This window comes from Mytilus galloprovincialis, chromosome 1 (genome assembly GCF_965363235.1).
Source record: "Mytilus galloprovincialis chromosome 1, xbMytGall1.hap1.1, whole genome shotgun sequence".
NCBI lineage: Eukaryota > Metazoa > Mollusca > Bivalvia > Mytilida > Mytilidae > Mytilus > Mytilus galloprovincialis.
The window spans coordinates 12,811,829-12,922,362 of record NC_134838.1 but is presented as its reverse complement, the minus strand read 5'-3'; the positions used below and the strand labels follow the sequence as shown (position 1 = coordinate 12,922,362).

At 31.9% G+C, this 110,534-nt stretch overlaps 5 protein-coding genes across 9 annotated transcripts; 2 read left to right on the top strand and 3 right to left on the bottom strand.

Moving 5' to 3' along the window:
• Positions 1 to 32,586: 32,586 nt before the first annotated feature.
• On the bottom strand, positions 32,587 to 36,884 carry LOC143065698 (uncharacterized). Its single transcript, XM_076239170.1, has 5 exons — positions 36,822 to 36,884; positions 35,539 to 35,674; positions 34,323 to 34,449; positions 33,530 to 33,695; positions 32,587 to 32,865 (listed from the first exon to the last, which is right to left on the bottom strand). Exons 2-5 carry the CDS (start codon positions 35,656 to 35,658, stop codon positions 32,688 to 32,690), a joined length of 591 nt encoding a protein of 196 aa, XP_076095285.1. The 5' UTR covers positions 35,659 to 35,674; positions 36,822 to 36,884; the 3' UTR covers positions 32,587 to 32,687.
• A 16,056-nt stretch (positions 36,885 to 52,940) lies between these two features.
• LOC143065682 (heme-binding protein 2-like) lies at positions 52,941 to 59,605 on the bottom strand. The gene is made up of 6 exons (XM_076239169.1): positions 59,589 to 59,605; positions 59,317 to 59,418; positions 57,009 to 57,186; positions 56,138 to 56,267; positions 55,427 to 55,604; positions 52,941 to 55,047 (listed from the first exon to the last, which is right to left on the bottom strand). The coding sequence occupies exons 3-6, from the start codon at positions 57,183 to 57,185 to the stop codon at positions 54,873 to 54,875; spliced, it is 660 nt and encodes a 219-aa protein (XP_076095284.1). The 5' UTR covers position 57,186; positions 59,317 to 59,418; positions 59,589 to 59,605; the 3' UTR covers positions 52,941 to 54,872.
• Positions 59,377 to 66,233, top strand: LOC143065636 (heme-binding protein 2-like). 4 transcript variants are annotated; one of them, XM_076239168.1, is made up of 4 exons: positions 59,377 to 59,454; positions 61,740 to 61,847; positions 63,374 to 63,503; positions 64,788 to 66,233. In XM_076239168.1, the coding sequence occupies exons 2-4, from the start codon at positions 61,752 to 61,754 to the stop codon at positions 65,150 to 65,152; spliced, it is 591 nt and encodes a 196-aa protein (XP_076095283.1). In that variant the 5' UTR covers positions 59,377 to 59,454; positions 61,740 to 61,751; the 3' UTR covers positions 65,153 to 66,233. The 4 variants fall into 4 exon arrangements, with proteins under 4 accessions (XP_076095283.1, XP_076095282.1, XP_076095280.1 ...); XM_076239167.1 differs by having other exon boundaries at positions 59,382 to 59,495; XM_076239165.1 differs by lacking the exon at positions 59,377 to 59,454 and adding an exon at positions 59,786 to 59,828.
• Positions 66,234 to 68,856: 2,623 nt separating this feature from the next.
• Positions 68,857 to 88,001, bottom strand: LOC143065620 (cyclin-Q-like). The gene is made up of 5 exons (XM_076239163.1): positions 87,634 to 88,001; positions 77,525 to 77,622; positions 76,932 to 77,017; positions 70,110 to 70,242; positions 68,857 to 69,193 (listed from the first exon to the last, which is right to left on the bottom strand). Exons 1-5 carry the CDS (start codon positions 87,689 to 87,691, stop codon positions 68,876 to 68,878), a joined length of 693 nt encoding a protein of 230 aa, XP_076095278.1. The 5' UTR covers positions 87,692 to 88,001; the 3' UTR covers positions 68,857 to 68,875.
• On the top strand, positions 87,992 to 107,662 carry LOC143065593 (uncharacterized). Of its 2 annotated transcripts, XM_076239161.1 has the most exons (14): positions 87,992 to 88,141; positions 88,934 to 89,018; positions 89,584 to 89,663; positions 91,400 to 91,491; positions 91,924 to 92,032; positions 93,479 to 93,549; positions 94,381 to 94,488; positions 95,237 to 95,352; positions 96,196 to 96,329; positions 98,459 to 98,527; positions 100,297 to 100,440; positions 101,453 to 101,539; positions 105,047 to 105,253; positions 106,158 to 107,662. In XM_076239161.1, exons 1-14 carry the CDS (start codon positions 88,127 to 88,129, stop codon positions 106,260 to 106,262), a joined length of 1,422 nt encoding a protein of 473 aa, XP_076095276.1. In that variant the 5' UTR covers positions 87,992 to 88,126; the 3' UTR covers positions 106,263 to 107,662. The 2 variants fall into 2 exon arrangements, with proteins under 2 accessions (XP_076095276.1, XP_076095277.1); XM_076239162.1 differs by lacking the exon at positions 101,453 to 101,539.
• Positions 107,663 to 110,534: the final 2,872 nt, after the last annotated feature.

The window sequence follows — 110,534 nt, the reverse complement described above, 5'->3', positions numbered from 1 at the left end:
TAAAAATGAATCAGAAGTGGCAATTGTTAGAAGCAGTATTTAATTAACAAAATCAATTGTAATATTTATATCCTGTTATATCATCATGATTTAATCGATCTAAAAAGTGTTGATAAACTTTTTATACTTTGTGTTTAATACTGTATTATGTAATTTTACATGTTTCATCTTGAAAAATAAAACAATTACAACAAAACAAACAAGTTTTAAAATAGCACAATAACTGGTTGTAAAAGCATACAGAGCTACGGCACATTCGGACGGGAATATCAACAACAAAAATGACAGGACGAACAAATACGACTAGCATCTTAATAACAACAAAAACAAACACATGTTTAACAAAGAAGCACGAAAAGGCATTTATAACAACCTCACCCATCGCTTTCCAATTTTTGAATTTTATATATGTATGCCAAAAGTCTTTAAGTTCTGAGAAAAAAAGCTAGATCAAAATTGACTTTAACGTAAAATTGTGTGTTTGACGTCCGAATGTAAATGTCACACAGGTAGAGATACAAAATAATTTTGTTGGTTAAAGTATGAAAATATTATAGTTTTAATTTGGCAAACCTTTGTTTCATAGATTTGTAGGGTTTTTGTAAATGTATTTTTTTGTATTACCGTTCCTGCTGTATCAAATAACGTAACTCTAACATTAAGTCCATGGAAAATCAAGTTAAATTTGTAGACATCATAGTTCATTGTTGGACTGTGCGTCCAGTTTTGACATTTATAGTCAGTCTTTTGCATGGCATCATATAACTTTGACTTCCCACAATGACCGTCTCCAACAATCGCAATTCTGACATCTTGCATTTCTTCCATCTCGCAGTATGTTTTTTTATATCCTCTTCTTATAGTTTGTGGCAACTCCTATTTAAAAACAAATTAATTATAATTTTGAAAAAGAGTTGAATATTATGCTAATGATATCATATGCTATCAATTATCCTCTATCAAATAGTTTTTTAGATGTTAATTTTAGAGAGAGAAATTTGTGTATTGCTGAAAAAATATTACATTAGGGTTTCCAATATCACAAACTAGAAGAAACATTCACCAAATGTAATCATCGGTACAAGGACATCATTCGTAAATACAATTCAACATGCAGTCATCGTATACCTTTAGGTATTTCACATCCATTTTTTAGGGTAATATTCTTTACAAAGAACAAAAATGTCGACAATCACCTGTAAAGCTAAATAATCATTTAAACAGACTAATTAAGAAGGGTTATAGTTACGATATTGTTGTCAGGTCATTAAAGAATACATATTTTGGCTTTAATGTTGATTCACGTATAGGGTCGTCACGTATCGGAAGTACACACATTTATTCTGAAACCAGTTGTTGGCACGATACGGATTATGTTCGTCTCATATATTGTATGATGGAATTATACTGAACCCCCATGGGGAGGGATTGTGCGATGTATTTGTATGGTGAAGACATAATCTTTCAATCTAGTTTAATTGAGAGTGCGGGATTTTCTCGCTATACTAAAGTCCCATTGCTGGACTTAAGCTGTGTCTGTTCATCAGTCGGGTTGTGGTCTCTTTGACACTTTTACAATTTCAATTCTCAATTTTAGTTACCATGCTTATGCTTTCACTGTAGAGTATAGCATTGTTTGTTTGAGAAAACTATCTGGCAACTTTAAACTCATATTTTTATTACCTATGAATAATATTCCCAACAAAAATGAAAAGTACAGGATGGAATATGCTATAATACTGTTCAATGGAATTGAGTAGAGGCATTATGACTATTAATTAACCAGAGAGTTAATTGTATTGAGAATACTTAGATTTTTTAGTTAAAAAGTAAATATCGAACTTTAATGAACATTATAATCTCAAACACATCAGACAAATGGCAAATCAATTGTAGTATTACTGATTACTACATGAATTTTCCAATGTATTTATTTTTTCTTTTTTTTTTAGCTGGCTGTACCTCTTATGAGAGCTGCATAATATCCATAGCATCAACAACAATATGTAACAAAACAAAACAAAAACAGATTAGGTAAAGATTGAAAAGTAGGGATACAGAGGTCAATATTGTGTTAATAAAGGCAACAGTAGTATACCGCTGTTCAAAACTCATAAATCGATAGAAAAAACCAAATCTGGGTTACAAACTAAAACTGAGGGAAACGCATTAAATATAAGAGGAGAACAACGACACAACATTAAAATGTAACACACACAAAAACAAACTAAGCATTAGAAGAAATTCGGGTAGAATAACAAATATAACAAATATAACATCTGCATCACTATACACACAAACAAGAATGCACCAACAAGATTAAATGTTGAATAATCCAAACGAGTAAACCAATGTACGAAATTAAATATGGCAGGCACATATAAAGAGAAACACTAATCTGATGGAATTACAGACTTCATAATTGGTACGTGACAGGGTAAACATGTGTATATAAGCTCCTCATAGATACCAGGACTAAATTTAGTATAGACGCCAAACGCGCATTTCGTCTGCAAAAGACTCATCAACGCTCGAATCCAAAAAAGTTATAAAGGCCAAATAAATTACGAAGTTATAAGCGCTCAAGTCAATTTTAATTTAGAACAGTTTTGACAAAGCACAAATTAAGAACAAAGTGTAACGTCAGTTGAAAATAGCTTAGCTCAATAGATCGGCAAGAAGCACAAATACAACTAACATAGAAACAAAAGTAGAATGAAATTCAAAACAGTGTGGCTGTGGCCATTGATTGACACATTAAATTCATCCATTGACTGGGACATTTTAGGTGAACGTTTGTATGTAACGACCACTGCTCACTATGTACTTTTTAAAGACACTTAAACTATGGGGTCACCAAAGGTTCTCAACACCTTAATAAAGTAATTCGAAAAATTAATGAGAAATAACACGATGATTTGATTTATATCAATTATATAAATCAAAACATAAAGGTAATTCCTGATTAATTTTTCGAATTATTTTATAATTAAAGGCGTTAAGAAACCTTTGGTGACCCCACAGTTTAAATGTCTATCGTAGGGACGTCGTGAACAGTGGTCGTTACAGACAAACGTTCACGTAAAATGTCCCAGTCAATGGATGAATTTAATGTGTCAATCAATGGCCACAGCCACACTGTTTTGAATTTCATTCTATAAATAACACCGATATTTTATAAATCACGAGTACTTAAAATTAGTTCAAAGCCAATTACACTTAACAAAAAAGTAATCATGTTCTCCCAATTTAATATGGCAAAGAATCAATCAGTTACCTACCCAAAGAATTTTATTAACAATATGAACAGTCTGACAAACGCAAGACCTGTGCAAAGCTAAAATTTAGGACACCGAAAAAACATGATGTAGGATACTAGTATACTATGAGTGCCTATATTGTTACATGTATAACAGTATAAGGATATAAAAACAGATGTGGTATAAGTGTCACAATGAAACAACTCTCCGTTCAAGTTAAGTTTTATTTTATATGTTTTTTTAAGACAAAATCAACATAATTACTGATTAAAACAAAATTAAACTTTTTACTACGGTGTTGAATTGATATCCTTTTTAAAAAAGTTTGTTCTTAAGATTAAATACGGATTGTATTTTATTCTACGGCCTGGTACCTTTCAAATAAGGATGTGGAATCCACTTTTTAAAAGAGTTTCAAAACCAAACCTTTCATCTGTGAAATCATTCACATGAACAACACGAGAGTCCAAGATGGACTATTTTTCAACGAAAATATCCGAGATAGAACATGATCAAAAGCAATTGCATCTTTTGACAAATGACTTAATGGGCAATAGACGAGAAATCATACTTCCATCGCATAATGATGAAAAAGTTCTGGTTGACAAAGTTTGTGAATTTTTTGTTGGAAAAATAAGTGCCATTCGTGACAATCTCACGGCTAAAAATGATGTATCAAATTACAACCGTGATACAATGAGAGCTGATATAAAATTCGAAGATGAACCATTCAGATCTTTATCGCCAGTTTCAAATGACGAGCTTTGTAAAATTATCTTGGCTGCTCCAAAAACGTCTTGCTAACTTGATCCGTTACCAACAAAACTTTTTAAGCCTTTTGTGGATCATTTGTTGCCGTCAATCACAGATATAGTCAACAGGTCGCTATCAGAACAATGTGTACCACTGTCGTTCAAACAAGCTGTTGTGAGACCATTACTTAAGAAACCAAGTCTAGATAAAGAGGTGCTAAAAAACTACCGACCAGTCTCCAACTTACCTTTCATTTCAAAGACACTGGAAAAGGTTGTCGACATTCGACTGGACAATCACATGAGTTCACATTCTCTACATGATAGTAAAATTGAGAATGGAAATGGGGAATGTGCCAAAAAGACAACAACCCGACCATAGAAAAAAACAACAGCAGAAGGTCACCAACAGGTCTTCAATGTAGCGAGAAACTCCCGCATCCGGAGGCGTCCTTCAACCGGCCCCCAAACAAATATATACTAGTTCAGTGACAATGAACGCCATACTAATTTCCAAATTGTACACAAGAAACTAAAATTAAATTAATACAAGACTAACAAAGGCCAGAGGTTCCTGACTTGGGACAGGCGCAAAAATGCGGCGGGGTTAAACATGTTTGTGAGATCTCAACCCTCCCCCTATACCTCTAGCAAATGTAGAAAAGTAAACGCATAACAATACGCACATTAAAATTCAGTTCAAGAGAAGTCCGAGTCTGATGTCAGAAGATGTAACCAAAGAAAATAAACAAAATGACAATAATACATAAATAACAACAGACTACTAGCAGTTAACTGACATGCCAGCTCCAGACTTCAATTAAACTGACTGAAAGATTATGATTTCATCATATGAACATCAGGCACAATCCTTCCCGTTAGGGGTTTAGTATCATACCATCATAGCATATATGGGAAGAACATAACCCGTGTCATGCCAACAACTGGTTTTTGAATAAATGTGTTCAGTTCCGATGCAAAGACCCTATAAGTGAATCAATATTAACGCCAAAATATGCAATCTTTAATGACCTGACAACAGTATCGTAACTATATCCCTTCTTAATAAGTCTTTTCAAAGGTTTTGTTAGTTTATGAGGTGAATACTGACACCTTTGTGCTTTATAAAGAATATTTCCATAAAAAATTGAATGTGAAATACCTGAACGTATAAGAAGTCTGCAAGTTGAGCTATATTTACGAATAATGTCCTTATACCGATGATAAAATTTAGTAAATGTTTTGACTAGTTTGTGATATCGAAAACCCTGGTGTAATAATTTTTCAGTAATACATAAATTTCTCTCGTTAAAATCTAAAATATTGTTACATACACGAGCGAATCGTACAAGTTGAGAAATATAAACACCGTAAGATGGTGACAAGAGAACGTCACCATCTAAAAATGGATAATTAACGATAGGAAATGAAAAATCATCTCTTTTATCATAAATTTTAGTATTCAGCTTTCCGTTAGTGATATAGATATTAAGATCGAGGAAAGGGCAGTGGTCATTGTTAGTATTAGCTTTATTTAAAGTAAGTTCAACAGGATACATTTCTTTAATATACATACTGAAGTCGTCATTATTGAGAGCCAAAATATCATCCAAATATCTAAAAGTATTATTAAATTTGTTTATCAGATGTTGTTTCGATGGGTCTTTGCTTATTTTTGTCATAAATTGTAACTCATAGCAATACAAAAACAGGTCCGCAATAAGTGGTGCACAGTTAGTCCCCATTGGAATTCTGATAATCTGACGATATACGGAATCCCCAAAGCGAACAAAAATGTTATCTAGTAAAAATTCAAGGGCATATATAGTATCAAAGCATGTCCAATTGACATAGTTTTTTTGTTTATTGCTACTAAAAAATGACCTAAAAGAGTTTGAACATATATATTCATATTCTGACTTTTTAAATGCCCATTTAATTAGGTGTGTGAATTTTTTCTTAATGAGAATGTGAGGCAATGTGGTATACAGGGTAGAAAAATCAAAACTTTGAACAGATTTAAAATCACCAATATAAGCATGCAATTTATCAAGTACTTCCAACGAGTTCTTGACACTCCAAAAGTAATTATTTCCACTATTTTCGAAGGCCTTATTTGAACAATTTATTATCAGGTTTTTAATTGTACCAAGTGTGATGGTAAGAAGAATAGACAATTTAGTAGTGGAACAATGGCTTGAAGACGAAATAAATCTATATTTGTAAGGTGTTTTGTGTAGCTTCGGAAGCCAGTACATAGTTGGGACTTTCATTGTATTTGGCTCTGCTTGTAAAGCGGTAGCTAAAAGTTTATGTTTGTTACAGATGTCGTTTTCTGAAAATGGAGTCAGTTGGAATATTGGTGAATTGGTGATTTCTTTTTTCAGAACCTCAATGTAAAATTTACGTCAAACAATAATAATATTATTAGCAGCTTTATCGGCCGGGACAAAAACAAATTTCTTGGTTGGTCATTTAGTTTATGTTTGATACGAGAAATAGGTTTTTTGTGGTTATTGTTAATAGTAAAATGTTCTTTAAAATGTTGAATACGTATATCAACTATCTTCATTACTGAATTAAAAAAAGAGTCCAAAGATTTTTTGTCAGCTTTTTCCCGTTTTATCCATTTCATACAGTAAGTATGGAGTGAGTCGTGGATGATATTACGACACTCATTCCAATTAATAATTGACGGGGGACGATATTTAGGTCCTTTACTGAGGAATGATTTTAACTCTCGGTCTTGAACGATGTTAAGATCTCCTGTTATAACATGGGAAATGGGAGAATAAATATATTCGGAGGTACTACAATTACATGAAGTAGGTGTATTTTCACTGATATTAACATCTTTACACAGTTGACTATAATTAAACACAAATTTCCAGGTAGATTTCTTGTAAATATAACAAATAAGAGGTAGCTCAGTATTGTCAAAATATCCAGGAATTTGTTCTTTAACAGAATGGTCGTTAAATATACCGGCAATATTTACAAAATCAAAACCTTTATTGACATACTTTATTTTAATAAAATGTTTTTTATGATCTTCAGGGCGATCAATTTTGGAAAATAGTTTAGAATAACAATATGCCATAATAATTTGAACAATTTCATACTTAGGACTGCTATATAAAATTGTGTTGCAATCCTCCAAAATTTTATTTAACTTATTAACTGGTAATGAACAGAGTTTTGTTAACAGATAATGTCTGCCGTTGTTTTTTGAAATAGAAATTAGGTCCGAAATATTGGTATGATTGGTTCGAAATTTTCTTTGATTGCGATTTGTCCTACGACCGTGAGAACGGTTTTTACGAACAGTTTTAGAAACTATATCCAAAATGTTAACGGAATCGGTTCTAGATATATTACCAATTCCCATGATATTATCATTAAGACCGAGAGGGTAGACTGTCTGTAATTTTTTAATCCAATTTAATTCAATTATTTTCCGTGATCGTACAAACTTTGAATGAGATTCACCAGGCTGCTTATTTACTACTTCTAAAGGTTGAACTGCTAAATATTTAAAAGGATGGTTGTGCTTCTTAAGGTGTTGGTAAATGATACTTTTGAATTTATTGGGTCTTTTAAAACGATACAGATGTTCTTGAGTGCGTTTAGATAAATATCGTCCAGTTTCTCCTACGTACTGAATACCACATCCCGGTTTGTTTCATCAAGCCATTGCGATCACTAAGGTTTGTTTTTATCAAATTTGGAATATTGTTAGAATTCGATCTTTACTTTCAGTTGAAGCTTGTAAAACGCTAGTGTGTTCCCCAGTTACATCAAGGTTGGACTATGGCAAAGCATTGTTGTACGATACTAACACCAACATTATCAGTAAATTGCATCGGGTCCAAAACACAGCAGCACGTTTGATAACACGAAAAAGGAAATTGGACTCTATTACGCCTGTTTTAATATCGTTACACTGGCTACCTATACATTACCGTTGCCAATATAAACTTATTTTATATGTGTACAAAGCACAGCACGGCAAGGCTCCTAGTCAGATTTGCTCCTAGTTACCTTTAACATTTAATTACGCCATACAAGCCAAGTAGATCTCTCAGGTCGGAAAATAGTATGCTCCTACTTCCTCCAAATGACGTTCGAACGAAATGCTACGGTGAGAGGCGTTTTGACAAGACTGTACCTACACTCTGGAACAATTTTCCATCGTTTTTACGGAGTGTCAATTCTTTAGATGTTTAGAATGCAACTCAAAAGGCATTTATTTCGGACTGCTTTTAATGATTTCTTGTAGATTTTATATACTTTTAATAAACATTAGTTTTAGACAGTTTGGTATATTTTAGGGTACATGTATTTTTCATTTCTTTTAATTCTTTTTTCTTTTTTTTAAGTTTCTTATAAATTTTTATATGCTTGTTTGATTCTTTTAAGATAGTGCTTTGTAATCTATGTTTTATGTATTTTTCATTTTAAATATTTTTAAATGTGAAGCGCTTAGAGTAATTTTTGTTATTATATAATGCGCTCTATAAATATTGTATTTATTTATTATATGTGGTGAAGAATCTGCTTACCCATCTGGAGAACCTGCGATCTCCCCTTTAGCAAACTCAGAATTTTCTTGTAATGCATTAAACCTTTTTTCAAGCTGCATCGTCATTTCATGTCGCAGGTCAGGTGTTGAATTTTCCAAATCGCATAAAAACCAGAGGCTCTAAAGAGCCTGTGTCGCTCACCTTGGTCTATGTGAATATTAAGCAAAGGAAGCAGATGGATTCATGACAAAATTGTATTTTGGTGATGGTGATGTGTTTGTACATCTTACTTTACTGAACATTCTTGCTGCTGACAATTATCTCTATCTATAATGAACTTGGTCCATTAGTTTCAGTGGAAAATGTTAGTAAAAATTTACAAATTTTATGAAAATTGTTAAAAATTGAATATAAAGGACAATAACTCCTTAGGGGGTCAATTGATAATTTCGGTTATGTTGACTTATTTGTAAATCTTACTTTGCTGAACATTATTGCTGTTTACAGTTTATCTTTATCTATAATAATATTCAAGATAATAACCAAAAACAGTAAAATTTCCTTAAAATTACCAATTTAGGGGCAGCAACCCAACAACGGGTTGTCCGATTCATCTAAAAATTTCAGGGCAGATAGATCTTGACCTGATAAACAATTTTATCCCTGTCAGATTTGCTCTGAATGCTTTGGTTTTTGAGTTTAAAGCCAAAAACTGCATTTTACCCCTATGTTCAATTTTTAGCCGTGGCGGCCATCTTGGTTGGATGGCCGGGTCACCGGACACATTTTCTTAACTAGATACCCCAAAGATGATTGTGGCCAAGTTTGGATGAATTTGGCCCAGTAGTTTCAAAGGAGAAATTTTTTGTAAAAGATTACTAAGATTTACGAAAAATGTTTAAAAATTTACTATATAGGGCAATAACTGCTAAAGGGGTCAACTGACCATTTTGGTCATGTTTACTTATTTGTACATCTTACTTTACTGAACATTATTGCTGTTTGCAGTTTATTTCTAGCTATAAAAATATTCAAGATAATAACCAAAAACAGTAAAATTTCCTTAAAATTATCAATTTAGGGGCAGCAACCCAACAACGGGTTGTCCGATACATCTGAAAATTTCAGTGCAGATAGATCTTGACCTGATAAACAATTTTAATCCTGTCAGATTTGCTCTAAATGCTTTAGTTTTTGAGTTATAAGCCAAAAACTGCATTTTACATTTTACATCTGAAAATTTCAGTGCAGATAGATCTTGACCTGATAAACAATTTTAATCCTGTCAGATTTGCTCTAAATGCTTTAGTTTTTGAGTTATAAGCCAAAAACTGCATTTTACCCCTATGTTCTATTTTTAGCCATGGCGGCCATCTTGGTTGGATTGCCGAGTCACTCGACACATTTTTTTAACTAGATACCCCAGAGATGATTGTGGCCAAGTTTGGATGAATTTGGCCCAGTAGTTTCAGAGGATAAGATTTTTGTAAAAGATAACCAAAATTTACGAAAAAATGGTTAAAAATTGACTATATAGGGCAACAACTGCTAAAGGGATTAACTGACCATTTTGGTCATGTTGCCTTATTTGTACATCTTACTTTGCTGACCATTATTGCTTTTCGCAGTTTATCTCTATCTATAATAATATTCAAGATAATAACCAAAAACAGTAAATTTTCCTTAAACTTACCAATTTAGGGGCAGCAACCCAACAACAGGGTTGTCCGATTCATCTAAAAATTTCGACACAGATATAAATTGACCTGATAAACAATTTAACCTCGTCTCAGATTTGCTCTAAATGCTTTGGTTTTTGAGTTATAAGCCAAAATCTGCATTTTACCCCTATGTTCAATTTTTAGCCGTGGCGGCCATCTTGGTTGGATGGCCGGGTCACCGGACACACTTTTTAAACTAGATACCATAAAGATGATTGTGGCCATGTTTGGATGAATTTGGCCCAGTAGTTTCAGAGGATAAGATTTTTGTAAAAGATAACCAAAATTTACGAAAAAATGGTTAAAAATTGACTATATAGGACAACAACTGCTAAAGGGATTAACTGACCATTTTGGTCATGTTGACTTATTTGTACATCTTACTTTTGCTGACCATTATTGCTTTTCGCAGTTTATCTCTATCTATAATAATATTCAAGATAATAACCAAAAACAGTAAATTTTCCTTAAAATTACCAATTTAGGGGCAGCAACCCAACAACAGGGTTGTCCGATTCATCTAAAAATTTCGGCACAGATATATCTTGACTTGATAAACAATTTAACCTCGTCTCAGATTTGCTCTAAATGCTTTGGTTTTTGAGTTATAAGCCAAAATCTGCATTTTACCCCTATGTTCAATTTTTAGCCGTGGCGGCCATCTTGGTTGGATGGCCGGGTCACCGGACACACTTTTTAAACTAGATACCCTAAAGATTATTGTGGTCATGTTTGGATGCATTTGGCCAAGTAGTTTCAGAGGAGAAGATTTTTGTAAAAGATAACCAAAATTTACGAAAAATGGTTAAAAATTGACTCTAAAGGGCAATAACTGCTAAAGGGGTTAACTGACCATTTTGGTCATGTTTACTTATTTGTACATCTTACTTTACTGAACATTATTGCTGTTTGCAATTTATCTCTAGCTATAATAATCTTCAAGATAATTACTAAAACAGTAAAATTTCCTTAAAATTACCAATTTAGGGGCAGCAACCCAACAACGGGTTGTCCGATTCATCTAAAAATTTCAGGGCAGATAGATCTTGACCTGATAAACAATTGTATCCCTGTCAGATTTGCTCTGAATGCTTTGGTTTTTGAGTTATAAGCCAAAAACTGCATTTTACCCCTATGTTCAATTTTTAGCCGTGGCGGCCATCTTGGTTGGATGGCCGGGTCACCGGACACATTTTTTAAACTAGATACCCCAAAGATGATTGTGGCCAAGTTTGGTTGAATTTGGTCAATTGTTTCAAAGGAGAAATTTTTGTAAAAGATTACTAAGATTTACGAAAAATGTTTAAAAATTGACTATATAGGGCAACAACTGCTAAAGGGATTAACTGACCATTTTGGTCATGTTGACTTATTTGTACATCTTACTTTGCTGACCATGATTGCTTTTCGCAGTTTATCTCTATCTATAATAATATTCAGGATAATAACCAAAAACAGTAAATTTTCCTTAAAATTACCAATTTAGGGGCAGCAACCCAACAACAGGGTTGTCCGATTCATCTACAAATTTCGGGACAGATAGATCTTGACCTGATAAACAATTTTACTTCGTCTCAGATTTGCTCTAAATGCTTTGGTTTTTGAGTTATAAGCCAAAATCTGCATTTTACCCCTATGTTCAATTTTTAGCCGTGGCGGCCATCTTGGTTAGATGGCCGGGTCACCGGACACATTTTTTAAACTAGATACCCCAAAGATGATTGTGGCCATGTTTGGATATTTGGCCAAGTAGTTTCAGAGGAGAAGATTTTTGTAAAAGATAACTAAAATTTACGAAAAATGGTTAAAAATTGACTCTAAAGGGCAATAACTGCTAAAGGGGTTAAGTGACCATTTTGGTCATGTTTTACTTATTTGTACATCTTACTTTACTGAACATTATTGCTGTTTGCAGTTTATCTCTAGCTATAATAATCTTCGAGATAATTACTAAAACAGTAAAATTTCCTTAAAATTACCAATTTAGGGGCAGCAACCCAACAACCGGTTGTCCGATTCATCTAACAATTTCAGGGCAGATAGATCTTGACCTGATAAACAATTTTATCCCTGTCAGATTTGCTCTGAATGCTTTGGTTTTTGAGTTATAAGCCAAAAACTGCATTTTACCCCTATGTTCAATTTTTAGCCGTGGCGGCCATCTTGGTTGGATGGCCGGATCACCGGACACATTTTTTAAACTAGATACCCCAAAGAAGATTGTGGCCAAATTTGGTTGAATTTGGCCCAGTAGTTTCAAAGGAGAAATTTTTGTAAAAGATTACTAAGATTTACGAAAAATGGTTAAAAATTTACTATATAGGGCAATAACTGCTAAAGGGGTTAAGTGACCATTTTGGTCATGTTGACTTATTTGTACATCTTACTTAGCTGACCATTATTGCTTTTTCGCAGTTTATCTCTATCTATAATAATATTCAAGATAATAACCAAAAACAGTAAATTTTCCTTAAAATTACCAATTTAGGGGCAGCAACCCAACAACAGGTTGTCCGATTCATCTACAAATTTCAGGACAGATAGATCTTGACCTGATAAACAATTTTACCTCGTGTCAGATTTGCTCTAAATGCTATGTTTTTTGAGTTATAAGCCAAAATCTGCATTTTACCCCTATGTTCAATTATTAGCCGTGGCGGCCATCTTGGTTGGATGGCCGGGTCACCGGACACATTTTTTAAACTAGATACCCCAAGAAGATGATTGTGGCCATGTTTGGATAAATTTGGCCACGTAGTTTCAGAGGAGAAGATTTTTGTTAAAGATAAACTAAATTTACGAAAAATGGTTAAAAATTGACTCTAAAGGGCAATTACTTATTTGTACATCTTACTTTACTGAACATAATTGCTGTTTGCAGTTTATCTCTAGCTATAATAATATTCGAGATAATAACCAAAAACAGTAAAATTTCCTTAAAATTACCAATTAAGGGGCAGCAACCCAACAACGGGTTGTCCGATACATCTGAAAATTTCAGGGCAGATAGATCTTGACCTGATAAACAATTTTATTCCATGTCAGATTTGTTCTAAATGCTTTGGTTTTTGAGTTATAAGCCAAAAACTGCATTTTACCCCTATGTTCTATTTTTAGCCATGGCGGCCATCTTGGGTGGTTGGCCGAGTCATCGGACACATTTCTTAAACTAGATACCCCAATGATGATTGTGGCCAAGTTTGGTTTAATTTGGCCCAGTTGTTTCAGAGGAGAAGATTTTTGTAAAAGTAAACGACGACGGACGACGGACGACGGACGACGGACGACGGACGCAAAGTGATGGGAAAAGCTCACTTGGCCCTTCGGGTCAGGTGAGCTAAAAACACACGACATCATGTTCATTTTTATAATCTTGCTCTGTCTATCGTCTGGAGTGATCTTACTAGCGGACCTCTTCCTTGCAATGTCAAGCTTGGTTTTTTTTTAATCTACTTTCAGCTCTAGTGAAGTTTTTTCAATATTCCGTTTCAGTCTTCAAAACCATCCCCTTCATCTAAACTGAAGTCGGTTGGTTGTTTGAACGATTGGAATGATTGTTGCGATCACCCGTCACCTCTCGCCAATGTAGAAGAAACATACACATAATGTCAGAATGGGTAACAGAAAAAACTAATCAAAATGACAATGATACATAAAGTAACAAAGGACTGCTAGCAGTTACTAACATACTAGATCCAGACCTCAAATGCATTTATTAAAGCAAAAATAGCATCAAGATAACGATAACTGTTATAAGATTAATTCATTGACATTCAGGTAATGCACACTTTGTCATATAAATATTTCAAAATAAAATTCACCATCTCTTAGTAAGCAGTCCCGAAGTGATAACGATTATAACGTGTCAAAATGATTCTGAAATATTATTTAAACAACCATACCTAAAAGAAAATAAGTTTTGTTAATCCTGTGAAATAAATCAGTTCTTGCAAATGTATCTCTTTTTATCAAATCAAAAATTCGTAATACGTATTATTATACTCACATGCTTGTAGATTTCAATAAAGAGCAGGTTGATGTCGCTACAAGGCAACACTCGCACCCGCAAAGTGGAAATGATTAATATATTTATGATTATAAAACTTGTTTCCAGATCCACTATATAAAATAAATATGATTAAAACTATACTCGCATGCTTATCATTTTTTATATTTACCACTCATTAAATTGAGAATGGAAATGGGGAATGTGTCAAAGAGACAACAACCCGACCATAGAAAAAACATCAGCAGAAGGTCACCAACAGGTCTTCAATGTAGCGAGAAATTCCCGCACCCGGAGGCGTCCCTCAGCTGGCCCCTAAACAAATATATACTAGTTCAGTGATAATGAACGCCATACTAATTTCCAAATTGTACACAAGAAATTAAAATTAAAATAATACAAGACTAACAAAGGCCAGAGGCTCCTGACTTGGGACAGGCGCAAAAATGTGGCGGGGTTAAACATGTTTATGAGATCATGTTTAAATTCATATATCTAGGTAAAATATGTGACTCTTAAGTGTTCATTATTATATAACTTTAATTAAATAATCGTTGAACATGTTGAAGCACAGTTAAATTGTCTTTTGTTAAAACTACGTCATATTATACGTAGGTAAATGAAAATAATTTAGTTGTTAATTCTAATATGTCGACCTGTGATCGACAATCAGTATAATCATAACATATCTATATTTAGCGCAAACGCAGTAATACACAAAACCGGCTGTTCTGCGTTACGACAAACTTATTATTACTACAAAATATTTTCAATTTTTGACATCAAACCCCCAGTTTACGTAAGCCAAGGTTCGGATTCAATATATTTATCTCTATTATACAGCGAAATAAACACATAGCAGTCAATTTTAATTTATTTGTCATGAGTAAATTTCATAAAACAAAAATTCCGCGAAATGATGTTATTGTCCTAGCATGTCAACGAATTAAGGTGACGTCACAAGTTTGTTTCCGTATTAAATCAAAAAATTAAATATAAATTCCTGGCGTTTTAAAGCATCTTGTACGACTCAGAACAATAAAAATACATGGGAAGAAATTATATAAATGAAAAATATGTTTAAAAAAGACAATCATTGAATTATATTATATTACTAATATTATCAAATTAGGGTAAAACGGAACAGCCAAAACAGTATCGTTTGTATAGGGCATTCACGGTTAACAAATGACCGAATTTGTCCTATTAGAATCGAAATAATTCATGGCAGCCGTAGATTGGTTTTCATTTAACCATGGGTTGGACATTTGTATTCGTATTTTACCCCCTCCCTAACGCTCACGGTAAAATAATCATGCGTTTAGAAATACCAAGATATTTCTTTTATATCAATAAAACAAATCTAACACTTGGTAAATATGGGGTGAATATCAACAATAAAACTATACAAATGGTTATAGCGGTTCCATAATTTTCTAAGATTTGAGAGAAAAAGGAAAAAAACCAATTGCCTTTAAAACTTTAGAAATAAAACTAAAGCTTGTGCACCAATTATGTAAATAAATACATGTCGTCAACACAAATCCATGTAGTCGCATAATGAGATATTATCAGCAGACAAAGGAGAAATTGGAATATTGTTACCATAAATAAAACAATTACGGGAATTGATGACACAAACATATTCATTGGCATTACTCTACCACCTCATGCTGTTCGCTGAAACGATTTTCAATCTTAATCCTATCGAATGTCTGGCTTGAATCTATCATGTTAGTTGTACATATCTATCTAAAGCCTAAGGTAGTTGTGATATGAATAGTCAGTCCTGGATTCAAGTAATTTTATGGCTTAACTTAAGATTCATTAATTCACACCTTACCTGCACATGTACAGTTTCATTCATACATAAACAAATTAAAAGTACAATCATTTCTACAAAATGTCGCCATCTGCATTAAAAATCCAAATAAAATATAATTCACTTCCTCGTAAAGTCTCATACAAAACAGAAATATTTAAAGAAAAAGTAAAAACAAAAGTAGCTGTGAACCTGTATTTTGCAATGTCTAATTTTTATTTTTAAGTCTACATTTCGACTTTAATCAAAAGAGGCTCTAAAGAAATTGTGGTTCTGTTAGGAATATTACAGTTATTATCCATTTGTTTAATCTGTTTGAGTCATTTGATTAGAAAATTTTCTGAATTTTCCTCGGAACTCGGTATTTTTTATTATTTTCCTTGTTATGCCATGTTTATGCGAATCTTCAACAATGGACATTCTCAACCATTAATTACAAAACCTGATTTTGGTCTTGTATTATTTGTTTACAGTTACTATCTTTCTTCTTTAGCTTTTTTAGCTTTTGTTGATAAGAATATGGAAAAAGTTATTTCAGGCAAACAAATATTTTTTTTATATTTTCTCTTCGGGATGATATTGGTATTAATATTTAAATTCTATATCCATATACTTATAGTTTTTAAGATAATAAGCAAAAAAGCAGAAAAAAATTGTTTCATTCATCCTTTAGGAGCAAAATTATCAGACAAGTAATCGACAGCCATTTCTGCCATGCTGACTGATTTGTAGATCTTGTTTGCTTATCCTATTTCCTATTCAAAGCATGTATCTATCTATCATAATCTTCAAGATAATAAACAAAACTATTACAAAATGGTAAAACAATAATATCTATTGGACATATTTATAAATCTTGTCTTTGTGATCACTTTTGATTCTAAAAGTTTGTAAGCCGTATTTCGTAAAACTTTTAGAAATATATGGTCCTCAATGCTTTCAACTTCGTCAGCCCCACTGAAGAGGTTTTTGGAGACAATTTGCGAGTCTGGCGCAAAAACAAAATTTCAATCCTGGTATCTATGACTAGTTTATTTACAACCACTTTAAAAGAGGGACGAAAGAGACCAGAGGGACAGTCAAACTAATAAATCGAAAATAAACTGACAACGCCATAAAAATGAAAAGACAAACAGACAAACAATAGTACACATCACACAACATAGAAAACTATAGAATAAAACACACGAACCCAACCAAAAACTAAGGATGATCTCAGATGTTCCAGAAGGGTGAGCAGATCCTGCTCCAAATGTGGCACCCGTCCGTTGCTCATGTTATAACAAATCTGGTAAATAGTCTAATTCGGTAGTCACATTCATGAAAGGGGGGATTGTAGTTACAACGTAAGGAACATATCCGATATAATTTATGAAACAGTTATTCCATAACGGTCAACCAACTCGTGATGGCGTCCGTAAAATTTACGAAGGGATGAATTCACCTTTTGGGACTCTTGGTTTTATAGCTTCCTTATGAGCAGCAACCTTCTATCAAAAAAACGATGAAAGGAAATGCAAGCACGGGAATATCGTATCTATTTGGAGAGATATTTACCCCTTATGCAGGTACTGCTAGAATTTTGCTACTTATAGAAATGGAAAGTTCACAATTGGAAAGCTGAAATCATCTCTTTTGTCGTAAAGTTTGTTTTCAACCGACCCTCATTCAATTGTCAATTTCTAGATGTAAATCAAGATATGAGACCGACTTAACTGTATCTGTTGTTTCCTTTATCTCTAGTTCGATGGGATAGATGCGTTCAACATAGTCACCAAATTATAAATTATTTAGTGAAAGAACATCATCTATATTTCGGAAAGTAGAGTTAAAGGATATTGCTTTCTTCCTATCCTTCTTCCTAAAAAGTTCCTGTATGAAGTCGGACTCATAATGATAAAGTAACAAGTCGACAAGAAGAGGGACACAATTAGTTCCCATTTGAATGCCGACAGTCTGGTGAAAAACACTTCCTCTGATAGTACCAAATATGGTGTCAATCAGGAAATCAAGCATCTTAATAACAGATATAGGAAGATGTGGTGTGAGTGCCAATGAGACACTCTCCATCCAAATAACAATTTAAAAAAGTATAATGTCAGAGAATTTTGTGCTTGAATCAGAGTGGTCCTTTACAAAGTAGGATTTATCCCTTGCTATATTGATACTTGTATCTACGTTGGCCATTCTTTTATACGAAACAAAGCAAAACCAACTCTTTCAAATTGTCTTTTAGTTTTGAATGTGGAATACTTGTGTAAAGTGTAGAAAAGTCAAATGTTTTAATTCTATTGCAAGATAAAAGAGAGTTATATTGTATGTACTCTATAATCAGAAAGATCTTGGAATTTTTAAGTATCCACATCTGATTCAGGCCACCTCTAGAATAGGCAGTTTCACAATAACTATAATAGTCGATACCGCTGCTGATGGAGTTTTTATTCCAGAGTATATCACCAGCCCATGAGCTCTTCTGTGTTTACAGGAATTATCATTGATATTGTCATAATTAAAGATAAACTGTATACAAAACTTTGAATTTTTGAAATCCTTAAGCTTTTCTAGCTCAGAGTTTGATTCCCTTAGATATGAATAAAACGTTTAGAAAAATATCAAAATTTACTCTCATAAGTTTAACCATCACTTTTCCTTGCTTCCTTGCAAATTAAGTTTTCTGTTTGTGTCATATAAAATTGAGAATGGAACTGGGGAATGTGTCAAACAGAAAACAACACGGCCATAGAACAGACAACAGCTGAAGGTCACCAATAGGTCTTCAATGCATATATATTTGCATATGTATGTAATCAGTATCTTCCCGAGATTTAATATCAAGTAGTTAAAATGATAAAATAGAAATTCTTTAATGTGTATCCATGGCAACTGTCTGCATTTATTTGCTATTAAAGATTACAAAAAGGGTGGAAAAGATGCTACATATTCCTAAAAAATTGACTGAATGTAAAATTCCAACCCAATAGAGTGTTGCCGTTTTTTAACTGTTTACAAATATCTATCACGAAACCAAATAAAATGTTTTTCGCCTAATTTTTGGGGTAAAATTGCGTCAAAAACTTCGTGTAGAAAAAAGTGTGGTAAACATATCATTAATTTCTGGACCTATGGCCAGTCTGTGTTAAATTTCTGTGAATATCGACAATGCAATTTCAATTGATGGTTAAAACTGTACCACTTTTACTATTGAGTATTAAAATGAAAATACATCCTTGGATGGAAAGTTTATATGCACTACTATTTTTTTCAGAGGTCAAAATATAGGGCTGTGCTGCATATCGTCACAGTTTATATGCCCCGCATTTCTGCGAGTTTTAAGTAACAATAAAAGAGGGACGAAAGATACATAAGGGACAGTCAAACTCATAAATCTAAAACAAACTGACAACGCCATGGCTAAAAATGAAAAAGACAAACAGACAAACAATAGTACAAATGACACAATATAGAAAACTAACGAATAAACAACACGAACCCCAATAAATGTATTAACTACCCCTATTTTGACTGTAGGATTACCACAGTTTTCAATATAAACAATATGCATATGTATATTTACTGGTACGATTCCCAAGTCATGTCTCCATGAAATGAAACATAAAGTTCATAACTGGGAACCAGAATGTATCAACATTTATTATCCAAGAATATTCTATATCTCTCCAAAAGAGGCGTGGTTTGAAAAACAGTTGTATTTACGAAGTGCAACTTTTAGCTATGAAAATACAGAAAGTTATACAGAAAATATCCCATAAAGCATGTTAAAATAATCTTGATGTTCTTACATATCAACTCTGAAGGCCGAATAAGTGACCAGCTGTCTGAAATAGTTTTATTGCACAATACATTTCATATTAGAAAAATCAACAAGGGCCAAAATGCGAAACCAAACTCCTAACTGTGTATTGCCACCTTAACAGTAAAAATGTATTTCAAATTCTCCCGATTAATTAATTCTATGTGTTCTGCTAGCTCAAACGAGAAAAAAAGACCTTTTAGTTTTGAAAATTGGTTAAGAAATGAATATTTTATGAAGGTTAGCAGTTAAGACCGAAACGCGACAAAAACTGTTTTAGAGAGAAGTGCAAAGTTTAGGTGTAAAATCTCATTTCCTCCTCAATTTTGGTAAACTTTTGATAAACTACACCGCTTGTGTCAGTTTTTCTATTTTTAAAATCTAATTAAGATCTCTGATGATGCAACTTTCTAAAATTAAGCAATTTAAAGCATGGAAATGTTAATCTTGATGTGCATTGCATACCAAATAGTTATCAAAAGTACCAGGATTATAATTTTATACGCCTGGGGTAAGAAAATCCTTAGTTTTTCGAAAAATTCAAAGTTTTGTAAACAGAAACTTTATAAAATGACCATATAATTGATATTCATGTCAACACCGAAGTGCTGACTACTGGGCTGGTGATACCCTCGGTGACGAAACGTCCACCAGCAGTGGCATCGACCCAGTGGTGTAAATAGTTATCAAAAGTACCAGGATTATAATTTTATACGCCAGACGCGCGTTTCGTCTACATAAGACTCATCAGTGACGCTCATATCAAAATAGTTAAAAAGCCAAATAAATACAAAGTTGAAGAGCATTGAGGATCAAAAATTCCTAAAAGTTGTGCCAAATAAGGCTAAGGTAATCTACTCCTGGGGTAAGAAAATCCTTAGTTTTTCGAAAAATTCAAAGTTTTGTAAACAGAAAATTTATAAAATGACCATATAACTGATATTTATGTCAACACCGAAGTGCTGACTACTGGGCTGGTGATACTCTCGGGGACGAAACGTCCACCAGCAGTGGCATCGACCCAGTGGTGTAAATAGTTATCAAAAGTACCAGGATTATAATTTTATACGCCAGACGCGCGTTTCGTCTACATAAGACTCATCAGTGACGCTCAGATCAAAATAGTTAAATAGCCAAATAAATACAAAGTTGAAGAGCATTGAGGATCAAAAATTCCTAAAAGTTGTGCCAAATATGGCTAAGGTAATCTACTCCTGGGGTAAGAAAATCCTTAGTTTTTCGAAAAATTCAAAGTTTTGTAAACAGAAAATTTATAAAATGACCATATAATTGATATTCATGTCAACACCGAAGTGCTGACTACTGGGCTGGTGATACCCTCGGTGACGAAACGTCCACCAGCAGTGGCATCGACTTAGTTTAAAGACTTGGTAATAGGGAATACATTTTTTACAGCTGAAATAACCATACATTTAATATATGCCAAAATGTAACATGAAAGCTTGATATCAGAGGGACAATCAAACTCATAGATCGAAAATAAACTGACAACGCCATGACTAATAAAGAAAAATACAAACACACAAATAACACATACATTTTACCATCACCTTTTCTTTGCTTTTTGGCAAATTAAGCATACTGTTTGTGTAATATATGTAATAATTTTCTTCCATAGATTTAATATCAAGAAGTTAAAATGGTAAAATATATTTTTTTATTTAGATGTATCAAATGTCAACTAATTTTTTTTTTTTTGCTAGTAAATATTGCAAAAAAGGGGGTAAAAAACGCGACATATTTTCCAAAAAATTGGCAAGATATATAATACCGTTTCTAAAACCCGTTTACATACATCTATCACGAAATCTCATAAAAGTATTATGCTTTTTTTCTATTTTTATGTATAATTGCGTCCAAAACTTCTTGTAGAAAGAGTGTTTGTAAATATTATATTAATTTCTGGACCTATGGCCAGTCTAGCTATGAAAATACGGACAATCAAACAGAAAAAATAGCCCATCAAACATGTCAAAAATAATCTTGATGTTCTTAAACACCAATTCTGAAGGCCACGTTAGTGCTATGCGGTCTAAAATAATTTGATTGCAAAAATCCACAGGGGCCAAATTGCGAAACCAAACGCCTAACTTTGAAACTCTTTTTATTCAAGATTTACTGATGAGTCTTTTTTAGACGAAATGCGTGTCTGGCGCAAATACAAAATTTCTAATTGTCTTTTATTGTTTTGAGATTTTATGAAAAACTCAATAATAGGAAAACGTTTTCTTCTAGACATTTGCAATCAAATCTCTCTTGTCTGATTTTCTCTATTGATAGCAGTTTTCAAGATATACATAATATAGAAAGTGTGCATTTGATCCCTATGTTCTAGTTTTTTCTGCCATGTTTGGTGGCAAGCACAGTCATCGGAGACAATTTCTCTTAGATATCAAAATGTTAATTATAGTTTTGTTAACTTTGACATTATAGTTTTAGATTTTTGTAAAAGCAACAAACGACGATATCTGACAGAGATGACGACGAACAAAGACGATAGATGACGACGGAGGATGAACAACAACTACGACGGACGGCGACGATGGTCAAAGGAAGAAAGTTATATGATTGCACTTCACCTTTGAGATAAGTTGAGCTAACAAATAGTTCACTGTAAACTTATTTTTTACTTTGTTCGAATAAATACACTAGTTTGCTTCCGGAGACACACATACACACACATGTGGCCGAGTGGTCTCGAGAACCGGACACAGTGCAAGAGGTGTTGTCTTGATTTATTAATATCTTGAGTTCGAATCCCAACGAGCGAAGAACAAATATGTGATGTCGTTAATTTGCATATTTTTAATTGTTGTGATGATATTAAGAATGACTATAAATAAAATAAGTGTTTTCAGCCGTGTATCAACTTCACCTTCTGATTGGTCAACCGGTCGTAAATTTAATTACTTGAAATAACAGCACAATAATGGTAAATATGCTAATTTTGGGAAGCAAGCTTTTGTTTTTCCCTACATATAAATTTATGAAAAAACAATATAAAGTGAGTGTGAACCTTGTCTGTTTTTAAGTCTAATACGTTGGTGTTGGTAACATTAGTCGTTAACGTTTTTGATGAAGTTTTGTGACGTTTTCCTTCTCCACATCGATCCAAATGTTCACTTAAGGAAATGTTCCGATATTGTGAATGATTGATTTGTTCTTTGTGGACGCGTATCCTTTCACAAATATGTTACCGTTGTGCCCTAGATATATTTTTGGCCAGTTCACACAAGTTATGCAATAAGTAAAATAAAATTGAAAACACCACGTTAAATAGTTTCATGCGTCCGAAGCGCATTTCTGGATTTACCTTCATCAGAAACGCCCAAAGCCAAACCAATTGAAATTCGAGGGATGTATAAGTACCGAAACAATTCACCTAATGTAAACATTGCCTGACGTCGTTGACTTCAATGACTTGCATGTCATGTTTGCATTTATATAAAAGGTTTTTGCATTTTGTAAACGTTTCACACTGCATCTAAATCAGTGCATCTTATAGAGCAGATACCACATCTAGTATTCCAACACTTTTTTACTGAATACTTATCCTCAATTGTGTCGAATTTGGTTTGTGTCAAGTGTTGTTTTTTTTTAGGTTGTTTATGTTTTTTAAGGTTGCCAACGACTTTACATTAGGTTGTTTCATTCTTTCGCGTAAGGGTATAAACGGGAGATGTGAAACTAAATACGTTGGGTATTTTGGGTGGTATGTGCATACTAAGGTACATATTTATTTTCCGTTTGATTTTCTACGGTGTTATATGTCTCTGTATAGAAAAACGTTTTGCCTTTTTTTATACCATCATCAATTAGTAGTTTTGTGTAACAATGTTGAATCAGGTATATTTTAACTTCATCCAGTCTCAGATTTTGAAGTTTATCATCAGATACAATTGCATATATCCTTCTGGCTTAACATTGATTATTGTTTTACCAGTTCTTACAATGATGTCGTTTTAATAACGTTTATCATAACTTTATATGTGCTTTCTTTGAATTTAAGAAAACTGTGAGTCCTTCATATTCTGTTGATATTGCGTACTTATATTTTGGGATTGCACAAGGTCATGATGTTTACAAACTGTTTATGGCGTTTTTACACTTCATCTGTGTTTAGTTTGAAGTCTGCAGGGACATAACTCATTAAAAGAAAAAGAAAAATATTGTCTAAATGAAATTAATTTACCATTTGGATAAAAAAAAAATCAGCAGCCAGATTAAGTTTTTCAAGGTTTTGAATCGCTGTTTTGAAATCGTTAAGAATAGTAGTGTCGTCGTCTTCATGTCTCGTTGAACCTAAATTATCATTTGATGTTAAAGATGCCGGGAATTGTTTAATTGGAGGGATTAATCGAATTCGTTTTGAAGTGGGTGCTTTTATCAGCGTGCACGAGTGCTTTTGAGAGGAACCTGGTGAAGAACTTTGATGCCAATGATGGAGTTTGACTGTTGGTGGCTTCGGCCATATCTTATATGAAGGTTAGCTTATTGATTTTCCTCCATGTTTCGGTGCATTGAGCCACAGCCGTTACTTTTTTTCTGACAATGATAGTGACTGAAAAGGAAAAGAAATCATTTTTTAGCTTTAAAACAAAATATTCTGTGTCATGTTTTACTATTTATGAAATCAAAAGCACGTGTCTTTAAGACTAAAACACATTTTTAATCCATAATATGAAATTAAACAGATCTAGAAAAATCCAATTGAACGTGTTTTTATATCTATATTTATGTTAATATCGCTTATATGGCCGTCGGATGTCAACTCGATAGTTAATAAGATGGTGTCTAGATTAAAAAAAACACACGAAGCAAAGCTTCAAGTTATTAAGATCAGGCCCTGTAAATTGTAAGGGGTTTCCTGCCCTGTAACTGAAATGTGTTTCCTGGAAAAACGATAATTTCTAGTGTATAATTCGGAGTTTAGTATGACGTCCATTATCACTGTACTAGTATACATATTTTTTAGGGGCCAGTAGAAGGACACCTACGGGTGCAGGAATTCTCGCTACATTGAAGACCCATTGGTGGCCTTCGGCTGTTGTCTGCTCTATGATCGGGTTGTTGTCGCTTTGACACATTCCCCATTTCCTTTCTCAATTTTAAGAATAATGTGTATACCTAGTTAATTTTTGGGAACCTTTATAGCTATCTATTAACCAATGTGAGCCAAGGCTTCGTGTTGAAGACCGTACTTTGACCTATATTTGTTTACCTTTACATATTGTGACTTGGATAGAAGGAGTGAAATCGCATGTTTCTGGTGACTATGTTTAACGCACCTATCCAATTTAATTTGAAATCAAGGATTCACCAGATACATACCTAAATAAACATTGATAATGAGAGTCGGTCGAGAACGGAACTTGTTCGACATTTTGTTTTAAAAGATGACATCCAACAGTCTACAAAACACTACATATAAAAGTTATGACTGAAAACTCGAACCCTGTCAAAAAACGGGGATAATCTCAACTGCTCTGAAAAGGTCAGCAGATTGTTCTCGTTAGGTGGAGCCCCTTTTGTGTAACATGCACTCACGCATTCACTACTATTTTTACTATTTTTATCTTTTTGTAATTAGGTAAGAACGTAAGTACGAATATTTGTACACATAGAGAATAGGTGAAATCTCGACGCAGATATTTTTACGTAAATAATTCATATTTCAAAGACAAACCAAACTCTATCCAAGACCAGTAGGAGGACCAAGAACGGCATTTTACGCAAACATGGCAAAAGATGAACAGAGTTCTGTGAATTAAAACTCAATCCACTTGGTCTATGCCACTGCTGGTTGAGTTTTAAGTCCCCGAGGGTGTCACCATGCCAGTAGTCATGAATTATCATTGATATGGTCATTTTCATAAATTAACTCTCTTTTGTATACGAATTGCGCGTCTGGCGTAAATACAAAATTCTAATATGACGACCTATTATCGTCAAGCCGTATAATCACAATATATCTACCTTTAGCGCAAAACACAGTAATACACAAAAAAGGCTGTTCTGCGTTTTGACCAACCTATTTATACTGCCAGATATTCTCAATGTTCGACATCAAAATCCTCAGATTGCGAAGGCCAAGATTCAGATACAATATATTTATCTCTATTCTACAGCAAAATAAACAAATCAGTCCATTGCAATTTATTTTTGATGGTTAGATTTCATAAAACAAAAATGCAGTGAAATGATGTTATTGTCTTGGCATGACAACGAAACAAGGTGATGTATGTTTCCTTGAAAAAAATCAAAAGTAAATACCTGGCGATTAAAGATTCTTGCACGCCTCAGAAGGAATAAAATTACATTGGAAGAAAATATATACAAGTTAAAAATGTGATTATATAATATTATTAATATTATCAAAATTGGGTGAAACGGAACAGCCAAAGCAGTATCGTTTGTATAGGGCTTCACGATTAACAAAATTACCGAGTTTGTCCTATTAGAATCGAAATAATTCATGGCAGCCGTAGATTTGTTTTCATTTAACCATAGGTTGGGCATCGATATTCGTATTTTACCCTTCACTAACACTCATGGTAAAAATATCGAATATAAATGGCCAACCCATGGTTAAATGAAAACATATCTACGGCTGCCATGAATTATTTCTTAATTTAATCATGGTATCTATAATGAGTTTATTTTCAACCACTGGGTCTATGCCACTGCTGGTGGAGTTTCAATTCCCCGAGGTGTAAATAAAACATTTAATCCTGGTATATATGATGAGTTTATTTACAACCACTGGGTCGATGCCACTGCTGATGGAGTTTTAATTCCGCGAGGTATCAACAGCCTAGTAGAGATTTACGGAAAGTCTCGGATCCGACTGTTGACACCGACTCTGACAGTTAAAATGAAGGGGGTCATCTCAAAATAGAAAAAAAGTACTAAATAATTATTTTTTCGAGAACAATTTAACACGATTTGACACAAAGATTTAATTAATCAAATAAGTTTTGTCTTCTGTTAACAAATCCGGCACAAGTCTCCACAATCAGTCTGAGTTTTTGTCTTGGGTGCCTCCACAAAGTACCCATCACTTTATAATTTTTAAGGTCACCAATGGCATGTTTAACAAGAATTTAATATTCTGCAATAACTCTGTTAAATTTTCTACTCTTTCGTTTCTGTCGATCTGGTTTTCTAGTAATCTTTTATCGCGGAAATGGCGTAATGACGGGATGCCGATTAGGATAGATTTTTATCTCCCAACAGCACACATTCTTCTGGAAAATTTGGCGGTGCATTGGCTTAAATTTGGTGGCCTAAAAATCCGTTTTCAACATAGCTAAAGCTTTCACTACAAAAACTGCTGAAATAATCCGGGAAACCATGGATGCATTACCTGTCAGATTCAGTGGAAGAGTTAGAAGAAGCCCAAGTTGAAGCAGAAATAGAAGCGCCAAATGCGGTCGTCACAGATGACAAAGAACCATCTCTTGAAAATGAAGCTGGATCTTCACAAACACCAAAGAAACACAAGCGAAAGGCCAAAAGCGACCGTTGATGCACATCATCTGCGATAACTAGATGGCATATAACCGATTTATTACAAAAAAAATCCAAAAAAAATGAAAGTTATCGGAGTTAGTTCTTCTGAAAACGATCCCGATATGATTGTAGATTAAGAAAAAAATAAAATTATTTCCTTCATTTTTTGAATTTATATATTATATAGTTTGAACATTCACAAATCTTATTCACTGTTTCTTAGCTCAAAGGTATTTGTGAGTTATAGTCTGATCACTTGGCGTCTGTAGTTTTTTCCGTCATCTTTGATGTTTCAAAAGGTGACTGTCCGCTGTGCAGTAAAACATGTCAACCATCCGTAACGCAATATTGTGACTCAGGGCGGACCATGCTACGTGCTCTTAAAAAAAGGGGGAGATCAAATTTTGCAAATCAATTAGTTTAATAATATGTATCCACATCTGTTATCTAGAACAAAACTTGGTAGACCCCCCCCCCAAAAAAAAAGCAACACACACACACCGATTTCTATCCTAAAGATTACTCCCTAACCTTGATGTTCCATTTATTTGTGTATCTATTAAACCGGAAAATGTTTACTCCAGAATGCAGGATATGTTTATCTTTTTTGTCAATCCTTTTTGAGACGATCCCTGTAATTTTTGCTGTCGGAGTCAACAGTCGGATCCGAGACTTTCCGTAAATCTCTAGTAGTCAGTACTTCTGTGCTGATATGAATTATCATTGATATGGTCATATTTATAAATTAACAGTTTACAAACGTTTTGAATTCTTTAAATACTAAGGCTTTTCTACCTCAAGAATTGATAACCTAAGCTATACTTGGCAAAACTTTTAAGAATTTTGGTCCTCAATTCTCTCCAACTTCGTACTTTATTTGGCCCTTTTAAATTTGTGGGATTCAAGCGTCACTGATAAGTCTTATGTAGACGAAACGAGCGTCCGGCGTAAATACAAAATTTACTCCTGGTATCTATGATGAGTTTATTAACAACCACTGGGTCGATGCCAATGCTGGTGGAGTTTTAAAATAGCCAAGTGTATCACCAGCACAGTACAATAGAAGTGCTGACATGAATTGTCATTGATATAGTTAAATTTATAAATTAACTGTTTAAATTTGTTTTTAATAACTAAGGCTTTTTTACCTCAGGAATAGATACCTTTAACAAAAACCTTTTTTTTTACCTCAGGAATAGATTACCTTGGCTGTATTTGCTTAAACTTTTAGGAATTTTTGGTCCTCAATGCTTCCCAACTTCGTACTTTATTTGGCCCTTTTAACTGTAACTGGGATTCGAGCGTCACTGATGATTCTTGTTTAGACGAAACGTGCGGCTGGTGTAAATACAAAATTTAATCCTGGTATCTGTGATGAGTTTATTTATCTTCCACAATGTTATGCCAAATATTGGAATTGGTTATAACAAACACACAGGCATTTTTACAGCTACGGCTACTGGGGTTTTTGTGTTTAACGTTGTCGTATTTTCCGATACTGGTTCATGCATACCAGTGATAATTGTAAAAAAATCCGATGTTATCGGCCCAACGACAACGAATACTAATATTAATGGCCACTATTCACTTGCTACATCTACGATAATAGTTCAATTGTCAGTAGGAGATGCCTGTTATATTAGGACCAATTCTTCTGTTAGCCCAAGTGGATGAATTTCGAACAGGCAAGAATCAAAGACGTCATTTACGGGTTGGGATCTTTTTTAAGAATGATCAATAAAATATTGGGTGCTTTCTTAATTCGTATGTATAAAACGTTGTTTCAACTCAGTCGTTTGACTTTTTAAAATTTTGTTTGTCTGTCATTTGCTTTGAAGTTATTCACTAACATTCTTATCAGTTTTACCTGATATCGGACAAGTAAATTATTCACATATGTAAGACTCGGAGCCGCGATGGTACTCCAAACCGCGATGGTACTCCAAACCGCGATGGTCACGCCGAACTGCGATGTTCTACGCTGAAATGCGTTGCTTAACACGCTGAATTGCAATGGTGACATTGTGACGCTAACTTGTTGTTATAAACACCGAAGTGCGTTGGTAGGTATGCTGAAGTGCGATGGTGGGTACGCTGAAGAACAATGGTCAAAATTTGACGTTGTTTTATATACTAGCTAAATGCGACGGTCTGATCCTTTTTAATGTGGAGGTGTAGTGGTTAGCGTGCTAGCCTCGTTTTTGAGAGATCGAGTTTTTTTATTTCTGTTCAGGTCAAACCAAGGACTTTAATTTTTAATATGCTAATCATCCGCTTATATTAGCATACAGCAGCATGTGGTTATAAAATAGACTGTATGATTGTATATTTAGTCTACCAATAATTTATCATTGAAATTTTGCAAGAAGATAGATCATACTTGTTTCGAAATATCAGGCGAAAAATAATTTGGAGTCACCGATGTTGTTTTCGAGATATGTCTTTATATTGAGTGTACACGTGCGAAAAAAAGAAATCAGATTCAGTTCGCCTGTCTACATTACTCACTAAACAGGATCCAACTTATTTTAACAAATATACTAGTAACTTGTTTTTATCATATAATAGCCAAGAAATTACTTACAACACCCAGCCATCCAATTATCTGATATCATAATTGTTTATGATTGACTTTTAGTGGGTAATTGGCTGATTCTCCACTAATGACCAAGTTTTGGAACAATCGGATTTAATTTAAGATTAATGCTGTAATTAAGCACAATAAAATAACTGACATTGTGTGTTTTCTTACAAAGCAGGATTCATCACAAGCCGCTGAATACAACAAAATTATCGCTACTTGATATAACGAAAAAAAATGCTTATAATTAATTTTATCTTTTATTAAGTTGTCAACACAAAATCATGTGAAGGATATTTTTAAAAAAAGTCAAAATTAATAATAAGATCAAGACATTTAACTGGTCGTACAAAACTTTTCCAGCATACATTTTGTACTTCCGAAAATACTGGTTATAGCTCATCTGAAAACCAAGATCATCTAATCGTTTAGCCGCCTTGTTCCCATTGATTTACATATTTTGGTAACCTCCACACCTTGATCTCATGTGGCACCCGTCGTGTTGCTTATGTTTTTACAAAGCTAGTAAATAGTCAAATTCGGTAGATCACGTTCGTGACAAGGGAACGGGATTGTATTTACGACATAAGGAACATATCAGATATAACAGGTATAATCTATCAATGTGGTTGGGGATATTTATTCCCGCATTTTACGCGAAAATAAACACAGCCCTTAAATGACATCATCAAAGATATAAGTATTACAATGTAGTACGCCAAGCACGCGTTTTATCTACAAAAGACTATCAGTGGTGTTCGAATGAAATCAAATATTAATAAATGCATCATAGATAGCAGGAGTGATGTTTTGTACGCGAGGTGCGCGTTGCGTCTACAAGAGACTCTCGAACAAAACAAATGTTAAAAAGACCTAATAAAGCACGAATTTGAGAGCCAAAAGTAAGCGTAAGTAATCTATTGTTCGTATTCATGCAATGGACGATATGTAGTGTTTTCTTTGATTGAGTTTAGTGGATGAGAACTGCAATTATATAGTGGTACTTTACAACATGTAAACCGTAGAATAACCTCATAGTGCGGGTGCAATAAAGTAAATATCAGTAATCAGTTATTTCTATTCATTACAAAACACTGGAAAGTACTTATTGTTTAATCAGTGTTGAATAAAAACACTTTTATCTTAAAACAAATGTGCTAATCATTTGGTTTGAATTAGTGTATCCTAAATAAGGGTACATGTTTAACAAGAGTGCACACACTGAAATGTCTCGCCTTCTTTACTAATCATTGATATTATGTTGATAGTCCTAAGTATAAAGCTTTATTACAACTGTCACATAAACGTTACATTAACCAAGATAACTAAACAAAGACCAATGAACCATGTAAATGAGGTCAAGGTCAGATGAACCATGCCAGGCTGACATGTACAGCTAACAATGCTTCCATAAAACAAATATAGTTGACCTAATACTTATAGTTTAAGAAAAATAGACTAAAACACAAAAACTTAACACTGAGCAATGAACCGTGAAAATGAGGTCAAGGTCAAATAAAACCTGCGTGACTAATATATAAATCATAAAATATTTCCATACACTAAATATAGTTGACCTATGGCGTATAGTATCAGATCAAAAGACCAAAACTGAAAAACTTAACTTTGACCACTGAACCATGAAAATGAGGTCAAGGGCAGATGACATCTGTCTGCTAGACATGTTCACCTTACAATCATTCCATACAACAAATATAGTAGACCTATTGCATAAAGTATGAGAAAAACAGACCAAAACACAAAAACTTAACTATAACCACTGAACCATGAAAATGAGGTCAAGGTCAGATGACACCTGCCAGTTGGTCATGTACACCTTACAGTCCTTCCATACACCGAATATACTAGCCCTATTGCTTATAGTATCTGAGATATGGATTTGACCACCAAAACTTAACCTTGTTCACTGAGCCATGAAATGAGGTCGAGGTCAAGTGAAAACTGTCTGACGGGCATGAGGACCTTGCAAGGTACGCACATACCAAATATAGTTATCCTATTACTTATAATAAGAGAGAATTCAACATTACAAAAAATCTGAACTTTTTTTCAAGTGGTCACTGAACCATGAAAATGAGGTCAAGAACATTGGACATATGACTGACGGAAACTTCGTAACATGAGGCATCTATATACAAAGTATGAAGCATCCAGGTCTTCCACCTTCTAAAATATAAAGCTTTTAAGAAGTGAGCTAACACCGCCGCCGCCGCCGCCGCCGCCGGATCACTATCCCTATGTCGAGCTTTCTGCAACAAAAGTTGCAGGCTCGACAAAAATTGTAGAATGACTCAGATTGCAGTAACAGACACTTTTCAATTACAAAACGCATGTGTTTCCATTCGTCTGATTTGTTTGGGCATTTGATTACGGATTTTCCGTTTTGATTTTTCCTCTATTTTTATCAACTTACTTTTCTACCAAATCTTCACTAAATTGTATTTAGTGGTGTACTGTATGTTTCCCTTCAATCAATAACAGCACAGAAACACACAAGCATCGACCAGGAGGTAAACGGTGATGAATTATCTAAACTTCAAACAAATAATATAAAGATTTAGTTTATCACATTTAATTTTTTACACTGGCTGAGATCAATGTCTTTCCTCACGAATTATAAGAAGCGTCATATGTAAACAAAACACGCATTGTTACCATTAATTCATTGCATAGAACCACACTTCATTGTACCGCTTGCCGCTTTCTGACGGAAGATTGTATTCAGCGGTAAAGAAAAATGTACCGTAGTATTTTGAAGTGTCGTTTATTGCACCTGCCAATAGGTTCGCCTGCTTGACCCAATCTGCTGTTGAGGTTACGTGACCCGGAACGGTCCTGAAGATAAAATAAAATAATAAAATATGCATAAATGATGAGGCATTTCTTTCAAACATATTTACCCTTATATTATAGGTTATAGTGGGAATGAGAGTAAGGTGTAAACCTTTTCGTCAATGTTAAGACCGTCCTTTCTTTTATTACTTATATTTCTGTCATTGCTATATGCGTTTCTAAATAATGCAATCTTTTTCTTTGTGTTTATGTCTTATTTAACCGTCCTGTAAATGTACTTTCTGAAATTTCTCGGACATTTCAAAAGAACTATTACTTTTAAGTGCACGTGAACTGTTTTCCTTATTTTTGATCATTCCTGCACACAATATAATTTCGGTACAAAAGTTTTTATTCGAATAATGGCTTCATATCCAATTATTATAAGTAGTATATATTAAAGTCCTACCATTATGAGTTACCCTTTTAAGTAAAGGTATCACCCTACACCTAACGTTAATTTTTAAGTTGTGTGAAGGCCTCGTGTGTGATTAACAATTGTATGTTAAATGAGTTCACCGTTAAATAAAGAATTTATCATTATTATTATTATTATTATTATTATTATTATTATTATTATTATTAGAATGTATTATTATTATTATTATTATTATTACTATTATTATTATTAATATTATTATTATCATTATTATTATTATTATCTTACCTAATGTATAAATGCTTCGGTGGAACTATTTTCAACTGTATACTGGCGTCGATTGGTTCTGGAGCTGGTCTAAGAGATGGCTTTATGAAGAAAAACTGAGTGAAATTCTGAACTACATTCAGTCCAACTGTTGGGAACATCATTGTCACGTACGGTACTGCCATCGCTGTAAATAACACAATTATTTTCAAATTAAAACTCAAGGAGATGTGGTATGATTGCCAATGAGACAATTATCCACCAAAGTTAAATTTAAGTGGATATAAACAATAATAGGCAACTGTGCGGTCTTCAACCAAGAGGAAACCCCATACCATATAAGCCCGCTACAAATAGTACTGGCATAAAAATATGACACAATTCAACTGAGAAAACTAACGGCCTAATGTATCTGCAGCATCTGAGATCTTTCCCAGTTTTTGGTGGGGTTCGTGTTGATCAGTCTTTAGTTTTTTTGTGTCGTGTTTTGTGTTATGTTGTATCTCTGTTTTTTTTTTTACATTTTGAACTATCTATATTCTATCACACAAATGAGCAACGAAATGTGTTGTTTCCGTCTTGTTAAATACAACTGCTAATGAACATGCCTTTGGCGAAGCACCAGTTTCACAATGTTAGCATTCCTTTCAAATAGTTTTAAACAATATGTTTTAATAGGAAATCTACTATAACCATGGCTTTTTTAAAAGTTTGTGCACCTTTTTTCAATGTCTTAGCTAAGTACTTTCCTGTAGAGGGAGTTGATATTAGAAAAAAATCTGAACGTGACTATATAATTATTGTTTTTAAATACCTTCTGCATTTAACTGCTTTAAATAACTTTGCAGTTTAGAAAATGTCGTCGTAGTTGCATTTTTGTAACTCCCTGCGGCTGACGTTGATACCCATGTTGCAGTGGCATAAAACCGTTTCTCGTATCCCTGCAATATCATAGTAAAGATGTTAAATGTTTTTGAAAGAGTAGATGTTATATGTTTTTCTAAATGAAGTTACAATATTGCCTCACCAATGTTTTTTCATACTTTAAGAATAAACAGTTTCGTTACAATTTACCTTGACTAGGGAAGTAGCAACTAAACGATCAGATGAACAGCGGATACAGATGTGACTCAAATGTTTTTTGGAACTTTGGATTTTAAAAGAAAAATATATGTTACAAGTTTCTATTGTTTCACATTCAGTCATATTGATAATGTCTGTCACTCAAAATCCCATTTTTCAATGAGTGCATTTTATATATCCAGTGACCTTAAGCTTAACGATACATCTGTTTATATCTTGAAATGTACAGCAATATTGTCACAGATCGAAGATTTCAAACCAGAATCTATTACAAAGATACTTGATGATTGCAACTTTCCCATTTTCAACTTCCCTTTTTTAGCAGCAACATATTTGTCCCAACGTATGGTGTAAACATATATATCTTCCTTATTAGTTTTGACTTGTGCATCTTCATACTTTAATGACTTCATTAACAGTGCTCATTACGTTACAAATGCTCTAAAAAGTTAAGGGGAAGAACGACTGAAATCGACACCACGTTCATCATCACAAATTGATTGATCGATACCATATTTCTGTTTCTTTACTCACTAATTGTACCATTTTGCAGTTTTCGAACTTAAGATAACATACTATTCGTCTGATCTGTAAATTGTGCCGTTTGAGTCCTACTCCCCATTGTGAAGTTTTAACTGAGAGGATTTGCATGTAATGTGATGCATCCATATAGTTTACCATGACGACACGATCGATCTCGATACTTTAAGAGTTAATGCGATTTGATCAGTTTTGTGTTGCACCTTGATTTGTATCTTTTTAATCAATTGATAAGGTTTTAACACCAGTTAACTACTTTGTTTTGATTCTCGATCAATTATTGATATACAATTTCACTTCATTTCGAAAATTGACTTATAGACAAAGACAAACTCATCGTAACTTTTAGACGAAACATTATTTGGTGGGTTGTTTTTCATAACTAGAACATACAAACAGAAACCTACCTTCCCTTGTTCGTCTAGAGTATACTCTGGGCATTCATATGTTCCACAAAATCCAGGATTCTGCCACACAGATTCCACAACAATGTGTATCGAAAACAAAAATACTATAAAAGTCTTCATGGCTTCAAATGTGAACCTGTATTATAAACAAGTAACAGTGTTATATAAATGTTATTTTCTATGATTTTTCTATTGATTGAAATTAAAATAGCTATGACATAATATACCTAGAACAGCAGGGTTTAAGTACATTTTGTAACGTTTTTATAGTTATGTATCTTAATTTAGTGCTGCAAAAGTTAATAGTTGACACATTTCTATTTCAAATATATATCTTATATTGACATTTATCAAAATCAAGTTACAAATACTTTCAGATTATTCTTATCATATGTTTGTAACGATCTCATATAATAAATAACTGAAACAATTATTCTGAAATTGTCCGTTTATAAATATATAATTTATCAAGAAACTAACGTTTGAACTCCTTCATGAAAAGAGGACGTTAGATGGATTTGGTAACTGTTTTATGTCTTATTTTGTCACATAGCTATTCATCTCTTTCTGTTCTTGGCTTTATTATAAATATTTGGCTTTGATCTTTTTTGATTCCGCTATTGTGAAGATTAATTTGGTTGTTCTACAATTTGCATTCCTTGTATCATCTTGCGTATTCATTCGGATCAATTGTCGTTTGGCGTACTTAATATCAGGTCTGGTATATTTGATAATTTTTACAACCGTTGCAAAGCTGTCCTTGCTTCTGGGTGACACGAGATTATCACCACTTCTACGCTTGTATGAAATAACATTGAAATAATGTCATTTTAAATTTGCCGTTCTTGAAACTTTAAAATAATTCGAAAGGATAAAGTATTTCTATCCTTAGGCATAAAATGATTTTGAATTTTAGGTTGTCAATGCTCTTCAGCCTGTTAATTTACTGATCCTTCCAACTGTTTTGATAGAGAATAGTATGTGTTGTATATATGAAACACACGTCTTGTGTAGTAAATTAAAAGCCTAAAATCCTTGATAAGTTTGCTCACCTGCTCGTTTTGATTTCTAGTGATAAAAGTAATCATAACAAACCAAGCTACGTTATTTATTTTTTATTTCTTATCCTTTGTAAAATTTGTTATTAATGTAAAATGTATTTAATATTCTAATAATTCGAACTAACGTTTTAATTGCTTTCATTTCAAAACAAAATAATCGAAATAATTATAATATATTAACAATGTTGTATGTAAGAAAATATAAATATAAAAGCTTATTACCTCTCCCGTCTCCAATTAACAAGTGAGGAACAATTCGACTGAATAAAGAAGTTAAGACTACATTATTAGTCAGACATGACAGGTGAAAACATTATAATTATGATATTTTTGACTCCCTCAAATGGCAAACTAGACATTTACAAATGGAAAAGAATAAATAATATCATAAAATGTACAAGGTTATCGTCATAATTACAACAAACATCAAAATACACATCTTATTAACGATGATACATGCATTATTTTAACATGCCTTGCGGGGAACTTTGAAGGGCTACTTTAAGTCATTAACATAACGAAAAAAGTGTTAAAATTATGGTTTCAACGATTAGAAAATTTAGAAAAAAATTAAAGCAGCAGGATAGTCTCATTTTATGTTCACACGCAATCATCAAATCAATGAAAGTAATAAATCATTGACTAGTGCATTTTTGTCAGTACATAAGTTCTTACTAAAGCTAAGAATTATGAAAATTACATAGCATTTATCAATTCTACGAAGTCACGTAGATGAATTGATAAATGGATTCAAAGGTTATTGACATTTTTTACGTATGTTTTTATTTGTGATGCCGTGGATAGAATCACGTTTGAAGAAGTGTCTGAAATAAAAGATTTTTTAAATTTTTTTAAATTTTTTAAATTTCAAACCCCAGTTGTAGAACAGTTATTGTGGGGTTCGTGTTGTTTATTCTTTAGTTTTCTATGTTGTGTCGTGTGTGCTGTTGTTTGTTTGTCTTTTTCATTTTTAGCCATGGCGTTGTCAGTTTGTTTTAGATTTATGAGTTTGACTGTCCCTTTGGTATCTTTCGTCCCTCTTTTATTGAAATGTGTATTTTCTGTTGAACTTCTACCTACTCTAATGATTAATATGACATATGTTTTCCAGCGCAAGTAAAAAGTAAACATAAACAAAAACACTAAACTTCGAGGAAAGTCCGTAAGCAAATGACAAAGGCTAAAACACAACAAACGAATGGATAACAACGGTCACAAACCTAACTTAGTACAGGCATTTTCTCAAAAAGGTGGTTTGCACCACGTTGTATGGCTAGTCTAACCTCTCTCTTGTATATTGTGTTTATTACATCAAAAGTATTGTGACAGAATAGACACCTTCATCTTAAAATTAGCTATTTTTGATAGTCCGTAACAGAAAAGTTTCTTTCAACTATTATTCAAATGCGTAGAGGAATAACAAAAGTAATTTTTCCAGCATAGCTAGGGAATTCTAAAGTCGGTCAACCATTGAAAAGACGGTCATGCGTGTGCTGGTTTGTTGTTTTTTTGTGTGTGATAAATATCGGGTACCACAATCAATTAATATCACTAACTGTTATATCAACTCAATGATTTTTTAATTAAACTTTAATGATACATTATTTGCCAAATTTTTTTATGAAGAAAAGAATAATACAATAAATAAAAATGCTAGAAATCAGCTACTAAAACTATACTTGTCAATTGTAATTGTTTCATAACATTACAACATCGAAAGACACACCATGAAATATCAAAAAAGGATAGATGGAGAAACATAAGAACCCCCCAAAGGTAGAAAAGGTCAAATCATGTTGTTTGTGTATATGGTTGGTCATTAAAGGATGCTTCGGATTGTCTTCTTTGTTTTTAGTACCTGCTGGTAGTTACTCCATTTACCCTTTTTTGATAATTAATTGTGTGTCTTTCGGAAGTTGAAAATATGAAAGTTTTAGCATGTCGCAATTTCTTATTGTAATGTTTATTTGTGTATTTCTCTTTCCTGAAAATTCTTGCAATTAATTGTACTGTAGTCCTGTCATGTAATGTAGATATTTTAGTGTTATATTAAACATTGCCATTAAAGCGCGAGCTTTGACTGGCCGCAAAAACCAGGTTCAACCCACCATTTTTTCTTAAAATGTGCTGTACAAATACAGGAAAGTGGCAGTTGTTATCTCATAGTTCGTTTCTGTGTGTGTTGCATTTTGGTATTTCTGTTGTGTCGTTATTCTCCTCTTATATTTTATGTGTTTCTTTCAGTTTTAGTTTGTAACCCGGATTTGTTTTTTTTTTTCTCAATCGATTTACGAATTTTGAGTAGCGGTATACTACTGTTGCCTTTATTTAGATTGAACTCAAAATCATGTAATTAGTTTTTAGACAAAAAGATATACGCATTACACCTCGTAAAATACATACCATTAATGATTTTATTGAAATTTTAAATATTTTGCACTTAGAGAAAATATATTTTGTACTAAAACTTATCTACTCAATGAATAGGTTAAATGAACTGCATTTTCAAAACCTATCGGAAATTTGGGTCCTTAATTTCCTTAAAATTCGTACTTTCTTATGTTTTTTTTTTATTTTTTTGCTATTCGATCGTCTCTGATGAATATTAAGTAATTATCACGATGCTATTTGAGTTGATATGGTCGACATCGAGCTTAAATATACTACGATTATGTCTTATCTGACCTGATCAGTGATGTACGATGGGATTCATTCAGAAATAAAAATAAGGTCCAGTTCAGTGAGTTTTGTCAAATATGCATGTTTTCAAGTGAGTTTTTTAGTGTTATAGTTTACCATTGACAAAAACTGAAATGACCGAAGCGTGAATGACTAAACAAATAATTAATATCAAACTTTTTTAGTGTAGGTGTAATAGTAATCAACAAAACAAATTGCTGCCCGGTATTATGAATGTCTAAACAAAATCTTATGAAAGATACCAAGCTTCAACATTGTACGCTAGACGAGATATGTCGTCATCTTAAGACTTATTTCCGACGCTAGATTAAAACAGTTTCAAAGGCAAAATAAAGTACGATGTTGATTTCGTTGAGGACTCAAAATACACATGTTTATAAACCCTGTGAGTTACCCCTCGCCACACATGTTATAGATTCTTTGAAGCCCGAGGCTGATCCTGTTATTAATATGTCTGAATTACGTAAGGTCCATGTAATATCCCTCGTTATCACAAATAAAAAATCATCCTCATGTGAATCACAACTTATCATTTAAAATTAAAAGATACATCTTGTTTAATGAATCATTACAGTACTAATAAACTGGTTCAGTGTCGAAAAGGAATAGTATAATCTGTTAATCATAAGACATCAAAAAGAACAGCATGAATTTGATAACTCATTTTTACCACATTATTATTCATTCAAAAGCATATGATTTTTACGTCACTGGCTTTCAAACGTTTAGTTTTGAACGTTCATGGTGACAGAAAAAAAAGAAAAGCACTTCGGACAAATGACATGTAAAAAGGGTTACTTTGATACATTTCTTTGTATTTTTATGACATTGTGCTTTGCTTGGCTGTATACTTTATATTTACAACTTTGAAAGCAAGGAGTATATTAGTCAAATACCCAACATTTTTCCGTCTTAAATTTAACAAAAACTCAGTGCTTGTGTTATTAATCGGGAAATCGCAGCGATTTGCAATTTTTTGTAAATATAACTTAACTATTTTAACTCTTTGTCTTTGATTATTGAAAGGATCAGGAGTTTGGTTGAATCATTTATTGAGAGTATTAAACCACCGAGCCCCCGATTATGATTCCATGTTATTAAAGGAAGGAGTTTCATCAAACTCACTTCTACACAATTATCAAACGTCTATGAATCAGACATGCTTTCAAAAGTATAAGACTATCCAATCATTATTACTGGGAAGGCTTAACATAGGTTTTGTCTTTTTTTTTCTAGTCACTTTTTTAGATTTACTCATGACGTTTAACAATAAAATACTCAAAATGCATTATTTCAACAGGAATATCTTAGAATATGATTTTTATGACAAATGCATCAATTGGTTCCATGTGTAACAGTGATTAAAAAATTCGTGCAAAAAGTGATAAAATCAAAGGAATATTAGACATTGGTTAACACTTTGTTGTTTGAAATTTATATTATTATTTGTTTACTCTATATGACCACTTTTATGAAGAAAATTTTGATTTTAAACAAACTTGTTATTTAGACTAAAAGTCAAACATTTCACAAGATATTCAAAGTGAAGGAACTCCGATAGTACTGTAACATCCCATTTAAGTTACACTTGGAAATAACAAAAAGTTTTATGATACACAATGTGATATTCCTTTCCGACAAGAACATTTGATCAGTTAACAACAAAAAGGATATTGAGCAGGAGGTTTAGATCCTTTTGATTCATATATTGAAAAGTTGCCACTATTTGTATAATACTGCACACTTCTAGTTCGGGATGTCCATCTTTTCATTTATCGGGTTACAATGTGTAATAACAAATTTGAAAGGGTGCTTTGTATAAAGTAGATATTTTGAAAAACTCTTACAGATTTTTTATCTGTTAAAGTTGATGTTTTCTAGCGATTCTCACATGTGGTAGGTAACTTCTTTTAAAATCCTAATTAACTCATTAAGTTTATTTGAGTATAACTTGAGTTTTCAATGGGTGTTCACGTCCTAGGACTACCTCCACCACACAAAGCGTTCAAAGGGAACTAAACTTAAACTTGATATGTAACTTCATACCAAATGAATACATTACTGTATAATCATATTGAATCAAGTATAACAGAAACAAGTGCTAAAACCTTTATGCGGAATTCCAGAGCTTGCATTTCCCATCGCAATTTCCTTGAAAGAGTGTTGCTGCTTGCAAATAAAAGCTAATAAACAAGAAGTTGACATCATTCTTCGAACAAGTTACGGTTGCCATCGTGAGCTTGTTGGCATTTATGCAATATCTGCTATACAGATGGCGACAAATATGTTCCAATTGTCATAACCACAATCCCGTACTTTTTTCATCGAATGTGACCTTCCGAATGAAACTTAATATATACTTACATTAGCAAAGATACGATTGATCTACAAACGGTAACTTGCATACGATTGATACAAACCACCTTCTTTATTGACAATCAAGAAAATGTTTTTTTATGTTTTAAGTTACTTTTATGGTTGCTTCTGTTTAAGAGACATGGTATGGTCTAAAATGCAAAACACATGTAAAAGTCTGATTTCAAACGATTGGTGTAATCTTGATCAAAGGAGTATAAATCTTTGATAACATAACTCAAAACATGTTTAATTCAGCATTATCGACATAAGGAAATGCATGTTCCAAGCGAGGAACATTAATATGACACTTGTTTTTCTATTTGTTTAATGAGTTTTAGCTTTTGAATTTGTCATTTTAAAAATGACTTTTCGATTTGAACTTCATTTGAGTTTTTTGTTTTTGTTTTAATTTACTTTTTACATATATATGAAGTAGTATTCTCTCTTGTTTAAGTTTTATACATATAACATTATCTTTCTGATGATAACTTAGTCTCTCTGCACCCAGAAAACGTAAGATTGTTCATAATGTAGTTTAAATATTCTATTAGATCTATGATAAAAATAAGCCCAGACACACGTTTTACAAAATTATGAATTTTTTGTCTATATATATACACTGAGCATGCACGTAAGGTTGTAATAAATTCTAACTTAAGTATAAATAACACTTTTTGTATATAAATTATGAGAATAAGTACAGTTTTGGAATAATAATGCAATGACAGTAAGAAAAATTAGTAAAACTCCCAGTTATTTTCTGTGTTGAAATTTTCTGTGTTGAAAACACGTTGTCTGCTTACTACAAGACATTATTTCATACAGGTATTATCCATTCGTTTGATGTGATTGAACTTTTGTTTTGACATTTGTTCAGAGAATTTCCGTTTTGAAATCTTTGAGTAGAATGGCATTTTTTGTTGTTTTACTTTTTACCCATTCCATATCGAAATCCAAAAACGTTGTTTCCACTAGAAACTGTATTTCAAGTTCATGTTTGCGAAGAATAGTGTATCGCCTCTTAATAATGCACTTTTCAAGTGTGTAGTATATTGCAGCTTCAATTTTTCAGTACAAATACTCTTTAAAAACGTTGTAATAACATTTTTCTTCTAAAATGGATGAGGGTATTTTGATGAAGTGTACATACTTTTCAACAGGATACCCGAGAGAAGTGTTCCACTTTAAATTGAGGAAATAAAAGTACATGATTCTGTGTCTTTTGGTCTCTTGTGGTGTCCTTTGGTCTCTTGTGGTGATTTGTCTCATTGTCAATCATAAAACATCTTTTTTTTTAAAGGCTAGCATCAGATCGAGTTAGACAACGAATCGAGAAACATAATTACAACTTGTTTTAATCATAAGGGATAGTATAGCTATAAGTATTCAATATCGCTATTTGGTATTGTATCATATACGCGTTGATAACAGATCGTAAGCCTCTTGAAATATATTTATGCGAAATTCAAAATCACTGGTTGTATGAGAAAGATAGTATCCTGATACAACTGCTTCGTCTCTAACTACATGAAAAATAAGATTATGGTTTCATCAAGTACAAGAAGACCACATCACTAGACCAATCACATGTATGTTTTTCACTAAGATACATTTTATTAATTAGTTTGTTTCAAATTTACTGGTTTTTTATTGTGGTTTTGTTTAAAATTCATTCACAAAGTTAATCTGTTTTACTTGATAAACTTTCATTCCAAGGTAAAGAGGAAATAAAGTACTTGAACAAAAGACTATTAGTGCATAATGACAATTTTCTAACATTTAGGTAACACATTTTTGCAAACTCTGTAACATAAAATATATTAAGTAATATGGTTAGGTTTTACACTTTGTGTGTATGCTATTGTCTTTTCGTTTGTACCTGATATTTTGTAGTTGGTGGTATGATGTTTTATTTAGGAAACGATTCAAACATGTCAAGTTTTTTTTAAATGTGCAAAGGAGGCATTACGGCCTGGAATAAAATATTGCGGCAGCTGTCAAGCAACTACGATGCACCGGTACTATACAAAGAGGGGAAGCTGCCAGCAAAGAAAAGTTAGACTTTCAGACAGACTACTGCAGGCCATCATGCGAGATACTACATTACCTTGTTTCCAATGTAAAGGAAAGGGAAGATATACCAAAACGAATGGAGGAAGGCCATAATAGTGAAATTAAAAAAGGATGGAGATCTGAAAATCAGTAACTAATGGCGCAGAATATCTTTTCTCTCCATAGCTAGCATAGTATTCCTCAGAGTCATCAGGAATAAGCTTCGTGAATAACAAGCAGGTTTTATAATAATATATGCTATATATGTCATCCATTTACCATCCATAACACCATAAAACAATAGTACACAGATTGGTACTTTACTGTCTTGACCTCAAAACAGCATTTGACAGTTTAAGATGGGAAATCTTAGAGCATCTGGATTTCCATCAACAATCGTAAAGCTGGTAAAGATATTTTACGGTAGATATGAATTTATGCAGTCTGTTACACAGTGGTCAGCTTTCTAGTTGAATCTTAGTGGAAAGGCTTCAGACAAGGACATATGAGCACCTTTCTCTGCTGATAGTCGTCGATCGGTTTATGAGAACACTGAAATTGAAACACTGAACTAGATTGACTCTTGACTCCTTTATGGAATAACCGTTTCACAAATGTTCCTTAATTACGTCGTAACTACAATTCCATTTCCTTTTCACGAATGTGACCTACCGAATTAGACTATTTACCAGATTGTTATAACATAAGCAACACGACGGATGCCACATGGGGAGCAGGATCTGCTTACCCTTCCGGAGCAACTGAGATCACCCCTAGTTTTTGGTGGGGTTCGTGTTGATTATTCTTTAGTTTTCTATGTTGTGTCAATTGTTCTATTGTTTGTCTCTTTGTCTTCTTTCATTTTTAGGCGTTGATAGTTTATTTTCGATTTATGAGTTTGACTGTCCATCTGGTATCTTTCGTCCCACTTTTATGGAAGACTTTGAAATTGCAAATGACAATATCATATAATTCATCAGTATGCACAGTATTACAAATACAAAACAAAACAACAATATTGAATAAAAAAAAAAAACGTTTCGAACACACCTGCCTATATGGTATGTTCCTCATTGTCAAAGGTCATGCAATGATCTTTACCTGTTTACATTTACGTCATGCGAACTCATTTGTAATCCTACCACATCTCCTTAGTTTTATATTGGGAAATACACATTCAGGAAAGAAAGTATATCAATCAATGAGGAATCCAACAAAGCACTAGTTGAAATTGAAAACTATAATATCAAGGAGATAGAAGGCTTCAAATATTTAGTATTATGATGAGTTATAACAGTAATAGCAGAGACATTACAGCAACACTGATGGAAGCAAAATAATTCTTTTATCAAGTCAGACAAATTTGGAGATCGTAATATCTTTTGAGAAACACCAAACAACAGATAATTACAACAACTACATAAAATCCTTACTGCTTTACGGATAAAGATAAACTTGACTTAAACAAACTGCTGCTTTCAACAATACCTGCTTAGGAAAAATCTATAAATTATAAATTATGTTGACAAAACACAATAACTAACCAGGAATTATAAAGACTGACATTAAACAAAGATATTAGAAAGCACAAAAATTGGATAGATATGGATTGGTCACTTCTTTAGGGAAGAAGATACATACATTCAAAAAGGTGTCACTGAGGTGGACTGGAAAGAGGGAAAATGAGAGACCAAAAGAAGCAGAGAAAATAATATAATATAAAGGGGAAAAAGAATATTGTTGTGTGTTGGCTATAAGCAGGGGAAAAAAAACACAAGACAGAAGATTATGAAGAGAGCTGAATCAAGTATATGACATTGTGCCTCAAACTAATAATGGACTTGGAAAATGATATTACTTTCAGATTATTTCTTCCAGTTAAGAGTTTAAACGCGTAGTTGAGTATCGCTCGGTAGTACCGACTATCGTATACACGATTCATCGGTTTCCTTTTAAGGCATTGTCTTTTCTTCCATGAAAAATTACAAAATAAAAAAATATTTCTTTTAATATTACCTCATCGAAGATTTCATACACAAATCGCTAAGCAACTTAGTTGAAAACTTTTTTAAAATACTTTGTGAAGATGGACAGATGTATTTCATGGTAGGAACAACAAGCATGTAGCACCATATAAGAGGAAATCGTCGTTCAGAATAACAAATAACCGTTAAAACGGACAATTAGGCATCTCATTCGTGACTTCGTATTACATAATACCGTAGTAAATTAGTTTTCTTTTCGATTATAAATTTAACTGTTGTTGGGTATGGTTTGACTTTGTAATCATTCATTTACAACAGGTGTTTTATTATTTGTTTAATTAAATTATTGTTTTCTAAATAAGAAGTGACTGAGCGATTAATTATGAAAGATTACTGAAGGGACTATAACTATCAAGATCAAGATAACGATGAAGATAACGATGTGTGTCAATTAGGTAACGACCATCAAAGAGCAGAGATCAAGGAGTAAAATGCGTATTAAAATTGTGTTTCTATTTTGTAGATATTTTTAAGCACTCGATTATCGATCGATAAAAACAAACTAATTCCTACATTAAATAATTCCATACACCTATAATAGTTGAACAACTGCTTATAGCATAGCATCTGGGAAACATAGTTTGTCACGCATACGTAACCATGGAATAAGAGTAGGGTTAGGCGAACCTTTAATATGGACCTTGCAATGATTCTACATAACAAAATATAGTTATCCCATCACTCAAAATAAGTAATGTGCAGCTTGATACGACCGCAGAGGTCGAACACCTAAAAGTTTGGACAAGTATAGACACAACATTCAAGCTTAATACAGATCTGAATTTGGATTGTGACTAAATATTTGAGAGCATGGGTTAATGACACGGTAAATAGAAATTGAATCATTTCCCTATTATGGTTTAATATCCAAAAATCTAATGACATGATTAGATTGAGCGAATAAAAGAACCACAAACATTCAATTTATAATAAAATCAAATGAAATTTAATTATGAACTATTCGAACCTCAATATTTATCAGTTTGATAACAAGACACAAAATATCAAATCAATTATTTTTAGCATATGAAAAACATTCAACTTTTGCTGGAATCAAACTCAATTAGATTTTGGAACAACTTGAAAACTGGTTCAAAAATCAAAAAAAAAAAAACAATTTTTAGATTCATCGAATTAAAAAAACTATTTCAATTTCTGTTAAACTCAAACTAAGTTTCATTTTGAATCCTTTGGACCTTAATATGCAACAATTTGAAAACTGGCATGTCAAAGAAAACTGTCCTAAATTTTAAATACATGGTAAGATTACGCATATTGAAGAACCCTAATAATTCAATTGTTGATAAAAGCAAACGAAATTTAATTGTGAACTCTGTGACCAATGGGGCCGAAAATCCAAAAACTTAAAACTTCATGGTTAGATTCAGCATATTGAAGAACCCCAAGAATTCAAGAATTTAAATTAAACCCAGATAAATTAATAAAAATTAAAAAATTATTATAGAAGTGTTGTTTTAGTCCCTTTTCTTCAACCGTTATTTTCGTAATCCTCATCTTCCTTTTTTTGGTATGGAACCTTGTGTTATAATTGCACAGAGATTCATACACTAATACACCAGTTATTGTCCTGAATCAAGAAAAATGCTTGTTTTGACCACTTATTTTTAAACAGTTATCTCGATAACCCTGAAAATCAATCCCAATCTTCCCTAAAATTGTGTTGTTGAACCTTGTGGGGATACAGAAACTATAGAACATGAGATGTCTTTGTGCAAATTATTAAGTGTCCTAATGTACTAACTTCCTTCTGAGGTATAAAGCTCTCAAATACAAATAACACTATGAAAGGTATAATTGGGTTCGCAATAATTCTGTTAAATACAGAACTCTGTGTCAAGTGTAACTGCAGGCTACCTGCTGCTCAGTGGTGATATCCCCGCCCAAACATTTCAGTAAATAATAAGTTGTTGAGTGATGAATCTGAAAAAACCCATCACACAGTATAGCTGACTCATATAAACCCCGAACCCAAATTTAAGATATCATTGTAACGTAGTTCCAGAGAAAACTTTGACGAAAATAGTCAACTTGGTTCATGTGTAAAATGATGTAAGCGTTTGGTAAACAGGAAGTTGTTGAGTGATGAATCTGAAAACACATCACATGGTATAGCTGACTAATATAAACCCTGAAACCAAATTTCAGAAATCCTTGTAATGCAATTCCTGAGAAAGATGCAACGAAAATTATTTATTGGACGAAGGATGAATGGACAGTACACTCCCACCTTTTTTAAAGCAGGGGTATAATTATATGAAAAACTTACATAAGTAGGGTGTCACTGTGTGATGCAACTCTTTCTTCTGCTACATGCTGCAAGGTCAATTCAAAATTCTAACTTTCATTTATACATAAATTTAAGTTAAAACCAGGTGCTCCGCAGGGCGCAGCTTTATACGACCGCAGAGGTCGAACCCTGAACAGTTGGGGCAAGTATGGACAAAACATTCAAGCTTGATTCAGCTCTGAATTTGGATTGTGATCAAATTTTTGACATTATATGGGTTTTTTACACAAAAAAAAATGTCAAGATCTTACAAATCAATTAAAGATTTCTTCTTCAAACTTATTTAAATTTAAAATTAAATAGTTGACACAGCATAGGTTTCTGACACAGAATGAATGTGGTCTAATGAACTTAAAAAAAATTTTTTGCGTTTGAGCAACTCACTATGCTGTTGAATATTAATCCTCTCAAAAAAATGTTTGAAGAAATTTTCTTTTTATTTATGAAATCTGAAATGAGAAAAATTGGACACCCCCAGCCCCCCAATTTTTTTTTTCACATGCCCCTTTCCCTTATTCCAAAACTGATCTCAATTCAAATTTCTAATGGAGTTTGCAACAATAACTACTCATTTAAATACATCATAAAATATTAAAATGTAAAAAAAGTGCTTGTTATCACTGAATGGTAAAGATTATTTTAATTTATCAGTTGGTAGTAAAAGTGAATATACATTGTATAATGTATAAAACAATGATTTAAGTTGATTCAACTACTATTCTGGACAAAGAAAGATAACTCCAATTGAAAATTTCTTGATATTGCACAATATTGTGCAATTAGATATTTCTTGATATTGCGCAATACTGTGTAATTAAAAATACTTACTATTGGATAAAACTGTGCAATTGAAGATTTCTTGCTACTGTGCAATACTGTGCAATTGAAAATTTCTTGCTATTGCACAATACTGTGCAATTGAAGATTTCTTGCTATTGCTGAATACTGTGCAATTGAAAATTCAATACTTAATATAATAATTTTGGATCCTGATTTGGACCAACTTGAAAACTGGGCCCATAATCAAAAATCTAAGTACATGTTTAGATTCAACATATCAAAGAAACCCAATAATTCAATTTTTGTTAAAATCAAATGTAGTTTAATTTTGGACCCTTTGGACTTAATGTAGACCAATTTGAAAACGGGACCAAAAATTAGGAATCTACATACACAGTTAAATTTGGCATATCAAAGAACCCCAGTTATACAATTTTTGATGAAATCAAACAAAGTTTAATTTTGGACCCCGATTTGGACCAACTTGAAAACTGGGCCAATAATCAAAAATTTAAGTACATTTTTAGATTCAGCATATCAAAGAACCCCAAGGATTCAATTTGTGTTAAAACCAAACTAAGTTTAATTTTGGACCCTTTGGACCTTAATGTAGACCAATTTGAAAACGGGACCAAAAATTAAGAATCTACATACACAGTTAGATTCGGCATATCAAAGAATCCCAATTATTCAATTTTTGATGAAATCAAACAAAGTTCAATTTTGGACCCTTTGGGCCCCTTATTCCTAAACTGTTGAGACCAAAACTCCCAAAATCAATCCCAACCTTCCTTTTATGGTCATAAATCTTGTTTAAATTTCATAGATTTCTGTTTACTTATACTAAAGTTATGGTGCGAAAACTAAGAAAAATGCTTATTTGGGCCCCTTTTTGGCCCCTAATTCTTAAACCATTCGGACATCTATCCCAACCTTCCTTTTGTGGTCATAAACCTTGTGTCAAAATTTCATTGATTTCTATTTACTTATATTCAAGTTATTGTGCGAAAACCAAGAATAATGCTTATTTGGGCCCTTTTTTGGTCCCTAATTCCTAAACTGTTGGAACCAAAACTCACAAAATCAATCCCAACCTTCCTTTTGTGGTCATAAACCTTGTGTCAAAATTTCATTGATTTCTATTTACTTATATTTAAGTTATTGTGCGAAAACCAAGAATAATGCTTATTTTGGCCCTTTTTTGGCCCCTTATTCCTAAACTGTTGGAACCAAAACTCACAAAATCAATCCCAACCTTCCTTTTGTGGTCATAAACCTTGTGTCAAAATTTCATAGATTTCTATTAACTTTAAACTAAAGTTATAGTGCGAAAACCAAGAAAATGCTTATTTGTGCCCTTTTTGGCCCCTAATTCCTAAAATGTTGGGACCAAAACTCCCAAAACCAATCCCAACCTTTCTTTTGTGGTCATAAACCTTGTGTTAAAATTTCAAAGATTTCTATTCACTTTTACTAAAGTTAGAGTGCGAAAACTAAAAGTATTCGGACGACGACGCCAACGCAGACGACGACGCCAACGTGATACCAATATACGACCAAAATATTTTCAATTTTAGCGGTCGTATAAAAACTTAGACATGAGAATACCTGATGTTTGGAAATAACAATTGTTTGAAAACGAGCAACACAATATTTACTTATTTATTTTGCTTGCAAAAGTTTCAGTCAATGAGGGGACAGGGCCATATAATTTCCATTGGAATGAGATGGCAAATGTGAATTCTGCAAATATCATTGACTTAACATTGAAGTTTCATCTTAAAAGAACCTCATCACAAACTTTCATAAGTAAATATGAATATCATTTAGTACACAATTGTTCATGGTGGTCTCACAATAATCAATGATAAATGTTAAGTTATAGTAAAAATGACTTCCATTATGTAAAAAGTTTGTATGAAATTGGATAATAAGTGCTTAACAATCCTTGACAAGACCTTCTATGTCAACTTGTTAGACTGCCATTGTCTGTGTTTCTATTTTTTTTTTTTATAACTTTTATTGCTTTTTCGTTTTGTGGTTGCACCTTTGACTTTTGCTGTATGATTGTATTATGTTCACAACATTTGTTTTATTTGTTATAAACATATAACCAGATGCTCCACAGGGTGCAGCTTTATACGACCGCAGAGGTTGAACCCTGAACAGTTGGGGCAAGTATGGACACAACATTCAAGCTGGATTCAGCTCTAAATTTGGATTGTGATTAAATAGTTGACACAATGTTTGAGGAAATTTTCTTTTTATTTATGAAATCTGAAATGAGAAAAATAATAAATGAACACCCCTCCCACCCAATTTTTTTTTTCACATGCCCCTTTCCCTTATTCCAAAACTGATCTCATTTCAAATTTCTAATGGAGTTTGCAACAATAACTACTCATTTAAATACATCATAAAATATTAAAATGTAAAAAAAGTGCTTTTTTGTTATCACTGGATGGTAAAGATTTTTTAATTTATCAGTGGTAGTAAAAGTGAATATACATTGTATATTGTATAAAACAATGATTTAAGTTGATTCAACTACTATTCTGGACAAAGAAAGATAACTCTAATTGAAAATTTCCTGGTATTGCGCAATATTGTGCAATTAGATATTTCTTGCTATTGTGCAATACTGTGCAATTGAAAATACTTGCTATTGCACAATACTGTGCAATTGAAGATTTCTTGCTATTGTGCAATACTGTGCAATTGAAAATTTCTTGCTATTGCACAATACTATGCAATTAAAGATTTCTTGCTATTGCTGAATACTGTGCAATTGAAAATTTCTTGCTATTGCACAATACTTAATATAATAATTTTGGATCCTGATTTGGACCAACTTGAAAACTGGGCCCATAATCAAAAATCTAAGTACATGTTTAGATTCAGTATATCAAAGAAGCCCTAGAATTCAATTTTTGTTAAAATCAAACTAAGTTTAATTTTGGACCCTTTGGACCTTAATGTAGACCAATTTGAAAACGGGACCAAAAAATAAGAATCTACATACACAGTTAGATTAGGCAAATCAAAGAACCCCAATTATTCAATTTTTGATGAAATCAAACAAAGTTTAATCTTGGAACCTTTGGGCCCCTTGTTCCTAAACTGTTGGGACCAAAACTCAAAAAATCAATCCCAACCTTCATTTTATGGTCAAAAACCTTGTGTTTTTGAATTTCATAGATTTCTATTCACTTATTATAAAGTTATGGTGCGAAAACCAAGAAAAATGCTTATTTGGGCCCCTTTTTGGTCCCTAATTCCTAAACTGTTGGGACCTCAATTCCCAAAATCAATCCCAACCTTCCTTTTGTGGTCATATACCTTGTGTTTAAATTTCATTGATTTCTATTTACTTATACTAAAGTTATTGTGCGAAAAACCAAGAATAATGCTTATTTGGGCCCTAATTCCTAAACTGTTGGAACCAAAACTCCCAAAATCTAACCCAACCTTCCTTTTGTGGTCATAAACCTTTTGTCAAAATTTCGTAGATTTCTTTTTACTTAAACTAAAGTTATAGTGCGAAAACCAAGAAAATGCTTATTTGGGTCGTTTTTGGCCCCTAATTCATAAACTGTTAGGACCAAAACTCCCAAAATCAATCCCAACCTTCCTTTTATGGTCATAAACCTTGTGTTTAAATTTCATAGATTTTTATTTACTTAAACTAAAGTTACAGTGCGAAAACCAAAAGTATTCAGACGACGACGACGACGACGAAGCCAACGTGATGCCAATATACGACCAAAAAAATTTCAATTTTTGTGGTCGTATAAAATAAGATGTGGTGTGATTGCTAATGAAAACAACATCAGACCAATTGAAGTAGAAGTTTACAACTAAAAAAAAAACAATTTGACCAAGAAAAGTAATGGCCTGTTTAAGATACAAAACAATGAATGAAAAGCAAATATGATATATGGCACCAATTGTAAGACAATCACATGTTTATATTTTTAAAGGAGTACCTCGTGTTTGTATTTTTAACAGACAACCACATGTTTGTATTCTTAAAAGAAAACCACATGTTTGTATTTTACATATATGAAAAAAATTCAACAATACAAATGTAAACAAATATAATGTTTTATGTTTTTATTTTAAAAGTGCAAACATATACATCAATGTTTTTATGAAAACAAAAAGATAAATAGACACATGACAAATAGTCCCGCTTCAATAAAGGTAGGAGACATTGAGGTTAACATTTTCTGTAAGGCTTAAGGTTGTTAGACTAAGGTTTGGATTTAGGAAATAGGCCTTCAAATACTATTAGTAATCACTTTACATTTCAAATTCAAATGCATGTAATTGTGCACTTTGTACAATAAAATACAAAATATGAAACATCACATAATAATCAATTAACAAATAATTAAATGCATATACCATAGAATATTAAGTTGCGCATGGATTATGTGTAGGAAATCCATTTCATATCAAACATGAATGTTTCAGTACATCGTAAACAAATTTTATAATAAAATATTACAATACACATTCAAATCAAATTCACAGTACAAAAAGTCTATCCATTCTTTGACAACAACAATATACTGTTAACCAACTAATTTTTTCGCCAGCAATTTATTTTTGTGACTTTTGCGAGAAGAAGGATAATGCCAATTTAAATCTTTGCAAAATATGTATATCTTGGATCTTTCCTTATCAAGTACATCAAGTAAATTAAAAAATTATGCAAATAAATCAACACGAATTGGACTGGAAGATATAAATGAGAAATTAGGTATCTGCAAAAATAAGCTGTTTTACAGTACATTGTGAGGACAGAGAGACCACCAATTGATAGAAATTCTTGAGAACTATAAGGCCTAACATGGGGTAAATTAATGTAATAACCAAATACATTTGTAAATAGAAGTAATTTTGAGCTACTAGTACAAAAAGATGAGATTCTCAATGAGATTTAGGAATGTTATGAAAAAATAGCATAATTTATTAGTTTTTATGCATTTCAAAAATTTATTCACAGCAAGTGTACATGCCTAGCATCAAAATGTTTTAAGTATCACAGTAATGTTTTGTTATATAATCACATCACACCTTTTGCTGGACTAATAAACTATGCCAAAATGATGGACTTAAAGAAAACAAGAGATTCATTAAATAGTTAAGGTTTGTTCCTATAAGATCAAATTATATATTTCTGCTCTGTAAAGCTACCCTTTGTAGTATTTATTTGTATTTTCCAATGTGGATGTTATGAAATATTTTTTAAATATAAATAGGAATAATTTTGGAAATAAAAAACAAGAGTATAAAGATGAGAATCAATTAGATAAATAAGTCATTTACAAAAACGTCAACATAGTAATTCTGAGTATTTAGAACTGACTATACATTATATACCTCTAAATTACTAAGAACCTACTTTATATGTATAAAACTAAACTTTTGAAATTAGCTTTAAGAATAAACTTGAATAAATTGCATTTAAATGGATTTCGAGATTTAAATACTGTGCAATAAAAATATAGTTATGGTAGCCAGGTATACAACATGTTAATGTCAACAAGAGTCAACTAGTTTCAGATACAACTCATGAAAAAATATTTGCTGTAAAGCAAGATCCTCATGAATATGCGCAAAAAGAAAAAAAACAAAAAAAACTGAACTCTCTGAAAAATTCAAAACGGAAAGTCCCCTAAACTTTGTAAAGTATTAATTCAGTTATATCAGTCTAATTCCATTTGGACTAATTCACTTCTTTTTAAAGTCATTTTTTTTGTTTGTTGACATCCAAAATTAAATAAACTAAGAGTCAAGTCAATTTGTAATTCATGTAATGAAGTTATTCATTTATATCTGTTATTAAATTGTATATTTGACAAAGAAGTATTTGTTACATTACAATTTGCAATCCATAAATTGTATGAGTTCAATAAAACACGTAATCTTTTAAGAATATTTTGTCCTGAAATCTAGAGTAGTTAACATAGAGATAAGTATATTTTGTTATAATGCTGGCTGCTATTTTTGAATGGTATGTTCTTATTTGGAAATGAACCATATTTCATTATGTCTGTTGAAGATCCTGAATGGACTATCATAGCCTGCTGTGAAGTAAAACTCAGTATGGTACTTGCTGGGGTCATTTATAGACTTGATCAGTTCCTGGGCTTCTTTGATCCAATCTTCAATCTTCCTATAATACCCTCCAAATTGTCTACAATTAAAATACAATCATTTTTGAAGGCCTTGAGTAAAAACATCTTTGCGGAATCAGTTTTTGTGTTGAATTAATGCGAAGAAACATTGAACTCTTATCAAAAATTATGAGCTAACCTGAAAACTTGTTACAGGCATGATTTTACATCTCAAAACTTGAGAATTTTTGTGGTATAGTAAACAAAATTTACTTATACAAGTACATTTTAAATGAAAATGAAGGGGAGATTATTCCAAAATTTTAATTAACTTATAGAAGTTTATATTATTTATTTCTTCAACTAAATAAAGAATACTTGTACAAGTAGTACACCTGACTTACATATGCACTAAATGTTTCAGCATTGATTGATACCACTGGAAGTCCTGTTACTTACCTAACATATGCCCTAAATGTTGGAGCACTCTTTAATGTCACTGTAGAGTCTGTTGGTGCTGGTGGGTCTGCGACTTTGTTAGACATGAAGAAGGACATTGTAAAGTTGCTCTCACATGCCGGTCCTTGACCTGGGATAAGTCGAACCAAAACTGGAGCTGTCATGGCAATTTTTTCCTCTATAAGAAATTATACTTGTTAAATCTTTATGCAGTTTAAGGTAAATCAATTTACTGATTCAGAGTAATGTTGTCAGGCACTGTAGCCTTTTTTGCAACATGCTGCATTGAAATTTTCAGTCATACTTAAATGTGTGACCAGCATAACCAATGATTAGTACCATTTTATATAGAATAAAATTCTAATGAACTTTAATATCAACAAATCAAAACATTCTGTGAATAAACAATATCTGGACACATTGAAGATCAAGAACTCTAGTTACCGGTAATCAAAATATTTACTATATTATGGGAATTTACAATTAATTCATTGAAACTTCATGTTTATTCCATCTGGTTACAAAGTTGAAACTGTGGCTGTTATTTACAAATTACCAAGGCCTGACAACATGAACAAATACAATGTAGTGATAGATAATAAATTGACATGATTTACATTATATAGTCATGATAGTGGAAAATTCTAAATCCATGTTTGTACTGTTAGTGAAAATTCAGCAATTTTGGATCATTTGTATACATTGCCTTACTTTTAGCATTTTTGCCTTGTATGTATGCAAATAATTTCATAAACATCTCGCTGCTTGCTTTGCTGTAGTCTATACCAGCTAGGGCAGTGGACACCCAGTGTGTGGCTGTATATTCTCTCAACTCATAGCCCTGAAATTGTTGAATTATTTTAGTTGACAAAAATCATACAAGATGAGGAAAAAGAATTGTTTGAATATCTTACTAATCATGATATCTATTATCATGATTATAGACACTGAGATAATGTTCTTTTGTATGTATTATGCTTTAAATTACAGATAGTATAATGTTGCCTTAACTTTTGCCTGAAGTTATGAACTGACCACATCTTTCTGAGAGCATTGATCAAGTGTAATAGTAATTAAGCTTACTTTGAAGAAGTTTACTGAAGTGTACATACATGTTAATCATGTTAATTATCAATGAATTAAATCTACCATCAAGTTACCATGAAAACTGTTATCACAGTATGGGAAATAGTCAGCTCAAGTCTTACATGAACTAAGTTTAAGTTTAAAATGTTCTATGCAAACAGCAACATGTATAACAGATAAAATATATATGTATATCAGTGTTGAATGCTTCACTGTGATTTTCAGATGAAGAACAGCAATAAAGCGCTGTTCCTTGGCTTTTTGTGTGTTTTTGCTGTGCTTGAACTGATTTTGTGTTACAAATAAATACCCCAAATACCTTTGATTTGCTATTATAAAAATCAGGACTTGGGGTATCCATTAGTCCAAAGTTGCAGTTATTGTTCAAATAACATGAATAAGGATCAGCGTTAACACTTTTAAAATGTTACATAAAAGAACATCTGAATCAAATAAAACTTATATATATATATATCTTATGTATAACAGACCATACCGAACTAGATTCTATGACTTTGTATTCAGGGCAGTCAAGTTTGTTGCAAAAATCTGGTTTCTTTTGAGGTTCAAACTTATTGCTTGGGAGAACTTTTATCATCCTGGGCTTGTAGAACAGTTTCTCTCCTTGGCAAATAACTGCCATCAGAAGCACAACTGCTAGTTTTATCAACATGCTGCAAAAAAGAAAAATCATCACATTAATGTCTTTCAAAAAAATATACAGAATACCCAATAAGCCTAGTCCTTATAAAACCTTTGCCTAACAATCATTAAACATGTTAAAGAATCCCAAACTAAACTTCTTACTTTAATTTTATTTGACAAGAACTCTGACAATTCAGAAACCTGAGAAGAAGACTTATTATATTATATATACATGTACAGTAGATCTTTCAAATTAACATAATTTCAGTTGTTTTTTTGTCCAAATATTATTCATGAACTGTTTGTTCAATTTTCTAAATGTTTGAACATTTGAAAATAATAATAAAGTGGTACTTATAGAAATGGCAACCCTGAATAAATGGCTTAGTAAGTTTTGTAGATTATGTTGTGTACACATGGTACAGGGTGTAAGGGAAGTAAGAACAACATCATTATGACAGTCCACACATGTCATCACTCTTTTTTTAATATATTTGTCTAAAAAAATCAATTTGGGATATCTTTTAGTTTTACCGGTTTTAAAAATATTCTAAGTTAAAGACATACATCATCATGATCATGTGTACATTGTAACTGTAAAAAATATTTTGCAAAGTCAGTTTGTAGGAAATCTTGAATCATATTTTTCTCTCTTTTTTTTTGTGGTATATATACTTGATATATGCTGCTGCATGTTTACCACACAGTTTGTTAAATTCTGAAGGCTCTGTAACTTATAGACTAAAGAAACCTGATCACAGTCAATGACAGTCAATAACAGTACTACATTTTTACTTACTCAAATATTATTTACAGGTATCATCTTTGAAAACTTTTCATTGCTTTTTCAAATAAAATGCCATGTGATTTGCATATAATGACAGTAATCAGGTCGCTATTCTGTTTGATGTTTGACCTATCTAAATGGTCTGACACAAATTAAGCAAAGTGATTTGCAGGGGAGAGGGGTGGCAAAATCAGAAAAAAACTTCAGAAACTTCAAAAAGGTTGCAGACAACCCATCAAATGGGGAACTACATTTGTATTCCCCAAAGGAGAACTTTACAATCATAACAATACCTCATTTGAATAATCATTTGATAAAGCTAAAATATTTTTTTTCTTAAAATGGGTGTTATTATTTAACATAGCACAAATTCCTTGAAAATGGAGCATCTTCTTCTCCAGGTCTTCTACAATGTTCGAAAGAATAATATATTTAAATTATCATGATTATGGCTTTTAAAAAGTTAGACATGTTAGAGGCCTTGAAATTTATCATTTTTTTCCGAAGTTTTTATAAGCTTAGAACACCTCTAGTCTTCTAGTGAGCATGATGAGTAAATCAAAATAGATCTATTCATCTTTTTGGAAAATTTGTTGCATTTTTCATGAATTTTAAGAAAAAAGACTGATAAACAAATGTTTACTCAAATTAGGGTTACTCAATTTGCAGGTTGTCCCCAATCTGATAATTGGTACTTCTACTCTGGATCTTTACACCCTTTATATGGTAACCATACTTAAGTGTGTCTGACAGTTCCATCACGGTCCCCCCTCCCCCCCCCCCCCTCAAAAAAAAAAAATAAACAAAAATTCGTTAACAATCAGATCACAACATTATATACACCAACTTTTTCATTGGAAAAGTCTTTTAAGACTTTATACAAGAGAAGTTTACAGTTTTTAAGATATTATACATGACTTTGCATGTAAACCATTTTGTAAACAAAGTTCAATGATTCTAAGGCAGCAACCATTTGATTTTCTGGGGGGGGGCTATGGGTTTTTTTTCTGTACAAACTTTTTTTTTCGCCTGTGGCGAAAAATAATCTATTTTTTTCGCGACAAGTCGAAAACAATTTTTTTCTTTCAATTTTAGCATTACATATAGTGGCAGCTGAGGGTGAAACAAACAATTTTTTTTTCTCAGAATCAAAGACAAATTATTTTTTTCTCCAAAAACTGGAAACAAAGTTTTTTTTCCAAAAAAAACCATAGCCCCCCCCCCCCCCCCCCCCAGAAAATCAAATGGTTGCTGCCTAAATAATTCAGCTGGAATAATCAGATGATAAACATGATTTTACCTGATACTGAAACAAATCTGGCAGTTATTCAAACGCTTTTATTTCTTTATCAGAGCTTAAGATAAAATTTACCTGCAATATATATCTCTATGTCTGTTCAACTAGTGTCTGAGACTGTGTATCATTCGAATAACTGGAACGTGAAGTTGTATAACCAAAGAGGTTCACATGTACCTGTGGTAAAAGAAGAGTCCAATATAATTTTAAAGGGTAAAATCCTATCGCAACAGTAGAGACTGTCGGTCGTTTAGGTAGTATTCATCAGTGTAAAATACTACATTTGTTTTAAGTTATTATCTATCAAAAATCTATACTAAATGAAGATAAAAATTAACGAATACTACCTTTGCTTTGCGCTTTGTCTTCTCTCCTTTACCTTCAACATTTGGTATAGTCCATGTTAACTTTAGATCAACCCGGAAGCATTACCCCACATGTTTCTTCACGTGGTGAATGCAATCGTAACTACTCGGCCATTCTCGCTACGCAGTACAATTAATTATTTCTTCGTGCAACCAGAAAGGCCGAGTTGTTCCGATTGGTGGTGAATGTAAACAACCGGCTTACACAACTAAACTACAGTGGTAATTAGTGTGTCACAAGACATAAGATTTCTTGCATGATTTAATCCAGAAACTTCAATTTTATATAACTTTTGATGAATATTTTAAACAAGAGTATAAAATCATCCGTTTTATTTAAATTTGAAACAATCAACCATTTGCAAGCATATGAGAAGTATTTAGAGGTAACTATTTTGTTATAGTACACACTATTTTGTTATAGTATATATACATATATATACCACCACATAATTTTTTAGCTCTGTATTTACATCAAAGTAATGATTGTAAATTTAACCTTATTTTTCCAATAGAAAAAATGAAATACCTCATATGTAGTAAGTAAGAAGTAAATTTTTATTTTTGGGCTTAAAAGGATAGGATCCTTCCATATGAGCCCCACAACGATCTTACAGGTATAGTGACATGTGTAATAACAGTTCAGTTAAGTACAAATATTATATTACATACACAATAAAATACACCCGACCCATTGGGTCTATAAGTCACTTTCAAATCATAAAACATAATTCATATGTATATCGTGATTAGATGAAACCAATTACAGATGGTAATTAAAGAAATAAAATTTGTTTAACACACTGCATTGTTTACTTGTATAAAGACAAAACAAAGTGGAACATGATGCCAACACCAAAACAAATATATTTCAAAGAAACAGATCTCATTAAGTATAGATAACACTTAAACTAATGTATATGAATTGAAAGCCCCCTAAATTAATAATGAGATAATTGATGGTATTTTATTGCAAAAAAAAGGTTGATGAATAGGTTCATAAATTATGTCTTCCGAAAGGCAATTTGCAATGGCAACACCCCTCCATAGAATGCTTCATTTCAAAGGTGGTATATACACCTAAACATTGAGAGGATTCTGTCTGGCTAATTTAACTTTTGTTTTAATCCATTGTACATAATATGCATAATGATAATATTATTAACATTAAGCTACAACATGTACATGACGTACAACTAACAACAACATGAATGACTTATATGTTAATAAGTTATCTTAATAAAAAAATTTAAAAGATCTGAATCTAAAAATTCTTATTAGACAATTCTTAGCTATAGACAAGGGTTTACCATCATTTTCAAAATATCAGTATATTAATGGGGGGTTAGGGGTTGGAACACTCCCTTTTTTGGGACTATCAATGCATTTGAATGGAGACATATGTTATGACCCCCCATCCCCCTTCTTATCTAAGGTTGGGAAAACCCTGCCATTGAAAATGGCTGGATCTGGCCTGTGTTAATTGTTTAAGTTCTGGAGAATTTACCTTTTGTTCATATTATTATAGACTGATATGAAATTCAAGTTGTAGAATTCTTAAGATGTTGAAGTAGATAAGTTTGTCCAAAAGTGGTCTTAAAATACCCCTCAACTCTAATTAAGTTTTAATTTGACATTCTAACATATTTCATATTGGGATAATTCCGGAATCATATACATGTAGACTCCCTTGTAATCCTGGTTCATTATGTATATGACTTAAGTGGAAAGTAATAAAAATAATCCCCAATTAACCCAAGAGTTCTTCCATTAAATAATTTTAAACTGTAACTAAAGAGGCAACATTTGGAATGAGACATGTGAAAGTCTATGCATTAATTACCATATACAGTGAAATCTATATGCAATTCTATAACTTGGGCTAAGACATCCTGCCCCTCCCCCACTTCTGTCTCCGAAATGAATGTATTTTAAAATACCAATGATTGCACATACATTTGGAAGTACAGGTCAATTTGTCAAGAAACCAAAAACATCAGGCTTATAGCCATGATAGCTGTAATTCTGACTGAAAAATTTTAGATATATAAAACAGAAAATGTGGCATGAGAAAAATATGGGAAACTTTAACTTTTAAAGCGGTACAGGCCATATTTTGATCTTATTTTTTAGATAAACAACAAGATGACCAGTATATTGAAAACAGTGGGATCTGCTGTGACTGGGAAGTTTCTGGAGAAACCCAAGTATGAAAAGACATCTACTGGTAGTTCTGATGATGTAGGTACATGTATGGAGGTCAAATATTTACAATTTAATGCGTATCACTGAAATATTCACTGTACATTGATCAAATAAATTCAAAATGATATAGTATTTAACATAATGACTTACATGTAACATGTGTAAGTTTGAAGAGAACAAAAATGAACTGGTATTAAGCATATTTAGACATTTTTAAGACAATTTGCACTGCTGCCTTTAGTTTTAGTATAAATATTAGTGTGGTTTATGTCAGATTCATTGGGGATGTTCTTTCCATATTACAGAGTATACTACATTTGTAGTGGATAATGAAGTGGTCACTACTACATTAAATTATATGGTACAGTGCCCAAGTTAATTTTAAATGACCTACACGTATCATCATATATCTCAATGTTATAATACATCTATGGCAGTTAAAGAGATTGCCTACAAATAAAACAGGCAACTCTCACCTGCATTTATTGCTTCTGTAACTTCTAACTAGAAAAAGTTTGACATCCAATTTAAATACAAGTCTAATACATGTAGATTCTATGCAACTTACAAGCATTATAAACTTTATGACGGATGCAAATAGAACAATAAAGACCTATTCAAAACATGCCACATTTTTGTATATTTTAAATGAGTAAACACTATGTTAAATAAGGTTAAGTTTATATCTAATTTTAAAACTTCATACTAAATTACCAACAAGAAAATTGAGAAACGGAAATAGGGAATGTGTCATAGAGACAACAACCCGACCACAGAGCATAAAACAGCTGAAGGGCACCAATAAGTCTTCAAAACAGCGAGAAAATCCAGCACCCAGAGGAGTGCTTCAGCTGGCTCCTAAACAAAAATGTGTACTAGTTCAGTGATAATGGATGTCATACTAAACTCAGAAATATATATATAATAACTCAAACTAAAAATCATGCTACAAGACTAACAAAGGCCAGAGGCTCCAAACTTGGGACAGGCACAAAAATGTGGAGGGGTTAAACATGTTTTGTGAGATCTCAACCCTCCCCTATACCTCTAGCCTATGTAGAAAAAAAACAACAGTATTAACAATGTTATTTCAACTGATCGGGCAGAGCTTATGTTTTAATTTGCATAAGGACAGTCTATTTGAAGATGTGTGTGAGAAGGATGATTGCCGTATTGTTGAGTTCTAATCACCTATCAGTGTCACCAAACGCTTATATAAAAGAATTGAGTGTATGATATTGGACGAATAAATGGACACTTCATTGATGAGTTTATCCCGAAACTCCTGTCTATAGATGGACTGTTCTTAAATAAGCGAACTTCTTAACCCCACTCAGTCAAGTGAAACAAATCTAGTAATACACACAGTAAAACTCATTTAAAAGAAGTCTGAGTCTGATATCAGAAAAGGTAACGCTAAAAGAAACTAAACAAAATAACAATGATACATAAAGTAACAAAGAACTACTAACAGTTACTGACCTATACCAGTAGCTTTTTTTTTCAGAATTCTGAAATTGATCTTTATTTAAATATATTGTAATTTAGTTTCTAATTTTTAGGGTGTAGAGGAAAGACATTATGAAGCAGCAAAGTGGGTTAGTACCAAAACAATGGGCATGAACCGTGAAGAAGCAGTGAGCGCTGGATTTCAAAGACTGTTTAAATACATCACAGGAACTAATGAAAACAGTAAGTCCTACAAGATTATATATGTAGGACTCTAAAGTGCGATGGTACTCTAAAGTGCAATGGTCACGCTAAAGTGCGATGGTCTACGTTAAAGTACGATGGTGTATCACGCTAAAGTGCGACGGCTGTTTGTTCGCTAAAGTACAATTGTTTATCACGCTAAAGTGTGATTGACCAAACGGGTAATGTTTAAAGGGCTAAAAGCTTTAAAGAACACGGATGTAATGATAAATAGCCTTTAAGGAAAAGCTAGTATGATAAGGTTTTATAACATACATGCTAGGCTTTATAATTACCGGTAGGCATAACTAATTGTTTCTAAATTAAGAAGAACGACCACATAATAATTGCTAAAATGGTAGTTTAGGTGTGACAAAAATCAATATATCCTGTATATGATAAACAAAAATTTAATTCGGGCGTATCAAATATTTGGATAATTGGCATAACTTGCCGTTCACACAGTATATTTATATCACTAATGTCAAATCTCCCCTTGAAGTTGTCATTGTAAATTACAAATACAAATCCTTCATTGTGAAACATTTATTTGTTTAAAACATTCCTAATTTAAATGAGAGAGAAATGCAATGTTCTCTGAGCTTTCATCTTTTTTCGCAATTGGTAGTAGTTAATCAAATATTCTACATTTTTCTTTCGGCATGTTTTTTGTTTGTATAAAAAACTGTTCACGTCATAATCCATAGTACGTTTATTACGTCTATACTTTTGCGGACCATCACACTTTAGCGTATGGAGGCATTGTACTTTAGCGTAGACCATCGCACTTTAGCGTAACCATCGTACTTTAGCGTCCCCATCGCACTTTAGAGTTCTACATATATATATATATGGAAGTTTTTAACAACCATGACTGGCTATACAGCCCTTGCAGGGTCGGTATAATGAAGGCTGTTGAGCATATAACTCTCATATGTCTGATAAATATTTTTTTTATAATTGCTTTAATATAGGAACCTGTAGTCAAGTAACTGTCAAGGTCTTTGTGCCATATTCATGATTCTTTACTTTTTAATAGGTGTCTCTAAAGTTATTTGCATCTAAAGCCTAATGTTCTTATTAGATATTTTGGGAGACCATAGCTGTCTTATGGACTGCTGTAGGACTAAATGATTAGATATTTGCAAATTGCTTTAATTAAGCTGTACTAAATGTTATTGTTATATGTATCCAAATTTGCAATCACGAAATATCCATCAATTTATAAAATATGTGAGAAAAGAATGCAAGGATATTCAAGTGTTCTTTTGTTTTTATTTGTAGATCAGAAGATAGATATGACTGCACCAGTAGCAACAAAGATTCTTCCTGGAGCTGGTCCAAACTGTGAAAATACATTTACCACTTCATTCTATATTCCACCTGAACACCAAGACAATCCACCAAAACCTACAAACCCAGATGTTTTTATTGAAGATAGACCTGCAATGAATGTATATGTCAAATCTTTTGGAGGTTTTGCAAAAGAACAGGACTGGCTCTCTGAAGCACAAAAAATGACTGAACAAATTAAGGATAAAACTACAATAAATCAAGACTATTGGTTTACAGCTGGGTATAATAGTCCATTTCAATTGTTCGCAAGGACTAATGAAGTCTGGTTAATCAAAAATAAGGATAAGGAATGAAAATGTTGAATACAATTTATCATGAATTTAAGACTTTTAAATGGTGCTGTTTAATTTATTAGGTATAAATTATTAGCAACAAAAATGTCTATACATGTATTTAGACTAACAAACCATTTTTTAAAGAAATCAGAATCATATTGCTGCATCCAACTCAAGTCTTATAAGTACTCAGCCTTCAGATCATATCATCAAATTCAATCACATAAAAAATTTAAAATGGAAATCATCAATTATGGTTCACAAAAGCCATATCAAACTCATTTTTTTTAAAACTGTTAAATTATGATTATATTGTATTTATCAATTGTTGCAAACACTTTTAAAATTAGCTCATTATTCTGATATCAAATGATAATAAAATCATTTCTTCTTGTAAATTCAAAACGTGCACTTTAAAAGCAGATGCACCATTAGTAATTTGAGTAGAACTTGATATATATGCTAGTGTATTTATAAATTGTTTAAATTTGTTTAGAAGTCAATTTATATACGGGTAGAAAAGGAAAAAAAAATACAAATCTTAATTCTTATTAATAATGGAAATATGCAATCATAGTAAAATGATACAAGCTGTGATACAAGCTGTTTTTTATTGTAATAAGTCTGCAATTGTTAAGCAGTTATTGGTATAGATCAAAGGTTGATTGCTTTGTGTACTGTTGTTGTATAATATTGATAGAGATAAGAAAAAAAAAGATATACGTAAATCTAAAATATCCATATAGTGCACATAGTTTTCAATAAAAGCTATTTTCTTTTTGACATCCAAGTTCAGTACATGTATATGGTATAAGCTTGTATTAACATAAATAATTAAACAGCAAAAAGTCAGATTAAATATGAAAAATAACATTTACGTGAAAAAAAAACAATTTGTAGATATGAATAGTTGACACCTTTGTTTGTTATTACATGTACCATAACACAGCATGTTTTTAATTGATACTTTATCTTTACAGAACCATATACATTTTTATACATAAAGGTATATTATAATGTAGCTATAACACATTTTTGGGGCATTATTTTGTTATGTTTTATATTCATTTACACAGTTAATAAAGATGTAGAAAAGTAATGTTAATAGTTGTTCTATTCATACAAACACTAATTTCAGTCCTATAATGGTGTTGGTGAGTTAATGCAATTATCTAAAATTGTTTCTCAATTTATCTTGTCCAACGGTGAAATAAGTGTGCACAATCATGACAATAGGGATAGTAGTATCAGTTCTTCACATACTGGTTCCTGATAAAAAGTCTATATAGAAGAAGTTATTGCAATCACTTAGTGAATGTTTCTTATCTTTTCAATTATATCTCAAACTATGGGAGGATGTGCCACTTATTCATATCCAAAACTTGCCAAGGGGTTTTCAAACAGAGAGCTGAACATTTTTCGGAGATATGAACAAGGATGATTAAGTTGAAATTTTTTATTTACCCTATCAATCAGTCCAGCAAATCAGTTTTCCATGCTTTCTTTCATTGTGCTTGAAGTAACTAATTTGATATTTTGTTTTATGTTTTATCATGACAAGTTACAGATCAAGTTTGAATTTTGTTCCAGTCTGATAATAAAGTTCAGAGTTATGGGTCCTTGGACTTAAAAAATGCACTAAAATATTCAGTTTTCCACACTTATTTTTCTTCATGCTCGAATAAATTGATTTAATAATTGGTACATTGTTTTATCATGTCAAGTTACAGACCAAGTTCCAATTTTGTTTCAGTCTGATGACTTTGTGCAGAGTTATGGTCCTTGGAAGTTGGACTTTGAAAATTCACTTAAATAATCAGTTTTCAACACTTGTATAGTTTACACTATGAAAAGTGATAGATCAAGTTAGCATTTTGTTCCAGTACAATTAATTTTTAAACAGTAGGAGAATATGTATTGCCATGTAATACTCTCAGAATGCTTGTTTACCATGCATGACTTTATATTACAGTGTTTTCTCTTGTACAAGGCTCACCTTTAGTAGTGGTGAGTTATCATGGCAAGTTACATAACCCTCCTCTGAGGGGTTTGAAAGTTACATATGCACATATACACACTCCAAGTGGTTGGAAACTTAAGAGAGCAGACCTAATTTGTGACAGAAAAATACACACATGGACATACAATCTGATTACTAAAGGCCTTCTGCCGATGAATTAGGAAGACCCTTATGAATCCACATTGTGAAATTACTAAAAATTTTAACATGTACAGATAGGGAACAAGAGGCTGTCAGAGGGACAGCAAACTAGATTTCTAAACATTTATTTGTGTCCTCACTGTCCTGGCATTTTTAAATATCACGAGAATCATAACGCCTGAATGGTTAAAGTGGAAATCATCAATATCAAACTTGACCTCCATTTTGTTATATTAAAGTTACAGTAACAACATTTTAAAATTTGAAAAGCTTTAGTTGAACGGTTCATGAGTTAAAGCACAGACATGACTGGAAAGACCATATTTCAATCTTTCAAGAATCATAACTTCTGCACGGTGAAAGTAAAAATCCTCATTATAGATCTTGACCTCCATTTTGTCATCAGTAACAAATTGGAAAAGCTTTGATTAAAGGGTTCATGAGTTACAGCAAGGACATGACTGGAAACACCATTTAAAAAAAAAATAAAGAACCATAACTCCTGAAATGTGAAAGATGAAAATCGTCAATACAAAATTTGACCTTCATTTTGTCATCAGTAACAATATTTGAAAATTTGAAAAACTTTAGTTGAATGGTTCATGAGTAAATACATCGACATGACTGGAAATATCATTTTTTTAATCTTTCAAGAATCACAACTCCTGAACGGGAAAAGTGAAAAATCACCACTATTGAACTTGACCTCCATTTTGTCTTCAGTAACTACATATTCAAATTTAAAAAGCTTTGGTTGAACGGTTCATGATTAAATACACCAACACGACTGAAAACACCATTTTTCAATCTTTCAAAACCATAACTCCTGTGTAGTAAAGTCAAAAATCTTCATTAATGAATTTGACCTCCAGTAACAATATATCAAAATTTTCTAAGCTTTGGTTGAACGGTTCATGAGTAAATGCACGGACACAGCATGAAACACCTTTTTCAATCTTTCAAGACCATAACTCCTGAACAGTAAAAGTCAAAATTGAAAATAACAACATGTTAAAATTTTAAAAGCTTTGGATGAACGGTTCATCAGTAAATGCAGACAACATTTGGATTCCGCCTGCCCGATCACCCACCACCCACCCTCAAATCAATAACTGACATTTTCGTCGAAAATCCGGTTAAAAACTATATTAATTCTTTAACAGATAGTACTTCTAGCCATGTCTGTACCCTTAATTTACAGAGCTATACAGAACAAAAGATATGAGCACTATTTCAACTTCACCAGAACCTAGTGGAAATGTAATCTAAACCTGTAGAAGGACATAGATATAAGAAGATGTGGTATGAGACAATTCTCCACACAAGTCACAACGTGTAAAAAGTAAACTATTATAGGTCAAAGCAAGACCCTCAACACATAGCCTTGGCACACACCAAACAGCAAGCTATAGCCTTGGCACACACCAAGCAGCAAGCTATAGCCTTGGCACACACGAAGCAGCAAGCTATAAGGCCCCAAAAATGTTCATTTACTAAATACAGAGAGTGTAGGACAATGTAATCCTTGTCACTTAATGAGGGCATAAAAAATTTTAAAATATGAAAGATAATGTTTTTTATTAGCTAGATATCATTTCTAGGTCATATGTATTGATCAATTCTCCCACAATTTGTTTGATTATGTCTAATGTAATGTCTTCAGCGAACACTTTCCACCATGGTGTAACAGCTGTTTCCTCAAAAGGAATGTCTGCACCATGACTTTCTAATGTCATATATAAAATAGCTACTGCAATATGTTGTGGTTTGTATTGTAAACACAGGGTACTATGGTAACTGTCTCTAAGCAATGCCCATGAAGTTCTTGCTAGTGGTAGTTCATCCCACTTGTATGGTTCCATCCATTCTTTTATAAATGTCAGATAATGAAGAAGATACTAAAAAAACGAACAAAAACAATTTTACAATGAAAGTATACAGGTTAACTATATAGACAATTAGGTTACTACTGAAAAGTGATTACTGCCAATTATGATATGTACATGTACAATAGAAACTTCTTCAACAATATGTGTTATACTTTATGAAATGTTCATCATCTTAAAAAATAAACAAATGTACTTACGCTTAACAACTGACTTACCCCAGTTTTCAACTAACAAATTCTTAGGAATGCCTAAGTTTGTGCACATGTAAAACTGGATTTTATCCAACTTTATTGTGTGTGTAATCAGTGAGACTAGATTTTATCCCACTACATTGTGCATGTTGTGTGTATGTAATGCAGCTTCTTGTTATTAAAATACCATTATTTAATTGTGATAAAATTCCTTTATTTTATAGCTACATTAATTTTCATGAATAGATAATTATTTTCTATTGCTCATCTTTATTCAATCCAACATGATATCCTTCATTTGGAATATTTCTCTGGTATTTTTCTGAATTGATGTATATTCACCAAAATATTACTATATGAAGCCATAGAAAAATAAGAATAAAATTTGTTCAAACAGCTGGTACTGGATTTTAAGTTAGTCTGTTGTGATGATGTGCAAATTTTGAAGAAAACAAGAATGTGTCCCCAGTACACGAATAATCCATCCGCACTATCATTTTCTATGTTCTGTGGACAGTGAAAATGGGAGAAAATCTCTACTTTGGCATTAAAATTAGAAAGATCATATCATAGGGAACATGTGTACTAAGTTTCAAGTTGATTGGACTTCAACTTCATCAAAAACGACCTCGACCAAAAACTTTAACCTGAAGCGGAACAGACGGATGAACAGACAGATGCACAGACCAGAAATATAATGCCCATAAATGGGTTATAAAATACATATAACTTACCCTATGTGGATGGTTATATACAACTCTAAACTGTAAGGCTCTCAGGACAAATAGTTCACACTTGGCAATAGTTTCTTTTAATGCAAAGAACATGTCCCCCATTTCTAATGGAGGCTTGCTTCTGTGTAAAGTTCTAAAAAAACATATTAATATAAAATAAGGAGAAGTGGTATACTTACCAATGAGATTGACATTAGTCAATGTAAATAACTTGTAACATACTTATAAGTTATAAGGTTAGTACAATGGTGGAGTCAGACAATGCATGCCCACTAGTGTGGATTAAAAATGCAATTTTCTGCAATAAGATATATTAATTTATAAATTCAATTGATGCTTTGCTTATGATGTTGTCTAATTTCTTATTCTAGGATTTTTTTGAATTTTAAAATTTATCAGAAATGTCAAACAAAGATTGCAAAGTTTATCATGTTCATTTAAAGAGTCTTGAGGGTACAAAAATTTCAGCAAAATTTAAAACATTTTTTTTTATTACAAATTTTATTTATTACACTATTAGTTGTTACTTTATGATATGGTACAAAAATCAACCAAAACAAGAATGTGTCCACAGTACACGGATGCCCCACTCACACTATCATTTTCTATGTTTAAAGGACTGTGAAATTGGAATAAATTCTCTAATTTGGCATTAAAATTAGAATGATCTTATCAAAGGGAACATGTATACTAAGTTTCAAGTTGATTGGACTTCTACTTTATCAAAAACTACCTTGACCAAAAACTTTAACCTGAAATTTGCACTATCATTTTCTATGTTCAGTGAACCGTAAAATGGGGGTCAAAACTCTAATTTGGCATTTAAATTAGAAAGATCATATCATAGGGCACATGTATACTAAGTTTCAAGTTGATTGGACTTCAACTTCATCAAAAACTACCTTGACCAAAAACTTTAACCTGAAGCCAAAAACTTTAACCTGAAATTTGCACTATCATTTTCTATGTTCAGTGAACCGTAAAATTGGGGTCAAAACTCTAATTTGGCATTTAAATTAGAAAGATCATATCATAGGGCACATGTATACTAAGTTTCAAGTTGATTGGACTTCAACTTCATCAAAAACTACCTTGACCAAAAACTTTAACCTGAAGCCAAAAACTTTAACCTGAAATTTGCACTATCATTTTCTATGTTCAGTGAACCGTAAAATTGGGGTCAAAACTCTAATTTGGCATTTAAATTAGAAAGATCATATCATAGGGCACATGTATACTAAGTTTCAAGTTGATTGGACTTCAACTTCATCAAAAACTACCTTGACCAAAAACTTTAACCTGAAGCCAAAAACTTTAACCTGAAATTTGCACTATCATTTTCTATCAGTGAACCGTAAAATTGGGGTCAAAACTCTAATTTGGCATTTAAATTAGAAAGATCATATCATAGGGAACATGTGTACCAAGTTTGAAGTCGATTGGACTTCAACTTCATCAAAAACTACCTCGACCAAAAACTTTAACCTGAAGCGGGACAGACGGACGAACGGACGAACGAACGGACGGACGAACGGACGCACAGACCAGAAAACATAATGCCCCTCTACTATCGTAGGTGGGGCATAAAAATCTATTCGCTTTGGCTCAAATGACTTCTTAAATGTTTATATTATTGAAATAGCTCCAAATTATCTCCCTTTGGTGCAAAAATGCCATTTTTTGGCATTAAAGTTGAAATATCTTTTTTAACTCATCGATGACCTATATTTTTTAGTATTTTTTTAACAACTATCCACCAAAGACAAAATTGAACTCAAACTAAACAATTGCTTAATTTAGTTCTGTAATTAATTTCTTGTTTTATTTCTTCTATTAGTTAAACAGAAAAAAGGTACCTTAAACAAAAATACATGCTGCTTTAAAATGCAGATTGTGAGCTTAAATGAACAGTAACATGAGTAACCCAAATTTTTAATTTCATTTTTCTATTAAGTATATAAGAAAGTTCATTTGATTTATAGGAAAAAAAAGCAAAAATTAAAAAAAAAAACAATGGATTTATATCCTTGAGCCCCCTTAATATTGAGAGAAACATATATTTATTTCTATTCCGTTATATTTGGAATTTCCATATTCTATTTTTATCTTTAGACTTGTGGTACAAGTTTGGCTAGTATGTAAATCAGAAGTGGTCTGATGTTACTGTTGTTTTCTGCACGGATATTTCGAGGGCGGTAGTACGGGTGGGGTTTTATAGGCATATATAAGTCCTGATTACGTTTGATTATTATCGATGTGCTCGAGTAACTTTGATAGACGAAGTTAACGTTAAGCTCTGCATAATATGTCCGAGGAAGGCTCCGACCATGATGAACGCCGTGCTACTACTCAACATGCTGAAAATAGTAACAAAACAGAGTTAAGTACGGACGGGGCTATTTCGCTTTTCACTTCAGCTTTAAACAATGCTTTAGAGAAGCAAAAACATTCCTTGATTAATCATTTCGAAGCTTGTTTAGGAAAAAGTGTTAAAGCAACCGGTGTCGATCAACCAGAATTTGTATTCCATAGTGAGGGAATTAAAGTGCAACATTCGTTTAATACCGAGCGTCTGGAGAGGCTTGCTGCCGTTGAAAGTTGTATAAAGCTTGGAAACGCTTCCGAAGTTAGTGAAATCATTTCCCAGGAAAAGGAAATCATCCGTAAGCGTAACAAAATTCTAAAGATAGCCGACAAGCATGGATGGGACACGGTTAAAGAATACTTGGATAGTCCATTGGCCGACAATAAAGAAGATGCTAGTGATTTGCGTGCTGCTATTTCCAGGGCTTCTCGTAAAAGAAGTTCCAAGCCGTACAGTAAACCAGAATCTTCCAATAGTGGTTCCGGAAAAGGAGAATTCAATTCTAGGAGTTTTTTTCGTGGCCTTGGCCAAGTCAGTGATACCGAGTTCTCCAAAGCAGGCAAGTCAGAAAGTTACAAGTGTTTCTATTGTAACCAGCCCGGGCACTTTGCAAGGAACTGCCCCGAAAAAAGGATTCCTACAGCGACAGTTGGTGCAACAAAGTTCCAGGAACAGAACACAGGAAAGACCCAGTAACAAAACAGATACAGACATAGATGAAGTTGAGTATTGTTTTCAATTTGTTAACAAGTATGAGAAAAAATCTGGTCAAAATCTTATAAATGTGAAAGGAAATTTAAGAAAACATGCATTGTTTTGGAAAAATGTACTTAACGCTAATGATTTTATAATGAATGTTTTTAATTTTGGTTATAGAATTCCTTTTCTGAGTGAACCACCGACTATTTTTCTAAGTAATAATAGATCTGCGTTAAAACACTCAGAATTTGTGGAAAATTCTATTGAAGAACTTTTAACTAAAGAATGTATAAAAGAAGTAAATCGACCATTTGTCGTTAATCCATTTACTGTGTCGGTAAATAGTACGGGTAAAGAAAGATTAGTCTTAGATTTGAGACATGTTAATAAATTTGTCGAGAAACAAAAAGTTAGGTTTTGTTTGGAACTTTAAAGATTGTACTTTAGAAATATCGCTTAAAAAATTATTTGCTTTAAAGCTGGTAATATCGAGCGTAGTAGATGGCAAAACTATTTTGACTTATAGATGTATTGCTAAAATATGTGGAAAAATCATTTCTATGATTCCTGCTCTTGGTAACGTTTGTCAAATGATGACGAAGCATATGCATATGCTAGTCTGTTGTAGATCTGCATGGGACGATGTCATCCCTATAAATGACAACATTTTGAAAGAACTAAAATTTTGGTATTTTGAATGCGAGTCATTATCTTTCCAACGCATTGTACCTATAAATAGAATACCACAGCGTGTAATTTTCACTGACGCTAGTCAGTATGCCGGAGCAGGGTTTATAATGAATGATAACAAAATTGTACATTTTATGTTTGATGGTCATGAAAGAAGCAAAAGTTCTACATGGAGAGAATTGAAAACTGTAGAAAAGAATAATTCTTCTTTTAAATCTGATTTAACAGGAAAATTTGTTAAACTTTATACAGATAACCAAAATGTAGTACAGATTGTTAAAAAGGGTAGCATGAAAGTAGAATTACAAGACATTGCTTTAAGCTTATTTCATATTTGTTTGTCACATAATATTTTCTTGGATGTTGAATGGATACCTAGAGATAAAAATACTTATGCAGATTATCTGAGCAAAATTTGATTATGACGATTGGGGTGTTTCCTATCAAATTTTTATATATTTTGATAAATTATGGGGACCATTCACATGCGATCGTTTTGCAGATTCGAAAAACAAAAAAGTAGACTATTTTAACTCTAGATATTATTCACCGGATACTTCCGAGGTTGATGCTTTCGCATATGATTGGTCTGCTCATAATAACTGGTTAGTTCCACCAGTTTGTTTAGTTAACAAGTGTTTAAATCACATGCGATTATGTAAAGCTAAAGGCACTTTAGTTGTACCTAAATGGCCATCAGCGTTATTTTGGCCTATCTTAGTGAATAGGTTTTCAGACAGATTTAAATCTTTTGTTATAGACTTTAGAGAGTATGTAAAACCTATGAACTTTTTTACAAAAGGTTCACAAGAAAAGAGTATATTTGCACAGAGACCTTTTAACAGTAATGTATGTTTTGTTGTTGGATTTTTCGAAGTATTGAGATTTATGCATTGAATGTTGTATACAGACTGTAGTTGATTTAGTTTTCTGCGATGGTTATTTGCCGCAGTTATCAGATATGAGACTATATTCGAAAGAACGTTAAATTTAACATTGTGATGTTTTAACTGCAACAATTAGATATGTCATTGTTAACATTGTTGATTAATTGTTTATGAATACAGTGAGGGTTAATGCCACTGTATATATATAAGTATATGACTTTTTTAAATACTGTGAGGTTGAATGCCACAGTAAGTGTGCGAGGAAAATGCCGCATTCATTTGTTTGCGAGGAAAATGCCGCACTCATTTGTTTGCGAGGGAAATGCCGCATTCATTTGTTTGCGAGGGAAATGCCGCATTCATTTGTTTGCAAGGGAAATGCCGCACTGGGTTGTTTGCGAGGGAAATGCCGCACTGGGTTGTTTGCGAGGGAAATGCCGCATTCATTTATAGTAGTAATGTTAATTATATTTACTTTGTTTATAGTTATTACTTGGTATTCATTATTATATTTATTTTACAGATCAATGGAAACAATTTGAGTGTTATGCCAATGATTCAAGATTTGCCAGTATCATACGAGATTTACCCTCTTTTGTCGAATCGTCTAGATCAAATTCTACAATTAAGAAATACAAGTGCTATTTTAAAAAGTTTGAAAAATGGTGTGTTTCATGTTCACTTGAGTGTTTACCAGCGACAACTACTACGATTTCTATGTATATAGGTGGACTCATTCAACAGGGATCCAGTGTTGCGATTTTAGATGCAAGTTTTTATTCAATAAAATGGTTTCATGACTTTAATTTCAAACATAATCCTTGTTCAGACAAATTCCTTGGTCTTATTTATGAAGGAGGAAGGAGATTGCTAAGTAAACCTATAAACAAAAATGAACCTATTACCCCAGATATATTAAGGAAAATTGTTTTGAAGTTCGGAGATCATAATAATCTCAAAAAATTGCGTGTAGTAGTATTATTTCTGTTAGGATTTTCTGGATTTTTGAGGTATAGTGAATTGGCTAACATTAAGATGAATAATATTGAGTTTCAAGTCAGTCATGTTAAAATTAGCATTGATAAAAGCAAAACTGATTTATACAGAAGGGGTAATTCTGTTGTTATAGCTGCAACAGGTACAGATTTATGTCCAGTTTTTTGGTTAAATAAGTATATCAATTTAGCTGAATTGAGTAAAAATTCTGATAGCTATATTTTCAGAGCACTGTCTTTTATGAAATCGAAAGATGTTTATAAATTATGTAATGTAAATAGTCCATTGTCCTATACCAGAGCGAGAGAAATTTTGTTAGAGAGTTTATCAGATATTGGTTTAGATAAGCTTAAGTTTGGGCTTCATAGTTTGAGAAGTGGTGGCGCTTCTACGGGGGCTAATAGAGGAGTCTCTGATAGGTTACTTAAAGTCCACGGTAGATGGGCTTCTGATAAAGCCAAAGATGGGTATATTAAAGACAATTTAAAATCTCAAATGGCTGTTTCCTTGAATCTTGGCATATAGTTCTCAAATTATTTATTCCTTTGTTTTATCGAAGTTACTGCGAGCAAACAAACCTAAATTATGACTTGTCTCTTATTTAGCCATGTATTCAGTATAGAAATGTTTTAAATTCGGACGAATTCATGAGGGAGAATTTAAATTTATTTCTATTCCGTTATATTTGGAATTTCCCTATTCTATTTTTATCTTTAGACTTGTGGTACAAGTTTGGCTAGTATGTAAATCAGAAGTGGTCTGATGTTACTGTTGTTTTCTGCACGGATATTTCGAGGGCGGTAGTACGGGTGGGGTTTTATAGGCATATATAAGTCCTGATTAAGTTTGATTATTATCGATGTGCTCGAGTAACTTTGATAGACGAAGTTAACGTTAAGCTCTGCATAATATATTACAGTTATGTTTGTATTGATATGTATTTAGAGGACATTGTGAATGTATATAGATGGAATTGTGGTATATTTTTGTAAATTGTAAAATGTTCACAAGATATTAAATGTTGTTTCGCTGAGAAAATAAGAAAGTTACTGCGAGCAAACAAACCTAAATTATGACTTGTCTCTTATTTAGCCATGTATTCAGTATAGAAATGTTTTAAATTCGGACGAATTCATGAGGGAGAATTTAAGATATTTTCTTTGTGTGACATTTTAATGGCCTTACCTATAACAAACATTGACTACATCTCTAAGAGTGACTTGATTCTCCTCTACTTTTCCTGCTATGTATAATGTTGTAGAGGCTATCAACTATAAAACAAAGCAAATTAAATTAAATACTACTTGTAAATGTTGATTATGTAATTAAACCGTCTCTAAACCGATTTTTATAGTTTGTTCTTATGTTGTCCCAGGTTAGGGTGAGGGTTTTCTGCCAAAAACTAGTTTAACCCCACCACATTCTGTATATGTATGTCATATTGGGGCTTTTTATAGCCGTCTATGCAGTATGGGTTTTGCTCATTGTTAAAGGCAGTATGGTGACCTACATTTGTATAGTTATAACTTTCTTGCCATTTGGTCTCTGTTGGAGTGTTGTATCATTAGCAAGCATTCCACATAATACATTAACATGATTAATGGATCAAAACTTCAGCTTATGATAGCAAAATACAAAACTTAATCAGAAAGAAAAATACAACACATTTATCTCAAAACGTACAAATGTATCCTGTCATCATTGTCATGATTACTTGCCAACTATTTGTGTATTCAACAAAACATTTTGATACTACATGTATCTATGATGATACTTACATAAGGATCATATTGTTGTAAAGTATATTCTTTAAAAAATCTGTGATAAATAATACAAGCTGTGGCAAGTGGCACGGACTTTAAACGTAGTCTTAAACCTACAAAAAAGAAATACATGATTAAAGTGAATGTTTAAGTTCTCTGGGTTTTTTTCAGCATTTAAAAAAGCTAAGTGTCTTTGAAGATTATCAAAACTTTCGTCTCCTCTTAATAACTGTTTAAATTTAATTTGATCTAAAAGCATAAACTTTTTGAGTTTGTGCAAATTACCTCTATTAGATTATACCTTTCTGTTTTCCTTTTAGTTTTACAGGTACATGTATTGGCATGGTTGCACTTGGCAGGAAAGATTAAAAAAGTTTAACTGCTTATCATTGTGAACAGCAGCAAGTTTTAGATAATTTTAAGTTAATAAATGTCTTATTCAAGCTGAAGAATTCAGAAATTTTTCCCACATTTTTGTTCATTTTGATACATGTAGGACTTAAAAGTTGCTGTCCTGTAATTTTTCAAACTGTCAAAATTATTCACACAAAATTCCTGGCATCAACAATTGAATGAATTCATGAATTTTCTCACCATTTTGCTATAAACATTCAAGAATGCTTCATTTTAAATTGAAATGATTTTTATGACGCAAAATGGTCAATTTTTAAATTAAACATGTTGAAAGTAAAATGAAAACATACAGTTTTGCGCCTGTCCCAAGTCAGGAGCCTCTGGCCTTTGTTAGTCTTGTATGATTTTTAATTTCACTTTCTTGTGTATAATTCGGGGTTTAGTATGACGTCCATTATCACTGTACTAGTACACATATTTTTTAGGGGCCAGTTCAAGGACACCTACGGGTGCGGGAATTCTCGCTACATTGAAGACCCATTGGTGGACTTCGGCTGTTGTCTGCTCTATGGTCGGGTTGTTGTCGCTTTGACACATTCCCCATTTCCTTTCTCAATTTTAGTATTCAAAATCCAAAAAACTGAAATTGAAAGCGCTTTTTTTCCAAATTTTTAGCTCTAAAATTCTTCATTGGCTATAGACATCATCGCCTTATTTTGTTGTACGTTGTGTTGTGGTTTTTTTTTGGACAAATCAGTCAAATCTTGTTTTCAATTAATGCAGTTATTCCTGCTCAGAACCACATCCCTCTATCAAGTTGCACACAGCATCAGTCGTGTGCCCTCTGTATAAACACACTAATATATTTTCCCAAAAGCCAAAATTTCATGAACATTTATTCTGAATTGCATAAGCCCTGGGCCCCTTCCTCAAAGCACTAGGAAAATCACTGCTTAAACATGTAGTTGGTGAATACATATATATTCTTTTTATATGTTTAGCAGTACAAGTTGCTTGAGAAGACCTTAGAAGTATTGATAATTGCAATATAAATCAAATATAAAACAGGTTGGGAACAACCCCTCAAATGAGGGGTAACCCCTAAATCATCATAAAAAAATGTAATGACTATCCCTTTTATGTGGGGTACAGTTCAAGTGATGTATTTATTTTTGTTGTAAAAACCACTTCTTAGTACACATTTATATTCTTTGTAGAAACTTTTCCCAAAGAACTATACATGTACATGTACATCTTTTTGGTATTGTATGTTCAAAACATGTCCAAAAATTTTGTAATATTCATGGACTTACATCTTCTTAATTATAAACTAGAGGCTCTAAAGAGCCTGTGTCGCTCACCTGGGTCTATGTGAATTTTAAACAAAGGAAGCAGATGGATTCATGACAAAATTGTGTTTTGGTGATGGTGATGTGTTTATACATCTTACTTTACTGAACATTCTTGCTGCTTACAATTATCTCTATCTATAATGAACTTGGCCCAGTAGTTTCAGTGGAAAATGTTAGTTAAAATTTACAAATTTTATGAAAATTGTTAAAAATTGACTATAAAGGACAATAACTCCTTAGGGGTCAATTGACCATTTTCGTCATGTTGACTTATTTGTAAATCTTACTTTGCTTAACATTATTGCTGTTTACAGTTTATCTCTATCTATAATAATATTCAAGATAATAACCAAAAACAGCAAAATTTCCTTAAAATTACCAATTCATGGGCAGCAACCCAACAACGGGTTGTCAGATTCATCTGAAAATTTCAGGGCAGATAGATCTTGACCTGATAAATAATTTTACCCGATGTCAGATTTGCTCTAAATGCTTTGGTTTTTGAGTGATAAGCCAAAAACTGCATTTTACCCCTATGTTCTATTTTTAGCCATGGCGACCATCTTGGTTGGTTGTCCGGGTCACCGGACACAAATTTCACACTAGATACCCCAATGATGATTGTGGCCAAGTTTGGATTAATTTGGCCCAGTAGTTTCAGAGGAGAAGATTTTTGTAAAAAATGACTAAGATTTACGAAAAATGGTTAAAAATTGACTATAAAGGGCAATAACTCCTAAAGGGGTCAACAGACCATTTTGGTCCTGTTGACTTATTTGTAGATCTTTCTTTACTGAACATTTTTGCTGTTTACAGTTTATCTCTATCTATGATAATATTCAAGATAATAACCAAAAAACAGCAAAATTTCCTTAAAATTACCAATTCAGGGGCAGCAACCTATCAACGGGTTGTCCGATTCATCTCAAAATTATAGAGCAGATAGATCTTGACCTGATTAACAATTTTACCCCATGTCAGATTTGCTCTAAATGCTTTGGTTTTTGAGTTATAAGCCAAAAACTACATTTTACCTCTATGTTCTATTTTTAGCCATGGCGGCCATCTTGGTTGGTTGGCCGGGTTACCGGACACAATTTTTAAACTAGATACCCTAATAATGATTTTGGCCATGTTTGGTTAAATTTGGCCCAGCAGTTTCAGAGCAGAAGATTTTTGTAAAAGTTAACGACGACGGACGACGCCAAGTGATGAGAATCATACAACAATACACCTTATCGCTATTTGTCCGCCATTACTGGATATCACACAGGTTCCCGTAAAATTTTGACGTCGAAATATAAAATATCTGACCAAACAATGGAAAAGTGATTGTTGTATGCGTCAAAAGTTCAAGCGGCCGGGTCAGCCGGGATTAGCGATTGGGCTATTCCAGAAATATTCTGTCCCCCTCCTATGGAAGACATAAGATGTAAAAAAAAAAATCCATGGAAATGTTTTTCACCATTACCAAAATGTTCTGGAATTCCAGATTTTAAACACGTTATAAAACTTAAATGTACTGGAATTTTTTTCATACTGCTGTCAATTTGTCTGGAAATTTAACTGTAAATATTAGAAACAATGCCTATGGAAGACATCAGTTAATTTTTTTTGTCTGGAATTTATCGGTTTCTTTCTAAATGAGCCAAAAAAACTGGAATTTTATACTAAGTAATTATAAGTAACATATTATATATATTTCTCTATATATCTGTCCCAAGTCAGAAGCCTGTAATTTTAGTGGTTGTCACTTTTACTATATTTCATATTTGTTTTTCATTTAATGTTTTGTACATGTATATCAATTTCAATTTTTGGCCATTGTTTTTTTTTTGTCTGTATTGTTTTATAATTGTATCAATAAACCAATTTTTTGAGACGTTTCAGCTTTATTGATACAATTATATAAAGTGTATTCCCTATTGGAATTTTGAAAACAATGTATTGTTTTACACAGGTCATTTTTAGGCCCATTCTAGCTTACTATGCTGTGTGAGCCTAGGATCAACTGGAGTTATTTATTTTCAAAAATAATAATAAACGAGCCTGTGGCAAGTTCATTTATAGTAATTAAATTGAAAAAGAAGAATTGATATCAAGCAAAATTCAATTTTCACAAGTTGTTAAACCTATTTCTCTTGTGGTCAACACTCTCAAAGTGTGAAATTAAAAATATGTAGTTTTCATTATTACATATTTTTAATGCTAATTACATTTGTGGGTGAAAGTGTTAAAATAATGGGATCAAAAGCACAAACAGCAAATTATAGCTGTTAAGAATGCATATAGGAAAAATGTTAGGAGAGATAATTGATTTGACCACTATTGTATTATAATATATTGGATACATTTACACATTGTTTAAATTTACCACATCAAAAGATTCTGACATCTAATTAGCTACAGACACTTGTGATATAAACAAGCAAGTTGAAAACTTGACCTTCATCTAAATTTCCAGATTTGATCATATTTAATGAAGCTTGAAATAATGACCATGATGACCTTTTCAGCAGCTCATCCCTACCACTAAATAAATAGTAAATGAAATTGGATTTCCTGTTTGAAAATGCAAATGATTAAACTACAGGACTTAATTGCTAAAGTTCAATTTTGAATGCAATAATCATTCCATAAATCTTCAAAGATGAACACTTTGAAAAATACTGGTGTTTTAGATATGAAATGCTTTTGAAAGAATACTGTCTTACTGAAAAATTCCAATATCTTCATAAAAAAAATCAAACCACTCATTTTTTAAAGAAAAAGAACAAAGTTAAAAACAGATCTATGTATACAATGTATCATTCATTACATATCCTTCTCAAGCAGAAAAACTTCAAAAAGAATTCAGGAAATACTAGCATCTTTTTAAAACAGATTCTACAATAGGTGTCCAATCCCATAAAAGCCTATCAATAGGATTCAAAAGAAATAGAACATTGCTGAATTAGTGAAATGAGCTATAAAATTAGGCCAACCTTAAAAATATGTTTGTTTGCAGTTTTCCGACTGTACCTTCAGACTGAAGGGTCGGTAGGTAGGAAAAATATTTTATTTTATCAGCCAAAATACAGTTTAACCAAGCAGTTACACTAAACCAAATTTCTTGTCAAGACAAAAAAACATTTTAAAACAACAAACACTGGACATGCTGAAAACCAACATCAAATGAACAGGCATTTTCAGATAAAAAAACTTTTTAACCAAAACTGAAACTTTAACATAGTGTCATTATCCAATTTATGACATAAAATATGGTATAATTATTAAATACTGGAACACTTATAAACAAGGAATGTCATTATGACTAGAACTGTTTTAAAGAAATATATTCAGACATGTATGCTTCTTGACTAGAATGTTTTCATGAGTAAAGTATTTTCATCAGAAAAATGTAGATATTAAAGATTTATAAGACAATGTATTAAAGAGTGTATTTTTAATAAAAAAAAAATAACCATTGAATCTTCCTCAATTGAAAAAAAGGCAACTTGAAAAAAAAGTATTAAGACATTCGACTGTTTTCATATTTCTAACAATATTTAATTATATGTGATAAGGTTAAATTTTTGCCAGGCTTTAATGAAAACCAAAGAAATCTAAAGTTTGGGATGAAATCCATAGCACCCCATTAAAAGTAAATGGTCTGTACTGAAATGTTTTTAATGCATAAAAAAAATTGGCAGCATAGCTCCTAAGAACATGTTTTAATTGAATTCACACAGGCCACACAGTTTGGGTATATTTAATATTGTAAGAAAGAGAATAATTGCAATGAGTGGGGCAGCCCCCCTTATCCTAAAGGAGCATACTCATTGCAATCGAAGATAGATTTAATATAGAGAGAGTATATTTATTTTTCAAGCTAACCATTCATTTTCTCTACATCTTTGTGTAGTTAGGGTTGCTTCTTATTGATTTGGCATGATCTATATCCATTAACATTTCAAATGAGCCCTTCCTCCGTACAGGCGTGTTTACAGATATCCATGAAGATTTAAGTCACGGAGGAGTGGTTTCATCTTTGTCGTCTTCACAACGATTTGTAGAAAATATGCCATACTTCAAGCTGCTGTCGATTTATTTAACCACTGAAATTGGTTCCATAAAGTCAGGCTCCACAGATTCTGTACCCGATTTGTTTGAGACAGAATGGTTATCGTGTCAGTTATGAATATCCGCTGCATCATCGTCAATGATATCATCACACATCATTACATGTGCCTAAATCTGTATAAACAGTTTACTAATAAACTTTTTTGTTTGTTATTTGTCTTATGTAAAATTGACACGAAACGACAGCGTAAAGAACTCCTCCGTGACTTCATGGATATCTGTAAACAATTTCCATGTGCTTTATCATTAAATGGTCACATGAACGCTTGACGGGAAGCTAAGAAAAACCGAACTTGAAATGCGTAATTGACCCAGACTTTAAATCATTTCCGGAAAGGACCCAAAGTTCCGGATCGCGTCAATAGAAGTATTAAAAAAAATTTCTTCAAATTTAAAGCAATAAAATTTTCACAGTCGGGAGGATTTTCAAGAGTCGGTCGGTAAACTGCAAACAAACAATATTTTAATTTAAGCCTTATTTGTATAAACATCACAGTTCCTACAAAATTTCTCACTGTGCAGAACTAATTAAAGACCATCATCATGTAAACCACACATGTAAACTGATATTCTGAAGACAAAATTCTTCATGAAACACTGAATTCAACATTTATTGAAATAGTTAGAAAATCAAAAAATCAAATTTTAAATTTCAAATTATATATATTTTTGATAAATAGAAAAAGATATTAATAAACTTTAAACAGTAATAAAAAACATGAAAGAAAAACAAAACAAAAAAAACAAAGGGGTCACTAGTCTCTAATGAAGGTTTCCCCTTAATTTTAAACACAATTCTGGGAGAAAATAAACATTGCTACATAGCACTGAGTATCAATGAAATGCCAGAAACATGATTTGCACCAAATATGTGGATATTTGATCAATTTCTATGAAATTATCCCTGATTACAGAAAATGATAATTGAACGTTTAACTAATGTACTCTTAATTTATCTTTTCGACTAAAAAATTGTGACTTTTTGAATTAAAATGTTGCTTATTTGATTAGTGGTAGCTCTGTAGATCCCCATCTGCATATCTCTTCAATTTAATCATTGCAAGATATGTTTTTATCTTTATTTTAAAAATTAATCAAAATTTGTTCAGGGTTCTATCTTCTGATTTATGAGAAAGCTTCTGTCTAGGTTTTGTAAGTTAAAATTCCACAAAAGTTTGACAAAAGTAATTCAAAATCTTTCACTTACCTAAATGTTATATAATATTTCTTAGTGAATTATGGAAGAATGGGTTGAAAATCTTAATTTTACTCTACAGGTCAGGTAATTATCAAGTATGAAGAAACAGTTTCCTGAAATTCCTTGAAGGTTTAAGGAGGAAGGTTGTACATGTATCTAAATGCTTATTGAACTAAAATGTAATCATCAGTAAAACACAGCCCCCCTCTAAATCTGCCTCTGAATGCCTAAAAAATGTATTAAGTTGAGCATTTGGGACCCAAAATATCGAAGAGATTTTGCCAAATACAGCTAACAGCTAAGGTACTCTATTCCTGCAATAAAAAATCATTAGTTTTTGAAAATTTCAAAGTTTTGTAAACAAAATATGTTTATACTGCAAAAAAAAAGTCCATTATATCAATGAAATATTGAAAAAGAATAAAAAAATCTCTTAATGCTGTCTTTGTATAGAAGAAGCGTCTGTCAGATAACTAAAATTTAACAAATCTTTTTTTTTTTTTTTTTTTTTTTAACCAAAAATGAATTTAAAAGTTGATGACACTAGAGAGAATGGCTATGGCAACCCTAGTTTCAGGCTTGACAAATAGTAAATTGTGAAACAGTATGTCTTATTAAGAATGTCAGTTTGTTACATATATGTATGTGTAATGATTTTTTCTCTAATTTAGTCAATTTATCCCTTTCTGCACTCATTGTATAAAAAAATTTAATCAACATGTGAGTCATTAGATCTCAGTTCTTCATTGGTTAAAATCCGATTATGACATCGAATATTCTTGTTTTCCTCTGAATTTTCTATTGTGACGGCATGAAAAAGGCGACCATGTCGCAAAGAAGCATTAGAGAAACAGATTCCACCACCAAACCTCTAGTAATAGGATATTTATCCACTCTCGACAGTTAAATATTAAATATTTAAAACGCTCGGCAAGCCTTGCGTTTTAAATTTGAAAATTTAACTGTCTCGAGTGGATAAATATCGTATCACACTCGATGCAGTGGTAGAATCTATATTTATAAACTTTTAAATTTCAAAACTCATGTCAAATTTTAGACATCATTGTTAAGAAAATACATTTTCAGATTATTCAATTGGTAGGAGAACATTGCATTCATTATCATCTTAAGTTTCATTCCAGTTCACAATAAAAATATTTTTGAAAATAGGTTAATTCTTAAAACATCAGTCATTTCTTATTAAATATATTCATGATATTTATTTCTTATTAAATATATTTATTTTTCTTATCTTAGTTACATTTGTACACATGTATATACTTTCATATGAGAATAAAACACTTGAACACAAATTATCAATTTATAAAAGTTCACATTGCCTTGCATTAATTAATAAAAAGGGGGAGATCTTCTGTGTGTAAAATCAAAAGTCAGTAGACAGTTGGCCACAGATTCTGATAACAATCTATTTATGTGTAACAGTATTTTGCAATGCATAGTACCCAGCTGGTCATTTCTGGTCATTCATCTACAATATTGTGATAATTAGACAATTTCCTGCTGTGAAAACAAACAAGTGTGTTTGAATAAATGATGTATCAATTATCTGTTAAATTGGTAAATGTTCTGGATATTGAGCTGAAGTAACCCAAAATCTGACATTTGTTTATAATGTTATAGGCCTAGGACAAACACTAAATTTCATTCTAAAATTTAGGAGATATCAAATTGCACAATTTATTGGTGTTAATTAATGATGAAAAATACAGATTAAATTCTAAATATATATTAGGTCAAATTATCATCTTCTAAATAATATCACAAGTCTGTGAAACTAATCAGATGTCAGTATTTATAATTACTTTTGATATATACATGTATGTTAAAAACTGTCATTAAGGCATCAAAAATTTTGTCAAACCAAATTTTTCTGTTTTTGTCTTCCCTTGTGATAAAATTTCAACAGTTTTGTACATACATGAAACAAGATAAAAATTATAGAATGCACTTCTGTTAATAAAACAAAGATATTGAAATTTCCCATGGGAAACCTCTTTACAGCTAAAACTGTGCCACTTTAACTATGAAGTTTTGTAAGACATTATATCCTAGAATGAAAAGTTGTTAATATGCAAACCTATTTTATTCAAAAGTCAAAACATACAGCTGTGCAGCATATTTTCAACATTTACATGCCCAGAACGACTAAGAGTTTGAACTTATACTAATGAAAGTCTGTACTTCTCCCCCTCCCCCTTTCCCCTTCACTATGGTTCTTCCTCATATTTCAAGTTGGCCCCTACGTACTATAAATGTCAACGTATACTGGTAATATTTCTAAGTTATGTCTCTATGTCAGAGATAAAACATACATATATATTGATCATGTTGATGATATCATGGAAAGAATACATATACAATACAAAATATCTACATGTATGAATATTATATACGGTATCCCCCAAAAGAGGCATATGCATGGTCTATTTAAATTTTATCAGTGTAATAACTACCGTAATTGCAAACAGTACAATATTTTGAATGCTCCTGCTCTCTTAACTACTATTGCTGACAGTGTCAGATCTTTGCCCCCTCCCCCATTATTTTGAAGTCTTTTCATGTTTATACATGTACATGGGGAATTGATCAAAACTCTTGTGTAATATACCTGGAAATAATGGGTCACCAAATATTTCTGTTCTGGAAAATCTTAATGAATATCAGTAAAAAATTTATGGAAATTATTCGCCCCTTTGAAAATTACATGGAATTTCTTGTGCACCAATAGACAAAAAGTTTGGATTTTTTTTGTCCAGATGGAAAATTTGTTTGGAATTTTAGAAAAAATAAAGGAAAAAAAAATCTGGAATTCCAATGTCTTCCATAGGGGGGGGGGGGGACAGACTATTTCTGGAATAGCCCATTAGGTGTATCACTTTTCCATCATTTGCCCATACTGGCGTCAGATATTTTGCATTTTGACGTCTAAATTTTATGGGGACCTGTATCAGTATCATGTCCAGTAATGCCGGACAAATACGTATATAGTAAAGTGTATATGAAAAAGTTGTGCCGAATCGACTCAAACTGGTAGTGTGGACGAAACGTCTCGAACGCTTGTAAACAATTTTTTGTACCTGCTTCATGAATGAATCTAATCACTCTGAAATGGACTTTTGCTGTGTTATCTGTCATTTTCAGACTTTAAAAGTCTTGCTTCAAACCACAAACTACGAATCTTGTTAATCAAACAATGAATTTATAGATATTTATTTTTTAACAAGCTTCTCTTTTTTCCATAATAGTATAGTAAAGTGTAGATTACCGGTGTTTACTCCCAATTTCTATATTTATGATCAAATATTTTGTTTGTACTTGATCAAAAATTAAAAACTATTTTTTAATTTTGAAATAAATTAACATTCATTGAAACTGATTGAGATAAATATGTATCGTAGTAGAATTTTTAAGTTGAATGATCACTTTACTATTTTAATAACACAACCGGAAGTGCAGTTGTTTCCCTTTTGTAAACAACCGCCAGTGTTTGAAGATTAGAGCAAGACTGGACCTGATTCCTGACAGTTTCTTACAACCGATCAAAACAAACTTGGACAACCTAAGAACAAAATGACAAATGTTTTGGTTTGTTTCTGATTATAATCGCTAATTATCCTTGCTTACATTACCGCATTCTTTTGAAAATGTTGAATATTTCAATTTTAAACTTCTTTTCTATTCTAATTCATGGGTTCCTGCTCTGATCTATTCAATCTTCGATGTTTGAAGTTTAAACATGCTGTTCCTCTCCTCATATTTCCGAGAACTTAAAAGGTATAAAATATCAAACAAGAAAATTTACTTGCCTCCATCACTTTATTAGTCTAAATAATTACGACGTCTTGCAAGGATATTTTTTTTCTGTGACGTCTTCCTTTGCCAATAGTTAATAATTGTCTTTGCTTGCATTACTGTACATGTATTCTTTTGAAATTGTTGAATTTTTCAATTTTAAACTTCTTTTCTGTCGTCAGAAGGCGCCATAGAAAAAACTTAAAAACAGCCTTGCAAGACATCATAATTATTTGGACTAAGGCGTCACAGAGAAAAAATTAAAATAGCCTTGCAAGATTTCTTAATATTTGAACTAAGGCATCACAGAAAAAAATTTAAAATAGCCTTGCAAGACATCATAATCATTTGGACTAGCTATAGGGCGTCACAGAAAAAATTTAAAATAGCCTTGCAAGACGTCATAATTAATTGGATTATCACTTTGTATGAACTTTTATTTTTATGTTTTTTGTTGGAATACTGCTTTCAAAGTTATAATGTACTGTTTGTCATTTTTTGGTTTAAAATCTTCTTTATATTAGATATTAATATTATTATGACAATCAGGTTTGCAGCTGATTACCATGTTGTGATTTTTTTCAGGAGGATCCCTCTCTTGAGAGGCACTTCAAGGGACACAGGGATACAATTACAAGTGTTGACTTCAATCCTAGTATGAAACAGTTAGGTAAGTACACATGTATATCAGCATATATATATAGTATATAAATAGGAAGATGTGGTCATGGTGGTATTAGTGTGAATGAGACAACTCTCTATCCAAGTCGCAATGTGTAAAATGTAAACAATTTTTTGACAAAATACAGCCTTTTAAACACAGATCCTTGGCTCACACCAAACCTAAAGCTATTAAGGTCCCCAAAATGACTATTAATATGCATGTATGTAAAACAATTCAATCAGGTAAACCAACAGTCTAATCTATCTTTAAAATGAAAAACACTTATGAACCACATACATACATGTATAAACAAACAATTGAATACATGATACACAATATAAGACCTTTCTTTATAAGTTAATCAACAACCAAATAGACAGGAAATTTTGAAGTATCCTTAGATTGTTTGCCTCATGATCAATCAACTACATCTGACGTTAAGAATCTGTTCATTGCCTGATACAATAATAACCCATATGTTGTTTGTGTTATATTAAACACCTACCTGTGCATAGTATTAAAGTAACTCCCATTTTGAGGAACTATTTTTGATGAAATCTGTATTTTTCAGCATCTGGTTCTATGGATTCATGTCTGATGGTATGGAATTTCAAACCACAAATGAGAGCTTACAGATTTGTTGGTCACAAAGTAAGTTTTCTATGATGAGTACAAGTTATTTGGAATGACTGAGCAAGTAAATTGAGTAAATGATTTAAATAACAATGACAAAACTATTCACAGATTTCCTAGTATTTGAGTAATAAAAATTAGTTGATACATTTTGTTAGTTTCTCTTTTTTGAAACCAAAAAAATGTAGCTGTGACACTGGTGGTAGAATCATGTTTTTTTAAAACTCAATCAAACTGTTCTATGATTTGATCTTTTTGTTTTAAATACAAATGAATTGTGGTATTTACTGGTGAAATTTCTTGCATTTTTCTGCATTTCATGAGCACATTTATAACTACAATATCCAGTTAGATAAGATATTGATCAGAAAAGATATTTTTAATACCAGCAGAAAATTCTAATATGTTTGGTGGCCTTCGGCTGTTATCTGCTTTTTGGTCGGGTTGTTGTCTCTTTGACACATTCCCCATTTCCACCAAGGTTGGCAAAAAAGTGGTCAATACTAGTATTGACCATGCCAGCGGTAATTACCGGTAAATACCGGCAAATACCGGCAAATACTGGTCGATTGAAATTTTAGGTGTACATTATTATTAAAACCACTCTACCTGGTCACTTACTGTTAGTACTAAAATAATGAAAGTGTTAAAAGTCATTTTAAATGTTCTCATTTCTATTTTTATTGTAAATTCTTAATAAAGAGTGATTTACAATGACTTTTTTGTACAAAAGATATAAAAAGTTTTGTTCTTGCCAAGGGAACTCATCAGTTGACTTTGACACAGAATATACCATTGCAATCATTACATTTTGCAATGTTTTTTTTGTTGTCTTCTTATACTGTATAGAAGTTCCAAATAGGATCTGTAGGTTTCAGTTTGGAGTTTAAAGTTTAGGTGGTTATACAATGTGTATGTAAACATTGATTATAATATACATGATATAAGTAAAGGTAAAATTTACACCACATTATATATTTTTTAGTTTACACCATTAATTACAGAAACCATAAGAGAAAAGGTCCTTCATACCATCTATTTCCTGTAGGAAGATGATTTTTGTCCCCATTTTAAAATAGACAGGAAAAATTTTATTGTTTAAAGGCATCTTCAAATATCCCTTTTATTACTTTCAATCCATGTTTTGTCATCATTTATTGGGGGCTGTTGTTTCAGTAATTTAAAATTATCACACCTAGACAACAAATGGAAGTTTTTAACGACCTTGACTGGCTATACAGCCCTTGCACGGTCGGATCACACCTAGTAATGCCAGGTGATAGCTATATAGGTAATATGACACCTGTAACTTCATTTACCTGTTTTTACCTGTAAAAATTATGCATTTTCAATAAAAAATAATATCTGGATTTAAAATATTAAAATAATAATTATTATGTCTTTATTATTTATATATCTAAAGTATGCAATGAAATAGTTTATAAGGACTAAATTTGGAGGTATAAGAGTTTAAGATGAATAAAACATATTAAATTCATTCATTTATATCAGCTGAAACATGCTTAAAGATAATTAATTAAATATATTTTACTTTTTATCAAGTTTTTACTTCAATAAATAGTAAAAACCACAATGAAAATTTCAATTGACCAGTATTTGCCAGTATTGACCACTTGAAGAGTATTGTCCAGGGCGGTAAATACCGGTAAATACCACTGGTAAATACCGGGGGTGGTAAATACCGCCCAACCTTGATTTCAACATGTTCCATTCATACTTTTTTATTCTTTCAGGATGCTGTTATGGATGTAAAGTTTTCACCGTCAGGACATCTTGTTGCTTCAGCCTCAAGAGACAAAACTTGCAGATTGTGGATACCCACTGTGTAAGATAAATTCCCAATTGATTGGTAACAAATGTTTACATTTCAGATGAAAACAAATAATTATATGACATTAAGACTTCAGGTTTTTCTATTCAATATTAAATTTAAAGACTCCTAAGCCAAAGCAAATATACTTGTTTCACGTCTCCTGACAAAAAATATAGGGAAGTTGTTGAAATATTACACATATACTATATAGGGCAATATTTAGGACTAAATCAGGGCTTGATCTACCCTGTCTAAAAAATGTGTGGGGGTAAGTTAAAAAATCACAAATAAAATGTGTATTGTCTGAACACTTTTAAAGAAACAAAGAAAAAAATTGATAAGAGATTAAATATCGATATGATATAAATGTACTAGATTAACTATTAACTAAACAAACACATTGAAACTTTGGCAGAGATTATTTTTTTGTTTGTTCAAATACAGGAAAGGGGAATCAACAGTATTTAAAGCTCACACCGCCACAGTCAGAAGTATAGATTTCTCTAGTGATGGCCAAACATTACTGACTGCTTCAGATGACAAAACTATAAAGGTATGGTACAATACACAAAGTGAATCTTGGTGTTTAAAAGGAAGTAGTTGTTTATTATCTTACTTTGTTTATCATTATTATATAGAATTAGAAGATGAGGTATGATATCCAATGAGACAAATCTCTATCAATATGCGTATACAGTTAACTCTCGTTGTCTCGAACTCGGTTGACTCGAAATTTCGGATGAGTCGAAGTTTTCACGTGGTCCCGAACTTTATTCCATACAAAAGTATGTAATTCGACTCCTGATGAGTCGAAATTGGATGAGTCGAAATTTCGGTTGAGTCGAACTAAATTTACGGTCCCAAGGTTAACAAAAGCATTCAAAATTCATTTTTTATCTCGAACTATACACATATGTCAAAACATGACCTCCGGGATTTAAATGGATTGAATAGTTAATCTGACAATACACGTGTAATTAAATTTCCGGTCACTGACCACTGTATTGATTTATGACATGCTATTTCCATGAGTGTTTACCTAAGATTATCTTTTATAGAATTTTGATAAATAATTAGTGATACATTGTTAATATTCATGAAAAAGTTTTTGAAATGTTTACAAAACAATTAATTTGTGATTTACACTAATGAGCTTGGGTGTGTATAAAGTGAGGATTATGGCTTCCGTTGATGATCACCTAAAAACTACTCAAACGACGTCTTTAATCTTGTTATATTTTCTTTTGAAAAGAAAGAGTGAGATAAAACAAAATGAATAGAAATAAAAATTTTCTTAAATCTCTTGTATCCAAGAATGAACAATTTTGTCAGCTATAACCGACCTGAATAAAGAAACTATCGATTGGAAATTACTCTCTTGGAAAAGCCATCGGATTTTATTTTAATTGAAACAATTGAATAAGTAAAAAATAAAAGACTGTGACATACAAATACATCGATCTGATACTAGAATATCGATCCCCTTGCCATATTCACCCGGATTTATTTTAGCTTTACCAAGCTAAGCAAGAGTTGTGTCCCTTAGATTGTCGAACTTCCGGTGTTCGTTTGAGTCGAACAACGTGTATCTGGAAATATTTCTCTGGTCCGGCTGACTTTGACATAACGAGAGTCGACTGTATATATATTTGTTAGATTATAAGACTGTGAGTTCTGTCAACATATAACAAAAACTCCAAGTGAGACTTAAATTGCAAAACCTAGATTAAAAAAAATGAAATACAAGTATTTTACAATAAAATGTTGTAAAAAGCAAGTGAAGATATGTGTATTTCCAGGTGAAAACAGATATAGAAATGTTAAAAAAAATGGTTGTTACCAGGAGGAGATTGTTAATCATACAATATTTTGTAGACGAAACACATTTGGTGTACAAAAGTAGAACAATAGTATCTCTGATAAGTTTATCTACTACTTTTATGCAAAAACATGCTGCACTCCATTTGTAATGTAGTAAACATATGTGATTTATTTTCAGTTGTGGACATGTCATAGGCAGAAATTCCTGTTTTCTTTAAATCAACACATTAACTGGGTCAGATGTGCTAAGTAAGTTAAAATTTGTGTTTTGTTATGATACACTGATTGGAAAAAAGCTTGTTTATGATCAGAAGATATTTTCCAGAAGTAAATTTTGTTTAAAAAAAATCCCATTTTTTTCATAATTTACTTATAAATGGACTTGGTTTTTCTGCCAGTTGACATTACATTCACTATGTGGTTAAAGTTTTTGAAAGTTTAATAACTTTCATAAACTATCCTGGATTTCTCCCAAACTTGTACAGAAGCTGGTTTATAATCAAAAGCTAGTTTCAAGAATGAAATTTTGTAAAAATATATTTCCAGTTTTTTCGTATGTTACCTATATATGGACTTAGTTTTTCTTCCATTTAACATTACATACAGTCTGCAGTTAAAAATCTTAAAACATTAATTAGATTCATAAAGTAGGTGAGAGACACTGGGAATATCTGAACCCTTACAAACTTTTGGATATAAGAATTTCCAAAACTTCTTAGTATTTACATTTATTTTTTTAACTGGAAAAATTTATCTTACACCAGTGTCCACACATCAAAACATAAAATTTTAAGATTGTTCTTCTTATTGACACAAACTTCTAAATATTTGAAAATTAACCGAAAGAGTTTCACAGAAAACTTAATAAGTGGTTTTTAATGGCATCATTATTTTATTATGATGTCTTAGCCAACTATTTATTTGTTTCCTAAATCCTTCTTCCATATGAATTCCATTATTGACCACAAACCAATGTATATCATCAATTTAATGTCGCAAATATATAGTTTAATTTGTATTCTTCTTAGAAAAAAACAATATTTGAATAAGAAATTATTTGTTTTAATTTATTAATTTCAGATTTTCACCAGATGGAAGATTAATAGTATCAGGAAGTGACGACAAAACTGTCAAGTTATGGGACAAGAATAGTAAAGAATGTATCCATACGTTTTATGAACATGGAGGGTAAGTATAATGATATTACAGATTGAACAATCAGAATTTAGATAACTCAAAACTAAACAAGGGCTGAGTTTTTGTATGTTAAGAAATGCTTAACTTATTAAACTACAATAAGAAAATGCCATGTGACGTCAATTGATTGGTTTTACAATATTTTTCTGACCAAGATCAACATATAAGATACACAAAAAAAATGTGAAAAGTAAACAGTAAACCTAGTGAACAGGTTTTTGAGTAGTTTTTGTTGGAATTTCTTACTCTCTGTAGTCAAAACATTCCTTAAGAAAAGAGCACTTTCAGCTGAACTAAAATCTTTTGATTAAAACAGGATTTTATTTTACACTAAACCTCAAGAATCATGAATATATGTTATATTTTTAACTGGATTTTCTGAAGGAATAATCCATTTATTGGAATGGTGTAGTACTGTGCAGGATTTGCAGCTGTCAACAGGTTTTGTGCAATTGATTATAACTTAATGGTCATTAAATTAATACTTTTCAAAATCAAATATGTTGTTACTAATAATAAAATGGAAGTCAAGTTCCTTATTGGTGATTTTCACTTTTACCATTCAGGAGTTATGGTCCCTGATAGAATGGAAAATATGCACAAAGAATAACAGATCAAACAAGCCTGAAAACGTCTTCAAAATATAGAATACCTGGTTTGCTGTCAATTTGACAGCTCATATTTTGTTCATTTATATATTCAATTGAATTACATTCTAATGCATTTTGTTTATTTTCAGTTTTGTAAATCATGTTGAATTCCATCCCAGTGGTACATGTATAGCATCAGCTGGTACAGACAGTACTGTCAAAGTCTGGGATATTAGAACCAATAAACTACTGCAACATTACACAGGTAATTAAACTAATAAACTACTCCAACATTACACAGCTAATTAAACTAATTAACTATTTTAACATTAAACAGGTTATATAATGGCCTTTGTATGAGGTTGATTATAATAGCCTTTGTATGAGGTTGATTCAAGGATATTAGGTATAAGGAACTGAAAAAAGGATATTGATAGAGGGGGCGAAGTAAGAGGTCAATATATCTTTTTAAGTTGATATATCCTTGTAAAAATTAAAGCTGCAATTGTTATATTATTCTTGTCAATAAGCCAGAAGTAGAGCACCAATTCATGTGATTGGTTGTTTTGATTGTTTCAGATATTCTAACTGTGTAATATTTTTATTCTATCTACCCCTTTCAGTCTTTCTTTGAAAATATAGCTGACCATATGACTCTTTTTAAACAAATCAAATAAGTTAGAATATACACAATAATAATATTATAAACCATTGTAATTATACATTAAATGATTAACTGAAGTAGCATAACAGAATAAATACTGTGCACCACACTAGCCAGTAGCCATGTGAATGAACTTGTGAGACATTTAGTCTAATTAACCTCTATGGTCATAGTACGACAAATAAATGGTATATTTAGCAAACTCAATTTGTAGCATTGTAGACTTTTTTTCATTAAATAATGCATGCATGTAGAGATTTTTTCAAGAACCAAATACATAATGGTTTGATTGAAACCAAGTTTAAACTTCACATATACAAATCAGAGGTCAAACAATGACTTACAAATGAATGACATACATCAAGTTTGATATATGTTATGTATTGTACTTATTGAAAGTATACTTTAAATACTTAGTCTTAAATTAAATGTATTTATTTTCAGCCCATTCAGCAGCAGTGAACAGTTTAGCTTTCCACGCAAGTGGGAATTATTTATTATCAGGATCTGACGATGCTACACTTAAGATTTATGACTTATTAGAGGGAAGATTGTTTTACACATTACATGGTCATCAGGTATGATATTGTTAAGATAAAATGAATAAAATAAGATGTGGAATAAATGTCATTGCAACAGAAATGCAATAGTACAAAAGCTACAAACATGTAGAGTGTGTATGGGAGTTTAAACGAAAACATGTATATGTTATATATATACATATTCATGGATCTACAATCTATCGATACCTGTAACTTGGCATTGCACAAGGTCATGTTTTTCTCTGGCTGTTTATGATGTCTTTACACTAAATCCATTGGATGTTGGATGTGTACGGATTGATAGTTTAGTCTTAGATGCATGATTTTTTTATTAGTTGTTAGTGGCTTTGAACTAGCTGTCAGATAACTGCGAGTACTCTCAGATCTGTTCATTGTGTCTTTTTGTGTCGGGATGTATAAGTACCCGGCCACGTCCACTTATATTTTTGTCCATCTGATGAGTTGAGCCTTTTTCAACTGATTTTTATAGTTCGTTCTTATGTTGTACTGTTATATCACTGTCCCAGGTTAGGGGAGGATTGGGATCCCGCTAACATGTTTAACCCCGCCACATTATTTATGTATGTGCCTGTCCCAAGTCAGGAGCCTGTATATTCAGTGGTTGTCATTTGTTTATGTGTTACATATTTGTTTTTCGTTCATTATTTTACATAAATAAGGCCGTTAGTTTTCTCGTTTGAATTGTTTTACATGGTCTTATCGGGGCCTTTTATAGCTGACTATGCGGTATGGGCTTTGCTCATTGTTGAAGGCCGTACGGTGACCTATAGTTGTTAATGTCTGTGTCATTTTGGTCTTTTGTGGATAGTTGTCTCATTGGCAATCATACCACATCTTCTTTTTTATATTTAACTGAAACAAAATCCTCAATGAGTTTATTGTAATGTTTTTTAATGAGGTTAAAATGTTATGATTTGAAAAGACATGCATTGATTGATTACTGGTTCATTTTGTCCATTGACATATATTTCTTGCTGATTCAGAAAAAAACTAGTCTATTAATAGGAAATTGTATGCATTTATTTTCAATTCTGCTCATATATACATATGTACATTTACACTGTTCCAGCAAGTATCTGAAAAGAGCAGTGTGCCTAAAAAAAAGGCACCTTTTAAGTGAGTAAATTGAATTGAAATAAAAACAATGTATATTCCTCTTATGGTTTGTTAAAGAGGCATTTCTAAACATGCAAAATAATCTGACAAATGATTCCTTTTGCTTTTTATACAACCGCCAAATTTTTTTTGCTTAATATAATGCTGTCATGTCGTCTGCGTCTTCGATGTCCGAAGACACATTTAGTGTCCAGACAATAACTTTAGTTTTAGTAAGTGGATCTCTATAAATTTTTACAAGAAGGTTGCATACCACTAAAGTAAGGTTTGGATTGATTTTGGGGTTTATGATCCCAATAATTTAGGAATTAGGGGCCAAAAAGGGGGCCCAAAATAAGCATTTTTGTAGTTTTCAAACAATAACTTATGTTTAATGGTATGAATCTCTCTGAAATTATACCACAAGTGTCCATACCATGAAGGGATGGTTAGTATTGGCTTTTGGGGGTTATGGCTCAAAATGTTTTGGAATTGGGGGCAAAAAAAGGGGGGAAAACTAGGTTCTGGTAAATGGGCATTTAAGACAATTTAAAAGCAGTGAAAGTGAGGTTACTCAAAAACATTTAACATACAATGTTGGGTATGATTGGATTTACCTCCCTTACACTACTTGTAAATTATGTATAAAGAAATATCAGGTATTGGACTTATTGCAAAAAAAGGGGGAGGGTGGTAGTAGTTTTCACTTCTGTTTTTTTTTAAATTTCTCAAATTCCAAATTTTTTAAAAGTTTGAAGAAGAAAACTTCAATTGCACAACATTGCGCAATAGATTTGTAAGATCTTGGCATTTGTTTTGTGTCAGAAATCCATATCATGTAAAAATTTGATCAGAATCCAAATTCAGAGCTGTATCAAGCCTGAATGTTGTGTCCATACTTACCCCAACTGTTCAGAGTTCAACCTCTGCGGTCATATAGAGCTGTGCCCTGCGGAGCACCTGGTTTATATATCTGTTCTACTTTTAAGTAATACCTGCCTATATTTTGATTTATGTTATATTTGAATGGATTAATTGTATATTTATAGGGTCCAACCACAGCTGTGACTTTTGCAAGAGATGGTGCTTACTTTGCTTCTGGTGGTTCTGATGAACAGGTAAGACTTCAGTTTATGACATATCTGATTAACAATCTGATTTAAGGAGGCTCGAGGGTGCAAAAAAAATCAGCAAAAATTGAAACATTTTTTTTTTCATGACAAATTTTATTTATTACAGTATTAGTTGTTACTGTATGATATGGTACAAAAATTAACCAAAAACATCAATTCGTTTCGGCCCAAAATGACTTTTAAAATGTTTATATCATTGAAAAAACTCCAAATTATCTCCCTTTGGTGAAAAAAATGCCTTTTTTTTTTTTTGCATTAAAATTGAAATAACTCTTTTAACTCATCGGTGACCTATATTTTTTATTATTTTTTTCAAATAAACTATACTTAAACTAAACTATTGTAAAATTTAAGGGATTTCTGTAATTAAGTTCTTTTTTTATTTCGGTATTACTTTTTTTTCTCCTATAAGTTTAACAGAAAAAAAGTACCTTAACAAAAATGCGTGCTTCTTTTGAAGGGAGATTGTGAGCTTAAATTAACGGTGACCCTATATTTTTATTTTATTTTTCTATTAAGTATAGGATAAAGTTTATTTATAGAAAAAATAGCGAAATCTTATATTTAAAACAAAAATGATTTATACCCGCAAGCCCCCTTAAATACAGATCCCCTGTCCAAGTTTTGCTTACAAGGATCTTGAAATGTTCCATTCTATTTTCCGTTCAAAAGACCTTTTGTGATTCTATGGGTTTTTTTCAGATTTTGAAAAACCTTCAAAGATAATTTTGTTAGTTAAAAATCCAAGCAAGGCCACAATTAAAAATATTTTGGTTTCCCCAAACCCTACCCAAAGGTTGAGACAGTGGGTAGGTAGGTAGGCATTTTCTTTTCTTTTTTCAAAAAGAGAAATTGAAGTATCAGGTGTTTATTAGTCTTCATGCCTATCTGATTAAAAAAAAACTTCTTCAAATCAGGACAATAAAAGAATTTGAGTAGGCAGCTTTTTTCTGGGTAGGTAGCGTTTGGGCAAACAAACCTATTCTTTTTTATGGCCCAATAATTTGTTATTTAAAAAACACAGATAAACAATAAAACAGTACAAGCATGTAAAAAGTAAAGTAAGAAAAATACTAAACTCCAAAGAAAGTTCAAATTGGAAAGTCCCTTATCATATGGCAAAATTAATTTGTAACTTTGATAAAAACAGAGTTATCTTGTATTCAGTACATGACTTGTGATTGTGGATTAAATTTTGTCTTCTTCAAAAATGAAATCTTAGGATTGCTTGCACTAATTCATATCTCAGTTTTAATTTTCAAAACACATTGTCATTAGTCTTTTTATGAATTATATCAATATTGGCTCCTGTCAGGTGTAAATCTTTAACATAAGGATGAAAATAAGAAGTCACAAAAGTATTGACTGCTTGGCAATTGCATATCTCTCACACTCTGTATTTTCATTTATATACTTGCCAACAACGGTTTTAGATTTTATTGTTTAAAGTTTGGTTAACTTGCAGCATGAACAAATAGTGTATGTTATTTTCCAGCATCAAATCATGGATTGATGCCAGTGCTGGTAATTGTTGAATACAACATCTTCTTTCTTATTCAAATGCATAAACTAGAAAAATATCATATTTTGGAATATCTTTTTTTTTTATTTAAATGGTGTCAAGCAGATGGAATCTTAAATTGTGTCTTTAATATCCATGGAGATAGATGCATTTATGATATTAGCTGCCCTTAAAGGACCAAAATCTGATGCTTCAAATGATGAATCTCCTGTATGTATAAATCTTATTGCAGGTCTTAGTGTGGAAGACAAATTTTGATCAGCTAGATTTTGATGATGTCTTACAATCACATAAAGAGAGGGCAAAATCAAAAGAGCCTCCGAAAGTCAGCGACATTCCTCCAAGAACACAAAAGAGATCTGGAACACCTACCAGAGTAAGTGTTTGATTATAAATGAAATAGTTTGTTGTGTTTCACAGTTATACTTTATATTTTACTGGAAATTGATTTATTTATCAGTATTTTATCTTCTTATTGTTACTGGACTTTTTGCTAATAAACAAGGATCAATATAAATCTTTCAAACTTCTGTGAAGCACAACATTTATTATTTCTTTAAGGCATACTATTTTATATACAAATGTATTGAATTGAAAATTGCTTTGTGTTTAATGCATGTATTGTTTTTATTGGATATGACAGCATGCTACTTCTGCATGTCAACTGTCAAAGAAATGTATTAATTTTATATGAAATTTGGTTTTGTAACTGTATTTGTAAAGACTGATTTTATATTGAGTAAGCATATTGTGACAAATACGTAGATATGATGCTTTTAAATGCATACACAACTTTCTTACACTCACTATGCATCCCGATTGGAAACTGTGGGAGGGTTCTAAATTATGTGAAGAAATTAATGAAAAGTTTGTAAAACTGGGTAAGTTAAATCTTGATTTGATTCCATGCAGGAACTATGTTCCGTTGGAATTTGATTCAGATTTTACCTACCCACAATTACAATCTTTTTATTAATTGCTCCTCAGGATTTGGACCCCGATACCCATTGTGTAACATAAAACTAGCAGAAATAGCTTTCATAAAAAACATGGAATAGGAAGATGATCAAATTACCAAAGACAAAAAACGTATTTCGGGATCACATAGAGGTAATTTAAAAACTGTGCATACAACATACCTACTTTTTGTAAATTTGTGTACTCTACTAGTTAGAATATATTATCCCTTAACTAACTGAGAATGAAATGTTGTATATGGCTTTGAAGTTTGAGTAACTTATAAATAATAAATTATAAATAGAATGCATTACAGGCTAGGATAGCAAAAGTATTCAAATAAATCAACAAAGGATGAAAATTAACGTATCAGAATTAACGTTCCAACTGAGCTTTTGTCAAGTATTTATACTATTTGTCATATTTGACAGTTGGATTGTAGAGCAGAACTTAAAAATATGGAAGATGAGCAACCCTTAGTTACTGAAGTGGGACCTGCATTGTTTTCTACTGGACAGGTAGTGTTTGTGACATGTGTGATATTTTCTTTAGAAGACTTTTTAGCTTTAGAACTTTCAAAAATAGTTTCTTTTTTTGCCTATTTCAGTAGCGCAGTAGAAAACTAGTTGCACCAAATATACAATTTCAACGGGTATTTTCAGCTCAACTTAGAACTAGAAGTTTTGGATAGTTTTGAAACTCAATTATGTAGTTTTAAGGGTTAAGAAGCATAACTGAATCCACTATAAAAACCAAGGTTAAAGATGCTGGATATATTTAAAATTTGGGATAATAAAACTTGTAGTTTATTGGGCAACTAAGAAAGACAAGTTCTATTTATTTACATTCTGGAACAATATTGTGTAAAATGATTTCATAGGAAGGCTGTTCAATCTTAGAATTCAAAAAACTCTTTTGCAGCAATGACATGTTTCAATGCTTTTATTTATTTATTTTTGTCAAATAATATTTATTTTATCAAATATAACACACTTAATTTGAATTGGAGTTGTCTTTCCTGAAATGTTGTTGAATAATGTGTCACCATTGTTACTGGTGGACTCTTTCTCACATGAAAGCTAGTGATTTTTTTGCAGCAATGCCTTAGTTAATTATTTCTGTGCATGTTTATTTTTTAACATATTTATTTGATAAAATAAAGTGTTATAGTGCTTAAGAGAATCAGACAGTGGTGAAAACATGGCAAACAAAAACCCACTCAAGTTGACATTGATTTATGTTCAAATTGATAATGGTGCAGTAAAATGAGATTTATTTATTTTTCCAGTACTTGTTATTTAAGATATAATTTGGTTGAAACACTTTAAAAAAAAAAAACAATTAAGGGGAGCTAACTCGGTAGTTTGCTATCATTCCAACCAAAAGTTATCTAGAGATTTCTAGAATTACCAGACAAGTTAACAAAAACAAAAGGACCGTTTTAACTCAGGATGCCAGAAACTTCAAAATAGGATGGTTGTTTTTTCAGCCATGTCTTTGAAATGTTTCTTGATTGCCTGATTCTTACAAAGATTGGCACTTAAATTACACTACAAAGGAGTAGATCCAGTAAGACCCCTTTTTGGCCCCAAAATATAGCAGTTTTACAAAATTGTTCAAATGTAAACTTTCAGTTATTTATTGGAAAGTAGAATGCTTCTTTAACATAAATATGGGCTGTTTTTGATAATACAATGCACATTTATCGTGTACTAGCATCATTAAGTCATGCTAAATTCTGAAATTTTCACAATTTTAGCATTTTTGTTAAATTTTAGACCGTTTCCGTCCGAAATGAAAGTGGCTGCATTTGTGTTCATTCATAATATTGAAATATAAGTTGTATTTGATGATAATACATAACATATATAAAGGTTGAGGATGAACACGGATGCAACCACTTTCATTTTTGACAATAACCATCTGAAAAGTTACATTTTTGGGCATATTTGATAGATTTTTCATATTTAAGCTTGCATTGGTGCGTTTTAAATGACTGAATCAGTTAAAATCCTTCACATAAATTAATTATATCAACTTAAATAGACATTTAAGTGTATAAAAAGTGTCCAAAATTTTTCGGCAAATGACCTTGAAATTTGAGGCTAAAATCGACCCTTACCGGACCTTCTCCTTTTTCAAAGATATACTCAAAGTGAAAAGGTTGTTGTTAACACCATCTTTGTAACATAGCACATAATTAATATTTATTAATTATCTTGCTTTATGTAAATGCTTCTGTTTATATTTATTTAAACTTGGATTATGTGTTTAACTGATTATGCGAACAAAAAAAATTATAACCAACTACATTAGTTGTTCAGTTAAAGGATTAAAATATATAATCAGGATGTAAACCTTTTCTTTTCTTAAAATTTGGGATTCTTTTTTAAGGAAGAAAGAAACAAATTATTTATTGAATGGCTAGTGTATAAAAATGCTTCCAGCTTCTAAATTTCTTATTCAAACTGAAATGTTTATAATCTATTTACCATATTTCCTCAGTGTGGTTTCTTTCAGTCAGTCTCTTTGACAAACTTTTAAAGCACCACTGAGTTATATAAAGTATGTTGCTAGCAAATTTCAAATATGGCATGCTTATTATTATTTTACTTCATTATTATGGCACAATAGATTTTTATTTTAATTAGAAAATGCTGAGAGTCAGATATGCAACATGATGAAATTCTATACACTTAATACCGTGAATAGGTTTGATTCTCTCCTTCAAACAGAATCACATCATAAATAAATGATTATAAATAATTCCATATAACAATAGAAACATTTGAATTGAATGGGACAATTATTTCATGCAACCTGCTCTTCATTTATTGGGACATAAAATGTTACTAGTCTCTCGGGGGAATTTAGCTAATGAAAATATCAAATTTCTTTGATTCAGATAATCTTTTATTAGAAATATTGATTATTATTAGAAACAAGTGAATTGGTTTTAAAGCATACAATTTTATTATTTACATCTCATATACCAACAATGCATTTAAAGTTGAAGCAATTCAAAATGCAATATAAAAATATAGAAAAAAAACCTGGATTTACAATGTCCTATACTTCAACTGTTACATGGTAATGTGAGGTAAACAAATTGTGTGTCATTTTTGTTCTACACAAGGTAAACAGCATCTTTAAATTGTTTGTAGAACTATATCATTTATTATATTTGGATGCAATTGAATTTGGGTTTCCCTTGGTCACAGAGACTTTATTCATTAAGGATATTATATGAACATATTAACCTTACCTGAACCAAATAAAATTGAAATAATCTTTAACTTTTGCTCAATCTACGTATTTTATTTAATGAATGGCTATTATCTATTTTGAATTTATTGAACCATAAAACAAATTTTTGACTCTTCACATTGAATAATCCGCGAAGCGGATTATGTAAAATGTGAAGAGTCAAAAATTAGTTTTATTGTTCAATAAAATCAAAATAAATGATTGCCATTCATTATAAATAAATTGCGATCAAAAATAAGGCTCAAAGAACATTTTATATTATTTATATTAACAATAACAACGTACACACATGTTGGCGTATGAATACACAACGTCAGAGTGGGCGTGTCGCCTTCAAAATTGACAACATTGAAAATAAAACTAATAATTTTAACCAATCAGAAGACAGTAAATACACCAAATTTATTGATTTGTTGAATACTTCCATTTTATAGGGGTTTTGTTTCGTCAAAAAGCAACTGTTTATCAAATAATTTTAATGAGTTATGTCCCTTGGATATATTAATTATAAAGGAAATCGCATTGCATAATTAGTTCTGAAGTCCATTTCCCTAAAATATTTATTATTTATAAAAATGGGTTGTATTTTTAGTTAGTACCCTCTGGTAGTGTGGATAGATATGTGCAAGGAGTAGGGGATTGGAACTCTGTTCCTTTATTAAAACAGAAATGATATCTTAAAATTTTAGTGGATTGTATGTAATTTGATGTAAGTGTTACATCATTAATAATGATATTCTGTTTTATATAAATTGTAGTCATCCTCAGCAGTGAATGGACTTACACAAGAATATGATATAACAACGTCAGACCAGTGTGTAGGATTTGAATCAGCCTCGAGATCCAGGTCTTCACAGAATCAATCTTCACGGTCCACTACTCAACAGCTAGAAGCTAAATCTATCCCTCCACAGTTATCCAATACATTAGAACAAATTGTTGGTCAGCTAGATGTTTTAACACAGGTTTGTTTTGATAATTAAGTAAATTTGTCTAGACCTGTCTTACAATTTTGTGACCTGCCACTATTGTATTACCCTGAGTAATTTGTTTTTACCTCCATCACTCATCCCCCTTCCTGTTGACATTACATACTTAAGGCTTTAATACCATTAGTGAGAAATAGATCACAGTTCATCTCATTATTGGTTTGAGACTAATTTTCATTATTATTGGGTAAAGGTCAAACATTTATTTAATTGTGTTCAACAAGGTTTAAAATTTCCTATAGGCCTGTTTTACATAATTCATCTAAACAATGAAACACAGCATTCATGAATACATACTACAATTTTTCAGCTATTCAAGAAAATGTGTACCCATGAAAATAAATGGAGTTTTATGTGGTCAATTTTAACATATATCACTTCATTGTGATATCATTTATAACACGTATAAAGACATCTGTGTATATTATTCTAAATTGACCAGTTTTAACCATTCTCCTCATTTATTAAAAAAAATAACATCATTTTGAGGGGTTGAATAATTTCAATATTTTTACAATAAATGAACCCTGTAATGACTCTTATCATACATGCTCCTCCTCTGAATATTTATAGTTATATCCCTGGAAGTTAAATAAATTAATATTAGTTTGCACTCAGTTTCCAATATATCAGGTTAGATATTATAGGTTTTTAGGAGTCTGACACCAGTTTTTAACAATACACTGCAGCCCACACGATAATAATGCACACATTAAATCACATGAATATAAGTTTAAATGTTGTAAAATACAATTAAAAATTGATTTATTATTATATCAATATATAATTAAATAACTTGAAATAGATCTGTTAGTAACCTTAGTTTGTGTATTGATCTGTACATTTAGATTTCTAATAACAAAGTTTAATTTGTTTGCAGACAGTTTCGCTATTAGAACAAAGATTGACAATGACAGAAAACAAATTACGTGAATGCTTGGACAATCAGCAGAAAATTACACTACAGATTCGTCCCACAGATTAGTTCGCCATGATATGTGCTACTGTCACCCGTAACAAGATTTATGCCAAATAGCAATGACTTGACTAATGGACCTACAGATTTGATAGTATAATGTCAAATAGATATGTACCAACTTCACATGTAACAAGATTTTATGTTGAAGTTTGTAGGTTTTTTTTGTAATCTCAAATAAAAAGTTGATCTGAAAAAGTATGAAGTTTGAATTCAATTGTGAATGCATTTTACGTTAATTTTTTTTAAGTTGGATCTTTTGTAAAATGTATATTTCAAAACAAAACAAAATTTACTATCAAGTAACTTATTGTCTAAGATTGAGTAGTTATATTTTTATATATCTATTTTTTGTAGCATCAGTGGGAATAGTAATTAAGTGTTTGAGTTAAAAAAAAAAAAAAAATTCTCTAAAATTGAATATTAAATTATTTGGTGAAAAACTGTTTGATATCTGTGCCAGGTTGCTCAGGTAGAAACATTTTCTCCTAAAACTTTATTATGTTAGAAATATAATTTTATTTACTCTTTTTATGTTTAACAGACATGAAAATATATAACAGGGGAAAACAACAAGATATCTTGTAGTATATTTTCAAATCATATCTTTAAATTATTAATGATTTTTATTTTAATATCAAAATTCCATAATGTTTCCCTTCAACCAATAAACAATGTCATTTGTATCTTTTAAAAGTTTAAGTCATGGTACCGTTCAGGTTATGTCTGGATTATGCAGTTCATATTCTGTTTTTATTATGAATCAAGATGATTGCTTCTGTCTCTGTCTCTTTATATGTTTATGAATATAATTTACTTTGAATTTATACCTCTCCACATTTGTATCTTATACTTGACTAGAATCTCCTGTTACTAAAATTAGATTCTGTTTTGAAAGAGTACGATTTCTTTATACCCCTTTTGGTGAAGTAAGACATAAAATTATTTTGTTTGTTACTTGGTCTGTTTATAAAACCATCCACGCTCTTACTCGATCATTGATCCAATTTCAATAAATCTTCACTCTCCGAGTGTATTGTGTACTTCCAATTATCTTTGTTAAATTATAATGTTTCTTAGAGTTCATGGGGCAAATGATACATTTTGCCATGTCAATTGAAACTGGTGTTAGAATTTGTGATCTTTTAAACGATTTTGTTGGAAGTTCTAGTTACAAGTCTTTTAAAAAAAGTACCAAAACAGTTTAACATCTATCATGCCAAATTAAATGTAATAGGTTGTTCTATTTTTGATAAAGGGTATAACCTTAGGTAGTGTGGATTCCTTTATTTTCGTGGATACTAATTTTTGTGGATTGAGATTCCAGGATATTTGATTTGAAGGATTTGCATAAGTTTACTCAGAAGTATTACTGATTGAATATCAAAGTTGTGGTAAACTTACACCCACTAAAACAAGAAAATTAGTATCCCAGTCTCGTTCATAGTACCAATCTTGTTACTAAAATTGATATGTCTTGAAAAGATTGTTTAATTAGATTTGTGAAGATATTATATTATTGTTTGTTTGTACAGCTCTGTAGATATCTTAAAAGAAGATGTATATAATCATTAATTTTATTTGTAAATTGAAACTAATACATTTTATTGTACATAATTATATCAGTAAACATTGAAACAATCTTGTATTAGTTATTTGTTTTATTTCATTAGATAGTTTTTGATTGATGCAATATGGGCTGTAGTTAATTCCCTTTTGTTGCCATGTTGGATGTCATTGTGCAAAAATCTTCATAAATCAGTCATATGCAACTTGGTATAATGACTGCTAGACTTTAGAAAAGTTGTTTTCTAAATTTTTCTACACTTTAGAAAATTTCTTTTCTAAATTTATGTGTTCTTTCAAATTTGAGTCATACAGTATAGTAAGGATTTTTTTTCAGACATATATTTGTACCAAATGTTAAATTTAGTTTGCCAGCAAACACAGCAAACATGGCTGCCAAGGGAAATAACTCAAACCCAAATTACTTCAAATTGAAACCAATCTTTATGCATTCTAAAAAAATCCCAATGAAGAGGATGGATGTTTTGTTGATGGACACTTGTCATTGTACTCAGAAAGTTTTAAACAACAATGGTTGTTCTTTCTATACATAACTCAACAGTCAACAGATGGTCTTTAAAAATAATCCAAACAGCTCATATCATTTTGTATGAATTGATAAGAGCTATTATATGCATTTTTACATTTTATGCAGGAATATATAACAATCTTTTTTCAAGATTATCCCTAATGTTTCTCTTGTTATATTTTTTTTTGAAAAAAAAGAACATGTTTCTGGTCTATAAGATAACCTTTCTTTAAATGGTTAACATAGAAATAAAATGTGACACTTGTGAAACACATGAGTTTTAGAAATAAATGATTAAAGTACTAAATATTCTATATATTTTGGCTATATTTATGGTTGTCATTATCTTAGTTGATAATGTTTGATTGAAACAAGTATCCTGCTTCCAGTCAGTCAGGTAACCACAGTTCTCATCATGTGCAATTCTAGGTATTTTCCAGCTAAACTTGATTTTAAACTTTTTAACATTATAATTTTGCGTGTGTTATCATTAGGTCTTTCAACCTTTCAGGTGAAAGACCTATAGGGTTTGTTCTGATTATTATTATTATTAGGTCTTTCAACCTTTCAGGTGAAAGACCTATAGGGTTTGTTCTGATTATTATTATTATTATGATTAGGTCTTTCAACCTTTCAGGTGAAAGACCTATAGGGTTTGTTCTGATTATTATTATTATTATTTTTTTTTTGTCGAGCCTGCAACTTTTGTTGCAGAAAGCTCGACATAGGGATAGTGATCCGGCGGCGGCGGCTACGGCGGCGGTGTTAGCTAACTTCTTAAAAGCTTTATATTTTAGAAGGTGGAAGAACTGGATGCTTCATACTTTGTATATAGATGCCTCATGTTACGAAGTTTCCGTCAGTCACATGTCCAATGTCCTTGACCTCATTTTCATGGTTCAGTGACCACTTGAAAAAAAAGTTCAAATTTTTTGTAATGTTGAATTCTCTCTTATTATAAGTAATAGGATAACTATATTTGATATGTGCGTACCTTGCAAGGTCCTCATGTCTGTAAGACAGTTTTCACTTGACCTCGACCTCATTTCATGGATCAGTGAACAAGGTTAAGTTTTGGTGGTCAAGTCCATATCTCAGATACTATAAGCAATAGGGCTAATATATTCGGTGTATGGAAGGACTGTAAGGTGTACATGTCCAACTGGCAGGTGTCATCTGACCTTGACCTCATTTTCATGGTTCAGTGGTTATAGTTAGATTTTTGTGTTTTGGTCTGTTATTCTCATACTATATGCAATAGGTCTACTATATTTGTTGTATGGAATGATTGTAAGGTGTACATGTCTAGCGGGCAGATGTCATGTGACCTTGACCTCATTTTCATGGTTCAGTGGTCAAAGTTAAGTTTTTGAGTTTTGGTCTTTTTATCTAATACTATATGCCATAGGTCAACTATATTTGGTGTATGGAAATATTTTATGATCTTTATGTCAGTCGCGCAGGTTTTATTTGACCGTGACCTCATTTTCACGGTTCATTGCACAGTGTTAAGTTTTTGTGTTTTGGTCTATTTTTCTTAAACAATAAGTAATAGGTCAACTATATATGTTGTATAGAAGCATTGTTAGCTGTACATGTCTGCCTGGCATGGTTCATCTGACCTTGACCTCATTTTCAAGGTTCATTGGTCTTTGTTTAGTTATCTTGGTTAATGTTAAGTTTATGGTACAGTTGTTATAAAGCTTAGCTTTATACTTAGGACTATCAACATAATATCAATGATTAGTATAGAAGGCGAGACATTTCAGTGTGTGCACTCTTGTTTTTTCTTTCGCCAACTTTTTTTTCCTTCGCTGTTTTTTTGTTTCACAAGATATCGCTTAGATATAAGGTAAATGATATCGAACAGTTAATATGCTTCTGAAACTGACACCGCGTAACAAAAAACTTGACCTTGTAAGAGTTATCTCCCCGAACACTGTTTTTCTTGTGGCCACTACTCCTTCGCAACCGTATAAGAAACCGACAAATTTTTTTTTCCAAATTGCTCGTTATATCCTTAGGATGTTCTGTTTCATTTCAACCGAAGCCATCGGGAGACTCCATATGAGAGTTATCCCCCCTTTTATATATGATATCAGTGATATGCATTTCTAACTGGTAAACTATAAGTGTTAGAGACCTAGGGTCTTTTGATTTAAGATCCTTGGTCCAAAAAAATGAAA

Coding starts and splice junctions, on each gene's coding strand:
- LOC143065682 (XM_076239169.1), bottom strand. CDS start 57,185: ATGTTGATAAAACTAGCAGTTGTGCTTCTGATGGCAGTTATTTGCCAA. Junction 55,605..56,137: donor ACAAGGCAAAAATGCTAAAA/GTAAGGCAATGT, acceptor AATTTCTTATAG/AGGAAAAAATTGCCATGACA. Junction 55,048..55,426: donor ACATTTAGGGCATATGTTAG/GTAAGTAACAGG, acceptor TTTTAATTGTAG/ACAATTTGGAGGGTATTATA.
- LOC143065636 (XM_076239164.1), top strand. CDS start 59,903: ATGAATATTTTAAACAAGAGTATAAAATCATCCGTTTTATTTAAATTT. Junction 59,993..61,739: donor CATATGAGAAGTATTTAGAG/GTAACTATTTTG, acceptor CTTATTTTTTAG/ATAAACAACAAGATGACCAG. Junction 61,848..63,373: donor CTACTGGTAGTTCTGATGAT/GTAGGTACATGT, acceptor TCTAATTTTTAG/GGTGTAGAGGAAAGACATTA.
- LOC143065593 (XM_076239161.1), top strand. Junction 100,441..101,452: donor GATCTGGAACACCTACCAGA/GTAAGTGTTTGA, acceptor CATATTTGACAG/TTGGATTGTAGAGCAGAACT. Junction 105,254..106,157: donor AGCTAGATGTTTTAACACAG/GTTTGTTTTGAT, acceptor ATTTGTTTGCAG/ACAGTTTCGCTATTAGAACA.
- LOC143065698 (XM_076239170.1), bottom strand. CDS start 35,658: ATGAAGACTTTTATAGTATTTTTGTTTTCGATACACATTGTTGTGGAA. Junction 34,450..35,538: donor CTCTAGACGAACAAGGGAAG/GTAGGTTTCTGT, acceptor ATGATATTGCAG/GGATACGAGAAACGGTTTTA. Junction 33,696..34,322: donor AAAGCAGTTAAATGCAGAAG/GTATTTAAAAAC, acceptor TGTTATTTACAG/CGATGGCAGTACCGTACGTG.
- LOC143065620 (XM_076239163.1), bottom strand. CDS start 87,691: ATGACAGATAACACAGCAAAAGTCCATTTCAGAGTGATTAGATTCATT. Junction 70,243..76,931: donor GTAGTCAATGTTTGTTATAG/GTAAGGCCATTA, acceptor ATGTTTTTTTAG/AACTTTACACAGAAGCAAGC. Junction 69,194..70,109: donor TATATAACCATCCACATAGG/GTAAGTTATATG, acceptor TCGTTTTTTTAG/TATCTTCTTCATTATCTGAC.